The following is a 144,179-nucleotide window of genomic DNA, read 5'->3' on the forward strand; positions in this document are numbered from 1 at the left end:
GTCGGAAGTAGAAAGAAGCCGAGGCCTTGGCGCCAATTGGATGTTGCGACACAGCTTTCTTGTTTAAATGGTACAAGACGTTCAGAATCAAAAGTGTGCGTGCGGAGCCCGAAGCCTCTTGTCCAGACGACGTCTCCTCTTTGCCGGCGCGGTGAATAAAGTCAGAACGGCCATGCAGCCAGCTGGCACGATCCCATTGGGTCTCTGCAAATGTAACTTTCCGAGTTTACTGGCAAACGGAGAAATATAAAGTTGAGCGAGGAGGAGCTGTTGTCATTTATTTTGCCTGTATATGACCCAATATACAACAAAACCATGGGGGAATTCATTTCATTTGGTCTTTGTCATTTGTCAAACGCACCACTGAAGAACATTTGTGTGGCATACACGACTCCAGACCTCGAGTTTTATACTTTTCGGAAATACCTACAGCTACACACACGAAAGATGTTCTAAGCGTCAGTCGACATATCGCGTGCTTTTATGTTATCAGGCACTTTTTCTAAATCATGGGTTCCTTTTGAGGCTGTACTGTTTCTCTTGATATACTAGGAGCTTGCCTGCGTTAGAGCCACCTTATACCTGCCCACTAAGTGCTGTGTGTGTGTGAGAGAGAGAGATGGAAATTAGAAGGGAAGGGTAGGGAGGTTAACCGGATTTGCTGTATTTATCGGAAATTACCCGGTGTGAATACACAATTACCTATTTACATGTTGCCTATCTCCCGTGCAGGTTTATAACATTGTGACGATTAATTGTGACGATTCTGAATGCGACGATGGAAAGATACCCGCGCTAGATATTTTTACACTATCCTATTTCGGTAAAAAAATTATTTTTTGTGATATTGAAACTTTACATCCATCCGTATAGGAAGCACAAAGCTACAAAGAAAACCCACATGATTTCTCAAATACAAAGCTTCGTAGTATATAATAAAAATTAATCCAGGTCACGGACAAAGAAATTGGGTACAGCTGGACGCCCAAAGAAAAAAAAAAGAAAAACCTTTCTCAATGCATAACACATTCGCCCAAATCACCTCTTTGACAATTTCGGTTAGTCATCCTCTTCATTAAGCGGTGAAGAGCATGGGGGCATCCCTCACGTCTGGCATCTCTTGAGTGCACCAGTATACGCGTTGTGCCACTGAGGGCTCATGCACGCGGCACACATCGCGAGTAGATCCATTGGATCGCACACCAAGGGTGGTCTGCGTAAAGCGCCACCGCTGGTTGCCGTCGTCGTGCTCTTAAAGGTCCCCTCACTACGCGTAGGCCATCTTGTCTGTAAAGTATTAAGCCGCTGTACGCCACGAACCCATCTGAGAATTCAAATAAATCCCCGCGCGCTCATCTATAGGAATGAGCCTGTTCGCCTTGAGAGCACGGTGACATCCCGCGCATGGTGTTGCAGTGCTCCAACAGCCAGGCGTAGCGCGACTAAACCGGGGATTCGAATGAAATGCGGAGCGTGCAGAACCGCCTCTGGAAATGCGCCACGCAGCAGGAAAAGAAGAGAGACAAAGGAAAGTCAGCGGGTGTTGTAGGGATCTGGATCAAAAAGAAGAAGGTAGGCCCTTGGCTCCGATATGAGAGAATGCAGCAGAGGCATGTCGCAGAAAAACGGCAAACCAGGCTGATACAATGGAACTTATTCATTAATTGTATCAGTGCCTACGAAAACACACACACACACACGCACGCGCACACGCATACACACACACACACACAGAGAGAGAGAATTAAAAGGAAAGAGCATAAACCAAGCGTTTTCAGACAGCTTAATATTCATTGGGAAATAACGTTGGCGTATGCCGCCTGTTTTAAGGCGAAAGCCTTTAATGGCTCATGCTCGCGGTCACGTCCGTCCGTGCGCTGGAATCGTGCCAACTGTGTCCTCTCCTCCGCGCAGCGGCGCAACCTCCTCCACTCCTTAGCAACTGGCGCGCCGGTGGGGGGCGCAGCTGTGCATAGCAACCATGACCTGACACAATAGCGGTAGAACGAGCGCGCGCGCGTCGGCGGTGGCAGCTGCACCGCCGCTCCTTCGCCAGACGTCTCGTTGCAGTCGAGTGAGTGAGACGCATGGCTCCGAAGCGGCCCAGTGATTCCGCGCCAAGCGGTTCGGGGAAGCGGCAGCGGACGCCGGATTCCCCCAACACCAAACGCCAGAAGAACAAGGAGCCAATGCGCATGCGACGACTGAACATGTCACCAGATGCGAAAGCAAGGGAGGCAGAACGGAAACGCCATAGAGCAACTGATTAGTTCGCCGGGTACCAAAGGCAGGGAAGCAGATCGAAAGCGGCAGCAGTGACAGGCAATATCGCCGAACACGCTGCGACCAGAAGATATCCTCTCAGAGGAACGTGACCGTGAATAAATACACATAGAATGTATAGAGAGCCCCTCGTTTACTACAAGCACCTTTGGGTAATTCAAAATGATATCGGCGAACACTGTGGCCATTCCACTGGGGCGCCATGTACAACATGGTATATGCAGTGGATTGACCACAAGGCTTTCGCCAAGCACACTTTAGAATTTCTAAAGGTTCTTCGGTAATTTTTGTTTGTTTCTTGTTTTTTTTCTCGAACAGAGATTTAAAAATCGGCCGAGACAGCACACTTTCGTTTTCTTACGTGGACTTCTAGAATAAATGGGAATTACCTGCATAAGAAATCGCAATCTTCCGATTCAAAAATTAGATTCACGAATTAGGTGATCTTTTACAGCGAAAGCTGTAAAACTACCATCAACTACCATCAAGATTTCAATATACGCAGACGACATCTGTGTCTGTACTTCGGCGGTCACACGTCCACAGATATACGTGCGCGGCTTCAAAGAGCAGCAACTTTACAGCGACCTATTTGTCTAAACAAGGTCTCAGCATATCACCAGAAAAATGCGCACTAGTGGCATTTACTCGCAAACCAATGACGCCTTATGTCATCTCAATCAATGGGCGGACCATTTCCTATGTCAGAACCCACAGGTTTCTTGGCGTAATCATTGACCGAGACCTCTGTTGGAGCCCGCACGTGGCATACACGAAACGGCGCCTGACAGCAATTTACCAGTTGTTTAAATACTAGACAGGGAAGACGTGGGGGATGTCAGTAAATGCAATGCTGAAACTCTACAGAGCTCTCTTTATCGGTTTTTTTAAGATATAGTCTACCTGTACTGAACAACACTTGCAAGAGAAATATTCGTGTTCTGCAGGCAGAACAAGCTCAAGCACTACGAGTTTGCCTTGGTTTGTCGCATGCGTTCGATATCTCGAATTAGCTCGGCGTCATGGTTTGCAGCATCCGCTCGTCATTGGCGCTTGCGTTCTACTAGAAACACAAACATGTAGCCAATAATTGAGAAACGCTTCAATACAGCGTCGGGATTAACCCACTGCTAAACACCGGGGCCGCACGTTTCAGCGTGGCTGGTTAACCATCTGTATGGAGTGTTTGGGTGGTCATTTTTTTATAATGAAGTTACTTATTTTAGGGTACACGCCGCGATAGCGTTATTGAAGCCGAACAGTAGTTGTTATGCCTGCTTAGGAGAAATCCTATGACTTGCACTGCGTTCGAGATGTGCGTCCTGAAAATGTGCGATGAAATACATTCGCACTTAGCTAGCGTTTTGCCCAATATCAACCCTGGATAGCTGGAGGGGTGTACTAAAACACGGAAACTCACCTGTTCGGCTGGCGCTTGTGCGGCATAACCGCGATATCGCCATGGCTATTGGAGCCCTGCCCGAAGGGCCCCACCGTTTAATATTACAACTATCAAGTTATTTTTATCTCTCTCTCTCTCTGAAAAGTGCACGTTACTCTAGCAATTCGAGATTACCTTAACTAGAAGAACAATGCGTTCTTTAGCAGATTTTGGGGGGCATATCTCGGTGGGGTTTGAGTCTTATGATTTCTGCAAATAATACAAGTAATGTACACCTCTTCAGGCAATTTCCGGAACAGGCAGAATTGTGCTACATGCTCAATTCCATTCTTTTAATCTCGCAAAAACAATTTTAAAAATTGGTGCACTATGGACAATGAAAACGAAAAAAGCAAAATCGATCACATTGTATTAGAGCAGGACACAGAAACAAAACAAAAATTGACGACATTACAAGAAATAACCAAGACTGAAAGAGTTAGTCCTAGCTAGTGAGTCACTGTTTCATACCCTCTTTACAGGGGTACTCTCAACTGCCATTGAGCTGATGGCAGTTGATGTCAATGGCAGTTTACCGAATTTACACGGGAACTCCAACTGTCATTGACATCTCAACAATCGTTGGCCTCAACGGAGGTCGAGGGTCTCAGTTGACCGTCCCTGAATGGTGACTGGAAGATGTCAGCCTCCGTGGATGAAAACGTGCCACCCGCAGCTCCTGATGCTGCGAAGCGTTTCGTGTCGACAAGGCCCATGACGGACATGTTGCTACACGTGTCTCGCCAACTAAAAAATCTAACGGCTCCGACTGGATCGTCTTAGATTCGCGTTAAAATTTTTTCCACTAGGCATGTTTTGCAGTCAAAGAAAGAGAAATGTTACAGCGCAATAATAACTAAAACAGATTTTAAAAATAACCATGCAAAAGTAGCGAGGAAATATGCAATAACTTATCGCATATTACTCTCGATTCAGCACACTCACGTGATAGGAAAATTTAACCCGAAAGTACGTGTAAGCGCAGTTAACAGTAATTCATTTCAATGCCAGTTTGAAAGTTAACTGTCGTTGATTTCGATGGTCGTTCAGGGTGACCGTGTAAAGAGGGTATTAGTGAGTGCTATTGAAGCGTGTCGCGCACACGCTTCAATAGTTTAAAATACGAAATGCCCTTATATTTTCACATGTTTTCTGGTCTTTGTGCCTTGCGATTATCGTGGAGCTATGTTTTCGTGAGCATCATGAATACATCAGTGTATTTTTAGGTACCTGGAGCAAGTGGATTCAATTTTATCTTCAGTGGACTCTCTACATCTGTCTCCAATTAACCGGCAATCCTTCCTTACAGTAGTACGATGTACAAGTCCAGGCAGCTCTATTTATCAGTATTCAGTTGAAAGACCTCATCAACTACTCCACTACTTTGCGAATAATATATACAGGAGGTCCCAGCTAACGTCAGCCAAGCTCTTAAAAATAAAATATAGAATATAAAATATAGAAATATATAACTGGCGTTCTTGTTGTCTTACTCATCTCGTCCGTGTTTATTTGTGCGCTGGAACGATGTTTCATAATTCTGAGATGGCGGCGTTCTTTCATCCTATTTGAACGTTCATGCGGGTGCTCTTGTGTATACACATTGTTTTGAACTTAGACATGAAGATAGCATGCCGTGTTCATTACCATTGCCACAATGTTCAGCTCCTGGTGAAGTACGTGTACATTACTCACGGATGTGCTCAGCATGCGCAACAAACGCAGTCAATATTTCGAGCCTGATCGGGACAAACAAATTGGCCCTTCGGCACCTCATTCGGACGAATCGTGAAACAGGGGACGCCGGCTGATGTTAATTTCAAGATAATGTATGCTACAACCGAGCGGCCCTGCTTAACCCGTGAAGGCCTTCTGACAACTCAACCGCAGGCGGTGAATGGCTACGGCTTTTTTCCGGGGCCGCTCTTTCCATTGAGCATTCCCGCGGGGTCCCAATTCCCGCATTGTGCGCTATGCAAATGACGCTTCGGCGAGTTGAGTCCAGCATACGCTTGGTTTGTCTTTCTTTAATTCGGCGTATGTCATCAGCGAGTCTCTTTGAGTGCATCCGCACTCGGGGCCTTGGTATCTCGATCCCTTTCACATAGGCGCCGTATCGATTCAAAAGCGTCCTCATTCTTGTGTTTCGTGTGCTCTCTTTATTTGTTCTTTGTTATTGAGAAAGGAAATAAGGGTATTCATGCGCATCGTGCAAAGATCGCCGAGGAACTGAAAAGCAAGTGTCTCGGCGCTCGTGTCCAACAGGCGCTCCACCACCTCGATTCTTTATTCATGGGCGCAGTGTTTCACCGCATAGCTGTGGCGCCTTGCAAAAAGGATGGCACGCAGTTGGCACATACAGTGGTTGCGCATTGCGCGAAGGTCAAGGATACTCACCACTAGCAGACGACATTGTTCAGGCTGGAAAGCGCACCCCAGTACTCCTGGCACAAAAGGAGCCAAATGGCCAGTAGTCTTGGGGCGATTCAAGGAAACGGCCAGTGCAAGGCCCTTCATGTCACCATTTGCAGTATCAGTAAGAGTATTACACAAAAGAATAAAATAAGCCTTCCATCTCGATCATGCATTCCAGGTTCTATCTATCTAGCAAATGGTCTGAATAAATTAGCACTAAAATGGGTGTAGTCAAGCTCTGCAGTACACTAAAGAACAATCATATGCGATTACCGTTATTCGCATTGTAGACCACGTCATGTCTGTAACGCGAAATCCCAAGGTGTAGCGAGAACCGTGTTCGTTATCCAGAGCAGTTGTTTAGAAAAAATGTTTACAGATTTGAAATGGTTACCCTCAATGAACAGGTAAGTGCAGACGCGATGAAGCCACGCATTGCTTTCATCCATGGTATTAGACATATGTGAGAACATTTCAGGAGCCGGAAGTTCAGACATTTCCTTGAAATACAAGTGTATGGGTGAGGAAGGGGGGGGGGGGGGGGGGGGGTTAGACGCGCTTGTGCGGTACTGGTTATGGCTTATTAACGTCGACAAAATTGGAATTTTGGCTACTAAGGAGCCTGCTGTCCCAAAATTGTACCCAAAGCAGCAATGAACAAAATCAAAATATCTATGGATGTAAATAGAAATAATCAAAAAGTTTCACAGCTGCTTAGAAGACAGAAAACCATCATTAAAATATAGGAACATGACACAAGGTTGCAAGTAGGCTATACCTATCAAACGTAATGTAGCACCAGCGCAAGACCTGCTCCAAGCATGAGCAGCTTTATGCTCAAATGTTTTTAGAGCGAAGTGCATAGAAGATCCGCGATGCAGAAAAGTAATTGTGCCAATAAATTGAAATAAAAAATAACATCACAGTAAATTACACGAAATATCACTGATATGATAAAGCCAACATGACTTTACAATTTGATAAAAATTACGTCCCAAGTCATACATTATCACTTTCACAAGGAATTAAACCATTATAAGAAAATAGCGCACATCATTCGCAGATTCTTTATTATTATTATTATTATTATTATTATTATTATTATTATTATTATTATTATTATTATTATTATTATTATTATTATTATTATTATTATTATTATTATTATTAAGGCCGGGGCCATAGTCCGAGCTTCTTAACCGATAAGGAATGCCGATAAGGCATTCTGCCTCCAAAGCACGAGTTGAAGGACAGTTTTCTAGACGAGGAATTTCCAACATCACTGAAGACATCGTAAGCCGCTAAGAAGGCTGATATATGTAAGGACGCAGAATATACTCTTGGTGAAATACATTATGTAGTGTTCGCACCGCATCACAGGTGGTTGCATCTTTATTGAAAATCATGGCGGGGTATCAGGGTTGCCTCTGTTGGGGGCGACTCCCTCAGCCCAAGTGAAGATTTTCAGTTGTTCTCCGAGCTCGGGTTCACATTTAGGTGGGATGTTTACATCCTCGAACGTGTCTCTCTCCGAGCTTGGCGGCAGTCCTAAGTAAGGTGTCCCAGGTAAGTTTGGAGGGGGCTGGCAAGAGCGTATTTGGGGGAGGAGCTCCCCTACATCCCCAGAGAAGGTGGTGTTTTGTTGCCATTCGTTCATGTTAAAATTTTGACATAGGGGGTTAAATTCCCAATTTGTGATAATTGCCATTCTCTGTGGACTGAGAAAAGAGTCTGAAGCTGGCGAAAGGACGCTGGCCTGCGCTCTGGGAAGGTACTGATGAGGCGCCGGTTAAGTGCGCCTCATTTCTTTATACAAGTTTGTGATTTCATTACTGCCCTACATTTGTAAGACATTAATATTTACCACATTATCTCCGACTCGCGATGAGATAACAGAAAAAAGTTGCAGTTTCGCCCGAAACGCAAAACATCAATTGCGACCACGACCAGAGTGAAACACGACCACGAAGTGCTTCCAGATGTTGGTCAAATTGGAGACATTATATGAGGACGTGCTCTACAAAAGTATCCGGGGAGTCATAGTGTGCGCCGTATAAACAGCATCTATTCCGTATGTGATTTATAAATTGCGACGTGTACCGCTTCGAGACGAAGACGAAGTACGAGGTTGTCAAGAGGCCATCAAATGTTCAGATTTGGTGAGAACCATGAGACAAGGTCTGTGTTACACGAGAGAGACTATTGTACCCTTTGGGGAGCCCGAATGGTTTTTCATAATTTACGTATTTACGTAATTTACTCGATGAAGTGCATTGGCGTCCGATGCAGAAACGCTATGACTGTCAGTTAATTCAAAGCATCCGTCGCAGTAGCCGTTCTATATGCTGCTTCGTTTACTCGTATGGCAATGTGACCTGTTATTCACTGAAAATAGAACCTATGTCCGCAGTAAGATTCGATGGTCATTATTTTGATAATTTCGTAACAAATAGAGGAGTTATCAGCATGAAGTTATCCCTGCTTTGTCGTTTGTAATGTTCATTCAAAGTCCGAGTAAATTACGGAGTGGTGACTGTATGCGGTTTCGACCATAAAAATGTCACCCTCTTGTCAATGCTCAATAATTCCTCTTTTGTAGACGATGTTTTGCCAGACAGACAGCAACATTTTCTGGTTTCATACGCTGTGATGTTAAGTGCGGTCGGTGAACTAAGATATGTCGATTATCCATACGCGAACGCACGTGTAGCCTTCCTGTAGTATACGCTCACATGCAGGAGCGTTAGGCATTCTGCCTCCAAAGCACGAGTTGAAGGACAGTTTTCTAGACGAGGAATTTCCAACATCACTGAAGACATCGTAAGCCGCTAAGAAGGCTGATATATGTAAGGACGCAGGATATACTCTTGGTGAAATACATTATGTAGTGTTCGCACCGCATCACAGGTGGTTGCATCTTTAATGAAAATCATGGCGGGGTATCAGGGTTGCCTCTGTTGGGGGCGACTCCCTCAGCCCAAGTGAAGATTTTCAGTTGTTCTCCGAGCTCGGGTTCACATTTAGGTGGGATGTTTACATCCTCGAATGTGTCTCTCTCCGAGCTTTGCAGCAGTCCTAAGTAAGGTGTCCCAGGTAAGTTTGGAGGGGGCTGGCAAGAGCGTATTTGGGGGAGGAGCTCCCCTACATCCCCAGAGAAGGTGGTGTTGTGTTGCCATTCGTTCATGTAAAAATTTTGACATAGGGGGTTAAATTCCCAATTTGTGATAATTGCCATTCTCTGTGGACTGAGAAAAGAGTCTGAAGCTGGCGAAAGGACGCTGGCCTGCGCTCTGGGAAGGTACTGATGAGGCGCCGGTTAAGTGCGCCTCATTTCTTTATACAAGTTTGTGATTTCATTACTGCCCAACTTTTGTAAGACATTAATATTTACCACATTATCTCCGACTCGCGATGAGATAACAGAAAAAAGTTGCAGTTTCGCCCGAAACGCAAAACATCAATTGCGCTAGCAAATTAGTAGAGAGCTATACGGAATAAGGATAGTAGTTTTATCGGCTGTATAAACTTGGATACCTTCGCTTACTAACTGAATTAACAAGCATGGTGTCAGCGCGCGCAAGCAAACATCTATAGATCACACTCGATGACCGCAGACAACCACTGTTCAAGCGTTGGCGTGAGCAAGCACGGCGTCACCAGCGAACGAAGGTTCGTGCGGGCTATCGCTTCAACGGAAACTGAGCGGCAAAAGCAGAGCGCATACAAAGGTAAGAGCCGTGTGGAGATCGCTTTCAACATACGGTGCGCGCGACAGCCCGCAGCCGCGCAACGTGCAAGTACGCAGTTAGTGGCAGAGTAGAAGCCGGACCTCCTCCCTTCCACGCTGCCTTCCCGCTTTCCTCCTTTCGCGTGGGAGATTGAGCCGGCAGTTTTGCTTGCGCCCGGTCGCAAACTGCGCATTTGGTTCCACAGCTAAACGTCGCCTGCCCTCCCTCCCATCCCCCCACGGCGTTTCGCCCGACGTAAGACATCGCGTTTGCTTTCCGCCATGCGTTCGGTATCGGTAAAAGCGCGCGTCCCTCGCGCGCTTTCAGTCGCACATATAGCATACACTACAGCATGGACTTTATACGGAACCTCACGGCAACGACAGAAATCCGCTTCGCGTGTCCATATAATTGCTATCGCAATAACAAATGGGAACACGTTTCTTGGTGTCTTCGATTCAGCTACAACAGTTGTCAGCGTTGGGTGCACACTCCATAGCATATTCTGAGGCATTTTTCAAATATTTTGTTTATTCAGCGTTAATTAAAATGATATAAACTATGCACATTTGAAAAATACGACATATGACCTGTATTCACTTCCAAAGACCCACGTCTGGGGTGTAAGAAGCGCAACGTAGATCTAAATCTGCCTGCACAAGAGGAAACACTTCAGTGAAAACTCCGGGCATTGCTTCAGTGATCTCTTGATTTATAGAGCCGTTAACTGTCCAAGGCCGGTATTTTGTAGCGATGCCTTTCCGATTCTAGCGCCTTTTCGCGCTTTTCGCGCTAGGTCAGTGGTCAGAGCGACGGTCCGCTCAAGTTATCGATAGGATCAGCCGGCCGTGAGCGGTGGATGATAAGACTAGCGTAGAATAACGTATAACGCATCGCTACAAAATACCGGCCCAAGTCGCGTTTGTTCGACGCTAGCGTGAACAATACCGCTCGTCGCGTTTGTTCGACGCTAGCGTGAGTGGAACCAAGAGGCAGTGCGGAGACGCGATCGCGAGAAATAGTGTCACGAGCACTGGAAAGTGGAGACAAAATGACGATCACTGCCAAGCGCGCGGCGTCGAGTCTCTGGCCGGTCGCTGGTCACTGATGGTATACCTAACAAAGGGTGCGCATGCGCTTTCTAGATTGTACTTGCGACAGGCATACCATCCTTCTATGGATTCGACTCTGGCTCTGCACAAAATGACCGCCTTAGAGCTTTGCATCAAGTCAGCAAAGCGAAAGCAAACCAACGCAGATCATCAATGGCCTCAGTGACGCCGAAATTGTTCCGCATAATGAGTCAAATAATCCCCGAACATTTGTTTCTCTCTTGCCTGTATTTGATCTCGTTGCGTTACCACAAGTTGGCAGTCATGGAATTAACTTAGTCGAAGAAGATTTTGACTGTGTCGCTTTACAACATCTACGATGGCACAACTCTATGTTATATTTGCCGCACTTAGCTTCACATGTTCACACTCATCACCTTTTCGATGAGTATTTCTAAGCGATTAGTAAGCTCTGCTGTTGTGCATCGAAGAAATGAGTTTGGTTTAATTAAACAGTACAAGAATTTACGAAATACAAAAGGCTTACACTACAGCGAAATGTCTTCACCATGATCTGCTATTCCAGTGGATACCAAGTGATTGCGAAATTACAGGAAACATCACTGCACATGACATGGCACGCGAAGCTCACGAAAATGATAACGATGATGATTTAATGGCATCCCCTTTGAAACGGGGCGGTGACAAATAGTCACCTAGCCTGCTTGATTTAATCACGCATGCTATACATGTTTTTATGTTACGTGTTACGTGTTGTTATGTTATGCTATGTTACGTGTTGTACCCCCTACGAATACATGGGGAGGGACGTCAAGGTGTGCACCCTGGTTAAGCGTGGGACGGCCTTCATCGAACACGAACTCGTGCTCCACGAAGAGTCGGACATAGACCACGTCCTGATCGAAGTCGTTCCGAGTAGTGGAAGAAAGAAGACCGGCCTCTTCGTGCTCAACGTATATACTCCCCCTCGCAAAGAAACCGCACTCACACTTTCGACGCCCTCTTTCGCGAAGCGATGTCCAAGGCCACCTCCAATCCCTTGCTCATATGTGGAGACTTCAACGCGCCGCACACGCAATGGGGATACGGAGCTGACTCGCCGAAAGGGAAGAGGTTAGCCGGACTGATGGACGAGCTCGGCCTGACCGTACTCGACGAGCCGGCTTCGCACACCAGGATCGGACAGGGAGTGTGCCGCGACACATCCCCCGACCTCTCTGTCTGGTCGGGCGCGGACGCGGTCACTTGGTCGAACTCTTTCGAGGACCTGGGGAGTGACCACAGAATCTTGTGTGTGACCGTGGGAGAGAATGAAAGTGAGGAGGACGTCTGCCGAAAGGCAAGAATCGTGGACTGGGATAGATTCCGGAAAAATAGAGAACGAGACAAGAAGGAGGGCCCGATTGAAGACATCAGCGAATGGTGCAGAGAACTACTCGCGGACGTTGCGAAAGCCACCGATGAGATTGAATGGACGGACTGGCGACAAGAATCCCCCAAAGAAGTAGGAGACAGATCCCGCGGAGCTGGGGACGACGACGCTCCCCAACCGTCCAGAGTGGACAGCCGGCTGGCACATCTCGTTGCGGCCAAGAAATCCATGCAACGGAGAGCGAGTAAGCAAAAACTCAACAGGAAGATACGCAAGAAGATCGCCGAAATCAACCGGGAGATCGAGACGCATTGCGGCCGCCTGTGCGAGCAAGAATGGCAGGAGCTGTGTGACACGATGAACGGCAACATGAGCGCGGGACGCACCTGGAAGATTCTCAGGCACCTGCTCGACCCGGGAAGCACCAGAACGGCGACCCGTACAGAGATGGCCAAGCTGCGACACAAGTACAAGGACGACCCTGAAGCCTTCGTGGAGGAGATCGTGCAGACGCACCTCACTCGACCGGAAGGGAAGAGTCACCCCGAATACCGCGGGGCTCCCAACGAGGAGCTTGACGCTGACTTTTCCGTGCAGCAAATTAGAGCGGTCCTCCAGCTATTGAAGACCAAATCGGCGCCAGGTCCTGACAGGATAACCAACAAAATCCTGAGGAACCTGAACGACGACGCCATCGAGAAGCTCTGCGAGTACATCAACTCGTGCTGGAAGGAGGGCCGTATTCCGCAAGAGTTGAAGTCCGCGGACGTTATACTAATACCGAAGCCAGGCAAACCGCTAGAGGTCCGAAACATGAGGCCGATCTCCCTCACGTCCTGCGTGGGGAAAGTGATGGAGCATGCCTGCCTCAACAGGGTGACGACGCTCCTCGAGAAGCAGGACGCCTTCGGCACCCACATCATCGGTTTCCGGAAGGGACTTTCCACGCAGGATGCCATGCTGCAAATCAAAGAACAGGTAGTGAACGCTCCGAGCACTCACGTACGCGCCTTGCTCGGGATAGACCTCAAGAGCGCCTTCGACACTGTGAAGCACATGGCCATATTGGACAAGATCAGCCGACTCGATCTCGGGGCGAGGTTTCACCGATATGTCTGCAGCTTCCTGAATGAACGCGAGGCGACGGTCAAGATCGACGGGGCCACGCCGCGAACGGTCCGAATGGGCGGTGCGGGAACGCCGCATGGCTCCTTACTCTCCCCCATGCTTTTCAACCTCGTCATGATCGGCCTGCCGGAGCGTCTCGACGCGATAGAGGGCATCAATCATACGATCTACGCAGATGACGTGACAGTGTGGACCACGGAGAACACGAGCGTTGGCGAAATGCAAGACCGACTGCAGCGGGCCGTCCGGGAGGTGGAGCGGCACCTTGAAGACACGGGACTCGTCTGCTCACCCGACAAGTCAGAGATCCTACTCCACAGACCGCGCAAGAAAGGACCCCTCCCACAGGGCGTGCTCGACGCCCGTCGTTTGGGCGTCCACGTCACGACGAGGGAGGGGACCCGAATACCGACGGTGTCCAAGTTGCGAGTGCTCGGCCTGTGGCTGGAAGAGAACGGTGCCAACCGCGAGCTGGTTTCCCGACTGCAGAAGAAAGTAGCCGCCGCCACACACCTCGTCCGGCGGGTCGCGAACAAGCGGAAAGAAATGAAAGAACACAACGTGACGAGGCTGATACAGGCGTACGCGCTGAGCCATATATCGTACGTCGCCGCGTATGCCGACTGGAACAGGAGCGAAACCGACAAGCTGAACGTGGCGATCCGCAGGGCGTTCAAGACCGCCCTGGGGGTACCCCAGTACACGCCAACTCACAGGCTCCTCGAGCTGGGCGTACACAACACGCTCGAGGAGGTCGCCGAGGCGCAGAGAATAGCGCAGCTGGAGAGGCTGTCGGGCACCAAAACGGGAAGACGAATCCTCGACCTGCTCGGGATTCGATATCATGAGGCGCGGGGACTGAAGGAAACACTGCTACCGGAGGTCAGGGACGCCATACAGACGGAAAACATGCCGAAGAACATGCACCCTGGTGCATGACGTGCAAAGACGTAAACGACGGGCGGTAGCAATCCTCGAGGAGCACGGAAGACGAGAAGGCGTCCTGTTTGTCGATGCAGCCAGGTACCCGCGGCCCGCCGGTAACGTTGATGGCGACGAGGGACGACGACCACCATCGCCACTACAACGAAATGTGCGAGACGAACCGGGGATGCCAACACCACCATCTCTACTACTACTACGACAAAAACGGCAGCAGCAACAGCAGCAACATCAACGACACGGCCGGCCGACGGCGGCGGAGCCCGCCTTCTCTATGGCGGTCGTAGATACGAAGGGAAGGATCCGAGTCACGGCATCAGCTAGGCTGCCGTCGGCCGAAGCAGCGGAGGAGATGGCGATAGCCCTCGCGGTACTCCACGGAGGTACTCCACGGAGGTACGGAGGATAGCCTGATCATAAGCGACTCCAAATCAGCGATCACCCAGAGGGCAGCCGCCGTTGTTGTGCGGAACCCCACCGGAGGAATTATCAACACAACCCAAATCGCGGCGGTCGGAGCTGAGGGCCACGGAGACGCCGACTGTGATATCGAGGAGTTTCCGGCCTCGTACCGAGAGGTTCTTGCACACTATAGGCAAGAACGTATGACAAATCCACAACCCCACGGGCGGCTGGACAGGTCCCAGGCAGTCGACCTGAGGCGGTTGCAGACGGGCACTTTCACCAACCCCTATCACCTGCACCGCCTGTGGCCCGCGCTGCACCCATCGCCCGGCTGCCCGTGGTGCGAGCACGAACGGGCTGATATGGCCCATATACTTTGGGAATGTCAACGCCCTGAAGAAGAAGGAACAAGAGGAAGGGGGAAGATAACAGCAGGACCTTCTGAAGCGGGGCGCCTCGCTGAGAGATGGCAAGCCGCCCTCCTCAGCGAGGCACCCGAGGACCAGGAGTGGGCCGTCCAGCGGGCCAGGCCCATTGCCGAGGATCTCGAAAGATTTTTCTCCGGCGATGGACCCCTGGCCGCCTAGCCCCGGGCACCAACAGCCTTAACCGCTGGACAAATAAAGTTTATTCCTATCCTACATGTTTTTAAGCATGAAATGCTTTTAGCTCTGGTTGTCTATGACCCTCAACAGACCTTGCGCCAAAATCCAGAGCCGTTATTCGGGCACTCAAGACGAGAATAGAGCGAGAACGTAACGAGAACTTCCGTACATCGTTGCGAGACAAAACGAGATCATCCGGGCAACCAGTCACTGCTTAAGAAAATGCGGTCTCTGGCCCCCAACCCCTTGTACGGGACTGCATTGCATACGCTAGTTACTGTCCAAACAATTCCCCAAAAAATATTGTTTCCGATTTCTTTCTAATGTTTGTTCACAAAATCATTCAAGCTGTAACTCATAGTACTCTGAAGTTTAATGGGTCATTTCCAATATCGACGTTCACAAGGCAAATACAGTGCACCATACACTTGATTGTCATTTTTTGGCGCTGAGACAGGTTGTCTGTGTTCTTTTCAACGCCAGCGGTCCGTGAGTTCCGCGGCTCGGGTTTAGCGCCACCTCCTTCGAGAGATGGCCCCACGCTGCGAGACCAGGCCTGCAGCGTCCGACATGCCGCGGATGTTTGTTTGGCCGAGACAAGACTTGCAGCGAGGTTCAGTTCAAAACAGGTTCATTTCGACTCAGTAAGCTATCAGGCTTGCGTAGCGGCACCAATCTGCTTTGCTGGTAGCCATTTCATGCTTACATCTACTCTCGATTACGAGAGAGCCAGCATTTTTATCTAGCTTTTTTTTATACCTCTCCTTAATTATTTTTCCCTCCAAAATCTACCTTGTACCGCTACCTATGACTGTAAGAGCTCCGGTTGTATTAATCTCTTCCGTGATTTTCTTCCACCAATACTCCAAACGTATCTTGCTTATCTTGACTGCTGACCGTCCACTTTAAACCCAAGCGCTTCTGGAAGGTGTACGCTACCTACAGTTCTCCCTGGGTGAATATCTTTGCATGCCATTAGGATGTGCTGAGTGGTCTCCGGATTTTTGCTGCAGCATACACATGTCTTCTCTAGTACCGAATATTTGCTCCGGTATGTTTTTGTCCTTAGGCAACCGACTCGAGCCTCAAATAGCAGTGCACTGCCACTTGCGTTATCCTGCAGATTTTCCCTGCTAATTTCTTTCTTCTTATACTTGTAAATATCCATGGTCCTTTTTTTTCCATTATTTGCATCCAATTCACTGTCTCTGTTGCTCTCACTTTCTTTCTGATGACTCCTGGTTGTCTATTTACAATTTCAATACCCTGTACTCGGTTGCCAACTTTCTTGAACTCTACCTCCATTCTGTGTCCACATTTTTTAGGTACAAATACTTATGCACTTTAGACGGCCATCTATTTTCATACATGTCCCTGAGTCTTTCGTCAAAACTTATTTTGCTCTGTGCTTCTCTGACTTCAGAAGAGGCCTAACCCATGTCACCCTGCACTGCCTCAATCATGGTTTTACCGGGGGCTCCCAAAGCCAACCGGCCAACCGATCTTTAGTGAACTTTCAAACCCGACAAGATATCTGATCTCAAACCTAGAACGGCATTTGCGAATGCCGTCGTCGCCGTCGTCGTCACCGTGAGGTTCCGTATAAAGTCCACAGTTAATATAATCTTCGCCGCGCGCCGTATTCTGCATGTACAAGTTAAAGCATGCGATGGCCAGCCAGCAATCGCGGCTCGCGCACACAAGGGCGGGAAGCGGGAAGGAAGCGCGCAGGCTTCCAGTCGCGCACAACGTTCCCGCGGGAGGGTAGGGAGGTGTAGGGGACGCGCTGTACTGCTGCCGCGTGCTCCCGCCGGGCCGGAAGGCTCCGGGGAGAGGGTAGGGGGGGGGGGGGTTCCCCACCTTCGCGGCTGTATCTTGAAAGCCATTTGAGGCGGGAGCAGTGTCCGCCCTCCCTGTGTTTTCGCGGCTAAGATCGCGTTAATGCAAGTGCCGGCACGAAACTCAATTCGCTCGCTGCGAGTTTCCGCGGTCATCGAGTCAGATCCATTCATGTTTGCTTGTGCGCGCGTGACACCATGCTTGTTAATTTTATTAGTATGCCTATTTTTACAAGTTTATACGGCCGATAAAACTACTATCCTTACTTTGCATAGCTGTCCACTAATTTGCTATCGCAATCGATGTTTCGCCTTTCGGCCAAACTGCGACGCTTTGTTAAGCCTTCATGTACCTAGAGTGCAGAATAGGCTTGGAACGAAGCGGGGCAAAACTCAAGTTTTTTTATGTATTCTAGCGCCATGGTATTAACACGACACGTGTTTCCATTTGCCCGTAAGGATAACACAAAACTCCTGTTTCTATTCCCGCTTTCCCTTATCCTTAGTGTAGGGTAGCAAACCGGACGCTCGTCTGGTTGACTTCCCTGCGTTTCCTTTCCTTGCTATCTCTCTCTCAACCATGAATTGATTAGCAGCACGCGGGAAAAAATGCGACTATGGAAAGCTCTCCAAAGAAGCTTTAGCTTTTTTACAGTGGCATTCAGGTCCTGAGGGCCCTGGGGAAACAGACATCGTTCCTTAGGGCCACGGAAGCTTGCAATTAGAGACTAATATGCAGCCCATACACATAGACTGTCCAAAACCGTGAAGAAGAGGCAAAGAAAATTTTAAGGAGGCTGCGCGTCTCTTCTTGAGAAAGCTAAATAAATATTGCCGGTAACAATTAAGCGCCAGTATGGGTCATCCCGCGGCGTAATGTGGAATAAAAAAAAATACGAGGAACCAATCATGTATGCTATCCAAGAATGCGTTTTGTATGCTTTGGGAGGTGGTTATTTGTGGCACTCAGTCACACAATGTGTTTTGGGTGGCGCTCATCTTACCACAGTGCCTTACTGGTACGGGTGAGCCAACCGGTACTTCGAGCGCCATGCACTTTCTCAAGGATCAGCTCGGCACCCCCTACAGCATTTGCGACCAGAGGCGCAGCGTCTTAAACGACAGCGTTTCAAAACACTAGGTCTCACGAGGCAAGCATGCAACAATGTAAGAACGCAAGAACGCTGGTACGGTACCACCGCACGGTGGTACTGTACTAGCGTGCGGTTTTCACCATTATGTTTAACAGCACTATCTTCGGTATCGGCCCACGAAAAGGGGTTAGACTTTCACAAGAAAAGGCGGTTAGTTCCCAAATAATCTTAAACGAATTATTATAGCACCGCTAATGAGTTGCTTTGTTCTTACTCGTTCTTCGCGCCTTGGCGGGACACGCAGCAAACTGATCGAAGTGAGCACTCAGTGGCAGCCGCTTCAGGGCCGGTGAAGCCCGGTCTAAAGGCCACGCTACCCCGAGAAGGCTGTGCCCTTATCACATGAATAAAATTTTGATAGAATTTAATGTATCGTTAGAGATCTGTCATGGCTCGATTGTTGCTAAAGGTCAGATGCGGGTTCATGAAGCCTTTTTAGGTACCAAGGATTATATCTTTGAGTAAACTTGTGCGTTTGTTATTAGCTCCTTTTATTGTGGAAGCCGCTATGTATAGCTTATTTGTGTCATCTTTCAATAACTAATAAAATAAAGCTATTATTCTACGTTGTAAATAAAACAGTATATGGGCCATATTCAGAGGAAATATTACAAATATATCTTACGCCAGAACGGTTCGTAAGAGCAGATAACAGCCGATCGTGAAGTTGAACATATTATTAGTAGAGGTGCGCAATTTTTTGAAATTTCAAATACGAATCCAACAGTCATTGCAGTTCGATATGAGAATTCGCTTTTCGAAATATTCAATTATTTGAATCTGTTCGAGCACTGCAAAGGATAATAACAGTTGTTGCAGTCGACAGGAAGCGGGACCAATGCAAGTGGAGACTGTTCTAAATGCACGAGAACCGCGCTTATGTCACACACGCACCATTCTCTGAGATCACGTGGAGGACGTCACCTCTGCACAGCAGTTACCAGTAGCTAAATGAGCATTTCTCACCTTTGGCCGCCTGCGAACTTGTCTAAATTGAGTCGAAACAATTTATTATTTGGCCTATCTCACCATATTTGGATTCATTGAAAGTGATGTTTGCTACTGTGGCATCACACTTTGCTCCTGAATGAAATACACCTCTATACCACGTGAAATCTTGTGAAACTTTCGAAACTTTCTTCATTTGAGGCCCCTTAATTATTACCGAAGGCGGCCAGCCACTGGCAAAAAGCACTTACGAACGAAAAGTTTTGTGAAGTTGGCCCCTTATTAAATTCGTATTACACTCAAGCATTTGATATTGGACAAATGTGATTAGTTGGTTTGGCCAAATGTAAGGCGCATTAAGAATAATAAAGCCTGCACTAGGCAAATATCCATCGTAAGAGGTCGATATTTTAGGTGTATTCACACGACGCGCCTCAGTGCCACCGAATCATTACTCCGAACACAAGGACGCCACACATGATCACCTAGCGGCGAAATTCGCTGCAGCTGGGCAAGGCCACGTTTGTCTACCGACTGAATTAGCGATCCGGCCTGTCGTGTGAATCCACATTTAGTGACCTTAGTGGGATAATTTTCCACTCCAGGAGATATCGGTACCGCACGGGGAGTGCACTTGCTGTTCAAGCAAGTGAATAATTTGATTTCCTGCACGATAAATTGCGCTGACGTAATTTTATGCACTTTGTGTTACGTTATAATTTTATTGGTAAGAAAAATTCGAAAATCTCTGTGCGCAGCATCCTTAAGATAGACGCAGCAGCATCATGGCCAGGGAAAGCCGAAGAAGGAAGTTCCAGCTCTGACTGAGGTCTGCAGACCGCGACTTCGGGACCACGGTCTTCCCACAGGTTATATCTTTAGTTTTATCTTGTTGAAAATACCCGCGTTTATTGATGGCTTATTTTAGCACTTCAACCAAGTTTTATAGCTATGTCAAATCGTGTTTTGTCATTCTGTTTCCTTATTAGTAGTTTGGTGGTCATACGAACTACTATAACCTTTGGCTGCACGTTCATTCACGTTCTGTGCAATTGAGCATATATACAATCATTTCACTCCAGTTGCAAACTCATTTATGTCCCTGTATAAGTGAGCGCGCTATTTTTGCCCCTTCTCTCCTTATTTTGTATGTACAGCTTTCCAGAAAGCGAAAGCAAGTCACCCGATTCCGCTTCTGAACCGCGGCAAATCGCCCGTTGACATTGTGCCATACCGTGTACGACAGCACTCGTCAATATTATAAAGAAAGTAATACAGATGATGGTTCTAGCACAGCTAGAGTGGTGCCTTGATTAATACGAAGGCTATTCAGACGATATATGGCTTTATTCAGGCGAGGCTGTTTCTTTATAGACAACGTGGCTCAAGGATGCACGCCGTTCTCCAGAATTCCTATATAAGAGTTTCTCTGCTACCACATTCCTTGATAACACAGAGGTCTTTGACGATGTCGCGCGCAATGTCACCTTTTGCGAGTTAAGGGATATAGTTTCTGGATTCGCAGCTACCTCAAATAGCATCGTTTCTTGTGATCATTCAATCCCACTCTTTCTACAATTAGACTATTTGATGTACGGGGTATGCACGGGCTCAAGAAGGTATGAGTTCTGCACGACGGAATGCCAACTTTATTACTGAGATCTAGTCGCTTTGAAACGTCCTGGAAAGGAAGAATTACTTGGTTATGGTGGTGTGCATGGTTGTATACCTTATGTAAAAGAACTAAGCGATGTATTGTACGACGGGATGCGAGAGATGGTACATTCTTACTTAATTTCATAGTTGTTATGCTGGCGGTATGGCGGTATTCGGAGAGAATAAAACAAATGACACTGTTCTGAACCATTTCAACCGCATGCTTCAATCAGAGTTTCCCGAAAAATGTCCCATAATGACGCAGCATACTCAAGTTTTCATCTAAATAATTATTTATGCACGAGAAGCTTTTAAAAAAAAGAGCAATTTGAAAAAAAAATGGTGACGAACATTACCGAGCATGCGGTTTGCTTTATTTATAATACAGGTTATGTGCGCATTCGGAGGTACACGTTAGCAGTGATATGCACGCCAAGATGCTTATATGAAGACACATGTTCCAATGTTATATTATGCAGTTGGTAAAGAGATAGTGTGCTAGTTGATCTGGAAACATGCATAAATTTACACTTATCAATGTTTAATGACATTATATCCATGTCTTGCACCCCGAACGGACAGCGTTAACGTCAGATTAAAAAAAATGTTACGTCGTTTTCACAAGTAATTTCTTGGAAAATTGCACAATCACCTGTAAATAGTCGAGTACTTCAGGAAACAGAAGGTAGGTCGTTTATATCAATTACAATGAGGAGAGGACTAAGCAATGAACATTGCAGTACACCAGGATGTACAGCGCTAGGTCGGCTGAATAAGTGTTGTTAGCTGAAACAAACAGGGCACGATTAAAAAGAAAACATTCAATCCAAGTCAAGAGTTTATTATCAATGTTAAGTACACGAAGTTTGGACAGAATAAACTTATGGTACGCTTTGTCGAACGCCATAGAGAAGTCGCGAGAAATGCAGTTGGCTAAGGAAGCACCATTCAGAATAGCGTTTTGATTCTGCGCGAAGTTTACTAGTAGTGTTTTACACGTGTACATTTTACGGAAGCCTTGTGAGTATGAAAAAATGTGATTTAGATTCCAGGAAGTTTAAAATATGCAAAAACAAGATATGTTCAAGAATTTTACTCAGTATGTTGGTAAACGAGATGGGGTTTTGGGGAGGGGGGGGGGGATGCTTGTTACCTGACTTATGGAGTAGAAATATCTTCCCAATTTTTCAATTTATTGGAAGAAAACCATCGTCGGAGGGACTGCTGGAATATCATTGACAATACGATAGAGGAACAGAACGTAGTTCGTTTTGCCAACTTAAAATTAATTCGGTCATCGCCAGGTGTAGAAAACAACTTTAATGAGTGTATAAGTATTGTTATACCATCGTATATATTATTATAGTAAACATTACTGTGTAAATATAAGAGTGCTATGGAGATGCTGGCGTTTTTGTGTTCGAAAAACAATTATTTCATAAGACCTCGTTAAGGACCTGACAGAATGCGGCGTCGGGAATGGTGTCACTTGAGGTGTCAGTTAGGGCAATGAACTTTTCGTTTGCCTTTATTGTGCTTCAAAATTTCCTTGGATCGCTTGTGAACATAGAAACATATAAGGCAAGCTTCTGCTTGAAAAGTTATATTTTGTCTCTCGTACCACTAATACGTATTTGTTAGGTGCTACATTGAAGCCTGCCCAGCAATCATTCCCTGCCGAAATCTTCGCAGACCTATAACGGCGTTTTTTCTTCTTCGATGAGCGCTTTATGTGGTTGTTATATTATGCAGCATTTTAACCTGTTTTTGTAGTAAGAACTGGAACACATTCAGTCAATATTTCGTTAATGTTGGCGACAAACGCGCTTCTATAGTCGCTAGGGTTCACCTGTCAATGCCCGTCAGAAACTATCAAGATATGAGACAAGCTCATTGCTCATTGGATCAAAGTGAGCGTTTTCATCATCTTTGTTATTTTTTGTCATTTCTAGAGCGGCTAGGTCTAATAATGTTTACTTCGCTTGCAAGCAAGCTATGATCGCTAAAACCAGGCACGTACGTAATGTAATGTACGTAATGTAAGAAACGGCGTCGGCATGATATGCAAATACGATGTCAAAAGTGTTAGCGACTGACTGCATTATTCTAGATAACTGCTTAACAAGCTAAGTTAATCAGAAAAAGGAGCATAAATCGAAGATAATCTTAACTAATGAGCAAGATGGATTAATGCAAGTAGAATCGATGCACCACATTAAGAGAGACATGTCAAAATTACCGAATAATAGACTAGGAGAGGTGGCGTGGGGTCGCTTGAAGAGACCGAATGAATTACATCATGTAATTCACTGACGAAACATTGCGTAAGACTAGGAGGAGGATAACATACCTCCAGAACTACTTCCTGGTGGGCTACTTGAACTACCGCCCATGCAGTCTCCAAGCTGGTCGCAACTGGAATATTTGTGAGAGGGTAAATATTTGCGCATGGCTAACAAAACACCGCCACGCAGACGTTCGCTACGATCGTAACAATTGATCTATAAATGAGGTGCTGCCCAAAAAGTTCACTGCCTTCAATTTGGAAATGAAGCCACACTTCAGTTAAGGCTATGACCGACAACATTAGGTCGTTTATATTCTCCGGCAAGTTCGTCGTACATAACCATTAATGAAAGCAAAAACTGTCAACAAGCCAAATGTAGCATGAAGCTATAGTACTTAAGTATTGTTGCGCCCTTGAAGAGGGACATGGAAGACCATCAGTAGATATCTGTATGCTTTTGTCTAAATTCGAACAGTGGCAAGAGAAATAGATGTGCATGAATGAACCTTGGTGTTTTGTGTCAGCTAGATAGTGCAGGTTTATTGGCAGTGAAAGATAGAGATTACCCTGGGAGTAAAAACAACAATCTGAAGTGGACACAAGTTGACGTCGCGCGAAAAATGCAGCAAAAGCAGTTGAATTCCGGCGGAATTTTGTTTTTTTACTCGAATCAAAACCCCGCGGCGCAGGACCGTGCTAGTCGATCGTCTGGTCGCGCGTTTCCTCAGCAGCCACGCCAGCAGATGAGCTGAATCGCACTATAGGCGATGACTCGGTTTGAACTTATGCTTGCGTTCCGACGCATAAAATAAAGCCTTGGTATGCTGTGCAGGATGGCCAGAGTATGACATGTCGGCTTGACAGGAACTCTTGGCACACCATATGACACACAGCACACGTGACCGAGTTCCACGCGTGAATGGCTATTTTTTCTTTCTTTTCCTTTATTTTTTACGGCCCAGACCGACAGTGACCATCGTGGCGAAAATGGGACAACAAATATATAAGAGGCAAATATTTCGTGCCATGCTCGTCACGCCACAGAGCCCATGCGAGGACGTTGTTTTCCTCAGCGCCCACGCGGAAGCGGTCTCGAATCACGACTTGTGAGGCCCTCTTTCTCTGCCTTGCGGATCTTTGCTTTCCCTGTCACTCCCCGCCCGCTATGTTTTCTTGACGTCGTCGCTTTCAAATGAGAACTCGCGTGAAATATATATATATATATATATATATATATATATATATATATATATATATATATATAAAACTAACGAGGAACAAGTGCAATCTGGCGCCCTGATGGCAACCTCGCCTGGTCGTATCGATCAATGCGTAAACGGAGAAGGCAAACGTTAAAACTGTGGCGACCACAGTCAACTCACGCAATGATGCGGCCGCGCGCCTCGCTTCTTCTTTCGACTATCGACCGAATGTATAGGACGTGAAGGCAATGTTCTTTTCTAGTGTGATGGCGTGAGCAGAGTACGCGGCAGCAGTTTTTGTAGCCCGCCTCTGTTTCGCCTTTGTTCTGGCCATTTTACACCATTCTGTGATGGGTATCAGCGCGTGCTTCCACTGTGACGTATCGTGGAAATGAACGTTATATCTCAGCCCAAGCTTTTTACGCACAGGAGTGCTATGCAGGATGCGCCAAGTTTGGCGAAACTCGGGATCTTCACGAGCTCTGACGACGCCCCAAGATGAAAGAACTAATGATAACAAGACGAAGTTTGTCCGTCGGTACGCCTCCAGTTTCATTGGTTTATCTAGATTCATTCTGGGTGGCTATCATCTCTTGGGCGTTGCCATATGGGCGGTCGACAAACTGGGGCTCACGTCATCATACGCTCGGTGCATGGTTGTGCCTTCTTTCACTTGTTTGTTCTTCCACTAAGTGCATAATAGGCACAAGCATGTTATAAAATAAATGTATTTAGTACGATAATATTAGTCACATTAATGTGGGTTATAAGCATTTTAAAGTTTACAAGATGTGCACTGAATGTGTATTAGACTAATTTGTCGTTTAATACGTTTCGCGTTACACCACGAGGGGAGGCTCACCCTCCTCTTTCTTCCTCTGGATTGGACTGGCGCGGCTCGCTACGTGCTTGCGCTAGCATTTCCGAGCACAGATTGGTGTGCGCTTGGTTTTCGCACTGGGCTTTGAACAGATCGCTCGTTGCTCCTTCTCTTTCCTCTGGATTGAATTGGTGTGGCTCGCTACCTGCTTGCGCTCCCATTTCCGAGCCCAGATTGGTGTGCGCCTGGTTTTCACATTGCGCTTTCAACAGATCTCTCGTTGCTCGCGCTAAAGTAAGGCTGCGAGACAAATAAGCGTCTGCTAGCGCAGTAGTGGTTTGCCACGCGCTTACTGGGTAAGCATTGACGAATGCCGGAAAGCACTCGTACAACGGTCAGAAAACTGCGCTTTATTTTCTTTTATTTTGTGATGCACCTTCAGACGGGCTAGCGCCGAGAGATGGCTTCTAAAAACCGCAGGAAAGAGTCTTTGTACTGGGTAGCCCGAGGGATCCGTGGCTTCTAACAAACGCAAGAAATGATCATCTTCGCAGCGTACGTGGCGGTTAATTGATTACCACGACATCTATGCCAGGAATGACTCCAGCAGCGGTGCAGTTACCCTGTAACCACTGCTGACGAGGTGGCGATTCATTTTTGAGAACAAATTTCTATTTTTTTCCGTTTGAACGCTCGTGATGGGGCCCAGAAACTTCACGGTGTGGTTGACTGTCTCCCAGTGCAGATTGAGGCTCGCCTCGTTTGCATCTACTAAATTTGGAATACAGTTCTATGCGACCCATGCGTTACTGCGAATAAAGGCCCCCGGTAGAACATTGGCTGCAATAATCGCTTCGTCTCGTCGGCCGACCTTGAAAAGTCGCAGCACTCCTGTGGTAGCGCAGACCATGCCGAAGACACATGGTGCACGATCTTTTAACACCACCGTAATTTTGGCGGCTCGATGGAACGTTGTCGCCCTTCATCAGGCGGCCTCGATTGTACTTTCACTTGCCGCGAAGAAGGCACTCGTCAAATTGCACTATCTTTCCGGGGGCCCCGAGAGGAGGTCGCGCCGGCAGCTCGTCCATCCTGACCTCACGGGCGTAGTTCTTCCAGTCGGCGATGGCATGCTTCGATAAAGGACACAAGTCGCTGGTCATCTCATTCAAGAGCCACACATCTACGCTACTGCTCACGCAGTACGTCAGTACGTAAGCCAAATCACTTGCCGCCTAAAGAGGTGGTCATTCGGAGGGCCGAGGCGCTCCGTCTTGGCGAAGCAACTTCCTTCGCCTCTCTGCCCGTGCAGTGCAGCGGTACCGTCTAACTGCGAAAGCTGAGTTCGGCAGCTGTTGCACCGGAAGGCAGCCCGGCGTCCATTCTGAGCTTTCCAATATAATGTGACCACTTCGCCAGCGCAGGTTGGTTGGTCCGGGTTGAACCCCAGGTGCTCGCAGGGGCCCCAGTACTCCGATGACGACGTCGGACCTGGCCGGAGGCTTGGGCGCGGTGGACGAGCAGCGCTTGAAACATGAGAGAGCCGAAGTGATCGCACAAAGTTTTCCTCCGCAGCCTATAGTCACACCAATATGTGCTCCGAAAGCATAATTTGCCCGCCACGCTGTCTCCGCAGACGAGAGCTTTCGCCTCGTCTGCGGAGGCGAAAGACGTTGAAACTCTACGTCGGTCATGTAGGTGAATGGGTCCAGACGGTCTATTGACGCGTGCTGTCGCTGGATGCGATGACACAGGCTGCTGCTGCCGCTGCCATGTTTCCGAGTTCAACTCGGGGAGGGTTTCGCGATGTACGAGTTTGGCACGAGTTCGCCTGTCAATTAAAACCATAGGTCACGCCCCACGCGAGGCATGTAACTCTGGTGCGCGCACACACCACAGTTGAGCCACGCCCAACTTATTGTTCGGCAACAGCGACGCGGTGCTGTGCAGAGAGGCATCAACAATCTTGACCGCCGAGATAAAACACGCACAACGCACTGTCATCGGTGATGTACTGAGCGCCGACTATCGCTGGCTTATACATACGCCTATATCTTCTCGGGCTGTGATGGCCCCACAAGATGCCACCACGCCGTAGCACACAGCAAATAATTATCAGCACGTCACTATAGCTACTTGCAAGGCGTCGATGCGCCGTGGTGGACGACGATACTGAAGCGTGCGTATAGTGTTTTCCAAAGACAACGTATCGCAGCTGTCATTTGAGATGACTGATTTGTCATCGGCTATGTATCCGAGCGGTAGTGCCGCTAACACGGTCAGCGTCAGGCATCGCCCGCTTTTCTAGACCCATTACCATAACATTTCTTCATCACAAGCACTGCACACTCATCACTTGCAACACCTTCCTGCGTTCGAAGTCTCATTTCATCACTGCACACTAGAGCCCTCATCTGCCAAAAGGCGATTGTTGCGGTGTCGTTACGATATCCATCTGCGATCGCTGTTAGCTCCAGCACAAACAATCGGCAAGCACTTTGGAGTGCACAACGCACTCAAAATACTGCGTATACGCGCACAGAGGCACCTTCACTGGGCAAGCGATGAAAATCAATTGTGACGCTGGGCAGCTCGCTCTTCTTCACAATGCATCATGAAGGCTTCGCGCACAGAAATAAACATGGTGCGTACAGCCATTTTGCAGCGACAGCCGTTGCTCCCCTCTCTATGGCTAGAGTCTCGTTTTTCGTTGGTAAAGCGGCGGCCTTAATAGCCTCAGTGAAGCGCCTGCGGTGAACAGCCATACCGCGGCGATACGTTGCCCTTCTTCTAATAGACAGGGAATGGTCAGATCATTATCATGACTGATTAATCTAGAATAGCACTGCAGCGCCCCTGGCGACTTGTCCCCGTATGAACTCTCTCGTGCGTGCGACCCTCTAGAATGTATCCGCTTGTAAGCTGTCGCCTCACTGTCACCACTCACGGCAAAAAAGTGCAAGATCTAATAACTCGCTCTATCTCCGTTTGTCATCAGAAATTTATAGCATTCAAAACGAAAAACCGATACTTTAAGAAATAAATTGTTCGTTATTTTATTTGTTGTATTTTAATGTATTCGATTGAAGGAAAGTGTAGATGCAAGAATGCACAGCATGTGCCCTGTTCGCATTTAACGGAGGATAGAAAGATAATGCCCGAAAGAGGAGGCACGCCCTTGACGCGCCCGAGAAAGGCGTGGCAAGCGGCTTACAGCAAGTGTACAGATAGACAGCGGGAGAGTGACGGTATTGCTAAATTGCAATAATACGTTGATAACAATACACGGCGCTGGCGCGTTTCGTTGCGCAGTCTTCTCTGCTTGAAAAGCCGCGCAGGGTGCGCTCATGTTGTAATACGCGGCTTTATCTCGACATTTCTTTTGGCCCGTTGTTCTTGCGCTTTCCTAGCTATCTCCGTTCACTGATTGCCATCGAGCAAACTCGGGTAAAACTCGTGCGAACGAGAAACTCGGCACATCCTGCATAGCGCCCTTGAATTTGATTAAGCAACAAGATTTAAATTATTCAAAAATAGCGGCACACACTTTCAAACCTAAAAGTAAGAAATTATAACTTCAGTCATACTGCACCATATAGAGGTGAGAAGGAATTAAATAATTAGGAATAATTATTTATTTGTTTGTTTACGCAATACATACATCGCCTCGAGAGCATTGCGTAATGGGACAAGTAATAAAGAAATCTGACACCGTTAGACTCTCACACAAAATTAGAAGTAAAATGTTGATCAGGAACATAGACGATTATTGCAATGCGAGCGAATAGCCGAACGCTTGTGGAAAGCTATTGGTTTTGCTAATAGAATAATGCGCTTGAAGGCGTACAGCCCTTTATGGATGAGTGCTGCCTAAAGGCCACACACTAGAAACATTTTTTTTCTTGATGAGTTTCGGTATTCAGTAGGAAATTCCTTGCTAAATGTTTTCGGCCAACACTGAATGATGGCCTGCAAGCGTCATTTGGAATGCAGCAGGAATGCAGGACGAGGATGAAGTATGGCACGCGACTAGCTTTCTTCTGAGACAGAGATCAGAGGAGACCGATCGATGGAAGATCACCGGGTGCAGCGTTATCACCCACGCAATGTAAAGCAAGTGCAATGTTCATCTATGGTTAACATATGACAACAGTGGTCTGTACAAGTTTCAAACGATACCCTAGGTGGTTTGGGGTGAAGCCCACTTCCAGTGTTCTGCCTGGTGTTGCACTGCTACTGCTGAAAATCTTTCCCCAAAATATTTTTGTTTTCGTTGATTCTGCTTATTAAGGCGAAAGCCTTATACATGGTGTTCAGCTGCACAATTTTTTTAAAGATAGCACAATTTTCATCCTTCATCTTCATTTTAATTCGTAGACTGAAATACGTCGAGTAGTTTACTACTCGACGCATTTCAATGTACGAATTATGGCCGGTGAGTTCGCACTTGGAACGAATTCTCAGGTCTGAACCAGTTTCGATATATTAATTTTCAAAGTGTACGATGAAATGCATTGGCTTTCTAGTTACATTCTTGAAGAAAGCGCTGTTTTATGAATTGAAGCACAAAAGTAACTGGAACACCAACGCATTTCATCGGACACTTCCAAAATTATTATCTCGAAACTAGCGCCGCCCAGAAATTCGTTAGAAGTGGATACACCTTGGAAACTCACTAGCTACAGTTTGTAGATTATGATAAGTGCCATAAAATAATTCATTAAAAAGTTAATTACCGTAATTAATTTAAGCATTCAATTAGGCTTTGGATATCTCGTAAAAGTAATGGCCGCCTCATCTAGTAGTTTAGATCAAGGATTAGAATTGTGCTATCTGCCATAGGCAATTTTTTTAAAAATTATCTGCAGTTAAAATGAAACACCCTGTATATGATGAGGTCTCCGTTTCAAAGCCGTTTTAAAACTACTTCGTCGACACGAATGGTCCTCTCAGGATTAGAGACGATAATGCACACACAACCATGATTAACGGTGGAAGAATGATTAAGCAAGTTAACTGAAGGGATAAGGGGTAAACAGGTAAATGAGGTAAAGTAAGCATGAATTGATGGTGAATTAGGAGTGCATTGATAGTGAATTAAAGGGGTTTAGTTGGGTGATAGGAGTCAAACGAAAGGTAATGATGAGAGAGAGTGAGCAAAGATACAGAGGAGCACATATGAGAGTAAATTAAGACTGAATGAAAGTGAATAAAGAGGTGATAGGGTGAATGAGAGTGATTAAAATTGGAGCTTTTGAGAAATAGAGCAAAGCAATTGTGAGGGAAGTAAAACGGAGATGATAGAGTGAATGAAGGTGAACCAAGCAGTGATAGGGTGAATCAAGAGTGAATAAAGTGTGAATTAAGAGTGAATCAAGAGGATATGGAGTGGGGGAGTGACTTGTGAAAAAATATATATGTGTGAGATCAGAGGGTCCAAGTGAGTGACTCACTAAAAAAGTGCTGAGTCATGGTTCGAGTTTGGCGAAACATAGAAAGGGTGACTTGCAAAAAACCATGATGACTTGCAAAAATGACTGTAAATTGTGGTTTCAGAGTGATGATGACTCTGCAAAAAAAAGGTCGTCATGTCATTGAGTTAGCGGCGCTCGGGCCTTCGCCTTCAAGTCATCTTAGTTGTAGCATAAGGGACCCCTAGTAATTTTTTAGTGAATATGCATATTAATTAGAAATAATATTTTTTCGGGCATTTATATGTCTCGTCTGTAAAGGGATACTTGTTGCAGTCAAGATATTTAGCTGGCGTCAGTTGTTTCATTGTGTCACTCCGTTAACCAGCACATCTGTAGGGTAGTATAGGTGGCTACACATATAAGTCGAGTCCTCATATGCGCGTTGCCTGCAGCTGCGCGAACGCCGGCGTGGAATTCAACTGCCTTTCTTTTCTGTCGCCACCTTCACATGGGGAGCGGAGGGCGAGAGAAGAGGAGGGCTGTTCATCCCAAACGCTCCATCACAGCACCGAAATTTTCAGACGCCCTAAAGCTTTCGCGTGACAGGGTTTTAAAGCGCTATAATAGGTGGCGCTCGGTGACAAACGCGCCGCTCAACTAGGTTGCGCGAGAGCACGCGCCCTTTGAATTTTCGCCTTTGTACCGGTGGTGAAAGTCCGACCACCAACCACCACAGTCGAAAGAGCCAATGGCAGCTATTCGCTTTAACCAGTTCACTTATGTAAAGACACATTCAGCCACATATTTGATACGCAGACTGTATAGCGGGAATTTCAGAAAATACGTTTGAAATTCTTTATGAATAGGGGAACATGAGGTGATGAAATGATTTCCCCCGGATTGCTTTTACCCAAATGACATACGAGCATGTCAGTAGCTTCATTCTCGCCCTATATGTAATGAGGCGGTACCAGTCACGTCACTCATGAACGTCTACGAGGGCGATGACATTTCCGCTCATTGGCTTTGCAGTTTCGCTCTTTGTGTTAAAATTGTCGGGAATTGATTCAATCACCGAAATTAACAGCACCAGCGTTCTTTACTTGTCTGGAAGCGGTTATGAACCGTTCGAACGACAGGCTTCAAACTTCTCGTTAGTATCAAGCGTTTCATTCTTTTGAGTTAAAAGTTTGCCTATTTTTATAATAGTTTTTTTTATTACTATCAGTAGTCATTTTGGAATTTATGCAACGGTGGCTAAAGGAAGCCCGAGGAAGAGGCTTAATTATTTTATCTTGCCTGTTCTTAAGAAATGTCGCGTTCATTCTTTGGAACACTCCCTATACGTACGTAAGATACTTTCGGAATATACAGCATCCGTCCTGGTTGCTGAGTGGCTATGGTGGTGGGCTGCTAAGCACGAGGTCACGAGATCAAATCCCGGCCACGGTGGCCGCATTTAGGTGTTGGCGAAATGCGAGAACACCCGTGTAAGTACGTAGAGGTACGTGCCCGTTAAAGAACCCCAGGTGGTCCGAATTATTCTGGAGTCCCCCACCATGGCATGTCTTATGGTCAGATCGTGCTTTGGGAACGTAAAACCGCATTATATATATATATATATATATATATATATATATATATATATACCGCGTTTAGACATAAATATTCACAGGAGAAGTAGGATAAATGCAAACGCGCACAAACACTGAAATTACAATTTCGGAAGACAATACTTCACTTTCGATCACTCTGACAACATCCTCAGGCAAACGGTTTCATTCTCTTTTTGGGTTAGAGAAGAAAGAACTGCTGAAAGCAGTTCTTTCTTCTCATATTTGTCACGGCCGGTTGATTTTTATATCAGGGTCGAAAGGAACTATAACTATAAGACGCACACGTCTGTGCCTTTTTATTAAATAATAAATTATATGTCATTTCTACGTCCTTTCCGATAATTTACTCCGTAATGCATCAATTTGTGTAATTTTGTCCACAATCTCTATTCTTTTCTGTCGGCCAAAAAATTTGCGTCGAGAAAAACGTGCAGACGAAAGCGAAGGCGGAAGTGTAGATAAGGCGCCTACCTCATGCATTGTACTCTAATATTCGGGAAGCGGGATCAATGAAGATTTTAGGAGAGAAGAGGACAACATGAGTAGTTCGAGCGGAGGTCGGACAGCACAGCGCATATAGTTGTCATGAAGCATAGTTCCTGATTAACGTTGTCAGCTCTTTCAATTGCCCAACTTTACATTTTTCACAGATAATAATAGATAACAGTAAGCCCCATGCACGCGCATGCCTGTGAGTGTGGAGATCAGTTTCACATGTTTGAAGCTTCAGTTCACAGCGAACAATTCCAAAAAAGCTCTCCCTGCGTAAGTCGCGAAATGTCACGAATCTTGCCCGTCTACTTGGCCGCCGCCGAATGCAGTCAATGCTCACTGAAGTCCTCTTGTGTCACAACTGAACGGGCAGTTTTATCTATACTTGCACTAGGCTTACAATAAAAAGAGAGAGAGGGACACTCTCTAGTAGTTTAATTATTGTAGGTGAAGGGCTACAGCTAAAAAACATTTTTAAAACGCTGCGAGGTATAGGGCCGTTGTACCAAGTAAAAAATTGGAAGCTTCTCTGCGAAAGTGTAGGTCGTGTCCCTCTTCGTGTCTCTATGCATTTGAGACTAGTTTGTTTTCTTTATTCTTTTATTTGTCTTGATCGCTTCTAAGTTATGTCTGCTCATTATGGTTCATTTCTAAGCACTATATTGAATGACCACTCGTTGCAGTGAATGTATGCCACGCGCTCAAGTGCCGCTTGAGTCACGTTTCAGTACACACAGAAACTCCATGTGAAGTATAAGCAATGTCGAGTTTACCGTGCTGTATAATAAGGCTCGGGCTACCGTTCTTGATCCGTCTCCATTTCTACGTGCCTACAAGCTTCGCCACTCTCGCCGGTTCCGAACGTGCAGCGCGTCGCTCGGCTGTTTCGGCAGCACGGTGGTTTAGTGCCGATTCGGCACTGCGACGGCCGCTATCGGCTTCATGATATAGCAGCGCAAAACACTAGCGAATCGCAGACAAACGCGCCACCTGCTATTCCTGGAGTTTGGGCCGCATGGCGGTGCCATTTGGCGACCACCGCGTGGGTTGCACTCTTGTTAGGAAGAGCCACGGGGGTGTGAGTGTTTTGTTTTACGAAGCATCGGCGACAGGGCCCCCAACCATGAACGCAACGCGGGCTACTGAGGCTTGAGCGCAGGCGAACTCCGTTGTTGCGAGGAGACGCTACTATGCCACCCGCCGCCGCCAACCGAGACCCGGCGCTTTGCAGAGCACCGGCGACAGCAGCTTCCGGTATTGTCCACACGGCGGGTCGGTACCCCTCATCGCCCGTGCCCCACAATAAACGATCCCGGAGTGCGGTGGAAGAGGGGTTTTTCATTACTCCTGCAATGTGCGGAACGCCACTGCCCATTCTGTAGAAAGGCATGACATCAGTTCTATTGAATATGTTTGAGCAAAAGCAAACCAGCATCCAAGGACTGAAAAGGAAGGCGATCGTGTGGTTATAAACTAGGCGTACAAACTTCGTAATGCGCAAGATATCATATCAAATAATGGAAAAGGAAAAAAAAGCGACAGCTAAAGCTTAGTTAAATTAACTGACTGCATCATATATGTCTGGCAAAGAAAGGGTAACAGTATACCCGGAAGCTGCAACACTTTAACCTAGATCGCCGTTCTCTACATTATCCTCAACTTCTAAATATGTTTTAGCGGAGACGTGACACACGGTGTTATTCGAGATTATAGGCATAAAATAATTCTGGAATACCAGAAGGGTAAGTTCATTGTAAAACTGCGCATGTCTGGGGCCACTAATATACCAACAGAAGGTCTGTATTGTTCGTGTAACAATGAAGGTGTCAATTATCTGGCGATCGCACATCTAATGTAATTTTTAATATTGATGAAATTGTTTGCTGTCATGAAGTAACGAACAACTCTTGAATGCGTACCAAGCATTGACGTCCACTTCCGAGCTCGGATGCACAAAGATGTTACTGGGTTGGTTCCTTAGAACAAGCACAGCCCATCGCATGGCGAACGTATTATCAGCGAAGAGGCCTTCTGATGACTACCAGTTCTTACACAAAAGAAAGACTATAAATTGGACACGAATCAGATTCAGCATTTATATAGCATTTTTCAAGAAAAAACAACAGAAGCATGTGAGAATATAGAGAAAACTTTGCTGTATGAACTGCTTCAAAAGGTTCCTACGTTTCTTGGCATGAAAGAAATTACACGCATTCCGCAGACCCGGGTCAATGACTGCCCTAAGCAGCATGATTGAACTTCTCCAGTCTAACCCCCGAACGAATGTTTCCAGAAGCAATGCTGAACATGCGTCTTGGCTTCAATTGCACTGTGCACTGCTCAGTAAATTCTTTCACTTTGTTCACCTGCAATCTGGCGAACTCTTCCATCACATTTGTGGTTCGGGTTATTGGTGGCAAGATGTATGGGTCAAGAACAACCCTTTCAAAGACGCCCACCTCGGCAACGCAGAACAGAGCAGGTAATGCAACGACCCAGGCTTTTCGTATGGCGATTTCGACATGAAGGGAGGCACACTGGGCATTCACGCTTAAGGTAACCGGACGGTCGGGGTCGCCGGCATAGAAGCGACCTAGAGGGTTCATGCACTGTCTTATTCTTGCACCGTGGCGTTCATCACACATTGCAAAAAAGGGGATTATAGGCTATGCGGATTCTTTTAAGTGCGAGAGCATTTCTTGGCCTACCCCTGCTTACTTGGGCCTGGCAATATATGTTCTGGTCTCGGCAAAACGAATTAAGAAGCAAAGATGTCCCCTGTAAGGAATCAAACCAGATCCCCCAGTGTGCTGAGCGAGTATCTTTCTTTGGCACCACGCCGACAGTTGGGGGAAGGGGCGCGCAATACGTGCGACTAATCAGGCGAAGATCAGAATCGAACATGAAGTGTTTCTCATTAGGAAGAAAAGGAAAACGACGCATGAGAGGAGCGAGCGTTGATCGCGAGCGAGTATAAATTCGGTTTCTTCTAATATAAATCTCTTCGCCTTTAAAGCTACAAATAAAAATGTGTCCGCCCGTCCACTTCGTGAAGGTGGTTAACCTGCGAATCTGAAATGTGCAGCCCCGGTGTTTATCACTCAGTTAATACCGAGGGTTCGCGACGGAGCGACGGAGAGAACGACGTCACTGACGGTATGCCCGCAGTCCGCCGTTGTCTCGAGTGTGCTCGGCGGCGAGTTTAGCAGGAATCGCCCGCTATTGCCGCTTACGATTCTTCGAAATTAAATTGCTTCAAAATTAAGTCTGGCCGTTACCTAAGACAATGAATGGCTCATACTCCCGCAAGCAATGGCTCATATACCCCCGTAAACGCGGCCTCCCCATTACGACGACAGCAGAGAAGTGAAATTCAGTGAAATCCTACGCTGGAATGATTAGTAGGAACGCAGCCAGCTGTGGAAGCAGACAACGACGACGAACGTGGGAGCAGTGGCACGAGCGCGTGCAGAGCAAAAGCACGAGCTGCTGGCGCCGCGTCTACTTCTTCATGCATATAAAACCCCGCTTTAAAGGGCGCGAATGATGAAGCTGAACCGGTTAGCGTGTCTCGTTACCTGGAGGTCGGTGGTTCGAATCCGCAGCCCGACGAACAACTTTTATTTTTGCGCTGCTTGCGTTTTTTTTTTTTTTCACAGAAACACTTTCTCTTTTATACCTATCGCCTCTCCTGCTCGCGCCCAGCGCGGCATCTCATTGGTCGCCTTCTCCCCCCAGCGCGCTTCTCCTACTCTGCTTGTTACGTGACCTGCTCTCCCCCGGCGCGGCTCTCATGCTCTCCTGCTTATTTGACCTGCGTGACACAGCCGGACAGACAGACGGCAAAGGCTCGACTTAAAACAGTTTCGCTGTTAATACTAGACATCAAGCGCCGCAGCAGTTAGAATGGGTCCTATGAATAAACTTCCATCAGCAGAAGAGGCTGGTAATAGTTGGAGATAGGAAGCAACGGCGTGCTTAAGCATACCTACAGGAGGCATCATAGATCTTTTTGCCAGAAGTATACAACTTTTAACAGCATTAAAATATGTATCATACATTAGTGTATGTGTGTGTGTGTGTGTGTGTGTGTGTGTGTGTGTGTGTGTGTGTGTGTGTGTGTGTGTGTGTGCGTGTGTGCGTGTGTGCGTGTGTGCGTGTGTGCGTGTGCGTGTGCGTGTGTGTGTGTGTGTGTGTGTGTGTGTGTGTGTGTGTGTGTGTGTGTGTGTGTGTGTGTGTGTGTGTGTGTGTGTGTGTGTGTGTGTGTGTGTGTGTGTGTGTGTGTGTGTGTGTGTGTGTGTGTGTGTGTGTGTGTGTGTGTGTGTTGTGGTGTGTGTGTGTGTGTGTGTGTGTGTGTGTGTTGTGGTGTGTGTGTGCGTGTGTGTGTGTGCGTGTGTGTGTGTGTGTGTGTGTGTGTGGAGTTCAACAGTGAGTGTGTGTATGAATGTTCTCGCATTAACTTAGACGAGCATTGTGAGATGGGTCCTGCTGGCATTTTCTCTTATTAACAAGTATAGCTTTTACAATATGAGCTTTCTGTTCTTCTATTCTTTGCGCAACTTAGCCTGACAGCACTGTCAGCATGCGTTTGGTAGTTATTTTATTTCGTATACTTTCTTCAACCTCGCCCTTAAGTGGGCCTTTATGTCATCAATAATTTGTTTCTTTTCAGTTCATTTTTATTTCCATCAGCATTTTACGAGTAACTTTTATCAATACCATTGCACCTTAGTACCTATAGTAGTGAAAAAGAATAGCAGGAAGGAGATGGTTCCAACCGCTCCACCTGATACATAACTAAATCTGTCTAAAGCATGGGGTTGTGAATCTAGGAGGCCATGTAATTGGCAAATAACCCTTTGACGCTTCGCTTGATGGCTCTGGGAGGCCACCACTACATTTCGGTGATCTAAGTGTACTTCCAGGTTTAAATTCAGCCACGAAAGATGGTACTTCATATTTTCTGATGCTACCTTAATTGTGAATCATTCAAACTATATTAGGATCTAGAACGGTGAGGTTTTAACACCACTTTCTTTTTTAGTGAGAAATATATTGCGGTTGTGCAATAGTAATGGAGCGCCCGTATTACAGCCGTGGAGTTCTTGATTCGAAGCCAAGTAGTGGGAAGAAGGTTTTCTGTTTTATTCATGTTACCGAAGCGTTCGAGCGTCATGCTACAGGGATTGCTTGTTTCTAGCTGGTTCATATATGGTTAGCCCAGTAAAATATAGCCATATACTATTACTGCAACAGCAGTGAAGTGCTCGAAACTTAGTTTGCCTTGTGCGCCCATACCCTGATCCTGACGACGACCATTATCGGGATCCTCGTTATTGTGTACTAAATAGTCTGCATCCTTATCCTCAGCTTCAATCTCGCATAGGCCGAAAGAAAACTTTGTCCATCTCAGCCACTCCTTTGCTCACGCTGCACATATTCTAAGTCCCAGCTTAGAGCGAACGAAATTTTGATCCACGCAATGGTGAAAGGGAACGCACGTCTGCTCTGCATAATCAAACGATAAATCACGACATAATACCTGAAAATATATAGCAGGCCCATCGATATCTCTAATGCACACAGACCTGCTAACATAACAGTGCATGATGTGACGGTTTCATACTAGAGTTGGAAAACCTAAGCTGTTGCAACACATCATGCATTATAAAAGAATGTGAGCGAAACATGGTCAGCGTTCCCAAATGTGCGCTTAAAATGCATTTTTGCTTACCATCGCCATTCAAATTTACATCATTCATTCAACGAGCACTTGGGATCCAGACGCACCAACCACAGCGCTATCGCGTAACAACAGCACTTGCTAATTTCTGCGATGTTATGCGCTGCACGCAATGTCTGAGAGCAGTGGCGTCTGGGCATGTATTTCAGAGGCAACAATTTGCAATGGTGCAGTGAACTACGATGCACGCTCTGCGCATTGAAGATATACTTGCAACAATGGTGTATTTGTGTGGAATTCTTCGTCATCATAGTCGCCAAAACAGCGTTGGTGGCACAAACGATTCGGACATGACAATGGTGATGACGATGGTGAGTGCTGCCGTCGTAACGGCAATGTTTCTGAGTATCGATGCCGAAAAATAAAGACATCAAATGTGGCAATGCAGAACGTGAGCGGCACTGGCTGAAGAAAGCGGCCGTATCTCTGGCATCATGCGACACTGAAGCCTACCACAAATCGAGTCACGTTCGTCGTGCTGTTCCCAAAATTCAACACATAGTGCACGTATATTTCCTATGATTATCTAACTAAAAGCTGGGAGAGAATGCCGTCAGAGGAGGTTGTCTTGCGAAGGCTCGATGCTTAATGTCATGCTTCCTATACTTGCTTTTTCTTTCCTCCACGGACTGCTGTCGCAGTAATGGAGTTCAGAGCCGAAAGAACCACTGAAGTTTGCTGTTCTTTAATGGATTTCAAATTATTCGTAGCAGGTACCAAAATTTAGGACAAAAAGTTGCCGCGCTTGAACGCGGTTAAACCAAGTTTGTCGAGCAATAGCATGGTTTTGCTTACTTTAAGAAAGGACACAGACGCTGCTATGCGCCGTCAGCAACTACTGCATCTACAATTGCAACCCAAGACAATACGCAGGCGCTGCTTGGCGCGGCAGCAGCAGCGAGCGAATTGACCTTCATGTTGCGTCGCGCTTTAACGCGAACTATGCGTTGAAAACACGGCGCGTACGAATCTACCAGCACTTGCCGCACTTTGTCCACATCGCAGATCGCTTTCAAGATATGGGCGCTCACGCGGTGCATGCAGCATGCGCCGGTAGTGGTAGGCCAAGTACCAGTTTGACTTTGGCTGAGCTTGAAGGTGAAATTTACGGTACCAGGCGTTTTCTGGGTTTGTACCTGGAGTAGCAGAGCTATCGCTCTGAATAGTCGCATTTTCGCCCGTAAGTCGAAGCATCGATAGCGACAGCAAAGTATTATACATATATATGAAAAAATATTAATTCTGTGGCTTTTACGTGCCAAACCACGATATGGTTAAGCGGCACGCCGTAGTTGGAGACTCCGGATTTATTTCAACCACCTGGAATTCTTTAACGTGCACCTAATGCACAGTACACAGGCGTTTTTTCATTTCACCGCCAACAAAATACGGCCGCCGTGGCCAGGATTTTATCCCGAGCCTTCGGGCTTAGCCGCGCAACGCCATTGCCACTTCTTCACCACGGCGGGTCAACTACACGAAGCAAGGTTTGTAGTTTTTATCGGCTGTATAAATTGCAGTAAACATTCGCTCAATAACTAGCCTAATCCGCATGGTGTCACGTGCACAGGGAAACATGAACAGATCTCACTCAATGGGCGCGAACACTCACTGTCACAAGGCTGGCGTGTTGAAGAGCGGTGCGGCCTCGAGGAACAAACGCTTCGGGCTGCCTCTCGCTTCGGCACGTACCCGGCACTTGAGAATACGGGACCTCCAACACTACGCGCGCGGGAAGATAGCGCACGTGAAGCAGTCAACCATCGCGACTCGCACAGGCTTTTCACCCGCCTCATCTTCCCTCTCTAGTGCACGCTTGATGACGTTACCGTGCTCTCGCCTCCATCGCCCCCCCCCTCCCCTAGCGCGCGTTTGATCACGTGGCCTCTAGCATTGAGCACGCGGGAGGCCGGCGCATGCAGCTCCGACTTGTGCGAAGGTAGCGTAATGTGCGGGGTTCTTGGCTTTCGTGTCTATGGGAGGTCGGTGACACATTATGATAAACGTAGCTTCATGAGGAAGGGCGCGGAGAATCGCTGTCGCCCGACAGGGCCGACTGTTTTCCTACGAACAATGCGGCTTGGTTGGCCATGTTAATCACATAACTCTGTGGTTTACAATTTAAATGCAAATGCATCGCACGCAAAATATTTTTCCTAAAGTTACCGTTGCATGTTCAGACCTCGAACGTGCTTAAATAAATGTCGGAGAGGCGCCTGGTGAAAAATAAGCCTAGTCGCGCAGCTCCGGTCAACGCATGCGCAGCAGATAGATGCCCGATGATGATGATGATTTTTGGAATCCCCTTCAAAATTGGGCAGTAACAAATAGTCACCTAAACTGCTTGAGTTACTCAGGTATGCTATACATGCTTTTCATTCTAGCATTTTTGTATACATGTCCTTAATCTTCTTTGTTTCTCTTCCTGAAAACTTCTCTGTCTATCTTGTACCGCTACGTATGTCTGTAACGGATCCGGTCGTATCAATCTCATCCCTGCTCTTTTTCCATCAATACTCTAAACGTCTTTTGCTTATCTCGAGAGCTGACCGGATGATGCTTCCGTCCACTTTAAATCCAAGTGCTTCTGGAAGGTGTACGTTACCTACGGATTGCCCTTCTACTAACGCCAGGGCCTCTGGTGGCACCTTATGCCCTTAAAAGAAACTTTCGACGAAGTTTCCTGACCAGAAGGAAAGTATTGAAGGACCCAGATATAACAAAAGAAGACATTTGATATTTTAGGATACTATCTTTATCGTGACCCGTTAAAACCATTTATTGAACTTAGGAGAGTGATACTGTAAATAACTCTTTACTGCGATCAATTAAATATGATCCCAGCCACGCAGTGACTGGATGGGAGAAGGTGACGAGCAGCAGGGCTTTTCGCTCGGTCCGCGCCTGGGCACCTTGCTGGTTTAATTTCGATCACGACGTAAGACGTTTCCTATTTTTCTGGTGCTACCTTTAATGTGAACCGCTAAAAGCTATTTGTGAGACAACAGATTAACGGTGTGATGCAACTTTTCCCTGCGAATGATGAAATGTGGCTGTGCAAAGTGGTAGAGCGCCGGCCAGCATTACAGCAAATGACTTCTTGGTTCGAAGCCAACTAATGACAAGAATTCTTTTTTTTATTTTTGTTGTCGAGGCGTTCCAGTGCGATATTACATAAACGGGTTACGAGCTCATAATGGATTAGCGCAGTAACTACAGTGTATATGGCACATCACTCCTGCGGAAGCCCGCAAGGTGAGGCAAGGTGCATGAAAAAGAAAACTGTCATCCACCCGAATGCTGCACGAAACTACGAAGCCTTTGAGCTACAGCGTACACAATGGCTAGCAGATGCGCATGGTAGCCTTGCAGGCCATCAAATATACACATTTAGAGATTTCAATATACTTTATATTTCATAATTTCTCCTGTCACAACAGAATGCCCTTTATAGGTTACCCTTCATTAGACACATTGTTTGATGACTTTATCAAGCACAAGCATGAAGTAAATGATCACGAAGAGAATGCCTGAATATGTTGTTTTGCAAAACGCCTACGGAAGCCGATGATCATCATCAGTTTACATTTATGTCCACTCCAGGACGAAGGACTCTCCCAGCGATCTCTAATTACCCCTGTCTTGCGCTAGCTGATTCCAAGTTGCACCTGCAAACTTTGTAATTACATCAGTACACCTAATTTCCTGCCGTTGTTGGTGATGTTGGTGCTCAATTCCGTACTTTGTGTTTCTTCGGGGGAAACAAAAGACTAAGGGATGGATGGATGGATGGATGGATGGATGAATGGAGATGTATGTATGTATGTATGTATGTATGTATGTATGTATGTATGTATGTATGTATGTATGTATGTACGTATGTATGTATGTATGTATGTATGTATGTATGTATGTATGTATGTATGTATGTATGTATGTATGTATGTATGTATGTATGTATGTATGTATGTATGTATGTATGTATGTATGTATGTATGGATGGATGGATGGATGGATGGATGGATGGATGGATGGATGGATGGATGGATGGATGGATGGATGGATGGATGGATGGATGGATGGATGGATGGATGGATGGATGGATGGATGGATGGATGGATGGATACTATGAGCGTCGCCTTTGGAACAAGGCGGTGGGTTGCGCCATCAAGCTTTTGATATTATATTGCCTAATGGACTACCTATCTTAAAAAACGAAAAAAAAAAATCGAAGAATTCTCATCACCAAACTTTCTGAACCCCTACTGGGAACTTTGTTTTTGCACGCCTCCATTGTTGGTCGTTTCCCTACTTTTCTTCCACGGCGGCCGCATGCATGCGTGTAGTGTGCTTGCGTTGTAGTGCACGTTAAAGAACCCCAGGTGGTCAAAATTAATCCGGAGCCCTCCACTACGGCGTGCCTCATAATCAGAACTCGTTTTGGCACGTAAAACACCAGAAAGAAGAATACTTTTCTTCCACCAATCTTCCAATCGCCTGTTACTAATCTCCATTGCAAACATGTTTACTTGCCCCTGCTCTCATTGAACCCAAGGGCTTCGAGGAGGCCCAAGGTGCCTAAATCAACCGCTGGGCAGATATCTTCACATTCTAATAAAACATGTTCCATGTTTCCTAACTTTACCGCAGCAAGTGCATGCTTCTTCTTCCTTGTTGTGTCTCGCTTTATAAGTGTGTGTTCTAAGGCAATCTGATCTCGCTTCCAAAAGTAAAGAGCTTCCCTTTGAGTTATCATAAATGATTTCTTTAACCTGATTTCATCTTTTCCTCTTAAGCAGTTACTCATAGCAGGTTTCTTTTCCATTGCCGCCACCCATGAGATTATCTCAGACTCGCTGACTTTCCGCTTGATGTTCTTTGTTGCCATGTTGCGCATCATACCGGTCGCATACTTGCTGGTAAGCTTCCTAGTACTTTTCCTCCACTTTGAATAAATGTTTTCCCTGTAAAAATACGTGAGCACTCTCCCAGCCCATTTACTTTGTTCTATATTCTTCAGTAGTTCTTCATAATCAAAGTTACTCTGAGCTTCCCTCACTTCAAAACTTGTCCAGCCCATACCAACCTGCACAGCTTCATTTGTAGTCTTCCCGTGAGTGCGCAATGCTAGGCGTCCCACTGACCTTTGGTTGCCATCGAGTCCTGATTGCACCCATGAATTCAAGCACATTGAATTGCAATAGTCCATATGCAAGTCCTGGAACCATTACATATTTCCACTATACCCCGGAGCACATCCTACCTATTATATCCCCATGGCGCTCTGTGTTTCATAATGACAGCATTTCTCTTCCCCTTTGCTGTTATTGTTTTTTTTCCTGTGTTGCCATATATCTTTTGCCTTCGCTTATCCATATACCAATGTATTTATATTCTTTTACGCGAGGTATTTCCTGGCCCAGTATTGACACTGTCTGTTCACTGTTTTCATTGAATACCCTAAACCAGATTTTCTAACGCTAAATTTTAATCCTAAATTCTCACATTCTTCTCCACAGACATCAGCCAGACATTGTATATCACTTTGCTTGTTAGCTAGCAACACAATGTCGTCCACACAAAAGAAACCTGGACGCTGCTGCTCTACTATTGTACTCGCCTGTTTGTACGAAAGAATAAACCCGATATTGCTTCCCTCTAGCGCGCTTTCCATCCTTACTATGTACATCATAAACAGCAGCGGGGATGGAGCGCACCCATAGCTGTCTCAGTCCCTTGTTGATATCAACTTGCTCCTCGCTCCTCATCCCTGCCCACAGAACGCAAACTTTTCTAGGTAAATCTCTCTCAAAAGCTGTATGCAGTCATTGCCTATGCCTTTTTACTATTCAGATTGAGCGGCCATGCCCAGAACAAGTGCAAACGCATGGGAAATAGCGTGACTATCGATCTCGCTCGTCAACACGAACAGATATGTCCGCCGCGTGGGTCCGAGGAATGTGCGAAACCTGCCATGCCGCCTTGCGACCAGCTCACCCCCGCTTGGGGCAACTCACCCCCGCTTGGGGCAACTCACCCCCGCTTGGGGCAACTCACCCCCGCTTGGGGCAACTCACCCCCGCTGGGGACGTTCACCCCGTTACGAGCACCAACCCCCGCTACGGCAACCATTCCTCACTACTGTCATCCACCTTCACTACTTCGTCTGGTTTGCCCTGACGTGTCCTAACAAGGCCCTCTGCAGTGGGGGAACGAGAGAAGGAGAATGCCCGGATGGTGGAGGGTATAAGGAATTAAGCCACCACTGCCACGTGGAAGAACACTTTTGCTTTGCCCTAGCGTGCAGGAGCATGCACGCTGAACGTTTAATTCGTGTATGTCTTGTTTGGAGCGCACCGTTCACCCGTATCTATGTATTAAACTTGTGTTATTTGTTTTTACGTCGCCTCGCCTTCCATGCCGGACCCTCTCCGATGGTCAACCTGGTTCGAGCTCAAAGCAGACGCTGTTGAAGGTTCACCAAACCCCGGCCCGTAACAGACTTCACCTTTCAGAATATTTCACAATATCAAAATGCCGATATTCAAAATTTCAAGCGCCGTTTATTCGCCGTCAGCAAAACGCCATCCACCTTCCGATTGCACAGACAAACGAAACTGATCGCTCGACAGTATACAGGGTGTTTCATTTTAGTTGCACCAAAATTTTTTAAAATTGTCTGTGGCAGATAGAACAGTTATAATCCTTGATCTAAACTACTCGATGAGGCGGCCATTACTTCCACGAGCAATCAAAACGCCTAATTGAATATTAACATATATACGCTAAATAACTTTTTAATTAATTATTTTACGGCTCATCTTTCGATCTACGAATTATAGCCGCTGAGTTCGCAAGGCATATCCACTTGGAACGAATTCTCACGGCTGAACCAGTTTCGAGATATTAATTTTTAACGTGTTCGACGAAATGTGTGGGCGTTCCAGTGAACTTTTTGACTAAAACGCTGTTTTATGCATTGAAGCACAAAGTTAACTGGAACGCCCATGCATTTCGTCGAACACGTTAAAAATGAATATCTCGAAACTGGTTCAGTCCTGAGAATTCGTTCCAAGTGGATACGCCTTGCGAACTCAGCGGCTATAATTCGTAGATTGAAAGATGTGCCGTAAAATCATTCATTAAAAAGTTAACTAGCGTAATTACGTTAATTACTCTATTAGGCGTTTTATTTTCTCGTGGAAGTAATGGCCGCCTCATCGAATAGTTTAGATCAAGGACTATAATTCTGCTACCTGCCACAGGCAATTTTAAAAAATTTGGTGCCGCTAAAATGAAACACCCTGTGTATCTGCACCCATAGCGCCTGCTTCCACCGTTGTTCTGTAGTGTTTCCCAGCTCCTGTTCGCTGCAATATGCGAAGCAAGGGGTTCGTGGCAATGCCGGCAATAAAATAGGTTTTTTTTGTTTTCGGCAATTGGCATAACAAAAACCGCGAATAAAACAAAATCCGCATGCTAAACCGCTGATAACGGTGATGATGTTTTCCACCTCGCTCCCCATTGCCAGTCTGTTTACTGCGATGTCCATAGCCCCGCCTCCCCCCTGCCCGCTTACTTAAAAAAAAGAGAAAACAATGTTTTGTGCTCTTTTGTTTTCTGTTCTTAGTTTTTCACCGCGTCAGCTTCGTTTAAATTAGCGCTCAAAGGCAACGCTTGCGTCCGTATGAAAAATTGCTTGGGAACGCGAGGGCTTGCTTAGCCTGTATGAACGCAACAATTTTTGTTTGATTGTTAGGGGATGCACTGCTGTTTTATATACCACGCACTTGGACATTGTTAAGCGCTTTAAGCATTGTAGCAACTAAAAGAAAATAATTTTGTGAACCGAATTAAATCCCCTCACGGGTCGTTGCGGAGCACATTTCGCGCTAAATATTTTCGAAGCGAAGTAAAAATGAAGGAAACTTCCGAGAAGACAGCGAGATGTTAACAAAAATTTTATTTTGGTTCCTACAGAAAAAAAAAGGAATAACAAAAAGCACTTTGTCACGTTAGCATAAGCGTGCAGATGGAGCCGACGGATGAGTGCCCTTTGATGTCCTTTATATTTTTTACTTTAGATCTAGACACAGTGCCGCATGTCGACATCGCTATAGACAAAACACATCTGTTGTGAGGTGAAATTTGATATTTAGACGTCTCCTATTGATTTTCGCTAATCTTAGCAACAGTGTCCTTTTTTCTTTATTAATGTTGATATTGTCTCGAAAACGAGCAAGATCTCAAATAGACTGCATTCGATTTTCAATTTACAGACAAACCCTACGAGGCACATTATTGAGGAAGAATGACGTACCCCGCACGACAGTAGTGATTCGTGCATACGACCGTAGGCTCACCAAACACCACCTAGATAGCGCAGGCCTACGCATTCCTATCTATGACGTCACGCTACGTTGCCCGAAATTTTCCTTGCCAAGGCTGGCTTGACGAAAGCGGTGACGTCAAAATCACTGTTGTTTACGCGGGAGCAACCCCATTACATTCTATGGCAGTCGGGCCAGGTAGCATGACGTCAGGGATCGGAGTGCCTAGGCCTTGTGCTATCTAGGTGGTGTTAGATTCACCCCCATAAAAAAAAAAAAAAAAAAAGAACGGACTGCCTCCAAAAAAAAATACTATTTTTATTTAGGAAAAAAAGCATAGTTCAAAATTATTGATAACGCAGTCAATACAATTGTCCCGCCATTTCTTCCATTATTTGAGCCAACTCTAGGACTCATCAAGTTTAATGATGTTGAGTAGCCCCTGCGAAGTTGTCTTCCCTTCGTGCCCAGTGATAAATCTCCTAGGTTTATTGAATTTTCTTCATTCAAAATAAACAAGAAAATCACAGGAAGCTCCGTCTGATGAATAGGGTGCATTGGGAACACTAGCCCATCCTTGAGAGCCTAAACACGATGTCATAGCCAAAGCAGTGTGAGCTGCGGCGCAGCCGCGTTGGAGAAACGTTTCAGCCGGGTTCAACAATTTCACGCGTTTCTCTCGCTCTTTATTTCTTATTCGCTTTAATACCTCCAAATAAAATCACTAATCTACAGTCTGCCTAGGAAGCACAAATTACCGCTGCAGAATTCCACATACCGAAGTAGAAAAAAAGGTAACCATAATCCCTCTCTTCACACGAGCGCATTTGTCGGATTTTTTGTTTTGTTTAGTCTTTGTGAAGAAGGCGTCCTCAACTTATCCGAAGCTTGCTTGGTTCCGATGGCATGCCCATACCAACAGCTTTCGTTTCTCTTGACGATCTTAGAAAAAAAGGTGGGGGTCACTTTCGATGTAATTTTTAAAATTCTGCCACCAAATCAAACAGGTGTCCTTTTTCCGAAATATATTTCCAAAAGCTCCAACTCATGCAAGTAGCTTCTCAAACCTTGTCCATTGCTTAGCGACAACTCATTTTTTTATACCTTTTTGGCAATCTCGTATTTACGACTGATTGAAGTTTGGCTAAACTGAGAGTGGTCTTTAACGCCCACGACTACTCTGGGAAACGCCCAAGCAATTCAACAACTGGCGTATGGTTGAGATGCCTGTTCAATAAACGTTTGGAGCATTGCAAATGTATTTTTGTAAGAGTTTTTTTTTTCAGGGAACAATCAAAATTTCAAGAAGATTTGCTCTACGTTACGAACAAACGTCATGATTTCGAAATAGTATCGCGACAAGAGTTGGGAGAGCTGTTACCACAAAGCCAGTGAAGATTTTACGGTGACATCGACTTGACTACTGACTTGTGAAGTGTCCACATATACCAACCTACAATTACTAAGAGCTCAACGAAGCCCGGCGGCTTTTTTTTTTCGTTTTTTTATTTCTTTTTGTTTTTCTTTTTTTTTGGGGGGGGGGAGGTTGGTACACCCTTGTATGAGAACCCAAAACACTCGAAGAAGTAGCACACGAACTGTTGGGTTAATCAAACAAAAATGTCTAAAAAAAGCCTCGCAACAGAGATATCACGTGAACTACGGTCTCAACCACGCAACTGAAGTGCTTGCAATGTTGTAGACAGTGTATGATGACGGATTCACGAGTGGCAGCACTAAACTTGAAAGGCGCGAACCCGCCATAGGTCGTCATTTGCCGCCAATTCTGCAGCTGTACTCAACAAAAACTCAGTCGTTCTCATTTTTGCGCCGTACATTCACTAGATTTTTTTTTTGTAACATCACTTCTGCAGCAATTTACAGAGTGGCTTTCGAAGAAAACTTTGAGGCAAAAGCAACACATAAAGTAACAATAATAGCGAGAAAGCTGCCAGTAATCTCGCGGCTGGATCAACTTTGCGCGGTCGCATCGATCAATGGGGAAACGAGATAGAGAGCGCGCAGGGAAACTGGAAAACGGCAAACCCATGACACGAAGGAGCCGTTTCCTTGCGGCTGCCGCGAAGTTCCTTGCCGATGTTCTCGCGTTCTCGCGCGCGGTCTTCATTCCGGAAATGAAAGGTCCAGGCGAAGACAAACTTGCGTACTCCATGCCAAATATCTGAGCAGCAAGGACTGATTGGGATCTTGCTATTGTGAAACAAGTGTCGTCAAGATGATTAAAACAAAGCACAAGTCAACCTTTTTCGCAACCGCCCCCTTACGCGAAATCACACTGAGGCGATTGCGGGGGAAAGTGCGACACACCCATTCGTTTAATGAACGTCCACACACGCCCGCGCTTTTGAGCAGAGCTTTTGGAGATGACGTACCGAGACAAGATCGTGGATCTGAGTTCCTGTAAGGGCATCAGAGGCTCAGCGCTAAGTAATGCACAGGAAGTGGCAAAGTGAATAGTCTTGGACTTCCCGCGCAACTTGTAAAGCGGTTGATTCCAGTGGCATTCCTAAATGCTGGCTCACTGCCTACAACCAGCTGTAGCAGCAATGCTTAAAATTTTTGCATACTTTTCAGAATATAATTAAATATAGAGTTTGTTAGCTATATAAGACTCCGCGGCCAACTTTTAAAATGACAGCTGCGACATGACGAGTTTCACAGCGATTCATGGCGTTTGTCGAAGTCTAGAGCGGCGGAAAATAAAGCGATAGTTTTTGTGCGAAAGGTTTTCCGGTTTTCTTCGGTTGGCGATATGGCCTCGGATCGTCCCGCTACGCTCGCAGGTGGCGTAGGCAGGACGCCACTAAAACCGAAGCCGCACGGGAATGGAAGCATAAACAATTGAGAGGAGCCAGTCGACCACCATGCCGTCGTTATCATCACTGTCCTCACTGTCACGTACCGGCAATCCGTCATCGTAATTTTATCAGCGTCACGCCATCTTCATCAATTAGTCCTCGTTGTTCCATCGTCACCACTCCATCTTCGACGTCATGTAGTTCGGTGTGCCATTGTTGCCATTTTGTCACCATGGTTCTGACGTCATCATTGCGTCATCATTATGCTACCTTCGCCATGTACCATTGTCGTCACGCCGACGTGGTGATGCCATCGTCATCTCCGCTGTCGTCGTGCCTTGGCTACTCCATCGTCGTCATTCATCATCACCGCCGTAGTCGTGTTGTCCTCAAACATGCCCCCAATCAGGCAATTTCGTGTCTCAGCAGGTTTACACCCTAAAGCTATTGCTTGACTTAAACAATCATGCCCCAGACTTTTCCCTCAGATTTTGTTGCCAATTAATACTAAAGATAAATATGTTACATATATATATATATATATATATATATATATATATATATATATATATATATATATATATATATATTTCATAAGAAGCCAACAAACAATGACACCAAGGACAGCATAGGCGAAATTACTTGTACTGACTGATTGAATTAAAGAAATGATAAATTAATGAAAATGACAATGGATGAAAAGACAACTCATATATATATATATATATATATATATATATATATATATATATATATCAGAGGCTCAGGCTCAGTTAATTCTGGTAGGTAAGCTAAGGTTACTTGGTCTTCGCATCCAGGTTGAAATTAATCTAGGAGCTCTATCATGACCCCTTGAAAATAAGTAACTCCGCTTACATGATCTTTAAAGGCATTCACTACCCACGCATCCCAGCAAAACGATCAAAGAAGCCACAAGTCACGTTAACTCTCACAAGAACTTATTTCCTTCCGCAATAGCCTGTTGGATCAAGCTACCAGAGGTGGCCGTCTCCTCTTCTTCGGTTGAATCGTGTGTTAATAGGCTGTTTTAGAATACGGCCCCCTAAAGATATGGGGCCCCTAACTATTAGCGTCTAGCCACAGCTCATGCGCCGATCCCAAACGGTATCCTAAACACCGATCCCAAACCTGATTTGCGTCGTGCCAACGTCGCCACGAACATCTCAAAAAGTGTGAACGCCTCCTCATTGAAAATAATAAACTCTCAGACCTGTACGTAAGTTTTCATTCTGTAAAATATTACGGATTGCATTATTTTTTTTTCTCTGGCATTATGTTTTCATTTTTCTTCACCGTGGTGAAAGAACGTGGTGAACGAACGAACGAATTCTGGGGTTTTACGTGCCAAAACCGCGATTTGATTATGAGGCACGTCGTAGTGGAGGACTCCGGATTAATTTTGACTACCAGGGGATCTTTAGCGTGCCCCCAATGCACGGGACACGGGCGTTTTTGCATTTCACCCCCATCGAAAAGCGGCCACCGCGGCTGGGATTTGATCCGCGACCTCGTGCTTAGCAGGGCAACACCATAGCCGCTGAGCCACCTCGGCGGGTTAATTACGTAACGCTAACGCAAGCGGGGAACCCTATTCTAAAGCACCTTCCCGGTAAGCTTTGGGCCGGTTATACGCCTTTGCTCGGTACGTGCATGTGTTGATAGCAGTTCATTGTGGGGGTGCTCTTTTCTGTGTTTTCTTTTTTTTTAATCTAGGTTTTTGATAACATATGTATATAGTCTCACGTTTTTTTCTAAATGAAGTGTCAGTTGCGTGTCATCGCTCATCAGTGTGTTTCTTCTGTCCGTCTGTGTTCAAACTGCGCTGCTTTAGACAATAAACTGAAACCAACTTACCCAACTTTCCGGCTTGTTACCGGTAAATTATTCCCTGCAGTGGCGACAAGAGAAGGGCACGTTGCATGGGCAACCTCCTTGTCCAATACTTGACAGCTCATTTGCGTTATGATCAGAACGTGGAGCAGAGCTAACCTCTATAACGCTATTTATGCGGTCGCTGCATGTATAATGTATACTCGCTAGTGTGTGCGACATTGAGAGTCAAAGCTGGTAATTGGCCTTCGGATGGTGACACCCACGCTACCATTAATCAAGTCCTTTGTCCTCTGGGCAGTGACGCCAAAGCACGGGATGACGCACGCATGAAGCCGCTTGTGAAGTTAGTGCATCTGTGCAATCGTATGCGATTGCACAGCTGTCCCTTTCCAATTAGTGTTTCCGCATTTGATTCACCTATGTTGTTCCAAGCGACTGCACCGACAAAGAGTCGGTGCCTGAAGGATTAAAATAGAGTCATTGCACACATATCTGTAACTCTGTAAAGAGCAAACCAAAGGCGAAATACATGCGACGGAATGAACGCACTGGCTGCCTTTCCGCCATAATGGGGATGCCGGCGAGTGCACGCTTCACCCATGAAAGTAGCGGCAATACCCGAGGAATAAAAGGGCAAGACCAGCATGCAGAGGGTGTGCTACTGCACCCATAGAAATGCGCTGTGTAACAACACGACCCATTGCTATTCTTTAAACTACTGCATGCATTTTTATTAAAGTAGGCTTATTAGTTTATCCCTGCCTCATCTACCATTACCATAACACACTGGTACCTACGAGAGTTCAGATAATGTAACAACAAGCTACCAACAGGATGAAGCGTTATAGCGAAAATGTACTTTTTGAAGGTTATAGGGGAAAGCGGAATAACTAAAGGAGCACAGCCTCCATAGATAAACACTATCGCCTCCCGCATTTTATCCAAAGTGCGTATAACTTCCTTTCGAGGACATAGGGGCCTCTTGGCATATGTTTAAAGCACTTCTTCCGCGAGGGACATATACAAAGGCCTGTGAAGAAAGTGCTTTGGACAGGGTTCTTCGGAGAGTCCCGGTTATGGTTGCAATAAAGAAAGCCCGACGTAAGAGACCGGTTTCCAAGTCCCAGGAGCTACACAAAAGATTGGCGGAAACGACACAAAAAATGCATTCTCCTTTCTTTAGTTCTCTCGTTTCTCCCAGCGTCCCCCAATATTTTTTTCCCCTTTGCTGTTGACTTAACGAAAAATGAGGTCGTCGTCTTCACATACGTTTTGGTAACCAGCGACAAAGGCAGGCTGTATCTCTGCTAGGGCACAAATAAGTTTGTTAGGTGCGCCTAATTCGCTCACGCAACTATTATACGCTGTTACACTTTAGGTTTAGTTTGTGCAGCTAAGCTCTCCGGCACGATTGCTCCCTACTTCGCTGGTACGCTGAAAAATTGAACAAAACTTTGTAATAGATGTTGCTCTCCATCTTTTCATTTCCAACCAAACAACTTTCCAGGAAAGCACGGTGACCTGGGAGATTGTACACTCCACAAGTACGTGGAGGACGGTGAGCCTTTCACCACATCTTCCACATAGTGGAGGTTCGTTGCCAGTGAGTAGGTAATTATGTGTACCAAATGTGTGTCCTATACGCAGTCGGCAGAACAAGACATCAATTCGCCGTGTTTTCGTTATGGAGGGCCAGAAACCTATTTGTGGCTCAACCACGTGAAGCTTGTTATTTGTTTCTGCGTCCCACAAGCGTTTCCAGTGGCTTCGCAGTTTTTTTCGTAAAAAAGACTTCAGGTCTGTGGCACGAACAGCAGAAAGTAGGAGTAGCTTGCGATGTAATTGTTGTGGCCATTTGGTTTGCTACCACAGCAACTCAATGCCCCTGTGGCCAGGTATCCAGCATATAATCACATGCTGGTGAATGTTAAATGTCCGTACACCTCTGCAAAAACATTTTTAAATGTCAGCAAGAGATTGTTAAATCCTATGTACCGTGCATTGTGTGCACGTTAAAGAACCCCAGGTGTTCGAACTTAATTAGAAGTCCCCCGCTACGGTGTTCCTCATAATCATGTCATGATTGGGCACGTAATACCACAGAGTTTAATTTAGATTCTTATGCGTAAACTTCAACGGTACCAATGTCATGAATGTCGATATAGGCATACTTAAGTTAGCTTTTGCAGTATCTATATACTTCCCAAACATGGATTGGTGCTATCAAGATGGAGTAATAAAGTATTAAAAAATTAAGCAAGACACATTTCTCATGTATGTATATGTAAGCGAAGCTTTCTTAGTTTTATAAGATGGTTCATTGAAACACAACACGTGGTATGTACAATGTTCATATGTCTTGATTTACAGATTACGACGTGTCCATGGTTTCGGGCCACTTTTTTTTTCTTCGTGTTCCACAGCTCTCTGATCTTCCGAGGGGGTGCCACTCTCAACTGAGAGAACGGGTCTTCTGCAGTTTCTTTTATATACGCCTGATGACGTGAATTGCTCCTTTCTGATTGTTTGGTAGTTCAAAGTACCTGTGTCCAGTAATTTTCGAAATGGAACTGTTCTTGCTTTTGTCGAAAGAGTGCGTGTTGACGATTTCCGCACATGTAAACCGTTTGCTACTATGCGTACACGTCATAAATCACGTGAGTGAACCTAAAAACCTGTAGCGCACAACGTTTAGTCAAACGCCACATTCGACTGGTGCTGATTAAATATTCATGAGAGTTAAGGGTATGGAATTGGTGCTTGATGTGTGGTCCTACTTACGCACTACATGAGCCAATACGAGACCATATGACGTCAATATGCGTCTATGAAGTCGATAGATAGAGGTTAGAAAAATACAGACACAAAATTTCGGGAGTAATGCTCAGAAAACTTGAGAAAACCTCAAAACAACACAGAGTCAGGATAACAACTGATAATTAAAAATTTTCATAAACTGCAGTGGAGCAAAGGTAAAAGCAGCAACTCCCCAAGTTTTTTTGTTTTTTTTTTGCCTCCTTTGTGTCATTCTCCAGCTCAGGGTGGCCAACTGGACTCACCTTGTTTAAAATCTACCTTTCTTTTATCACTTATATATATCTCTCTCTTTGTATTTATTCCATTCAGAATCTATTTAGACTTGCTGCAACCAACCTGAAACCGACCTTTGTTAAAGAGGCAACTGCAAATAATCAATCAGAAAAAAAGCAACGAACAAGAAAAAAAGCAAATGTAAGGCATAAAAAAAAAACACGTTCACACGGTTGCATGCATCAAGACCGCGGGACACTTGGATGCGAAATATATTCTGCGTCATCATTTGTTAGTGCAATTGGACGAGTTGGACGACCGGCTTCTGCCGTCAGACAGAATATTTCTACGGCGTCGACGGGATTAATCAATTCATTGAGTCGAACAGAAATTTTTTCGTTCCGATTTCTTTTGGTTCAGAGAAAACGGTTCAGTTCCAGTTCAACTCCACCTAAAAAAAATTTAGGCACCCTTACTGTTCCCTTTGAGTGCCTTTAATGGCGCTAGCCCCTAGACCTTAGGTTCGCCTTAAGACGATCACAATGAATGGCTCATACCCCCTTAAGCAATGGCTCATACCTCCGTAAAAGCGGCCTCCCCATTACGACGACAGAAGAGAAATGAAATTCTACGCTGGAATGTAGAGCGGCAAAGGAGCCAGCTATGGAAGAAGACGATGACGACGAACGCGTGAGCAGTGTGGCACGAGCACGGCGCCAACGAGCCAGATGTGGAAGACGACGACGACTCTCGAGCCATTGCTGATGGGGATAGTTATTCATCATGAAAATGAGAAAGACCTTACGGTTAATTGGCCCTTTCCTTAAGTGCACTTATGCTCCTATATCATATCTATCCTATACAACTCTTAACTCGAACCATTACCTCCTTTTAGATGGGTTTCTATTACTCTCACGGTTTCGGAGACACCTCAACTTCCGGTTGCCTGCGGCCGACTTTCGGTATGCTCCTTGAGAAACATAATGTCGCTAGGTGCTAGCGCCGTAAAATAACGGTTCAAACCGGTTCTAACCAGTTCATGCTCATTGTAGACGGCAGTACGATATTGAACATGGACGAACAAAGGAAACCCAAGGACAAGCGCTGTTTTGTTTGAACACGAAAAAAAAAAGCTTATTGTACGAGAAATTAACTGTAGCAAGGCTGAAAGTTCAGCAAGTTGGTTTACGTTCATTGTGAAAAGCGCTCGTCCTTGTGTTTCTTCTGTCCGTCTGTGTTCAAAGTCGCGCTGCTTTTCACAATGAACGTAAACCAACTGGCCCAACTTTCAGCCTTGTTACGGTTCGTGCTCGTTTGCATAACTGCGGAATTTTTACAGAAATACAGCATAAACTCATTTGGCAGGGAAACTCAACGTCGCTCCTTAATTGATTATACGAAAAGATTTTGAAAAAAGTTATGCGTGCTCTTGTGTAGTTCCAACGCAAATGTCGCAATCTACGGGAAGCGAAGCGTTAGTGAATCGGTTCACAAAATGATATACAACTAAAGGCAATGCGTACTATTCTGGTTAAAGCCGCGGAGGGGTGGTGGGAAGTATACTGACAGAGAAGTACGGAACACGAGCAAATATATTTAAGCATTCTATACCCCTTGTTCCACAGTGACACTTACCCATTCTGGTGGAATGGTGAAGAATGGGCCCTTACCTATGGCACATACGCAATGGGCCAAGAATAGAAAATTGGAATATAAAAATTTTGGAAAATCAATTAAACTGGTGAAACTTTTAAAGAGGTCTGTGCATATTAGATATATACATATATTTGAGCCAACATTTTACTTACAGCTCTTATGTCAGGGTTTGCGAAAATACAAAATTTCGAACACGCATCGAATAATCTTTGCTATTCGATTCGGCTTCCATTCGACAAATACATATTCGAAGTTGTCGATTATTCGTTTATGTTCAAATGCAAGGGATAAGAACACTTATTCGAGTCTAGGGGAAGACTGACTGATGCGAGTGACAACTTTTCCGAATGATTCTGCTGCCGGAGAGCCCTGGTAGTTGTGCAGAGGCAGCAGTTTACGAGTGAGCGCATGCGACAGATAGCTTCTACTAAATAATTTTTTTTCATTTCAGAAGCTTCCGTTTTAGGCATTTTATATACTAATTTCTTGTCTCGATTTAGGCAAAACAGTTTATTATTTTGATAGTGCTATCACGTTCGTATCCGGTTCTAGTAGCAGACTTTTCTTCTTGGAAGAACATAGCGCTCTACGTGTATCTGGGAAATTGCTGCTTCCTTTTTTTGTTAGTGTTATAGTCATGATAGGACAGATAACTGAAAGTAGTTTTCTCTTTTAAAAGTTCCTCAGTTCACTGGAAGTTCGGCTGCAAACAGGACTACGTGCCATGCATCGTATATTGTAAATAAGCCTCTTGTTTTTTTTTTTTTTTCAAGCGGACTCTACAACAGCTTTATCTTTCACTTCGTTTACAAATGAGACATTATTCCATATTCAATTCGATATTCGAAGGCCGTTATTTTGAACCATTCGTATTATATTCGAGAATTTCACTATTCGAACACTCCTTATAATATGATTTATTCTTTCATTACGCTGAGAAAACGTGAGGTCATTGTACTAATTTATTGGTGTAAATTATTTGATATATGTGTCGGAGCATCGCGTGTCACATACGCACCTGCTGCAAAAATGGCGTAAGCCAAATATATAAAAAAAGTTGCAGTTTCGCCCGAAAGGCGAAGGATTGATTGCGATAGCAATTATAGAGAAGATAGTAGTTGAATGGGCTGTATCAAGTTGTAAACATTCGCTTACTAACTAAATAGACAAGCACGGTGTCACGCGCGCACAAGTAAAAATTAACACATCTTGCTCGATGACCACGAAAACTCGCTTTGACAATGCCAGAGTGAGAAAGCGCGCCAGCAGCAGCGGGCAAATTGACCTTCGCGCTGTCTCTCGTCTCGCTTCAACGCGAACTAAACGTCGAAAGCACAGCGCAAACGAAGCTACCGGCACTAGGCGCATGCACTTTGTCCCCGTCGCAGATCGCTTTGAAGATAAGGCCCGCGCGGGCGCGCACTTCACCCACATCGCAGATCGCTTTCAAGATACGGCGCCCACGCGGCCGTGCTGTGAGCAGCAGCCGACGGTGCAGAACGCACTGCCTCTCTCTCTCCTTCGCCTTGCCCCCGTGCCTCACGCTCGAAAGAACGCGCGCTTTCTGCCTGCATGCCTTCCTTCTTCGCGTGCACTACATTGAGCTGTGATTGCCGACTCACCCTCTTATGTTTTCACTGGCACACACACCGTACGGCGCGCGGCGACGATTTTATCGCCGTTGGACTTAATGCGGAACCTCACGGCGACGCCGACGGCAGAAATGCGCTTGGAGTGTCCGTGCAATTGCTATCGCAATAAAATAAAGTTAACGAAGCCGTTGAATGTGATGCCTTTTTCCATAAAGGTATATCTGTTTTACAGAATCATTAGAGCTGACATTCTACGCACACTATTTTGTAATCATTTAATTTTTGATTAGGCAAAACGCAGCTGCTCTTACAGGCACTACATATTTTTCGGCCAACATTCAGTTTTGGTCAACTTCAGCATCGAAGGATGCCAAAAAATGAACGACAACCCCTGACAAGGCCCAGATTCCGCGTTCAGACCAGACTTGTACGCAACGAATTACAGGAAATTAATTATTTTTTGGTAATTTTGTAAGTTAGCGATTACTTTGTTTACTAACGCTCACTGTAATTCAATTGCACTTTCCAGTAAATACTTAGATATAACTAGCTACATGTAAGTATTTACTGTAAGATTAGCTCAAGTGCTGACTATATATGCGCACATGACCCATCTATTGCAGGTTCACTTATTACAATAAAGATTGCATACTGTTCGGCAGTCGTTCATGCAGAAGCACGACAGAGCTTAAATTTGCATTGAACTCTAAATGTCGGTATAACAAAAGGATACGCTGAAACTTGATTGGTGAATGAGCCATCAGTGTGAATGTTTCGCTCAGACATTGTACATTTGAAAAATTATGTATTTTATCGCAAGGATTTGTGAAACTTCCCAATTTTCATCAGTCTCTAAATATCTACAAGAACTCGCATCATAGAGAAGCATTGATGTGGACATGCGTGATGAACCCGGCAAGTTATTCGAAATTAACACCAACAAATATAAACGCTAAATTGTCTATTCAGCAACGTCTCTTCTTTAGAGCTCACTTTACGAGTTATGGCTTTAAGTTATAATTTTTAGTTCACATTGTTGCTGGCCGTAACAGGTGCTCTCTGATTCACAGCCTTTGGGAAATTCTATGAGGAGCTCCGTGTATATGCCATCGCGCAGCAGTGTATTGTCGCACGTAATGCCAGTATAATGGGAGAAAGCCAAGCATATTATCATTAGCAGCTGTCCATAGAATCAACTCTATAACAGCGAATTTACTGTCCAGGGTAGCCAGCCGGAGATATCCTATGATTAACCTCTGTGTTTTTACTTTTATCTCCCTTTCTCTCTCTATCGTGGTCTATAGAATAACGCATCAGAGCGAAGTTCTCTGAGATCCGTTTTTTGACTATTACAACGAAATTTGATTTACTTATTTTTACTGAGGCTTTCTTGCGCAGTGTTTAGATATATAGTCCACAGCTCATTAAAAACGAATCCAATAATATTTTGGTGGTTATAGGAAACCGAACGTGCGAAGTAAAAATGCGAAAGAACAGCACATGGCTTTAAACGCGTGCGTGAAACTCACCCGCCAGAGAGCCAGATGCCCTCACATTCTGAAGGTTCGTTTTTGCATGTCAACACAAAGCAGGGACGGGTTATTGGGAAGCGACGCTCGCTGGCCGTGACGGCCTCAGCTTCTTTTCATGTTCGCGAACCTTAACAGAGAGCCAGCGAGAAGATCGCTTTTGTGGGTTCTAAGAAAAGGAAAAATAAAAGCAAATGCTGCGGTGTGCGAATGAGGGACGAAGAATGGCGGGCTTTTCACGCGACGGTCGAAATGGAATCGTTTCGCGCATTTCTCAACAAATGTCGTCGAGTGACTTGCCGTTCCGATGAAAAGACCCAGGCGAAGGGACGCCGACAACACCACGAATCCACTTGAGAAGGCTCAGCATCTCGTTCAGTATTATTAAGTGCCTTGGTATAATCCTTCATAAATTGTTTTCTCCGTCAGTCGCAGATATACCTAGTTTGAACACAAATAGGAAGTTGTTATTGAATCATTAAGAGTTTTATTTGTACTGATAAGAAGAGCTCTCGATCGCCCCGTGATTAACCTCCATTTCGATTCGTAGCGGTTTTCGCGTACTATCTTGCTAACAACGTCTGATTGAGAAAAGTGGCGCAACTAAGCTGTACGAAAGGATGTTGATTTTAGCTAATTGACTTTACACTACAGCAAAGCATTCCAGTTATATGTTCGCGTTTTCAGTTGCATGTAGTCGTTGGCAGTCTGCAATAAGTTCGTACCAAATAGTACAAAATCAGGTCACCCCCCCTCCCCCTGTAAAAGAACAAAAAAAAAAAGAAGGAAGCTGCGTCTCTTTACCAATCCGTAGTGCAATAATGGTGATAGGTGCGTACTCTTTAGCCCCTATTTGTTCCGATGTATTTTGTATTCAAAAATCAAAGCCCCTTACCTAAAGAAAGATGGTTGAACGCGAAGCTTTCTCCCATGCATACTGAATCAAAGTCAAAGTCTAAAGCTAACGACCACGCAGCGAACCCAATAAATGCGGAGCAACCCGATGCGATGCGTATGTGATTTGATTGCTTGTTTAGGATTGTATTTTTTGAACGTTGAAGTTGAATGAAGACACATTTCATTAGGTCACATATGCTTTATTTTAGATCATGTAGCAGTTGATTACAGGCACGCACTCACACTTTCACGGACGACTCTACACTTGCACAGTATTGCCTTGTGGTCGCTGTGGTAGACGTGAAAGGCTCTGCCATTGCCGATACATGGGATCGGCCTTACGGGCACGATCGCGCTCGCGCTTACGTTCACATACGCTAGCCTCTTCTGCCGTGCGCTGCACCCGCGGAATACCCATGGTGACGGCCGGGGATGCATTGCGTGACGCGTTTCGACGCTCACGGACGAATGAATGAGACATAGAAAGCTTCGCTTTAATATGTGACGACGTTATCAGTACCTTACGTCGTCCTCCTCATAAATCTGCGTGAGGTTTGTGCGCCACTGCTCGTATGTTTCCGTCGGGTTAGTTTACGAGGCGAGTATTTTTCAACTTGTTTGCAATGCTGACCACACACGCCAGCCGCATACAGAATTTGCACATCAGTACTTGCGATATAGCCGTAAAAGAACAAGCTGACTCTTAAACGTTATAATGGAGAAATTGCATGGCATTAATAAATCAGCGTTTCAGGAGATTTCGCCATCACGCTAAGCGTAGAAATGCGCCAGGTACTGTACATAAGAAAAAGAGTGTTTTTTGAAGCATTCCACGCCTCTGCAAGGTTCTAGAAGTACGGAGAGTACACTCCTGTACTTTCAAGGAAAATCTTGTTTCGCGTGTGCATGGATAGACTAAAGTCAACCAGCGCAGAGACCTCAACTAATGAATCCAGATAGCCGGAACTCGTGCTCTTCGTCACGTTCTTCCTCGTCGCAAAAGCTACGTGCGTCAGGAGATAGTAAAATAAACGTCGACTCTCACCTTTCCGTCTGCCAATCAAAGCCATCTGATAATGAATATCGCGCGTATGCACAATGCGTGTCTTTGAGAGAAAAAGCTGATGCTCTTGCGCACGAAGCGCATTTCTGAGCCCGAAAACTGAGAGCCCAAAGAACTTTTGAAGAAATGAAGAAAGCCATTCGCAACATTTTTCGGGCGCTTCACAAGCCTCCACATCGACAATGTGTGGTCAAAAGACATACTTGCGAAGAGCCGACCCTTCTGCATTGCGTTAAAACTACCGCCGCCTACCATTATTACAGGGTAAGCTGTTTCTGGTCGCGATGATGCCCCGCTATCGCCGGAAATGCGAAAAAAAGTACCCGCTCCCCGCCGGGTTCGAACCCAGGAACTGCGTGGGAGTCGGATACTTTACCACTGAGCCACGCAAGCTTTTTTAATATGTATATTGCCATTTCACAAACACAAACAAAAATTATCAGACACACATGTACATATTCTAAATACACCACCTATAACTCGGCCAGTGTATGTGGCTTAAAAATGTTTCACAGAAGCCAATGGATTCAATATAGGTAGCCATTCTGGGGGTTCACATTGGGCTCTAAACAAGTCTCGGGTGTAGATCACACTCTCAACAAAGTAGTGTCTTGCTGAGTGAGTTTCTATATGAGCATGCCTAATATCCATCCTCGTCTTCCATACGCTATGCATGCAAAGCAACATGAGCATATCCCTCGCCACTTCCCCTGTATCCGCACATGGAAGAAACCGGATTCCAAAAGGGCTTAATGGCAATTCTTTTTTAAGTGTTCTTTGCAAGACATCCCACAGGAATACGGCTTCGTGGCAGTCTAGAAAAATATGTTTATTGTTTCCGGTTTCCTGCAGATTAAACAGTTCACTGACCAAGGTACAAAAAGACCTTTACTTTGTAAACATGGCTTGACAGGGAGAGTGTCGGTATGTATTTGAAAAACGATTGTTTTAACTGAGGGCCTGATCGGCATTTTTTTAACACGCTTTAGCACATCGCGTTCAGGACCTAGCTTGTAGACAGCTCGATAGACAGGTGTTGGTAAGAATACATCAAGAATATCACAATACAAACGCTTTTTCGTAACATCAGACAAGTATTCATATGAAAATCCGGCCTTGAGCAAGCGTATAGACATAACCACTTCACGCAAATAAGAACTAAGCGGTCCTGCTTTCAAAGGAAAAGATGATACAACAAAATCAGATAGATAATGCTGTAACCATGCTTGGATCACAGTTCTCAAAAATACATCAGTTTGATCCCGCACAAAGAAAGCAAGCTTGCTATCACGCAGAAGAAAAATTCTCTTTAAAGGTGCATTCACACGACCAGACGGAGGAAGAATTTTCGCAGCGGATGGCGTATCACGTGACACGCGCGTCATCAAAACGGGCCGCCCACGCCTAGTCCGGCCTCCTCCGCTCGCGGTCCGGATTGAAAATACTCGCCGGTATTTCCATTCGTCCGTTTGGCGGTTGTCTGACGTCAATTTAGCGTAGTCAGCGTCAAATCTGTCAACATTGGACCGATTGGCGTGGCTACGATGGCTTGTTGTCGGCTTGAAGCTACGTTTGTTCTTGTTGTGCAGCAGTGACCGCACGTGCTTTTGCTGTGGCGCAGCGAGAAAGGCGAGTCATGGTTGCGCGCGCATTTCTATTTACTCAGACCGTGCAGCCTGCTTGACCTCGACATGAGTGAGGTGCACAAGAAAACGCAAAGTGATGAGGCAACCGTCACTTTTTTGGCTCTTGTTGAGGGATTCATAGCGCTATGGCATATAGAGCACGCCGAGCATGCAAATGCGCAGCTGCTAATAAGCGTTGGAGTCGAGAGTAAGCGCGCTGATTCCGCAAGCGGCGGTCCGGCTGTGCGAATGCGACCTAACTCGGCTGCGCCGGATTCAAGTGATGACGTCACTGCTTGTCCGCGGAGCAGGCGGGATTTAGCCCTCGAGTGTGTATCCACCTTAAGGTGCATTCACACGACCGGACGGAGGAGGAACTTTCGCAGCGGATGGCGTATCACGTGACGCGCGCGTCATCAAAATGTTCCGCCCTCGCCTAGTCCGGCCTCCTCCGCTGGCGGTCCGGATTGAAAATGCTCGCCGGTATTTTCATCCGTCCGTTTGGCGGTCGTCTGACCTCAATTCAGCGTCAAATCTGTCAACATAGAACGGATTGGCGTGGCTGCGATGGCGTGTTGTTGGTTTGAAGTCAAGTGTGTTTTTGTTGTACAGCAGTGACCGCATGTGCTTTTGTTGTGGTGCAGTGGGAAAGGCGAGTCGTGGTTGCGCGCATTTCTATATACTCAGACCGCGTAGCCTGCGTGACCTCAACATGAGTGAGGTGCACAAGAAAACGCTAAGTGACGAGACAACCGTCACTTTTTTGGCTCTTGTTGAGGGATTCACAGTGCTATGGAACATAGAGCACGCCGAGTATGCAAACGCGGAGCAGCTAATAAGCGTTGGAGTCGAGAGTAAGCACGCGGATTCCGCAAACGGCGCTCCGGCTGTGGGAATGCGACCTAACTCGGCTCGGCCGGATTCGAGTTATCACGTGACTGTTTGGCTCGCGGAGCAGGCGGATTTTGCCCTCGCGTGTGTATCCACCTTTATACGCGCCCTGCGTCTCTGCGCCTCCGTCAGTATGGTGGCGCCATCTTGTTAACGTGCCTGCAACCGCCGCGTCTCACGAGATGCGATTCATACGGGATGCGATTCAGACGAGGCGCGCAATCAACGCTATCCCGATGTTAGATGTGCGCCACGTATTCTGGGTACCTATTTGGTACACGTTATGGCGTCTCCTCGCAAGGTACGAACCGCTGCTGAAGAAGCGAATCGTAGAGCTGCGTGCGCGGCTACAACCAGGCATCATCGGGCTCATCAGACTGCTGTGCAGAGAGCATTAGAAGCCGCATCTCGCCGAAGCTGGGCGGACAGTTCAGATCGTTCTCGTCAAAATCGAAGCGAAGACACTTTGCCGCGAAGACCTTGCTGTGCGTGGGGCCGAAATTGGAGCTACTCTTGCGCCGCTCAACCAGCTTACGCTGTGACTGTGCTGCGTGTGCCGCGCAGGCCTGTGACTTTTTTAAGACTGGACAATCCAATTCCTTGCTTTGTGCCTTATTCGGTGAGATCGGCGATGTTCGGACACTTTGTCTTGTTATGCCCGCAGTTTGACGTAAAAAGAACTGCATTGCTTCACAGCCTATACACATGTGGGTTCTGCCGCAAACGAGTTTTCAAGACATCGTGTTTCCTGAAGGGACTAGAGTAATCAGGAAAGGAGTTTTACGCCTGCTGATTACCTTCTTCAGAAACACTGAGTTGATGAACGTTTGGTGAAACGCCCATGCTAACAGCACACAAGATGCTAAGGCAGAGCAATTGCCAGCCAAGCAATTAAGTCAGGCTAAATTAAGCCCGCCCGCTGCAACACCATCCCCACCACCACGTGTTGCAATTGCACGCTTCTTAGAGTAGAGGCTTCATACTAAACGCAGTCATTTTCATTTGCATGAAATAGCAACGCCTTGCGCACGGCTAAAAATAATAAGTCTGTGTTCAAAAATGTATCCTTTATCTGTTGCTCACCCGAACGCAAAAACGTGGATGCGCCACTAAATATTTTCGCGTGTTTTTATGGTAGGAGCAGAATCAATATATTCAGGATTTATAGTTAGAAGTCAGAAAGTGCTACTTACAATAAGCGTTCACGCGCTTAATCACGTTACTTAGCTTTTTAATTCAGTTCCACCTTTGTTCACTATTTAACGGTTGTAAAATGCAAAATCCACCTGATTTCAGTAATTATGAATATAGTACAAGGTCCTTTGAAGCTAATCTAGTTCTCTGCCAATATCGTTTCAACTGAACAAAAACATGGATGGAGGATACGAAATCTGCTGTTGTAAAACTATACTGCTCAATTTTTAAAACATTAAGTACTTTTCTTAATTCCAGCAAATGCCCTCAAGGGGTCTTGAGCGGAGTATACTTTGTAATGCAGAACGATTCATTATGCATATGTATACAAAGTGCGCAGAGCAGTTTCACTCCGCTAAACTGACACTGATTTCGGTACTCGAAATAAATAACCTGGCTTTGTTTTTTGTGGGAGTGATGTTAGATGAGGGCCATTTACATTTTAAATGCGAAGCATTTCTTGGCGAACCTTTGCTACTTTGACCGTATCTATCTATCTAGCCGCCTGCGACTTTGTGCTCTCATGGTCGTTTCGTTAACTTGGTAAGTACGAAAATTGACATACTATGACAAGAGTATATGACGAACATAAATGATATGTCATGACATGAATATCATGACATGAGTGTCATGTAGGTCATGACAATGACCCAGCGAAAAAGTTTAACACTCAAAAACCACTCAAATGGGTTCGGACGTGGGTACTAAGTGAAACAAACACTACAGGATGCTGGTAGAAGTAATAGTCATGAGCATGACTCGCAAAAATGACAATGACTCAGCGAAAAAATATTAACACTCAAAAACCACTGGAATGGGTTCGGACGTGGGTACTAATTGAGGGAAACACTACAGGATGATGGTAGAAGTAATAGTCTTGAGCATGACTCAGAAAAAATGACAATGACTCAGCGAAAAAATATTAACACTCAAAAACCACTGGAATGGGTTCGGACGCGGGTACTAATTGAGGGAAACACTACAGGATGATGGTAGAAGTAATAGTCTTGAGCATGACTCAGCAAAAATGACAATGACTCAGCGAAAAAATATTAACACTCAAAAACCACTGGAATGGGTTCGGACGTGGGTACTAAGTAAAGGAAACACTACAGGAAGTTGGTAGAAGTCATAGTCATGAGCATGATCAGCAAAAATGACATTGACTAAGCGAAAAAATTATAGCACTCAAAAACACTGAAATGGGTTCGGACGTGGGTACTAAGGGAAGGAAACACTAAAGGATACTGGTAGAAGTCATAGTCTTGAGCATGACTCAGCAAAAATGACAATGACTCAGCGAAAAAATATTAACACTCAAAAACCACTGGAATGGGTTCGGACGTGGGTACTAAGTAAAGGAAACACTACAGGAAGTTGGTAGAAGTCATAGTCATGAGCATGATCAGCAAAAATGACATTGACTAAGCGAAAAAATTATAGCACTCAAAAACACTGAAATGGGTTCGGACGTGGGTACTAAGGGAAGGAAACACTAAAGGATACTGGTAGAAGTCATAGTCATGAGCATGACTCAGCAAAATGACAATGACTCAGCGAAAAAAGATTAACACTCAAAAACCCCTGAAATGGGTTCAGACGTGGGTACTAAGTGAAGGAAACACTAAAGGTTGATGATCGAAGTCATAGTCATGAGCATGACTAAGGCTTTCACCTTAAGGTCTCTTGGTGTAGCTAAAGCGACTCCTGGGGACTCATGACGTAAATGTCATGACATGCGTGTCATGTAGGTCATGAAGGAGCCGCCTACGTCTTCGTGCTCTCATGGTCGTTTCGTTTTAACTTGGTAGGCTATCCGCCCTCTGCTTCGCATAACATCGATTTCCCCAGGGCGTGGGATCTGCCGGTTTTTTTTTTTTCAGAACGATACCTATATTTCAACCTTACAGAAACATTTTGAGCAGTATGGCTGGTCATTTCATGCCCATTTAGTAGCAACAGTATCTATTTTGTGTGGCCTGGAATAATTTTTCGCGAGTGTTTGCGTGTATGTGAGCGTATTTAGGAAAGGGCAGGGAGGTTTGTACTCTGCTCTTCAACGTACGGTCAAGCTACGAGCACTAGCTTCTTTGATTACGAGTACAGGTCTGACCTCATAGGCGCGTGGGCACTCTAATACAGAACACAACACATTCAGAAGGAATGAGGAGGGCCCACCAGCGTTCATTAATACTTCATGATACGCTGTCTGTGCCGCAGAATGCAGTGGTCCTTCGACTTGGATCGAAATGGTGGCCTGACTGATGGCGTATGAAAACGGTGAGATCAATCGTACGAGTTCTTGGTCGTCACCGGAATCTCAGCGTCGTTGGCGCGGTCCACCTGACCGGAGCTTCCTCATTTGGCCCGGGCAATCAGCGCACCGTGTTCTGTGGCAATTTGACCATTCGCTTTGCAACCTGAACTGCGAAAAGGACCCGCGCTCTGCGAGGACAACCAGCTCCTACAAGGAGAGGAGTATCTTGTGTGACGAGGAGAAGAGAAAGACATAGCGAGTGTTTTTGCTGGCTAAAGCCTCCTTTCACAGGGGTGTCGTACCGAGTGATGCGAGGTGATTACAGAACACCATTGCATCTACCAGCAATTGAAGCAAAGGAAAGAAAATTGGCCTATTAAGTTAACCAGCTGCATATCCGGTTGACTAAAACAAAGATAGAGGGAGGAAACGAAATTATACAGTGGAGAGACATGATTACATAAACAGCTTACAATTCAAGACACAGCGCCTGTATTACAATAGTCATCCCTGTCAGAAGGTTTAGTGGGAGTGCGTCGCTTTTTGCGTCACGACTTGTCCCCACGTTCGCTTTTCCAGCGTCCATTTTGTTTACTTCGTTTTCCGCCGAGAAACGACAGTGGTAGAAGAAGGCAAATGTAAGACTTCTTTACAGGCGCGCGTTTGTTAGGCACAATTGCATTCTACGAGGAGATTCTGAGCAAACTGATTCTGAGTCCGAGTCAGGCATATCTCTGAGGTCGTAATTGCATGGGATAACGGCTAGATAGAAAACTCATTGCGTCTTTGGCAAATTAACAGCAATTTTACATATTTGATTGCCAGCAGTTTAGTCCTCGTTGACACAACTGTTTTATTGCGATAGCAATTTTATCTACACTCCAACCGAATTTTTGCCGTTGTCGTTGCCGTGAGGTTCCGTATATATTTAGGCATATATATGCTATATGCCATGCCATGCTACATGGCATGCGGTATATGCAGGTTATATTGCCACACCATTCTATCACTAATGTTGCTCATACCAGGTCTTACCATTCTTGTCACAATAAATCCTCAGGATTTAGCGAATAGTTGCCCACAAACAAATGTAATGACACAAAACACCGAAAGCGCATTCCTTTTATCTTGAATCTTCTTAGACTTAATATTAAAATACGAAACAATAACAGAGCTCAAATCTGAAACTGGTGTAATGTTATTGGCGCGGCTGTGCCCAACCTCCTGGATCAGCCCAGCAGAGAGGTTTGAAACATACCCGAAACGGTAAAGTGGTGGTAAAGTCGGTAAAAAGGCGTTGGCTTTAATTAATAAACATAAATGAAATTAGCTGATGGTAGGATTCAAACAGAGGACCCCTAGCGCAACAGCTCCTTTCTACATAGTCAGCTTACGTTTACTTCAATTGATACTGCCACTACAGATACGAGTCTTACACTTAGTGTATTATTCTAACATGTTCCTATCACATTCCACTTCGTGTAATATTCTAACATGTTGCTATCGCATTAATTGCTTCGCCCTTATGGCGAAACTATGATATTTTTTGACGCAAAGCTTTATTTGCCTTTTGCACCCCAGTTATGGCAACACAGTGCAGCGTGACAGGGCGAGGACAGAGAAGAATTTTGATCAACCCACATCACTATTAGGTTTTTTTCTCTGTCCTCCTCCTGTCGCGTTGACTGAAAACCAATGCGTCCCGCAACGGCACGTGATGCACGCAAGCACAGACGTGAGCTCGAACACTAACATGCCGCCATCGTCGCGCCATTGTCGTCATACTATCGTTGTTATACGAGCTGCGTTACTAACGCGACAGCGTTACGGGCCCCGTGTCGCAGAAAATCCTGTGTCGGCGTCGGCGCCATAGCCGGCGTTGCCGTCCTGTCCATTTTATACGGCATTAAAGTTCTTCTTCTCTTACTAAAGTTGCTCATACCTTGTTTTACATTCTTTACAAGGTTATTCCTTGTTAATTTTGAGAATGACAGCCCACAATCAAATATCATGAAACAAAACACCGACAGCGCAGGCGTTTTATGTTAGGTCTTCTCAGGCTGAAACATTAAAAGTGCTTAACAATAACAGATACCTGAAAAGTATGCTTTTTTTTTTGGCGCGGCTGTCGACTACCTACTGGATCGGCCCACACAAGAGGCCGCGTTTCTTACCAGAAAGCTCACCTTCGTGCATAGCGTTCGGCGCTAGAGTTTCCCGGTGAACATTACGGTTACATAAGCTGCACGTGCCGGGAAGCGTGAGGAGCAGTCAGGGATCTAAGAATGCTATCGCGTCGCACTTTTAAAGGCGAAGCTTGAGCGTCCTCCAAATTTTCACTTATCGCATTTCGTCGTCATCGTATTATCGTCACCCTTCCAGCATCATCGTGACGTTGTCGTCATGCCATCTACGTCATACAGTCGTCGCCATGTCGTTATGATCATTCCATTGGCACCATTCTTTCGCGCATGATCAAGCGCCTCAAGTTTACGTTCAGTGAGACGTTTCCCGGTCAAAATACGTCCAACTCGGTCGTGTGCTGTGTACTTGAATATGGGAGCAAAAGAAGAGCAGCGTTCTTCGCAAACGTCAATGAAAGCTTGGCTTAAATCGATTCCCACAGCGCGTGTGATCCGCGTAGGTTCTCTTTTTTTCTCTCTTTTTATGATGTACTGACTCTTCTACGCTGTCAACTTCCCTCACAGATGCGGCTTCTGCGTGTTTCCTGCAGTTTTCTTCCTTCTTCTTTTCAATTCTAGAACGACCACCCGTGATGCAAGCTGATACTCCACGTTTCTGGCGTATAGGCGATGAGGGTCCGCGTTCCATTAAAAAGTAACAATCCACAAAACTTCTGAGTAACGTCTTCTCTTATCACGCACTCGTGGGCTCCCGAGTGCACTCGAACACTTGCCAGCACGGGCCAGTTACGAGCAGTGGCGACAGCAGTGTGCCTACCCGTTTTTCTTGAACACGCTTGGCTTTATGTGTAGTTTTTTGGTTAGAAATTCGTATACGAGTAAAAATAATTACCAGAAAAAATATAAACTTTTTGGGCCGAGGAAGTCGGGTGAACTACTTTATTTCAGCTTTAAATAACTAATGCGGCAAAACTTGTGGTGCTCCGACGACGCAGTCGTCGCTTGTTAGAACAATAATCTCTCATTTCTGCAGCACGGTTATTTGCTGTTTTTTTTTACTAAATGAATGACGCATGTTTCAACAAGCCTTGACACCTCACAGCTGTAAAATGACTAGGTTGTCTATATATATATATATATATATATATATATTATATAAGATATCTCGCGTAATTTTTGCTGAAATCTTAAAATATGCGAGTGCCACGTAGATGGACAGAACCAAGGTAATGTTGTTTGCCGTCGCTTGGAGCAAGTCCGACTATTTCTTGTATTTTGCCTAATGACATAATTAGTGATTAATATTGAATAGACTTTTCAAATATTATAATCAGGGCAATATTGTCAGTCAAAAAATCAGAAAAAGTTAACCATCGATCGTGCTGCTGATCAATACGTGCTACGTAAAAGTTTTTTCCAAGCGCTAAGAAAAGCCCGCAAAACACGAAAAAGTGCCACGCGACAAGACGCACGCCACTTGTCGAATATATATATATATATATATATATATATATATATATATATATATGATAAGAAGCCAACAATCAATGACACCAAGGACAACATAGGGGAAATTACGTGTACTTAGTAATTGAATTAAAGTGATAAATAAATGAAAATGAAAATGGGTGAAAAAAACTGGCCGCAGGTGGGGAACGAACCCACGTCTTCGCCTTACGAGTGCTATGCTCTCACCATAGAGTTACCACGGCGCCGTTTTCTTATTGACTTTGTGGGGTATTTATGTCTTACAAGTAGAACTAACCCTGGGAGTGCTAGCCAGCGCCGCCACTCACAAACCAAGGCGGCGGATGTGGAACATCCTTTCTGCCGCAGGCGTCACGAGTACGTGATATTTTTGGGTGAAGGCAACTGGTCAATAAACCCACGTATGCTACCTGAAGGCACCAATGTCTTCTTGTTCATTAGATAACGAGGGCTCGAATCCGGCAACATTGATGCCTTCAGGTAGCATATGTTGGTTTATTGACCACTTGCCTACACCCAAAAAGATCACGTGCTCGTGACGCCTGCGGTAGAAAGGATGTTCCACATCCGCCGTCTAGGTTTGTGACTGGTGGCACTGGCTAACACTCCGAGGGTTGGTTCTAGTTATAAAACATAAATACCCCGGAAAAGTGGGTGGGAAAACGGTGCCGCGGTAGCTCTATGGTGAGAGCATCGCACGCGTAATGCGAAGAAGTGGGTTCGATACCCACCTGCGGACAGTTGTTTTTCATTCATTTTCATTAATTTATCATTCCTTTAATTCAATTACTAAGTACAAGTAATTTCCCCTATGTTGTCCTTGGTGTGATTGTTTGTTGGCTTCTTATGATATCATTAATACAAATCAGTCTCTCGGTTCCCTTTCTTCTCGTTCATTCTATATATATATATATATATATATATATCCTCCTGAGACCCGAACACAACTATGCTATATAATTGGTCTTCAAGGTGGTTATTATTGTGTACTGTTATGTAATGAGTTTGAAAATACATTTTAAAAATTTTCATACCATGGTAAATGCCAGGAACTGCGTCTTCATGTATGTGAAAAAAATAACTATCTCCATCATCTCCTCTTGTTTGTTATGATAAAAGCAGCAGAAACGCGGAGAAGATGGAACTACGTGTAGTACATTGCCATGCTGCTGCCGCGTCTGGCATTGTCCCGCAATTAAGTGATTTCGAAACACACCTCAAGGTGGCATTCGGCCGTCTGGGACGACAGAGAGAGTATGTCATACTCTTCTCTCTGAAATGATATATATATATATATATATATATATATAGCCAAAGAAGTGCTGGCGCACGTAGGAAATCAGGAACAAGCATTTAATTTCGACGTTTCGATCGGGGTCCGGTCTTCATCCAAAGTGCGATTACAAGCACCCAGAGCGGCATTTATACATTTTCTCTATTAGAGTTAAGCAAATAAAAAAAAACAGAAAAAAAACAGAACGAACGGCGTCGTGAACAGCAACACCCGTACATTCACTAAAAAAAAAGATACAGAGAAAAGCAAAGAAAGCGTAGGTAGCCTACGAATACAAACATGCCTACATTGTGTGGCGTCAGGTGTGAGAAAGTAAAGATGGAAAGACGCAGCCAGTAGAACGCAGGGTCGAGGGTCACATGTTAGCGCAGGGCATGTGAGGGGTCGCAGCTACCAGAAGAGTGTTTCTCTTCTTTTTTGTTTGAAGTTACTGCAACTTTTGTGAGACCACGAAGGCGTTCAATAATACACTCTCCTTTCATGGCCGTCTCCTCCGTATTGACCGTATTTGTGGTCTCACAAAAGTTGCCAGTAACATCAAAGAAAGAAGAGAAACACTCTTCTGGTAGCTGCGACCCCTCACGTCCTCTATGCTAACATGCGACCCCTCTCCCCTGTATTCCACTGGCTGCGTGTTTCTGTCTTGTATTTCGCATGGCTTGTGAACGCCACAGAATGTACGCGTGTTTGTGTTCATAGGCTAGTTACGTTTTCTTTTTTTCTTTACTTGAGTGAATGTCCGCGTGTGGGTAGTCATGACGCCGTATTCATGACGCCGTGCGTTGTTTTGTTTTTTTTTCTTTTTAGTTTGCTTTACTCCTACACTGAAAATGCATAAATTGAGTTATAGGTGTTTGCAACCGCTCTCTTGATGAAGGCCGGACCCCGGCCGAAACGTCGAAATGAAATGTTTGTTTCTGCATTTATACCTGCGCCTGCTCTTCTTTTTTTTTTATTAAGCACCGAATCCGACGAACTATTTGCTTTTTATATATGTATCCATTATACAGGGTGTTTCAGCGAACACTTTCAAGAAATTTTAAAGGTTGCCTGTTGCAGATAGCACAATTCTAGTTCATGAGCTGGTCTACTCGAAGAGGCGGACATTACATGCGCAAAAAATGGAAATGCATAATCGACTAATTAACAAAAATTCACTAAGTTTTAACCAATTTATTACTTTATGGCCCATATTGCAATTTACAACTTCTAGCTGTGGAGTTCGCAAGGCGGATCCACTTGGAACGAATTCTCAGGATGACACCAGTTTCGATATAATAACTCCACGGCTAAATTTGTAAATTTCAGTATGGGTCATAAGGTCATTAGTTAAAATACCTAATTAGTGAATTTTTGTTCATTAGTCGACTGTGCGTCTAATTTTTTGTGCAGGTAATGTCCGCCTCTTAGAGTAGACCAGCTCGTGAACTAGAAATGTGCTATCTGCCACAGGCAACATTAAAAAAATTTTTAATGTGTTCGCTGAAACACCCGGTATACAGGGTGTTTCACTTAACTTGGGCCAAACGTTAAAATAATACAAATGCTACGTATCTGGACAGAACAAGGTAATGTTGTGTGCCGTCGCTTGGAGATACTCAGATTATCTTTTGCATACCGCCTAATTAGATATAAAGTCTTAATGAATCACCTTCTCAATTATTATATTTAGACGAAAAGTGTCAATGAGAAAATTGTAAAGCAACATGAAAAACTCCCGATACAGCTTCAAGGTACGTTAACAGCACAAAGCCACCAGAGGGGACAGAAGAGAGAACAGAGCGCTGAACGTTCAACAGTTTATTTTCTTTCCAGAAAGTATCGCTATTTGTACAGTCATACAATAGCGAACGAACCATGCGCAGAACGCCACGACAAAAACACCCAAAACCTATAGATAGCGCAGACAACGTCGTTTACCGGATTCCCCTGGCTTGTGGGAAATATTATATGGGACAGACGGGCCGCTGCATAAATGAAAGGCTGAAGGAACACAAGTACAATGTAGACCGCGCAAAACAGGGATGGCTTTCTGCCCGCTGCTGCGCATGTGGATGCAGGCCAAGATTCAAAAATTGGCAGCCGATCCACGAAGTGAATGCTGATGATGGAGCGAAGCTCCTTGGACGATTACGGCTGCTGCTCGAGCTTTCGCTTCGGGGTCTTGCCGTTGCCGGCGTGCTGCTGCTTCCCGTGCTCGTAGCTCGGAGTTAGCTTCGCGGCGTTGCCGTTGGGCAGCCGCGTCTCGTTCTCGAAGTGTTGGATCAGAGTCACGACGTTCGCGCTTACGTTCGCGCTCCTCCATACTGCACTGCTAAGTGTAGCGACAGCGGCGCGGCGTCGGCGCAACACCTGCGCGCGGTCGGTATGCGCACTGCATGTGCTCTACGAACGGTTCTGCGTATGACGTCGTGCGCTTGCTCGGAGACGGGTTTCGGAGCGGCGCCGGCGCAGCGCAACACCTGTGCGCGGTCGGTATGCGCGCTGCGTGCGCGACGGGGAGCTACGACGACGACGGCGACGGATATCGTGAGAGCCTAAGGAGCTTCGCTCCTAAAAAAAATGTAGTATTGTCGCGAAACACAGAGACCGTGTTACATGGGAGATAATCGAAGCGGAAGAAATTCTACGTTTGAGGGATGGTAGCTTCAGTACCCCCTCTGTCGCTCTCACTGACAAGGAGATCAGATACCTCGTGCTATCACCACGTTGAATTTTGTGTGGTTTTGTTGTGGCGTTCTGCTCATGGGTTAGTGCGCTATTGTATCACCATATAAATAGCGATGCTTTCTGGAAAGAAAATAAACTGTTTGAAGTTCAGCACTCTGTTCTCTCTTCTGTCCCCTCTGGTGGCCTTGCGCTGTTAACGTACCTTGAAAAATGTTTTACCAACAAGCCTAATCTTACACCCTTTCGGATACAGCTTTCTGTTGCTCAATACGTGCTGTATAAAAGTCTTTTTCCGAGCGTGAAAGATGCCGCCGAATACACGCAAAATTGCCGCCGGACTGGCCGCTCGAGGCAATTTGCGTGTAATCGCGGGCATCTCTCACGCTCGGAAAAACACTTTTATGTAGCACGTATTGAGCAACAGAAAGCTGTATAGAGAGTTTTTCATGTTGCTCTACAATTTTCTCATTGAAACTTTTCATCTAATTATAATAATTGAGAAGTTGATTAATTAACGAAGAATAATTATGTAGTTAGGCGGAATGCAAGAATATAATCTTAGTATCTCCAAGCACTGGCAAACATTACCTTGGTTCGGTTCAGCTACGTAGCATTTGCATATTTTAAAGCTTGGCCCAAGTTAAGTGAAACATCATGTATATCATATATGCACGTGGGTGTGTGTGTGGATTCAAGACTTTTACGTACCGATATACATGTACTTAATTACGTGTAATCAGTCACGTTTTTGAGTACTTTTGTAGTTCTACGATTACTTTGTTTGCTCGGTAACGCTCACTGTACAACAATTACGTTTTTCAGTGATCAATTACATGTAACCAGTTACTTTATTCACGAGGCTAGTTGTAACAGGCGACGCAGTTTTGAGAACCTGAATTTGGCGAAAACTACAGGTGGTCCTGCCTCACGGATGCGCATGTTCAAACAGGCGAGCCCGGGGTCTCCATGTGTATTTAGTCGTTAAACCGGTGTTGGTAGGTCTCGATAGCGAGCGCCACTTAGGACGTTAATGCCAGGAAATCGATATACGGACAATTTTTTCGGCTTTTCATTTCAGACGCTCCATTTCAGGAGCGTCTCCTGCAAGTCCCAGAAACAGTGAAACGCGTTAGGCCTTATACAGGTGTTGAGTAACCACAGCCTCGTCCTGAAGTTACACATATGTTACAACACCACCCTACCCCGGCGCGCACTTCAAACGAGCTGGCTAACTTCCCTCTCTTTTTCCTCCTCAAACCAGTTTGCAGTGTTGCTGCTGATGATGCCATCGCAACATAAACGAGAGACTATGACCAACGATTTTTTTAGAAGCAATTGTTAGTGCACATAAGCAATGCATAAAGGGCTGCAGAGGACGCACAGAAAGTTTCAGGCCAGTGCGTTGTTTTCCGTTTGTATGCAATGTTAATAAGTGTTCAGAAAAAAAATAACGTAAGAGTGATCGGTCACTTTTCAGTCATTCCTCAATTACCTTCGCGGGCAGTAATTCGTAACTGTAATCAATTACATTTTTGAATGATGTCATTGTAATTATAATCAGTTACTTTTTTCTGCAATGTGTACAAGTCTGGTGCGTTCTAAAGCATAATATACAGATGCAAGTTATTATACTCAGTATTTCAGCGCCAACGTGAAAAGAAACTGAGTAAGTTGCACCAGTACTGCAAAATGTGCCACCACAAAAAAAAAAAAACGCAATAACAAAGTAAAGGTGTTTCACCGCTTTCGCTTTGGTGAGGCATACATAAAGATTTTTCTAGAATTCATTGCGCAAGCTCCACGTCATGTTCGTTTGGAATAGTGGACGAGGGCATAGCGCACGTGCTGCTAGAATGCCCGCTGTAAACTCAGCAAAGGCAACAGATGCGCTTTAAACTTAAGGCACTGGGAAATCATCCATTCTCCCTTGGGACAAAACTTCAACCATGGCCAGTTAGTGACCTTGAAAGAACAGCTTTCAGTGCAGTGAAATACTTTTTTATAAGTAAGCACATATGCGCGAAATACTAGAGACAATTTTGCGCAAAGACTCGCCTTCGTTGTTTTAGTGTCGTTTTTTTTTTTGTTTTTTTTTAACATGATAGCGTTAACGGCTCCGAGTCGCAGAAAATACGATGTCGGCGTCGGTGGCATTGTCCGTTAGAGAAAAGTCATCCCAAACCACGCATCCCGAACAACGCAGGCCCTCCGCGTGGCCCATGGGCGTTACTGAATTAATTGATTTGTCTAACTAAAATGCGTCAGAAAATTCATAAAGTACAACTTACACACAGCCTACAGACATGATAGCGTCGGATTCTAATTTGAATATACGAGAAAATATAATTCTGTTACGCGGAAATTCAAAAAAATTGCCCGCCAATCCGCCCTGCGAAGGTGGTTGGAAAGCGAAGCTTTTTACGCCACCCTCACGGTGACTGCGGCGCACTTGATAGTTCACACACTACAACGTAACTTTAACCACGGCCTTTATTATTATTTACTTCACAGCAATGTTCACTACTGCTTTATGATCGGTGTGATATACACTACTAGACTACCCCATAGTGGGGTAGTCTAGAAAATGAACCGAAGCAGTTACTAGGCTGGAAGGGTTTCGAATGACGTCAACCCTCTTTCAAGCAGCTGCATAAGCTTTGCAACAGCTGCAATCTAATCTTACGGACCGCGCCGAGCCTGTTTCCGTTGTTTGCCCGCAGCCCTTATCATCCATCATGTTGGCTCATTACTTTGAAGCTTTTTTTGTGGTTTTTATTGCGAAAACGAGTGCTTAGTTGTACGCTGAATGCCTGAATTCAAGTAAGCTATACTGCTATACCTGCAATTGTTAGCGGTTCGTCGGGATCGTTTTTTGCTTGCAACGACGGACACGACAGAACCCTTGGCTGGTAGAGGTACAAAGCTTCGCTTTAAAACAAACACCTTTTCCTGCTGCCGTTTGAGGTCTGTCTTAGTGGGAGCGGCGCGCCCCGCTTGGTTCCTTGCAACACCATCCAGATGGCACTCGCCTCCGCCTGCACATCCGCGGCAGCGGTGGATCCCGCCGTGCGGGGGAACGAAAAAAAAAAAGAACCAGAAAGCTCGCCTTCGTGCATAGCGTTTGCCGCGAGCGTTTGCAGGTAAACATTTGGGTTAGAGAAGCTGCAGTTGCCCGGAAAAGTGAGAAGCAGTCAGGGTGACTTGAATGGCGAAGCTTAAACGTCCTCCAAGGTTTTTTCTTTTACTCTTATAAGAGTGAGTGTCCGCTCGCCCTAACGAGTTCTTTTCTATTTTTTATTTTATATATATATATATATATATATATATATATATATATATTCCTTTTATTTAATTTTTTGCATGTAAGTCAAATATAGAGTAGGCGGACGTGTACTGCTTCCAACGTCTTTAGTTAAACCTCATTTAACCCTACCTACCTATACTAAACGGCGACAAACACAAAGAGAAATATTAAAGATAAGATCATTATTTATAATATGATTATTATAATATTAACCTATACAAACATCACAAAGCGAAAGTAAAGCGGACTATAAACTTTCTCCTAAAAGAGACATCACGCCCATCCACCTGCAGAGGAGACAAAGATAGGAGAAAGAGAAGAGGATAACGAAGAAAGACAGAGTAAATACAACAACGCCACACATTCACCCCGATTACCAGCGTTACTGATGGGAGTCTAGTCCAGTGGTTGACAATAATTCTGGTACAGCTGAGTGTGCATCATATCGAGTTGACGTATGACCCTTCGGAAACAAAATATCATTAAGCGCAGTTCATGCAATATTTAGTTGTTACAGGGAGAAGGAAACCTGCATTGCCGTAGGTGTGTCTCCGACAACACTGTTTGTCAATGTACCACGCGATCATTTTTAAGTTTTACATAATTAAAAAAAACTTCTTTGGCCGATAGCACAATAATAGTCCTCGAGCTAGATTATTCGAAGCGGCGGACATTATTCGCACGAGAAATCGAAGCACATATTCCAGTAATTAAAAAACACTAATTAACTTCATAAATAATTACTTTACGGCACATGTTGCAATTTAGGAATAGTAGCTGATGAGCTGGAAAGGCGTGTCCACTTGGAATGAATTTTCAGGATGGCACTAGTTTAGAGATATTCATTGCCAAAGTGTGCGACAAATTACCTGGGCATTCAAGTTACTTTCGTGCTTCATTGCATAAAAGAGCATTTTGTTAGAGAGTCACTTTAACTACAGTGAATTTTTACCGCTAGTTTGATGGCGCGTATCTAGAAACCCATGCCATCCTCAAAATTTGTTCCAAGTGGTTATGCCTAGCGAACTCACCGGCTACAATTCACAAATTGTAATATGTGCCGTAAAGTAATTATTATGCAATTAATTTGGGAATTTTAGGGAATTAGTTGATGCACTTGTAGTTTTCGTGTCAGTAATGTCCGCCTCTTTCAATAATTTACTTCAAGGACTAGAATTATTCTATCTGCCACAGGTGATTTTTAAAAATTCCGTCATACTTAAATACGAAAAAATGATCACCCTGTATATTGAAGAAGTGGAATCAACCTAACCTCGCAGTTTTTCGTTTCTTCCATTACTTTTCCTATATATATATATATATATATATATATATATATATATATATATATATATATATGTTTTCGTGCGGGCAGTTCTCGAATGACTTAACCCGCGAAAGTACACGCGTACTTCAGACGAGTACTTCTACAAGTCCCCTGGTAAAACACTATATAGCAGCCTACGTGCACCGGATGGAGGAATGGTATATACAGCACGAGCTTGGCCGCTAAGAACGATCCGAATGAATGGGTCCTTTGAAACTGCGCGGGCGTCTGGAGTCGCGAGCATTCGGTTAAGTCGGCGTCATAAAACAACCCCCGGCGTCTAGCGAAGCGCTATTAGGCCAGGAGCACCGCGGCAGCCAGCAGGCGCGCGAAACCCGCACTGCACGCGGCCAGTGGCCGCCACACAAAGGAGCGCATCGAGGCCGGGAGCCGCCGCCGAATGGACGCTGTGGCAAAGCAGAGCCCTTGACCTTGGCGACGCCATGAAGCCAGTCGGGACACCGCGGCAGCCCTGATGAGCTCTCCTGAATTTCGGCGACGCTCGTAAAGTGCCAGCGACTCTGCCCAGCCGTGGCGGGTCGTCAAGCAGAAATTTATCGCCCCGAAGACAAGAATATCGCAACAGGCCTGTGCAGCGGCTGGAGAAGGAGCGTGCCCACAGAACTGGGTGGACGAGAAAATTGCAAGTATGGAGCTTCCAGTTTATTGCGACCTGGATGCGGCAACACGGGAGTTACTGAAAGAGAAAAGCAGCGCCTGCTGGCCGAGGTGAGCCCATACCTTTTCCTGACGTCCGAGAAAGGAAACACACGCGATCAAGGGCTTAGTTTACTCGGCGACACAGTTTGTGCGTGTTCGCGGAGGCTACTATGCAGTCCTAAGTGACAGGAATGCCGCTCACCTAAAAGAAACGCTTAAAATTTGGACCACCACTGCAAATGATAGGAGGAGTAAAATGGTGGTTAATGGCTAATTGCCGCTATATTCGGTTCAGCAGGAGATGTTTAAATGTGATCTGCGAATACGAGTGGATAAATATTCGTATAGATCCAACAGTGGGAAAAGCATTACCTGAACTAGGACAGCAGCTATATTCATATATTGGTAGCCCTATACTACGTTTCCCACTTGTGACTGCAGCGACTGGATTTCGTCAATACTTAAACATTTCATATAGTTTATTGTTCAATTAGTGGCTAATTATTGTTATTGGTTATTAACGGTTGCTGTCATAATCTTGTTGGGCGTTATTCTTTCGGGCTCCGACGTACGAGATGTCGTGAACAACACCGTGCCACGAAAACCTTCTTACTGAGTGCTTTAACAGCTGCTCTAAGTCCGTTCAACCTGCAACAAACTATATACGAAGCGAAACGCTTTAAAAATCTGAATTGGATTGTATTCTGGGATTTTACGTGCCAAACCCACGGCTTGATTATGAACCACGCCGTACAGGGGAACTCCGGATTAATTTTTACCACGAGATGATCTTTAACGTGCCCCCAATGCACGGGACACGGGTGTTTTTTGCATTTCATCCCCATCGAGATGCCGCCGCCGCGGCCGGGATTTGATCCCGCTACCTCGTGCTTAGCACTACAATACCATAGTCACTAAGCCACCGTGGCGGGTATTTAAAAACCTGCATCTACCTGCTACCGTAACTCAAGACCCTTGCGTTCTGCTGTTGAATACGAGGCCACAGTTTAGGTTCCCGGCCGCAGCGCCCGCGTATTCCAATGCAGAAACGCGCAGCGCCACAGCTTATAATGAATTAAATTTCTATGAGACCTTGGCAACCATATCCATTGATAGGTTTTAATGAACTACTAGTACGAAGTGTGAAATTGCGGCTGTACTTTCTTCCATGGTAACCATCGCGCGATTGCATTAACAATATATACAAACGAGGAATGCTATAATTGTTCTACGCACTACGAGTCTTCACTCATTTGAAGTAAATAGTGTACGAAAAAGGGCTTTTCTATTTTCGGAACTAAAAAAATTTCACAGTTTCGCCCTAAGGGCGAAGCAATGAATGCGATAGCAACACAGCAATGTCATACGAAGTAAGGTGAGCGGCTTTGGTAGCAATATGAATTGTAGTAAACATGAGCTGATTAAGTAAGCAGGTGTGCTGCGGCGTAAGTAGACCGACATAAAGAGAGACTCGATGACCACGAGAAGGCGCGTGTGAAACGGTGGTGTTGATGAGAAGCGCTTCCCGTGGGTAGCGCGTGCGAAGGGACACACCTGTAGCGCTGCACTGCCGATCCGGGCAGCATTGCATGTGTAGCGTGCGTTGGAAAACGTGGCCCGACTATTACTAACTGAATGAACAAGCGTGGTGTGAGCGCGCACAAACAAACATGAATAGATCACACTGAATGACTGCAGACAACGACCGTCAAAACTCTGGCAGCAAGCGGATACGCCGCAGCGGCGAAGGTACGTGCGGTCTATCGCTTCAACGGAAACTGAGCGGCGAATGCACGGCGAATAAAGGTCAGAGCCGTGTGGAGATAAGCGACGGTGCGAGCGAGCGACGAGCGCGGTTGTTGGCAGAGTGGAAGTGCCCCCCCCCCCCCCCCCCCGCTCCTTCCGGTGCTGGCTTCCCGCTTCCTTGCTTGCGCGTGGGAGATTGAGTGCGTTCGCTCTCTGTGATAGCGCGCGTCCCCGCACGCTTCCGCTCGGGCATACGGCACGCGGCGAAGATTTTATCTATAGGGAACCTCACGGCGACGGCGACGGCGACGACTACGGCGACGCCGACGGCAGAAATCCGGTTGAAGTGTCCATATAATTGCTATCGCAATAAAAGGGGGGAGCAATGAAAACGTACGTGACAATTCTTGAAAGGTATAATCCCTTCAAATAAACCGCGTCTCCGGTTATTAAAACTGCAGACCCTGCTGGTGCAGTCGGCCACCACGGCTTATATTTGAACAAAGCACAAATCACGAAAAGATAAGAAATGTAAGAAATGGGAAACATTCTTTTCCAGCTTTTGGGATTTCACCTATCCATATAGTAGCCTTTAGCGTAATAAGAACGCGAAGTGATTAAAGTTATGCAACCTTTGTAGACAATCGTTATAGCTGATTCTCCACGAAAGAGGTTCTGGTTGTGATTTTCTAAAGAATGCATCAAACGTAGCGGTCACGGCCGTTATGCAACCCCGCCCTGCGGTCAGCTTAGCTTCGCGATAAGCTGAAGCAATCAGCTACGTCGCGTCTTCTCTAATTTTCTCTTGCTGCTCTTGGTTCTCTCAAAGCAGCTGAATTGCAGCAATTTCGTTATTCTTGAGAAGAAAGATTACAGATTGAAGTTATTGGCCCTTCGCAATGACGCATAGCCTTCTAGTCATAATGATCCAGTTCTCAGTGTCGATAATTCTGAGGACAGACAAACTGCTGTCACAACCCCAATTACTGGTGGGCCTCTTTCAGTTGACATGAAACACACCTATTACAGGTTATGCGTGCATTGCCCGTGCGTTATCAGAGCGGCAACTTCAATATCCTCCGCTTAAATCAAAGTTCTGACAAAACTGGTGTTTTAATGTAAATCCGACATAGATCCAGACGCCTTTCCGACTTTAAATCAATGTATGTATGTTCAAGAAGCATTTACCGTACATTGAGTATTTTTAGCAATTTGGAAAAGCTTTCTCAGCTTGCATGTCTTACATGTGAAGCGCCATTTCATTCACAGATTGGATGCGTGATAAATTTAGGTTTGCTTGACAAAAAAATGCTTAACCTTGCACTCGGCCGGGCAACGCTTGAAACAGCGAAGCTGGGCGATCGTAGCCCAGCATTTTCCGGAAGTATGCGCTAACTTTCCATCTTATTACTCATGATGATGATAATTTTTTACGCGCGTCTCGGATTTACGGCCGTCACTGCGCTTTGCATAGCGCAGCTTGCAACACCGACACCGCGTTGCAATGCCGACACCGCGTTCCAGCAGACCCGCTCCGTGAATGCGTCTCTTTCTCTCGCTCTCATAGCGCGCAAAACCTCTTCTTCACCTCGCAGAGCACGAGCGTGCGAACGCACCAGCTGTGGACGAAGACGACGACGCCCGAACGCAATCATATGGTTCGCATAAATTCATGTTCTGCCAGGGCGGCTGTATAGCCTATAGCGGTTACTACACTCGCCTTGCGACCGTGGGTACGAAGGTTTGAATCTCGCCTCGGCAAGAAAGTTTACTTTCTTTTATTTCTTGATAGTTTCTTGATATGAACCACAAATTACGGCTGGCTTACACAGCTTCGCTGTTATAGAAAGACAAACATTCGAATTTCATGCTGATGTAACAAAACGCTTCTGCGGGGTAACTGGGAACAAGAAGGTTATGTCGTCTAAACTCTATCTTGTTGTGATGACCATATTAGAGATAATTTATCGAAGCGAACCACCGTTGAGCTCGCTATTGGGTACATGCCTCGCGCTTCCAGCATGCTTCCTCACAAGTAATTAGCTGAGAAATCACGAATGGCGCTGTCTTTTAAAGGAAACAGCAAATGCTGGGACCAGCTTATAAAAGATATTTAGACTCAGTGTACCTGAAATTGGGTCCTGGCTGTCTTTCATCTGCACACATTCACTATAAGGGGCACTGAATTCGTCAAAGATATTAGAGAAAACAGGTATCTTGGCCTAAAACCTGATAACTCTGAACCGGCGCATGTATTGTCGACTGTATACAGCCGAAATGCCAAACTGAAGTTATAAAATTTTGAGCGAAGGATGGCGTTGGTTTTGTCAGGCCACAGTGATACGAATATCTACATCAGTGTTCAGCATGAATGTATCGAGAAAGTGCCCGCATTTAAGATTTAAAAAGTTCATGCTACACCTGCCACCATAAAGGCAGATTAATAATCAAAGGCAGAAAAGCCAGCAAAATCACGCATACAAACTCTCCGAATTGCCGGTTACCTTTTTGTTGTTAGGCGACGTATGGTGACGTCATCGCCAGGCGGAGGTTTTGCGGCGTACACTCAAAGAACCATCCTCGAGCTTAAACAGTTTCGCTAGTTCACAGGGGTATGTGCCATTGCACTTGGACCCTCTCAGGATCGGCCCACATTTCGGTGTTACACCTGACGGCAAACGCCCAGGTTAAACAGCTTCGCTGTTAATAACTAATAATTTTTTGCCACGTGCCTGCTCTCCTAAGTTCAAGTGTTACGTGACGCCATCGGGCAAAAAAGGATGTTCCACATCGGGCCACCATGGCTCAGAATGGCATTGACTAACACTCCCAGGGCTAAATCTTGTCAACACAAAATACCCAACGTAGTGGACGAATTGATAGCCGTCGTCGTAGCACAATTAGTAGTTCAACGCACGCGTAATGAGGAGGTTGTGGGTTCCGCTCCTTCCGGGGACATGTTATCTTTTTGTCCACATTTATTTCCTATTTCTTTATTATTTTCTAGATTTTAATTTCAACCACAGCTAACTTACCTGATGTTTTCCTTGGCTTCATTGTCTGTTGGCTTCATATGGTCATGATTAACAAAACCGAGCCCCTCGGAATGACTTCTTCTCTCGTATATATATATATACTCTTGCAATGCGGGGGCTTGAGAAGAAGGAGGAACAAAGAAACAGGCCTTCTGGAGGATGGCCGGCTGTCTGTTTTCATGACAATGGCGCAGCCGACAAAGAACGAGTCTTAAGGGGATGCATCCTTAAGTGCAGTTCTCGTGAGTGCTCGCCGTCCCGGGTACGTCCTGCCAGGGAACGCTGTCCAGGCTTTCCTTGTCATGGATACGTTGCCTGGAACAGCCTCAACCTGCAAGTTGCGAAGGGATGCCCTTCACTCTCCCTTGGGCATGGATCCCTCTGTCCCACTAGCGCCGCAAGTAGCCGCCGCACCATCCGTGGACGGCATCCATGCCTCCACGACGGCTCCAGGGCAGGACAACACCGGTGATCTTGTTCAGGCTATCGTCATGCTCTCACAGCAGCTCCAGTAAATGGCGAGCTCCTTCATTACCGCCATCAGGTGCGCCGCACTTGCACGCATCCTGAGACAGGGCTTCCCGAGTTCCACGATTTTCCGGAAGACCCTTTCCTCTGGGTCCGCACCATGGACTCTGTTGTCCTCAAAGACTGTTGGCCAGTAACTCTCAAATCCCTAGCGGAAAAGCGCCTCCGAGGAGCAGCTCAAGCTTGGCATCGCTTCCGAGGGAGCACGTATCCTACATGGCTAATCTTGAGTGCGGCATTGACATTTGCAGTTGCAGCGCTCCTGAGAGCTTATTACGCTGGTATTATATATATATATATATATATATATATATATATATACATATATGTGGCATACATTCTTGCACATAAACCTTTTAGTGAAAAGGACAACACAACCGCAACTTGACGATATTAAAAAATATCACTCGCAATCCTTGCCCTGCGAAAGTGGATGTCCAGCAAAGTTGTTGAAAACCACCGCAACAATTGCTGAGGTGAGGATGGAATGCTTTATTGCTCAATTCCTCCTCCGGCGCATTATTCAGCCACACGAGAATATGGGCCTGCGGACTTCCCCTGTGCTGGAATTCCACGGCAATACGAGCAGCGGCAGCATGCCACTCGTAGTCGTTTTGCCGTTCCTTTTCCCTTTGTTGCTCCTCGTATTCATGCTGCCCCTCGGGGGTCCAAACTACCCTATCCCTAGCGGCGCTGCAACAACAATGACATCAGTTGCTAGGCTGGTTCTCTTTTAAATATGAAAGGCTAGGGACGTCACTCCCCACATCGCAAGCTGCTGTCACCGCGGCACCTTGCGCAACAGCCTTTACCGGCAAACGTATGCGGGGAGCGCTACGTGCTTCGCATTGTTAGCAGGAGCAGCTTATCATCAATTATGGGGCTTGGATGCTTGTTTTGTGCTTGTTCCTTACTGAAACGAATGCTGTACTGTATGTTATATGCGTGATACAAAAGAATGTATGTACATTTCTATTCAATCGCTGAAATATTTTTTTTCCGTGAGGACGACGCTGCGAAAAATCCCGACCAACTAGAGGCTAACAGCTTCGCGAAAATACAGTGGTACTCAAGTTTTAGTTTCAAGGTTGCTTCCCAAGCAGCCTCTGATGTACCGAACGATGGGGAAATAAGCAATACGTAAACGTGCAAAATAGTATCTGACAATGACCACAACAATAGAGAGATATTTATGCAGAAATTTCCAAGCTGCTTTGCAACTGCAACAATGCAATCGTAATCTGTAAATAAAAACTGACCCAGCGTACTAGACGTGTGCTCTTCTACAGTTAGCAAAAGACTGGTGAGGCTGATCATTCGAAAAAGATTAGTGAGGGAGCTGATGTCATGCTTGTCACAAGTGGTCTGTACGGAAGAAATCATAGACAATACGAACGACTGGTTGTCTCTATGCCCTATTGGGATAAAGAGCCAGAAGAATAGGGAATTCCAGGGGCTCGTTTTTTATTAGTCAAGACCATACCAAGTTAGAAACAACGAAGCCACAAAAATACAGGGGAAGACAATCGTTATGTAATACAATGGGAGCAGTGGGAGGCACAGCTCACCAGCTCCGAGCTGGCAAGACACAATTCCTTAATTAGGCAGGTCAGACTGTCTGGGCACCGACCACCCCTGCTTCAATTGCTTTCCTGTCTAATATATATATATATATATATATATATATATATATATGTGTGTGTGTAGTTTTCTTTAATGGAAATGTGGAAATAATCATGTCAAGAGAAGTGACTGAGGACGACAATATAACTCGCCGCTGGTGTGGACCGGACATGCATTTTCCGCATTACGCGTGCGGTACTTTACCTGAAAGAACTTTATGCGCACAAGGCAAAGACAAATGAAGAGGCTAAGACACACCAGCGCAGCTGCGCTCGCGTGTCTTAGCCTCTTCTCTTTCCTCGTCTTGTGGGCATAAAGTTTTCATGTATTACCAAAATGCCCAAACAGTCACCTTGGTGCTTTCAATTAAGCTACTGCGGCGCCATCTCTCCGGCCTCTTTCTTGGGTATTTGTGTACAAGATTAGCTGTAGGAGTGTCACCTGCGTACAAGTTAACTTTTCGTCCAATCTCATTTCTCTTTACATGACCGTTTCTACATTTAAATTAAACATAACAAATACCTTTCCCTTTGCTTTATGTGGCTTAATAGTCTCTTACTATACGTATGGTGGTGACTCTTGGTGTAAGGTAATTTCTATCTCCATTGATTTTAGCCAGCGAATTTAATTATAATCTAAGGGCCCGACATTTTTATTATTATTCGGTTTTATCCTTCAATTTAAACGAACTTAATGTACAACAACAACGAGTATGACAACGACAGCAGAACCGAAGAGCCTAGAACAGGGCGATCTCCTAATTCCGGCGCATCGAATGACCTTCATAAATGCATTGATTATATGAAGAAGTTTTCCGTGCAAAGATATTTCCTATTGAATTTCCGTTAAGCGGCGCCTACAACAGACAGTCACAGTGAATCACAGCATATATCATCATTCCAGCATGTCGCATGCTTTTCTTTTTTCCCTTTATCTTGGTGCCTCCGTACATATGGCATTAATCAGGAGGAACTGTTCTTCCCCTCACGTAATGCGTGCAGTCAATTGCCGCTTCCTCCCCTGCTTATGATATGTGACACCACCTGGCCCTACTCAATGACGTGCTAAGCTACCGTATCTTATGCGACCCCATCTGTGCTATATACAATAAAACAAAAGCCATCACAGACTGTTCCATTGTGTATCTTCCCGGCTTGATAGCGTAGCAGAACGTAGTCATTGGTTTGTGATTATGTAGGTTAATGCCCTTGTGCAGAAAATAAATTAGTTCATTGAAGAAGTTCAAAACACCCATTCAGGATCTCTTTAAATAGTACACGACTCCTTGTCATGCAATTATCGCTCTGCTTGCTTTTACTTGCATACCTTTCAGTATTACCCAGTTAACAAAAGCATGCGCGCCGGTCCAAGAGCAACTGGGAAGGTAATTTGGCATTCTAGCACCCGCACAGAGACAATGAAGAATGCAACAAGTTATTCATCAGTGCTAACCCCTGTCTATTTACAAACGAGTGCTTGCGCTAAGTGCAGGCTTTGAGCTGTACGGAAATAGAAAGGCTGCGGTCGGCCACCATGGTCTATTCATTAGAACAAATTCAGCACAGTGTACTAGCTATTGAGTCCCGAAGTTTCACAATACAATGCTGTATCCCGCGAGTTGACATGGCTGTCGTGGATCTAACTTTGTAAAGCAAGATTGCGATGAATCCTGGGGCGAAATTATCTCTTTCCAAGACTCGCGACCAACTTTTCTCCTCGGATACCCTCCTAAACCCCGCCACTCAGCGCAGTAGGGCACGGTAGAGTGCGTTTCTATAGCAGCGTACGCCCGCGTCACACCATGACGCAGGCAACGTTTCCCGCTAACCGATGGCACACCCGCAAGAAAAAAAGAGAGAGAGAGACGCAGAGAAGCTTACTGTTGCCACAGGCAGAGAGGTTGGCAATATTTTGGGACAACACAGGGGAGATGCTGTGAGGCGCCGCCGGAATGGGATCGCTCTTGCCGGCTGGCTCTGAGCTGCCGTAATGAAGCTCATTGGGAAAACTCTCTTGTCTTTAATCTAGATCATTCAATGCTGTTCTCACAATTCGTTACACGCGACATTGCCTCGAGGCAACGATCCGATAGGGCCGTGTCTCACACGCACGCATTATTTTTTTCTCAAGTATCAATCTTTTTTAAACTTACCTGGCGCTGCTATTACACCTTCAGATTGCATTATCCAAGCCGTTGCACTGTTTTCTATGAATATAATATGTGAGAAGTTGAATAATTAGTAATGATTATGTAATTAGGCGAAATAAAGGAAATAGTCTGACTTGCTCCACGTGAGGGCACACAACATTAGCTTGGTTCTGTCTAGTTACTCGGAACTTGCACATTTTAAAGTTTTGGAACAAGTTACATCAAAACACATGCTTTATAATAAAGCGTTTAACCTGCTAAGAACTTCTGCCGGCAGTGGAAAGTGTACTAGTGTAGCTGAAAATAAAGTTCCGTTGAAATTACAAATAATTGACGTATCTAAGCTCTAGTAAAATGTTCTCTTTATATCTCCGGGAGCACCAAGAAGTACTCGCATTACTTGATAACGCGTTTGATTCCTCATAGCATAGTGTAGAGTACACCGCAAACGAGTAGCTGGCCAAGGCAATGAGAGTAGCCAGTTTTCTCCGTAATCTCAAAGTGCATCGTGCGGCTTAATGGCTTACGTTGACTAGGAAGTTGATCCGCAAGGTATGCGATCGGTGCTGGTTAGTCTCTTCATCGGTTAGTCTCTCCCTCGGCTGAAAAATCAGCGTCCCTCGCCCCGTCGTCTTTCTGCGCCCACCTCGGTTACCTGCCTCTCACCGCGACAGGTGTGCGCGATCGCGCGTAGCCGCAAAGTAAGCCTATCTTTGTTTTATGTATTATTGTTGATCCAAACTTAGCGCCTACGTCCAGCGGACCCCATATAGCAATGACGAACGGCGCAAGAGTTGTCGCACTTCCCGTCCTGTTCTAGCGGCCTGAGAATAAACACAACGGCGTTCGGTTATTGGACCTGTCAGAGCCTGTCTGGTTGTTTTCACCTAGCATGTCGTTCTTTCGTTAGCCGGGGGTGTTCGCTGACGTGCTGACAGTTCCCGATATCAGAATCCTCTTTTGCGACGGCGGCCCTGGTCTTCATCAGGGTGGGGGGCTCTTCGATCGTGTTCACCTTTGCTTTGCGCCGCCGCTTTCTCGGGCCCAACTGAAAGCGGTACCCTCGCCGATGAATGAGATTGATATCTGCCACAATAAGCCTGAACGATGCAATATTCGCAAAACAGGCCGGTTTTTTCTTCACCAATCTATGCAATCGTGCAGAGGTTGAATGTGCCGACTGGCTCACCGACTGCACTGATATCACATGGAGTCATTCAAAGAGGGCACAATCGCAAAAATATTTTGCTATTGTGCGCGCATGCAAAGAGACGGTGTTCACTGGTGACGCCATCTATATTTTTCTTCGTGATGCACGAGTAGTCTAACAAATTACAATAATAACACAACACAGGTGAATCGATAGTATTCGCATTACAAGCGCTCACATGGCACTTGCTTGTATGTTTCATGGCCGCAATGTTTGAATAGATTTATTGTCTATAAGTACCATGATCTGAAGGCGGAAACCAGAAGTGATCACAGATCACCAGTACCAGTTTGCCAAAAAGACCTGCCGTGGTAGCTTAGTGGCTACCGCGCTGCCCTGCTTAGCTCGAGGTGGCGAGTTCGATTCCGGCCGCGGCAGCCACATTTCGATGAGGGTGCAGTTAAGAGCACTCGTGTACCTAAATTTAAGTGCACGTTAAAGATCCCGAGGTGGACCAAATTGATTCGGCGTCCCCCACTACCACGTGTTTCATAATCAGATCTTGATTCGGTATTTGAACCGAATTTTTAGTACGCCAGAAAGTTCCGCGGCATCCTTACCACATTTTTTATGTGGGATAAAATTAGCCTTTGGTATTCAAATTGAAGGCTTCATGCGTTTACTTCCATAAACGGCCGTAATTCTCAGCTATTTATTTTCATTTATTTATTTATGCGACAAAATGCTCACGCATATAGAGGATGTTTAAATTTAGCTGCACCAAATTTTTAAAAATTGCCTGTGGCAGATAGCACAATTGTAATCCTTCATATAAACTACTCATTGAGGCGGCCATTACTTCCACGAGAAATTGGAATTCCTAATTGAATAATTAACATAATTACGCTAGTTAACTTTCTAATGAATCACTGTACGGCACTTCTTTCAGTCTACCAATTATAGCCGCAGAGTTCGCAAGGCAGTAAGCTAGCTTGGAGCGAATTCTCAGGGCTGAACCAGTTTCGAGATATAATTTTTTAAGTGTCCGACGAAATGCATGGGCATTCCAGTTAAGTTTTTGAAGAAAACGCTGTTTTATTTATTTTATTTTTATTTATTTAGTAGATATTGCCGACCACATTGTGGTCCTTGCAGGACGGGCAGACATAGAATACAAGATACGTTCGTATACATTCATAAAGGTATAAATAAAAAAAACACTATATATACATATACATATATATAAACTTTACAATAATATATTGCTCACAGAAACACTTCGTGAAAAGATCGAAAACACAACACCTTAATCAATCTATGGTGCAATTAACAGAACGATGTAAAAAAATCAAGGGAATTGCACACCAAAGGCAAGGGAGTTTCACAGTCAACGACTTGCCTTGATCATTAAACAGCAAGAACACATTTTATGCAAAAACAAAAACAAAACAAACAATAATAATAAAAAAAACTTACATAAAACGCATTCACATGTTGTCAGGGGCGGGCAGCGAATTCTATTCAGAAATAGTCCGGGGAAAGAAGGAGAACTTGTAGCTGTCTGTCCTAGCATAGATAGGTGTCAGTGTATCTGGACGGTGGTGTCGTGTATACTTTGTGGAGAGAAGACTTACATATAGTGAAGGGTACAGAGCCAATTTGTGATTAATTAGATTATGTAAAAAATCTAGCCTGTGTCTCTGTCTTCTTTGTTCTAGCGAAGGAATATCGTTAGCCAACATCAACTCTGACGGCGAATCCGAACTTTTGAACTTAGAGTAAATAAAACGAACAGATTTTCTCTGTATTTTCTCAAGTTTGTTAACAATGACTTTAGTATACGGATCCCATGCAACGCAAGCATATTCAAGTTTTGGCCGGATATAAGTTAGATAAGTGAGTAGCTTAATGTTTGAGGGGGCGTTTCTTAGTTTGTGTCGCCGATAAGTTGAATTCCGAAAGACAGAAGAACATGTGTTGTCTATGTGAAGGTTCCAGGAAAAATTATTAGTGAACGTTACGCCAAGGTACTTGTAGCTCTCAACTTGCTTTAGTGGAACAGATCCCATTTGATACGCGTACTCCAGGGGATTCTTTTTATGTGTTATGCGAAGACAGACAGTTTTATCTACGTTTGCAGCCATGCCCCATTCTTCGCACCACAACAATATATTATTCAAGCTAGAGTTAAGTTCCTTCTGATCATCTACAGACTTAATTGTACGAAATACAACGCAGTCATCTTTAAACAGCCTTATTTGTGTTCCATGTTTGACGACAGTAACAATGTCAATAATATATAAAAGAAAGAGCAATGGACCCAGGACACTGCCCTGGGGAACACTTGAAGTGACCGGCAGATATCCCGAGTTGTGATCGTCAACTGAAACATACTGTTGGCGAATATCCAGATAGTCTGTAATCCAGGCAATTATGATATCCGGAAGGTTAATGTTCCTTAATTTTAGAACTGGCTTTTTGAGAATTACCCTATCGAAGGCTTTACTGAAGTCCAAAAACACAGCATCAATTTGACCGTTGGCATCCAAAGATTTGGCAATGGAATCAATAATTGTTACTAATTGTGTAGTAGTGGAACAGCCTTTCCTGAAGTCATGTTGAGCACTTGATAGTATGGAGTGTTCATCTAAGAATTCTGTAATGCGAGTTGGGATTATATGCTCGAAAAGTTTGCAGCAAGATGACGTTAATGATATGGGGCGGTAATTCTCGAGCAATAATCGATCGCCTTTCTTAAAGACCGGAACAACTCGAACCATCTTCCAATCTTCAGGGACTTTCGCGCATAACAAAGATTCTCTGAACAATACAACTAAGAACTTTGCAATAGTTTCGGCGTATCGCTTAAGATACACATTCGGGAGGTTCTCAGGGCCCGGAGTTGTTTTGGTTTTTAAATTGAGTAACATAGACACAATGCCATGGTAAGTTATAAAGTTCGCCTCATGCTCTTCAAACACTGCAGAACTCAAAGATGGGCCTGAACGTGCACGGGAGAATACGCTATGAAAATAAGCGTATGCATTGAAGCACAAAGTTAACTGGAACGCCCATGCATTTCGTCGGACACTTTGAAAATTAATATCTCGAAACTGGTTCAGTCCTGAGAATTCGCTCCAAGTGGATGCGCCTTGTGAACTCAGTGGCTATAATTCGTAGATTGAAAGACGTGCCGTAAAATTAAAAATTAGGAAGTTAGTTATCGTATTTATATTAATTATTCAATTAGGCATTCCGATTTATCGTGGAAGTAATGGCCGCCTCATCGAGTAGTTTAGATCAAGGATTATAATTGTGCTATCTGCCACAGGCAGTTTTTAAAAAAATTGGTGCAGCTAAAATGAAACACTCTCTATACAGGGTGTTTGAGCGAACACTTACAAAACTTTTTAAAGGATGCCTGTGGCAGAAAGCACAATTCTAGTTCATGAGCTGGTTTACTCCAAGAAGCGGACATTACCTGCAAAAAGATTGAAATCCACATTCGAATAATTAACAAAAATTCACTAATTAGGTTTTAATAATTATTTGTTTAATTAATTCACTAACAGTTCGGCAGCAGCGCACCGTCCGTACAGCGCTAATAGCCATCGTCTGCTTTCGCAGGAAATGTGCTGCATCTGCATCTGCATCAGCATATCAGCAAGAAGTGAAGGAGCGGCACAAGGGCAAACCGGAGGCCCCACGTGACAAGCGAAGCTACGACGGCCATCTTCCAGAAATGGGCGTCACCGTGCCTCTATAAAAGGCGAAGGAACGGCTGGCCCAGGCTACAGTTCGGCAGCAGCGCACCGTCCGTACAGCGCTAATAACAATCGTCTGCTTTCGCAGGTGAGCTAATTGTTTAGGAGTTCAGCATTTCATCAGATTGTCCTGTGTGCTGCTGCCGAACAAAGTGTGTGTTGATACTGATGTATACTTGCTTTGTTATCTGAGCTAGTCAGACAAAATGGATGTGAAAGAGTTGTGCCGACAACTAGAGAATTTCAAGCGGGACATGAGAACGGAACTCCGACAATTGAAAGACAGTGTGAATTTTTGTTTCACTGCATGCGATGGAGTACAGGACCTCACGAAAGATATAGCTGATTTGAGGGCTGAGATCAAGGAGTTAGTGAATCTTAATGTTCATTTCAAGGCAGAGAACGAAAGGTTGTCACAGAGAGTAAACGAATTAGAACAGTATCAAAGAGCCGATATTTTAGAAATTAAAGGCGTACCCGGTGGAAATGACGTCATGACATTGATAGAAAGGATTGGCGTAGCGGTTGGCGAGAGCATTTCAGAAAGTGACATTGGCACGTGTCACTGGGTGTCAATTGCACAGACTGGCGTCAAAAATACTGTTGTGCGCTTCGTGCAAAGAACGAAAAGAAATCATGTGCACATGAAAGCAAGAAAAAAGCACCTAACTTGTAAAGATCTTGGTCTCACCTCAGACAACTCAGTGTACGTCAACGAGCAATTGACGCAACAAAACAAAAAACGTCTCGCGTCTGCCCGACAAAAAAGGAAGGAAACAAAGTGGTAATATGTCTAGACTGCCAATGGCGTGGTACTTGCTCGGAAAGTTGAAGGCTCGCCCATTCTGCGCATCACCACTATTGAGGACTTATCTAAAATGACCTAATGATAAACTATGGCACTGAGATGGCGTCTACTCATTTACCTGATCTCCAAGTGACAGACGCTGACTAGGACATGGAAAAGTTGAACAACGAATATTCGGGATGCAAGATGTTATCCTGTATACATATTAATACAAGAAGCATTAGAAATAAGTTGGATGAAATCAATGAGTTAATACGATTAAAAACCGAAAAATTTGATGTTGTGCTTTTCAGAGAAACATGGCTAACTGCAAATGATCCTGTTCCACAGTTCTCGCATCATATAAGAAGAGAAAATAAAGCCGGTGGAGGGGTAGCAGTTTATGTTAAAGAACCGTTAAGTTAGATGTTATTGAAGAGTTTTGTCTTGTCTCTTAGCACTGGCGTTTTTCCAAACGAGCTTAAGATAGCGCGTGTCACACCGATCTCTAAAGGGGGAAGTGCAGACCAATTATAAAATTACAGGCCGATTTCAGTTCTCACTGTATTTTCAAAACTTTTGAGGTGTTATCTATGCAAGATTTTCAAATTTTTTTACGAAAAACAATGTTATTGCACAATGCCAATACGGTATTCAAAAAGATAAGTCAACCGAGCAAGCTTTATTGGATATTAAAGATCGAATAATTGCAAACATCGAACAGAAAAAGTTAGCGCTTGGCCTGTTTTTGGACCTGAGAAAGGCGTTTGATTCGATTGACCACTATATCTTAACTAAAAAATTGGAAAGATAGGGAGTACGAGGCGTTGCAAATGACTTGATAGAAAGTTATATATGTAATAGAAAACAGTTTGTGCAGCTGGGAACTACTGCATCTGACATGCTTACCCTACATCCAGGTGTCCCGCAAGGTTCAAAGTTAGGACCGTTACTATTTCTAATTTATGTTAATGATATTACAGATTTACCAGGTTCCCAAACGTTGGCAATGCATGCAGATGATACAAATGTGTTCTTTACAGCTTATAACGCAACAGAATTACAGCAGTGTGTAAATGAATATGCAACTTTGTTATCTGACTGGTTGACGACCAACAAACTCCAGCTGAACGCAACTAAAACAACCTACAATTTATTTAGGGCGACTAATAAAAGAATTGAGTGTAAAATAGAAGTAAAATTTAGCAACTTCCTTATTAAACAGGTCAAACAACAAAAGTTTCTGGGAATACATTTTGTGAAGAATTGTTGTGGAATACACATGTAAATTCCCTTTGCGGTGAATTATCAAAAAACATCGGTGTAATCTATAAAATTGCACACCTGATCACTATATGGCTGAAAAAACAACTGTATAATGCACTTATTTATTCAAAGCTTTGCTACGGGATATTGGTTTGGGGTGCAACCACCAGAACAAATTGCACGAAATTGATTACCTTACAAAAAATAGTTGTTCGCTTACATGCAAATTACCATGGCTGCTTTTCAGATCTAAGAACCGGTCCACTATTCCAAAAATATGATATGCTGCGTGCGGAAAGGATATATTATATGCAAATTCTTCTATAAATCCGAAAGAGAAACCCAGGCGCACAATGTAGTGAACGTAACCTCTCCGGATACTTCTTGCTACACAGCACACGACACACACCAAAAGCAAGGACCAATTACGGGAAACAAACATTTGTCTATCAGTCCACAAAAAGAATGAACCGATTCAGTGCATCTGTATCCTTAAATACTTCTTTAAAGACATTTAAAAAAGAAATAAGAGATTTGTTAGATAGGGAAGATATATATTTTAATATTGAATAAATGAGCGTATTAAACGAAAAATGTTTGTGCCGTGATCCACATGATGTGATTTCATTTAATATTTTTGCGTTTTGTATTAACACAAATATGTTTTGCATCCACGTCCTGTTTCCAGTTTTATTCTTATTTTTTATTTTTTTTAATTTTTGGCACACAATTAGGATGTGTTTTTTTGTACAATTATAGCGCACCATTAGAATCTGAAATGCTTAGTTGTACTTAGCTGTTGCTGTACATTTTTTTTTCTTTTTTATAAATTTGAAGAGTCTGATGACCATGGACAGTGCACCCATGAACTTTCACAGTAACCAACGCTGTTGTAACGCGCAAAATTGTGCATATGTGTGTGATCTGCTGTCAAACCTGTCGTTCGTGGAGGCTGAGAACTTTGTCAGGCTTTATGCCTTAGTCTCAGCCTACCCTCGTTTGAATGAACGGGAAATAAAATTAAATTCAAAATTCAATTCAACTAATTACCTTATGGTCCATATGGCAATTCGCAAATTCTAGCCGTGGAGTTCGCAAGGTGGATCTATTTGGAACAAATTCTCAGCATGACACCCGTTTCGAGATATTAATTCCCGAACTTTGCAGAGAAATGCTCGGCGTTCCAGTTACTTTCTAAACAAAACGTCGTTTTATGCATTGAAGCACAAAAGTTGCGATATGGGCCACAAGATAATAAGTTTAAAACCTAATAATGTGTTTTTGTTAATTAATTGATTATGCATTTCCATTTTTTGGGCATGTAATGTCCGCCTCTTCGGGGATAGACCAGCTCATGAACTAGAATTGTTCTATCTGCTGCAGGCCACCTTTAAACATTTATGAAAGCGTGTGTTCAGACACTCGACCCGGCCTGCCATGTGTAGCGCATTTTCGCAATTGCTTTCTCTTTTTCACTAATTACCTGCACAGAAGGTATACTGTTCTTACCCCTGCATTCACTCGTCACCTTGTCTTTCTTTTCGCTTTTTCTGTTATTTTTTTCCTTTTATTTCATTTTTTTGCGTCCAGCAGCACTAGGGCCTTATCATTCCATAGTTTTTGCAGCACTTAACACCACACTACCGATATAGTCTGATATAGACAGTTCATTGGAGTAGATGTTATATGGTTGAGTTATTTCTCTAAACTGAAAACTACACCAAAACGAACGACGAAAGCAAGCATACTAAAGTCCCTTGCAATGATTGTTGCGCTCTTTCGGCAGCAGATTTTGATACTTTTTCTGGATAGACATTCTGTGCGTTTGAAGGGGCTCCCCAATTAAAGTGTCATAAGCTATATTCTGCGACGTGCGATCTTCTGCAGCTTGAATTCTTTCGGAAACGCGTCCAGCGCACTCTGCGGCGTCGCACGCTTAGTTGATGGGCACGACAGCGTGGGCAGCACGCTTTTGCGATTGGATGCGGCAGTGCAGTGTGACTCGCTTGGCCGGGTGCGCCACGATGATGCTCCGGTAGTCGCTCACAAGCGCGCTCCGTGATAGAAATATTCACTCTGCCACGGGCTTGCTCCTAGCTCCGGGTACCGTGGCGACATGGAGTGCTCTGAACCACTTTATTTGAGCCTAAATTAGTAGAAGGAAACCGGAAACTACTGCTGGTGATTTAAGTCTTTATTACCTTGCAGTTCGTCAAGTTATATATTTCGGGCGAACTCTAACGTCATGCTCCTTTTTTTTCTCTAAACGAGACGAAGAGGTCACAGAATGATGGAGACAGCAAGTCATCGATAAAAGACGGACAAGCGAAGCCCCCATCCTAAAGCCAACGTTTCGACTCAGAGACTTCTCTTCGTCTGCGCTCATATGTGCGTTCGAACGAAATGAATAACGCTTCTTTCTTGTGTGGGGAAGAAAGAGGCTTTCAGACGTGGGCGGTGACAGTGTAAGAAAGTGGAGGGGGTGGATCTAGGCGAACTGAGCAGGTATGGTTCGATGGAACGTTTTGTACACTCTTGAATTGCCCGTGAACTTTGCACTTACAAATTCATGTCACGTTCCACACACTAAACTGCTTGTTGACAATCGATGTCTGTGTGCTCTCTGCCGTGAAAGGCGGCTTTAACTGCGTGTCTCGAATGGCGAATCACGACTATATTGTGTTTTTTATCATTCTCGACTTTCATTTTTTTGCCATGTATTTTGTCTTATTTATCCCTTTTCTAAAATGTATGTTTAGATCAAAAGTATCGCATCCTTTTTCCTTCCTAAATTTTCTTGGTGGCTCTCATGACAACACTGCTGAATTCTGTGGTTGCTAAATTGTCGTGAAATTTAGGTAACATAGTGTAGAAAAAAAGCAGACAGTTACTGCCGTTTGAGGCCTAAACGCCGTACGAAACATATGAAAATGATTTGTACTGTCGGCATTTTAGTGGGCGATGTCCAGATTACGGATCTCGAGTCACTCTCATTTGTCAATATATAGGTAGTATTCAGTGTGCTCGCGGACAACACAGGCAAGTATAAGCTCCCAGGAAACGCTACGTGATCGATGTCTACGTCGAACAGTATATCAGAGAGTACAGTAAGTTATATCAAAACACGTGCAAGCTCATGAACACTAGTTATGGTCTAAATTTCCACAATATGAAATAGGCAGACTATTATTTTTAAGTAGAATCTTGGAATCTTGGGGACACGAAAATGAAGCATATGATCGAACTACGTTCGAGAAGAAAACGGGGAGACGTTCTAAATACCACAACTGCGATGTATGAACTATACACCTAATCTATAAATACCAATGCCACTAAACATGTGCAATTCTGGAACATTCAACTAGAAGCTGAAGATGATCGTGCGGAAACTAATTAACTCTGAAAGGTTAAATGCAGTTTAATGTTGTGGACTGTGTGAAAAATCTAGATACCAAAACACCTGCTAGTAGGCCCCAGTTACAAGTAAGTCTACTTGGTCCTTCTGTTCGTTGCCACGAGACTCCTGTGGCTGACCCTGCCGATGAATTACATGTTACCGCTCCTTGCTCAGAGAAACTATTTCAGGCTGACGGAGAACTGGTGGCTGGAGCGATGAGTCGGTGCCCGGCAGGGTAGACCCTTGCTCCTTGAGAGAGATCTTTCGGCAGTATTACGACAGGGTGGGTTGCCTGTGAAGCTCTAGGCGCCCAAGGACCCTAAACCTGGCATCATTCTGAGATGCACGCCTCAGCCCCTCCACACCACCCTCAGCCTAGTCCCCGTAGAAAGTAGCCGGCCGGGAGAGCTGCTCGTTCATTTCAATCTCGCAGAAAGTGGAGCGGCCCGGCACCTGTTCAAGCCGAGCAGCTGCTGACCCTAAAATTTACTCCCTGCTTCCGAGCACCACAAAGCAGCCAAGCGTTCATTGAGACAGGGAAGTTAGTCAAATGTTGTGCACGCTACGTTCACATGGTGCTTGAGAGCCACTCGCCGTCTCTGCGAGATGGTCTTCGTGACAATCCTGAACCTGCGGTGCATAGGGACATGACAATGGATCAGGTGAGTTCCCAGCAGTGAGCAGCCATAGAACTAGATGCCGCGGCAAACACCGACCACGATGATAATGCCCCGACACCACCTTGTAGTACACACGCTCGGTGCAGAGAAAATTAGACTCACAAAGGCAAGAAGGCGATTGTTTACTCGTCGATTCCAATGCTTCCAGCAAGGCGGCACAAAACAATGTCATTCATACTGCATTCATTGGTACTCTATACCTATCACTTTCACAGCTTCGCCCTGAAAGCGAAACACTTGCGACATGTTTTTTTTTTTACATTATCATTACTGTATCGTAATTCTGCCTGAAAGAACTGTAATATTTGCTGCGTTAGTGCAATGCACAGTAGCTTCATTGATATCGAATTTGCTTTCGCATGTATTATTCGTACCGCATCAGTTACGGAAGATGTCCAATGTCAAAGTTTTTCCTTGGATTAAAGCCCTGTGTTATCAATTCCCTCTGGACTACTGGGCGCATTTTCGGAATTATTTGCGCTTGAAGTAATAGAACACTGTGCAGGATGGTCCGGCTACTCCCTATTCCTTTACAAATGACAAAAGCACAACACTGTATCAGATATACGTCAATTGATATTTTTAGAAACTGCCGCAAATAATTCCCAAGTTTTAAAAATGTTCGCTCATTAGACACGTGTGTTTTGCTAATGTATTCCAGTACAGAGGGATGTGTTAAAGTACGTATCCTTATGTTCGCTATATTGCCCTGGGACTTTTGTGAAGTTTCTTGTCACCAGACTGCTGCAGCTGTGACACTGGCACGGCCAAGTTGTGATTAATCCTTTGAGGCAATTTTGAAAGATTATCATGAATATGTAAGGAAGAAAGAAATGATGACCCTGTACAACTTTCACAGAACAGTTGTCTGTGTTTTTCTTTAACGATCTCGATATCTGCTAGTAGTCAATGGCTCCTTTGTAACGTAGGCAAATACTAGAGAGTGTAATATAATAACGGCAGATATTCGATTGGTGAGCTAAGACGGATTTTGAGATGTTCTTTCTAAAAGCGTTTTGAAACATAGGAAGCATGCAATATACATCAATTGAAGCTATTATATATAATGATTTCTTGTAGTTTTTATGAAGTGCCATTTTTTTCCAGACGTATGCTTTCAGATCATATTGTAACTAAAGGGTACATTTAATGTTCTGCATGACGATCAGCTATTGCCACAGTCGTACTGCATGCATTTTGCAATGTGAATATTAAAAGCAAATTCTGTTTTTTGCTCTATCCCCCTTGTCCTCGAGTTTTGAAGTTTTTTTTTCACTGCAATACGAACTTTTCGCTCTGGTGAGCACGGGCTGCGATGAGATTTTACTTACAATTACTTAAAACGCACTGGAATGACCACCATGGAATGCCGGTGACGAAATGATGATGGGAGTCACAACGGCGGCGAGATGACGAAAAAATGGGACGACGACAAAACGGCTATGGCAAAGCGATGACGACGGCATGAGAACGAAGGAATAAACACAACTAAATAAAGGCGATGAAATGGCGACGACATAATGACGGCGACGGCATGACGACGAAGGCGTGTTTATGTCAGAACTCACGCACACACTTAAGTACATAACCTGTCACCCCGGACCACCTCGGTTCGCACAATATCCGGTGCCCGTTTGCACTATGCCCCGTTCCGGATAATCGCTCTCTAAAGTAACCCCCAACCCCCCTTTACTGCTTTCTACCAAAAAAATCTCGTAAAGTCTGGAATACGGGTCAGTACTTACTAAGAATAATTAAAAAAAAGAATCATTACAAATTTCATGACATGAAGGTACTGTGGTGCCTGGTAGAAGAATGAGTTTGCGACTAGGTACGACCGGAATAACGCATGAAAAAGAAACATAATCTAAGTGAGGTAGGTCCGATTGCTCACGCAAAATATATGCCGGAATATCGTCAGTGCGCCCTACATAACATGACAGCATACAAAAATGCTTCCTGACAGCTTCACAGTACAACTATGTCGTGGAAAAAGTAAACCAACTCAAGTATGTGCAAACTATATCGGAGTTGTAGTCCCATAAAAGCACCTCCTCAACTGCCTTCCCTCCTCTCTTTCTCCACCACACGTGCACACGCACGAATATTTTTTTCTTGCGACCTCTTCTGCTGTACTCAAATGTGAGCCACATAGTATTTCGCATAGCGTCCTCTCGAAGCATACGTATATAAGCTCCGCCGAAAGAGTTTGACAACGCTGCGTTCTTTTCGAGAGGAGCTTTTAGTGGTGCATGATATACGCTTTGCATGTGGAGCCTGGAGAAGGTTCGATTCCGTAAACGCAACGCCAGATGCCGTATCACGGAGACAGATTTAGCCACAGCGCGGGATTCATGCCGCGGTAAACCCTCCGGCGCCGCTGAGCGAGCGCGCAAAATGAAAGCGGTCCACTGCCAGAGAAACCCCATTGCTTCAGCGCCAGCTGTCTTTTCCTGAATGGCGATTATCTGCAGCTGTGTCAGAAGACATCGAGGGGGGACTGCAGTCATTGACTCGAGTGTCTAGGGTTGAGTCCTTACTTCTGTTGCCATCGCTCTGTGAACAGAGTTAACGTAAAAGGAAAAAAAAAAGGGATACCGTTATCTGCTAGGCAGATGTAGAGCACATTTGAGCGTTATGGACTGTAATATGCCTCTAATGCATTGTCATGCTCGATGGAGCAAGAGTTTTTCAAACCAATTTCTTGAAATAGTGTTTCCATCATTTTGCAGAAGGAAGCTAACTTAGTATCACACTCATTGGTATGTTCTGCTGGCTCTTCTCTTTTAAGATGCTGCCGCGCAGTATCACAGCCGGCTTTCTCTGCCTAGTCTTATACTCTTGGTGGGGGATGACTTCTTAATTGGGGATGATTGGGGGAGCTTTTGTTCCATCTTAACCAGCTAACATCTAAATATACACAAGGACAGGAAAGATACACAGAAACGAAGCGCGAAGAGCTCTTCCCGTGTCTTTCTTTCCATCCTTCCTGGCCGTGTACTACAGGGAAGTTACACAGCATTGTTAAAAGATGGTACTTTTGTTGAGCCTCGAGGTTGCATGAAAAAAAAAGTGTGTTATGCAGCGCGTCACTTGTAGGTACAAGCAACTATATAAAAATAAGTGCACTGAATAAAAGTAATCGTCAGAAGAGTGTGCTCGCGACCATAAATCGTTCCATGTCAGCATCGACACTCTGATTATTCTTGACGGAGAAATAGTTCAGCGGTATTTCATTACATAGGGGTTATTATTCCTGTGAACAAGAAACATTGGTGCCGTTAACTCGGGGGCCGCCTAAGAATTTGAGGATAGAGATTGGGAGTGGGTAGACAGATTGACCACATACAAAGGTATAAAAACACATTATAAAATGTAGAGTTGTATTTATCCATCACCTTATCAAAAACTAAATAAAGCGCAGTCTGTCCAGTAACCGCAGTTACAAACAAGGAAATACTGTAATCCAGTAATGTGGAATATATTTTACCCAGATATATACAAGACAAGTAAATGTAAGTTATGTGGGTCAACAGCAAATCTTGAGCATATGCTGTGGGAATGCCAAGGGCTGACGAGTAGCAATGGAGAGACAACCTCTAGCGAAAGTCTCCACGCGCGTTGATGTGCTGTGCTGCTCAGCTCAGCCCCAGAAGATCAAATGTGGGCAGTCCCGTGGGCCGACGACGCTGTCAGAGCCCAAGGGCTCGTGGCAGATGCATACGCAAGGTGAAGCCCACCCAACCTATTAACTTGCCGGACAAAAAATAATGTTGAGCACCAAGTACAAGTAATCAGGCAAGCCGAAGATGCCGCTAGGACCCAAGGGCTCCAGGCCGCCATCTAACAGAGGGGAGATAAACTTCTCTTACACTTGCCGTTTTCAATAAAAGTTGTTTCTCTTTACCTACCTACCTACAAGAACTGTTGTCACCATTGTCTTTTCTCTATTTTTGGCGCATTTCTTTTTTTTTTGTTGAGCTCATCTATGAATTAAGACAAGAGGATCAGCCGGCGCGCCTAACAGGCACCAACATCTCCTTTAACATACAGTTATTAAAGAAAGGAAAAGGTATACAATTTCAAGGCGATGTTATGCAAATAAGCGAATGCTATTAGAGAGGAAACGACAGGTGCAAAAGCTGCAGAGAGAAAGAAAGAAAACCAGAAGCGGGCATGACATATAAACACGAGAAGTTACAGTAGTAGTAAATTGATTACATAAGGCATGATTACCTTACGATACACAAATGTTAAGTCATAGAATACGGGTGACAGAAAATTAGTGCATGCCAACGAAAGAATTAACCGTGGTGGTTTTAAGTTGATTATAGAACATAACGAATAGCTGACGATACGCAACTATTTGACAATATGCACGAAAGTGCAATGCAGAAAAAAATCCGGGAGATCTGCGTGAATCTAACCTAATAAAATCATAGGCACGAAAGAAGGTTATTCCTATGACACAGTGATGACACATTTTGGTTGTTACATTGACATCAGCGCATTCCGGGTCGATATTGCATGTCTCCACTGATATCATGAGATGCGGCAGTAAGGGCTACTGAGGCCGACGTTTCACTGAACCACTTCCGAGGCTAGTTTTAGATGGCGCCAACCATAACGTGTGCCCCATCTTCCGGTAGAGTACGAACGCTCCAGGATGAAAGTATTCAAATGAAGATGAACAATTAAGACGTTTCAACAAATTATTTTATTCAGCTACTATGACTTCTAATGCAAGGGCTTCGGCGATGTTGTTCAGTTTGCCTCTGCATCAGGAGTCTCTAACGTTCACCGTCAAAGGGGCCCTCAACCATCACGCCACTGGATCCACCCAAGATTAACTACTTCTTCACCTCATTTCAGTGATATGCTGGCATTGTACAGCGCCGGGATGCCTGAATGCTTTTTTTATTTGACCTTCCGTTGCAATAAAGCCGCGGTTGATATGGCTTTACCGCACCTCGCCTACATAACTGAACCTGTTAATACACGATGTTCTTGCCGGCGCGAAGAACTTATATCTATGTCCTTTCGTAAGAATATTTAGCACGTTACTCACTTACACCTTTCCAGTCAAAACACGGTTACATACAGGACACACTTTTTTGTCTTTAGCAAGTGTACGGATGCCATTTTGTAGAGCTTAAACATTAACAAACTTTGAAAAAAATGTTTTCAGCTAAATTCTATGAGGGCAATGCGATATCCATCCTCACATTATACATCTTGTACCAGCTTGAAGTGACGATGCACCATTTAATGCGTGTTTACAAACAGGACGGCACAGGATTTCAGAAATTACGGAACCTAGAAAAACACGGTGAACCAACATTTACATAAACGATGCATTTCAGTGAAATTATTTTCCTGCTGGAGAACATTACTTCTCAGGAAACTCTGCTCGTATGCGTATAGGACTGTGTGCTGTGGTTGTTTGGCCCTATGACATTCTTCATTTCCTTTTCTTACTACATATATTTTTATATTGTTGTTTGTGTTACGCGAAAAGGGGTAGGCGCCAACATTATATAATGACTACATGTCTTTCTTTTATTTTATTTTCAATAACAAAAAAGTAAAACCTAATAGTCGTTCTATAGATCCTTGTCTACTCGAGCTACAAAGTCTGCGAGTCAAGGGACGACATTAAGATAGAAGATGCTAACCATGGGGGGGGGGGGGGGGGGGGGGGTAAATTTACACTTACGTGGTGCTTGTTTGTCGGATGACGACACGAGAGTGCTAGAGTTAGGATCGCGGCATTGCTATGGGTCTCTTCGGGTCTTAGCGGTGAAGATGGGGCCGGCCATAATGGTTTCTCAGAAGTCTACAAAGGCAGAGAAACCAAACTGCCTCTAAGAGGTCATTGATTTCTGCGAAGGTTCCGATACGAAGCACTGGATTGGTGCGAGGAGTTGTTGACTGCTTACCCAACAATAGAATGAGTGTGGCCGTAACAGAAAGCGGATGATCTTTATTGTGGCAGCAGATAATTTATTTCATGAGAAGGCTGACGTAATTGTTGAAAAACATTTTAGGCGTGTAGATATTAAGAAGCTGCAGTGAAGAAATAAAGTTGTCGCCGTACTGGAAATAAATAACCTGAAGCGGTTATGTATTTTCTTTATATTAAAAAAAACACTTTCATAAATCTTGCTGCGCCTTAACTGAAACAAATCTTTGCGTGCTTGCACATTCCAGCGGCACTTCAACTTGAATATTTGCCTTTCGACTGGCATACGTAATCCTGCGAGTTAGATTTGTCAGTTTGCTGAAAAAGCCAACACTAGATGCATAAACAAGCATACAATACTTATTTCTGTACTTTCGTATAATAATTTTGAACGCTTTCTCTTGTGAGCTGATGCATGTTCATACGCCCAATACAGGTTCCTGTCAGTAAACAAGGTTTAACATTTTAGAATGAAATCGCAGAGTGACCCCATTACACTTAGTGACTTAGAACGACGAAGCGTTACTGTGGCGATTGCAGCAAAAACTTTTTTTTTGTCTTAGGTGTACATGCCAAAAATTCTATATAATTACGAGGAACGCCATATTGGAGCACTCCGGTTTAATTTTAACCACCTGAGATTCTCTAACGTGCACCTAAATTTAAGTACACGAGCGATTGCAGATGAATCCTGCGGGCGGATCATGCTACGTCTTAGTTGACCCCATATCACGACGGCGAAATGCACAGACAAAAGCAAGCGCCGACAATGGCAGGCGACTCATTCAACGATTTGAAACCAGCTCACAAGACGATAAACATACATATAACCCTCAACTCTGGGATGTATCATGTATTTACGACACATGATGAACCCTTGCAGAGATACTCCTCTTCTAAATACCAACGTGAATGTAGTGGAAGTATGTGTGGAAAAAAATTGTCGCATTTGAGCATGAATAGGCCCCAGCACGCGCTTTGCTCCTCGTAGACCGTCAGCAGTCATTTCCAAGTCAGTGAGGGATGATACACCAGCATAAAAACATTTTTCTTCTCGCCTCATCTAAGCCGCAGCCACAGTACCGGAGCGCCCGAAAGCTTCCCCATCGCACGAAAAGCCCTCGGTAGCGAGCGCCGCAGTGGGGAAAACGAACAGGCCAGCCCCACCACTGAGCTTACACTCTCTCCGTGCGTATGGCATGGCCGCAAGAAACAACAGCGGGATTGACTCACAAGTGAAAATATTTATTTAATGAACTAACGTTTCAGCCAGTAAGCCCCGCCTTCATCCGTACAATGTCAGCAATAACTGCAGTTCTGTGCACGCGGCTGTTTCATTGTACTATATACTGTATGCTCGGATAATGTTCGAAATGAATCGTGCATTCTGTGTCAGAGACTATCTTCGCCAGTTAGCAATAAACTTTCTAGAGGCTGTGCAGGTGAACTGAATCCAGAGTAAGTTGCTATCTTTGAACAAAGAATTCAAGGTGTTTCTTACATCAGCATCTCCACAAAATGTTTTACAATACCCGCTGTGAGCCGATATTTCGTCTTGAGCGTGCTGTGTTTGCAGAGTGAGTGAATGAATTCTAATTAAATTACTGCTTACTCTCATAAATACGAAACTATATAACGTAAAAATTGCACAAGTTTACATAGTGAAGTCTAAACTATTGCACAAATTATGGCAGCATGAAACAGAAACAGGAGGAAACATCGTGATATAATGAAGAAGTCAAAATAATGTTAGTGAAAACATAAATTGAGAATAAAAAAATAGGAGCGGGTGAAATCGCAAGAAATTAACAGCCGTGTACAACTCATGAGAAAGAAGACTCACTAAGAGTAAACAAATATAGTTAGCTTGCAAACGGAGGTGTATTGAACAAAACATGAGTCCACACCATGCATGTGTATTTAGTATGAAAAAATATTCGCAACCCTGTCCGTGCCATTGGACGCTGGGAAAGGGCGTTCAGTTGCAGATTAATTGGGAGAAGGCTGAAGCGACAAAAAGACCTCTAGAGAGCAGCTTTATTTCAAACTCTGTGCGTTGCTTAAAACTAAAAGGTCCCAAATGAAATGACCAACGCCAGTTAGCACACTCATACGCTCGCAAATGCACGCATTCACACACGCAAGTGCACATTATGGTCCAATAGACTACATATTTCTACAGGTCATGACGTGAATTGCGAAAGCAGGCGGTATACCACGACACAAAACAGACCAGAGAAAGTGCGAACTTTCGAGATGAGGAATACAAATGAGACCGGGAAATCGTGTATGGCCGACTACGTCTAGCTCGTCACTCGGAGCTACCTCAATTAGTGTTACTACGGTAGGCAAAGTCATGCGTCAAGCGCGGAATAAGTTGTTTTCGGACGAGTATTTTCATTACACAGCACCGGTTTTCAGTGTTGCGAAGGAGCTCCGAAGTAAATTAATGACAGCAAAAGCAAGGTATTTGAAGGATAACGTGGCTATATCGTCACCGAATAAGAAAAGAAAATATGCAACGAGCCCCTACTGCACAAGTTTATTCACGCGCTCGTTTGCGTTTGTTTCATATGGTGCGTTTCCTTGGTCACTGTCAAACTTTTTTCATTAAACCTGGGCATAGGCCTCGATTTTCAGCTGTTTAGTATTACGCTCAAATAATGTTATGAGAGGTAAATGCTCAGTCTAAGTAGTGTAACGACTCATATTCGATGCGGGGGCTGTAATCAGAGCCTATAGATAATATTTCACCGCTCCTGCTACAATGTTTGCAAAAATAAAGAAATAATAAACAGACGGAAACTAAACACGCTGTGTGAACAAGTGCAAAACACCTTAGCAACGTACATTAAAGTAGTCAGCAGATGGAAGATTTGCTCGGCATAAAATTTAATGAACCTTGGAGCGCTGATGAAATAGGACGTAAATGAACTTTTCCTTGAAACTTTGTTTGCTTAAGCGAGTCAATATTATTCGAAGGCTTCGACCGGTGCGATCACATCAGGCAGTCTATGTGTGTGTGTGTGCGTGTGTGTGCGTGTGTGTGCGTGTGTGTGCGTGTGTGTGCGTGTGTGTGCGTGTGTGTGCGTGTGTGTGTGGGTGTGTGTTATGTGCGTTCCTCGCTTTTTTATTCGTGCTGCTTATTAGCTGCCACCCGTTCCACAGTGTACACGGCCGGGAAAATATTTTTTTCTTCTTCAGTGTAGAACGTAAGCACGCTACTTCGTACCTCCCAACCTTGTACAGCGGTTTAACCTAGCGTGTTCGGCGTTCTCACGCTACTTTTGAGTTCAAGATGAATCACTGGGGGGCCTCAATTGTTTCGTTTCCTGATGTCTTTTCTTTTAAAAATTTTTTGTTATGCTTGAGTACGATGTATGGAGGTGGGCTAAGTAAAACTGGCGAAACAAATAACACAGTTACGCATATAAGTAGCGCACGCATTATGTGGAGATTATGGCTTCGGTTTCCACCATAGGAAAACTTTATTTCCACTTACACTGCTACTTTTTTTTTTGTTCAGCACTCGATCATTATCACAAAATGTAACGAATAAATATTAAGTAACTTCGGAACTCCATAAGAAATTATGAATTCCTCTTATGCATGCTTTGCTTGGCTTTATTGCCCATTGTACACCTAGGCACGTGCATACGAACATACTTCTGTCGTCGGCGTCGACATCGCCGTCGTCGTCGCCGTGAGGTTGCGTATAAAGTCCAACGGCAATAAAATAGTCGCCGCGCTCCGTACGTTTTGTGTGTGAGTGAAAGCGTACGAGGCTGAGCCGCTAATTGCGGCACAATGTAGCGAACGCGAGGGAGGAAGGCAGGCCGGAAGCTCGCGGTCTTTCGCGCGCGAGGCACGGTTGCTAGCGAGGGAGAGAGAGAGGAAAAGGGCGTGCTTTCTACTCCGTCGGTTGCTGCTCACAGCACGGCCGTGCGGCCGCCATATCTTGAAAGCGATCTGCGATGTGGGCGAAGTGCGCGCCCGCGCGGGCCTCATCTCCAAAGCGATCTGCGATGGGGACAAAGTGCGTGCGCCGAGTGCCGACAGCTTCGTAGGCGCTTTGCTTTCGACACGCTGAAGCGAGACGAGAGACAGCGTGAAGGTCAATTTGCCCTACTGCTGGCACGCTTTCTCACTCCGGCATTTTCAAAACATGCTTTCGCGGTCATTGAGCGAGATGAGTTCATGTTTACCTGTGTGCGCGTCACACCATGCTTGTCTATTTAGTTAGTAAGCTTGTGTTTACAACTTTCTACGGCACATTTAATTAATATCCTCGCTTCGTATAGCTCTTTAGTAATTTGCTATTGCCATAGACGCTTCGCCTTTCGGGCGAAACTACTTTTTTTTTTATTCGGGCAGATTTCTGAAAACTTGTATGGGGCAATGGGGAAGCTGAAGAGATGGTTATTTGCGCTAATAGTGCAATTCGGCTTCATCAGGTGTATTATATGAAGAAGCACAAACGGCAAATCGAAATTCTCAGGTACGTAATTAATATACACCAACATTTTTTAAATTACTTTCATGATGCATGTTGTGACTAAGGAATTGAAGCGGAGTAGTAGGGAATTCATGTCTATTTAGGAGAAATTACGAAGCTCGCATTCCGTTCAAGAAATCCCCCTCCAATTAATTGTACTGCATTCGCGTCAGAATTTTTTTAATTATGATGTTTTATGCGCCGAAACCACGAGCTGAATATGAGCTAAGCCGTATAGTGGGGGGAGTCAAAAAAATCCGGACCACCTGGGGTTCTTTAACGTGCACCTATATCTAAGTACACAGGTGTTTTTACCTTTCGCCCCCATCGAAATGTGGCCGCCGTGGCGGGATTTATTCCCGCGACTTCGTGCTTAGCAGCCCAGCACCATAACCAATAAGCAACCACGGCAGGTTCGCGTCCGAGTTAACAGAACAGTTACAGGGAGGCTTTCAGAAAACTGTTAACGAGAACGCCAGTGTATTTCGCAGCACATTTTAACCAGAGCCGGTTTGATATTTTTCTTAAGTGGACATGACTTCAGTACAATTTTGCCTCAATTTCGCATCCTAATCATGTACTCTAAAATGAAAAAGAAAAAACTGTCAATCCTTCCCCTGGGGTGGAGATGGAAAACCAGCGAAGCTGTGCTATGGTGGGAATTAAGTATTTTAAATTATGACTTTTAAGATGTGATGGTGTAATTGGTTATTTGAACTATTAAAGAATTTGAAATATATATGATCCGGTGGTTTTCATTTATTTAGCGACCACAGGGACCATGGCGTTACGGTCGCTACGGTGCACCGCCATTGGGTGTACGGCAAAGGTTGGCACGTTATTCATAAACACGTCACCAACGTCGCGCGCGCTCGGTGCGAACGCGGGCAAAACGCCGCCGCCGTCGACAACAGTTGTGCGCGTTGTTTGGGTGACCGCTCACAGCCACTGTCAAAACGCTGGCTACGTGACGGAACGGCTAAACGCCGTTGTCGACACTGTTAGGGGAGAGGCTGGCGAAAGCCCAGAGAGAGTGAGCGCCACAGGCGGCAGAGGCCGGCATGGCTACGCGCATGCGCCGCAGTGGGAGAGCGGGCACGCACACGTACAGTCTAGGGTGCCTCGATGCCCTCCTCGCCCACCGCTCCCCTTCCACTGGCAAGTCGCGTTTGCTCTCCGCCGTGCGTTCACTCCCGTGAAAGCGCGCGTCCCTCGCCCTCGCGCGCTTCCACTCGCACGTACAGCATACGGCCAATGGGAGATTTTTTTCTGTTGCCGGACGCGACCATCGAACAGTGAGCCCTTAAACCTTCGCTGTAAAAATCCGAGGACACCTAAGTACTCCTTTTGAGTTGTGACTGCGAAATTCTTAATGTCCAAATGAACGCTGCTGAGCGGTTCTTCGATTTTTTGCGCTGCGAGTAATGTATCATAGCAGTACGAGCTGCCCGAGCCACCAAGCAGCAGCAGCCTGTGGGGCCAACGCCGCATGCCACCGACCTCCTGCGCGACGAGAGACCGAGGAAGCAGCAGCGACCACCAAGGCCGGCAGGCGCGCGCAGCAGCTAAGTCCAATGAGGGCGAGAGAGCGCGAGACAGCGGACCGCACTCGCGCGTCCCGCGACTGCCTCGCCACCGACAGCCTATCTCGCCTCGCGGCGTCGCGTCGCCGTATCTGATACGTTGAGGCGCGCTAGTGACGTGGCGTCGCAGTGATGCGCGCTCCCCTCACGCAATACCGTTTCGCCTGTTCTACTCCGTCGAGGCGCAATCGTGAGGTGGCGTCGCAGCCAATGGGAATTTAGGCGCCGTTTCGAGGCTGCAGACGCCGTCTCTTTCGCTCAATGGGCCATTTCATGGCTTCGCATCGAGAACAGTCCAATCGTGAAGATTGATATATATATTTATTTATTTATTTATTTATTTATTTATTTATTTATTTATTTATGTATTTATTTATTTATTACACTCATTCTGCGGATTATGCCACACGAGTGTCCCAGACGTGTTGCTCGACCACCTCGGACTGTGTAATACTGTGCAACTTCACCTGTTGGACCTACGAAGGTTTGTCTTCAATATAGAGTGGTGTTTATTGGCAACTTCGATCGGAAAAGGTCAAACACACGTGTATGCGCATGCGCGTGTGTGCGTGCGTGTACGTTTGCATGTGTGTGTGTGTGTTATGCACATCGCCAGTGCGTGAAAAAGTCGCAGTTTCGCCCGAAAGGCGAAGAATTGATTGCGAGTGCAAATTATTAGACACCTATACGAAGTAAGATTCGTAGTTTTACCAGCTCCATGAATTGCTCGAAACATTCGCTTACTAGCTAAAATAACAAGCCCATTGCCACGCGCGCATAGGCAATAAACACAAGCACACTGCATGTTAAAACACTCTATGTGGTCAAAATTAACCCAAAGTCCCCCCCGCCCCTCCACGCATGCCTCATAATCAGATCATGATTTTGGCACGCCAAACCCTGGAATTTACTTCATCTAAAGCTTCGGTAATTTCATGGGTGCGCTGATGTATGTGCCTCATAAGAATGGCCGTGTCAGTGAAATTTGGTCAGCCGACACATGACCGACAATGACTTGATAAATGGAAGGTGGGCGAACCTATTGTCGAATTCGAATGCTATTTTAAACGAACATTGATACAACGGCTAGTTTGGCCAATGTAAGTGTTGCAGCAAGGAAATGAGACCTTATAGACAACGCCCGTACAACAGCGTGTAAAGCTGGTCGCGTGGTTGACGGTGCAGACATTTTTAGATGTTACATGGCTCAGACGTCATGCGTTTTCAGTAAAGCTTTAGTTGGAAGACAGCGTTCGTGTCATTCCCACTTCATGGTGAAAAAAGCGCAATTTTAACGCATATGGACAGAAGAAAAGACAAGGACGAGCGCTGGCTCGCAACTGAAGCTTTTATTGAAACCGGTTGGAATAATATACATAAGTTATCTCTATCACATAAATCTTAAGCATACCCATGATTCTTCGCTGTGCGATTGTGAATGAGGTCATGACGCAGCTTAACACGTGCCCTACTAAACAGTGTAAGTGTAATTCGCCCCGTACCAATGAGCATCCCTACTTTTTCTTGCCTCCATCTTTATCGATATGTAAATCTTGACGCATGTGCAGTGTGGTATTCTCAACTTCGGACTCTAGTGTTTATTTCGTGACTACATGTATTGCCGAAGAAATTATATTTTTATTAATAATTGATTTTAGGGGCCTAAAAATTTAATTAAGGGGTTTTATGTGCAAAAACAATGATCTGCTATTAGGCCTATATATCGCAACTTTGACCATCTGGGGTTCTTTAAGGTGCACCCAAAGCGAGGCACACGGCTGCCGCCGCCGGGATTTCATCCCATGAGCTCGTGCTTAGCAGCGCAATGCCACAGCAACCCCGGCAAGTAGAAATTTGATTTTTAACACAGAACATCGTTCTGTCTCCTTTTGCTCACACGAGTACTTTCGCAAGAAATTTTAGCTTGATGTATGTACAGTTTATACACACACACACAAAAAAGAAAGAAACGAAACCATAGCGCCCATTGTGAGTCACAACTGAAAAAATAAAAGTGAATTAAAATGTTCACAAGGAAGGACGAATTTATATTTTGGACAAACAGTTTTATAATGTCGTTGAACACTGCCTAAGCTCTGTAATTCTGCGATTTCTGTGAAATGCAAGAATTTGGACCATGAACGTTCTCAGAATTGTCTTGACTAAATGCCGCCCACGACTGGTCATCACCGTGGTGATTGTCTCGGCATAGAATACTAAGCCGAACGCTGTGTTGACTGCTGAGTGTCTCAGCGAAGGCGAAAAAAAGGAAATCCTCTTACGTAAGCTAATGTTTTCATACAAGTGAAGCTGTGCGCCTGGCTCCGGCGAAGTCCGTAGACGATGTCTGCACGTTGCGAAAACACTAGGGCGGCCCAAGAAAATTACACGGTAATAACCGGGATCGAGTGAGCGATGGTGGGTTCGGAGCAAGTTGACGGGCGCGCGTCGTAATCATTAGCCGCGACTGTGCAATGACAGCGATGAGAAAGCATGTAACTGCTCTAGTTCAATGTGCAACCGCCCCCAAAAATACTGTTTTGTGCGTGCCATATAGGACACAAAAATTAAATAGGCGTCTTCGCCTGTCTAATGGAGGGCCCTAAATCACTGTTCAATTAAAGAAAGAAAAAGAAAGCAGCGATGCTTTCAACCGTCCCTATAAGCATGCTTTCGAGGCCAGTCTTGCGAACCCAAGAAGGCACGAGCGATCGGGTTCGCCCATGCCTGTGCCATGCTTCGAAGCCAAACGGGAAATCTTCCATGTGTTAGCCTCACGAAGGCTGACCGGTGAGCTTGGACTGCAATGCAGTGCCTTCGTAAAGACTGCATTGACATTTCTGAAACACACCATCCCTGAGATGTTCCACGAATGTGGAAGCAAACTACGATCATCAACGAGATCCTAGTTTATGACTATAGATTCACCTTTGTAAGCAGTTCGCTTTATAAAATTTTACTGGACACTCCAGTGGCAGATAGGCACCAAATTCTTTGACAAATCTCACAGTTTTGAAAATACGTCTCCTAGAGTTATTTCATGGCGCGGTATGGTTTCTTCCAAGGCCTTATTGAGCCTCCGTAGCTAAAACAGCGAGCAGTGTTTGAGTTTGTACCAAATCACTATGAAATAAAAGGGGAATGATAGGAAGTGACATCGCGTACACGTTAGGGAAAGCAGCTTATGAAGGTAAAAAATATCGCGTTATTCATCTTATCCCATTTAGACGCACACGTGTTTAACGACACTAGACTTATCACTATGATGCTCAAAAAAAAAAATAACAACGATGCTGTGTTCTCTCGCAGCGACATTGCGTGACGCGGCTTTCTTTCTCTTGTTTTTTTTTTCTTTTTTTTTTTCACAGGAGGTCAGGTAGGCCCATCCCGGAGATAGTGCAGTCTATAGTGAAATGCGGTTAATTTTCGACTATATTAGCGATAATTACGCCCATATTGTTAATTATTCCTTTGGGACTAACTCTCGCTTCTTGTCTTGTCAAGACCTATATTCTACTGCCTTTTGTGGCTCGCTACGACGATCTGGAGGCGCGAAAGGGCCATTTTTTTAAACTAAGAGGCCAGACACCACATACGACAAACTCATGTGAAATCGCCAAGGAAGACCTTGTCTTCCAAATACAGACTTGACCCCCATCCTGAGTGTCGACTGGACATCCTTCTTTCAAATGCATCGGGAGGCCCTTGCAACGCTTGCACCTCCAGAAGTGCCCCCACCAAACACATCTTATTCCAGATAAAAGCATGTGCTTTCTCCAGCATGCTTATGCGGTCGCGACAGACGAGAACGTACACCATCTACTCTTCGAGTGTTTGAAGCGCAATGTACACACACGCTGCCTCGTACAAGAGTTCGACGTACTTGACCTGCATCGGCCTTTCTCACTTGCAAAGACATTGCATCTGTGGCCACCAAAGACAGTCCGAGGCAAGAACATCGCCCTTAAATTGTTCTTACAAAACAGTGACATACATGAAGTCTGTTGATGCCATAGTAATATCTGGGTTACTGTGTTTTGTATTTATCCACGCGTCTGAGTTTATTTACATGCATTGTATATACAGGCGTTGTGTCCGACGCAACCCAAGAACTTTAATTGTGTGCTAATTTTCGCACAAGATTTGCCGCGGAAGGTTATACTTTTTGTAGTGGTATGCATTTTTGTATGTTTATTTAAGTTCTTTTAATACACAGGGAAAATTGGTCTTTGTAACGGTGAGTTGTCATGAATGTTTCTTTTTCTGACTTATGTTGCCACATAGCGTGTTTTCGTAAGTTTATTCTTAAAACACAACAAAGAGAAACTGTTTCCACCATACGGGGGCAAGACTCACTGCCTTTACAACAAAGAATAGCCTGTTGGGTTTCCACGTTTAAATAAATGATTTCTCATTAGTGTGGTTAAGCACTGAAGGTTTATCTGAGTAACTTTTTTTTTCGTAGGACCAGTGCAACTGTAAAAGCCAGCTCGACAGGGAACAAGGGCATTAGGTGTAGATCTAAAAGATCATCATCAGGCTGTTTTTCGGTACACTGGAGGACGAAGGCCTCTCCCAGCAATCTCCAATTACCCCTGCCTTGCGCAAATTGATTCTAAAATCTGCCTGCAAGTTTCCTGATTTCATCACACCTCCTCATTTACTGCCCTCCTCGGCTGCGCTTCCCTTTTCTTGGCACTAATTGTATTACTCTAATAGGCCACTGGTTATCTGCACTACGCATTACACATGCGCACATGTACCCGCCACGGTGGCTTAGCGGCTATAGTGTTGCGCCGCTCAGCACGAGATCACAGGATCAAATCGCGGCCGCGGCGGCCGCATTCCGATGGGGGCGAAATACAAAAACGCCCGTGTCCCGTGCATTGGGGGCACAATAAAAATCCCTGGTGGTCAAAATTAATCCGGAGTCCCTCACTACGGCGTGCCTCATAATTTATTTTCAAGCTTGCGGCTACTTATATAGTAGTGCACGCGGAAAAAAGGAACAGACGGATGCATAGTGCCTACGTCTCGTATCGACCACGTAAAGGGAGCCGATAGGCGATTGCATGTCACCTACCGGCAGGAGATGTTTCTTGCTTTAGTTGTCAAAACTACCCAGGACATGCTTACGCACGTGCTCCCCTCCTTAGATATCTCAGTGGCCTCCAGGATTTCCAGTTTTTGTAGCGAGAGCTACACTGGCCGCATTCTCGCCGTTTCGCTGTGGCCGTCGGTGGCCGCACCGCGAGATGAGCCGCTGCCTGGCAACCGCCGCAGCTGGCAGCGCCGCTCGCCGCGCCGTCTGGCGTCATCTGCTCGAATTACCACGGCGCAGCGACGCACCGCCGCCGCCGCAGTTGTAGTGCAAGCGTTCGCCGCTTGCATCTGGCATGACGTCAGAGGAGGAGCCGGTGAAACCGCGTCGCAACAGAGGAGGAGCCGGCGTTGCATCGTATATATAGAAGGGGCGGCTCGGTGGGATTCGTTGGCAGATGTGGAAAGTGAGTTGGAGAGACTGAAAGAAGCCATGCTTCGTCGTCGGAACGAAACCAACAGGAGGCAGCGAGCCGAGGAGACGGAGGAAGAACGAGCCGCACGCCTCGAGAAGCGTCGTAAGTACGCAGCGGTCAGGCGTGTGGATTCAGATGAGGATAGAACCCGAAACGTGTTCACGTCACTGGACGACAACCCCTTATCCTCCCGCCTCACCGACCATCGGCCCGTCTTTGTGGCAATTGAGAAACAACAAGATGAAGACTTTCAAAATAAATGCGTTACACCTAAAAAATGTCTAGTCTTTCATGTAACCATACCTTAACGAGAGGTAACAACCAAACCTAAACACTCAGACGTACGAAGCTAAACGATAAAGATGTAACCGTAGAGAGAACCAAGCTAAACAATAGCATTAACCGTACCTCTCGCTACGCACACCCAGGTATAACTGAGTTAAGTCACAGCCAATTTTGTTCTTGCTGCCGCTTTTCGTTAAAATGCCAACTTTATTAAAATGAGCTTGGCATGCACATTTTCTGAAATGGGCTGCCAAGTGTACACAGGCTGCTGTTAATTGTTTCGAGTGAGGCTGCTTGTTCTCTGGTCCGCTCATTGAGGCGTCGTCCACTTTGCCCAATGAGCAAATGGGTCCGTTCAGCCCTACTTGTGTTACTATTGTCCACAGGTCGAATTCGCCGATTTGTTGAAATGACCCGGCACTGGGTTTCAGCTTTACCCTTCCTCGAAGACGAAGCCTCAGAATAGGTAGGGACCAAGAGTTCCACATATACAGGGTGTTTCAGCGAACACTTTCAAAATTTATTTAAGGTTGCCTGTGGCAGATAGGCCAATTCTAGTTAATGAGTTGGTCTACTCTAAGAGGCGGAAATTACTTGCAAAAAAATTGAAATGCATAATCGACTAATTAACAAACATTCACTAATTCAGTTTTTAACTAATTACCGGCCCATATTGCAATTTACAAATTGTAGCCATGGAGTTCGCAAGGCGAATCAACTTTGAATTAATTCTCAGGATGACGCCAGTTTCGAGATATTAATTCCCGAAGTTTGCGGAGAAATGCATTGGTGTTCCGGTTAGGTTCTTAACAAAACGTCGCTTCATGCATTGAAGCACAAAATTAACTGGAACGCCAATGCATTTCTCCGCAAAGTTCGGGAATTATTATCTCGAAACTGGTGTACGTCATCCCGAGAAATCGTTCCAAGTGGATCCGCCTTGCGAACTGAACAGCTACAATTTGTAAATTGCAATATGTGCCATCAGCTAGTAATTAGTTAAAACTTATGTAGTAAAATTCTGTTAATTATTCTAATATGCATTTCAATTTGTTCTGCAAGTAATCTCCGCCTCCTCGAGTAGACCAGCTCATGCATACAATTGTGCTATCTGCCACAGGCAACCTTTAGGAATTTTTGAAAGTGTTCGCTGAAACACCATGTATATATATTCTCGGCTAAGTATTTAGTGGACGCCCGGCGTCTGCTGGCGTCTTTATTCCTTGGCATTGTTGCTCTTCTTCAGATCTCATCTAAATCTTCTATCTCAATCTTTAAAACCCCTTTTCTATCACCACTGAATCGAAAGATGAAGACGAACTGATCTTTTACGTCATCTGGTAGAATATCCTTTTCCAGGCAACGCGCCAGGAATCTTGCACGGCAGGTGGTGAAGGCTATCAACTGGCTCAAGACATATAGATCAAGTAGGTGAACAAAACTGGTAGACAAGCTCAGAGAACTTTAAAGGAACATCACAATTGTATTTGACTGAGCTAGTTGGTTTTGATCGAAGTTTTGAAGAGCTGAACTTAGAGAACAAAGAACTAAGGAAGACAGACAAGGACGTCACTGTCTATAACTACCGCATCCTCACAGTAAAAATTGTACAGCCAACAGTGGCACGAAGCTACCAAGGAAACCCATCCGGGTTTCTCAGAAAGCCTCGCTGCTGAAGGAAGATTTCGGCCTGGTTCGGTGAGCGTACCCGGGACGAATACCTTTCCAGGGCAGTCACTCTAGCTTCTGAGAAAAAGACTAGCAGATCACCGTAGATAGATTGGCAGAACACAGAGGCGCTTCATGCGGAAGCTACAGGTTTGCCTCCCACCGGCGACAAACTGGTTTTGTCCACGTTCATTCCGCCCTTGATTTATTAGGAATTCGAGGATTATCACGAATTTAGCGCTGTCTTCTGCTGATTCCACAGCTGAATTAGCGAAGTAGTTCATTTCGAGTGTGCTTTCCTTGGTCATACGGCTGTTACTTGACTCTATATATTGGGTGTTTCAACTAATAATATCAGTAGTTTTTAAACGTAGCCATTGTGAAACAAAAAAACGCTCCTTTAGTGGTGGCAGTAGGAAACTTTAACACCAGGTAGGACGCGAACTTGTTTGGGTAGTGAACGAGATTTGTTTAGCTCTTTCACTATTACATTTAGGTAACTTGATCTAATAAAGAAACTCAAGCAAGCTGTGCCCATATGCCATATAAACGTATGCACCTGGAATAATAGATTAGACATGGGACTGCCCCCAGCGCGACAAATTGCAGCTCTCTGAGCGCGTGTTACCGGAACTCGGAAGCTGAAGAGCACGCGTTGCCACACCCATGAACAGACGTCACTCAGCAGCGTCACTGAGCAGCGGGGAGCCAGGACCCAGGGCGCTGACGACGGCACCGGCACCGACGCATTTTATGGAGAGAACGGCGGCTGTGTAGCTATATTTGCTATAGCACAATGATTGCGGCATGATCATTGCCATTGCGGCAGAGATAAGCGCGCTCTACCAGCGCGGGCTCGCGCTTGGTATGGCTGTGTTCTGTGGAACCCCCAGATGTGGCCAGAATAAATCTAGTACCCTCGCGCCTCTTGTTTGCGCAGCGATACCTCCTATACCTACAGCTTCGCCCTCAGCTAACATCAACGACGTCAGTGATTCCTCAAATATGGGTTGCTGCTTATGCTGATAACAGAACGGGCTGGCTCGTTCGCGACGCTTTTTGCTCCATGCACTGTGGGCACGCTGTCGGCGGATGCACCTTGGCCATGAGTTGGGCACCGGATGCCGCGGCATCCCTCACGCTCCTGATGTGTTCCTCAGCGTAGCTGGAGCCGCACGTTCGGCGCTAATGTTGGCCGCGAAGTCGCATAATCGAAGCCCATGCCAGCACGCCCTAGTCGTGTATAGTTCCTCGTCTATTTCCACGCCGTAGTATATCAATGGATATGTCTACTCTTGTGGCACCTAGCGCCGAATGCCACAGTTTTAGCTAGGATGTCAGCGAATGAAAAAATGTGTGACCCAGTTTTCTCACACGGCAATTCAGAATGTGTGTGCTGTCCCACATGCACGCAGGGGCTACTTTCACAGCACGCGCGTTGATTTAGTTTTCCTTTCTCACCAACACGCGATGACATGCTGTTCCTATAGATTCTTCACCTATCAGAAACTTACGCTACTGCTAGGACATTAATAAATATCAGAACAATTTGTCCTGTATGATTAACGCGACCATAAAAACACTGTTGCCTCTCGGTAAAAAAAAAAAAAGGAGAGAGATCTCTATGGATGTGGATTGTCCGTACATTGAGTGTGATATGGCTTGGTTACACACGCTCGTTTGTGATCATTTTCTAATTGTTTCTCACGAAAAACGATCGGAAGTATGTAGGAAGGCAACGACCTAATATATGAGCGTTATAGATTGTGGCTGCATCGTAAAAGAGAAGAATCCACTGGTATTTGGCCACAAAAGACCAAGAAAATGCACAAGTGAACTACGGACACCAACAGGGCATACTTGGATGCGTCTTGTTCGCTGGTGAGCCAGCACACAAGATTAATCCCCTCGTTTCTGTAGAGAAGGAAGCACTGCCTATTTGCTTTGGTTTCTTAAAATTTGTTGGAAAGAAAAGTCTGATATTAAAGACGCACCATCACCCACTATCGCCTGAAGATTCCGCATTCGCATAGTAAAAACGTATTTATAGATTTTTGAATCTTTATTCAGACGATCACGCCTAGACTTTATTTGTGAAGCGACTGCACTTATTCGTGAGCCTTGCATAGCTCCGATTATATAAACCCCAGATAATGTCTGCGCAATTGCAGACAAAACCACTAAATGTTCAGATACACGGGATAGTGAGATACGTAAGAAGATTTCAAGGATTTTATAAAAATGGCAATTCTAAGACTTCAGCCATCTGTGCATGTCAGTCAATGCAATCACGCACATAACTTGGAAATCTTCTCATAGACTTTGCGCGGCCGTGTTCCACAATTAGTTTTTCAACCACACAGGTCTATATTGGTGCCATCCTCTGTATGCCATATCTCTAAGAGACCTGAACATTTCCCATTATTTCCCTAACCTGCTATCAATTTTCAATCCAGAGAAAAAGGTATTTCAAAATTTTATTCCTACAGTCAAGTATTCAGGAAAGCTTTCAGAATATTTTATCCTTCGAGGCCCTTGCATTTGGTTTTAGCAAAAGAAGCGTTGTGTACGAAGGGCAACACCAGGCTCATTTCCTGAAAGAGAAATTGAAACTTTTATTTAATTGCCCATAGTACTTGGAATGAATTTGATACCTTCAAATTTGTTGTTGTTGTTTGTAAGCAATACGTTTTCTTTTCTTCTCAGTAATATCAGCTTCTTTAAAATTAGTCGGTTTCAATATCCTTTGTACTATTACTTTCTTTTATAATTTTATCGCCCCTCATCTCTTCAACCCCCGGCTTCTCGGCCAATTCAACGTAGCGGGTATACGCATTGCCGTTTAGGAGCAAGAAAGCAAGCGTTGCTCAATTCTTCATTTCTGTTCTTTAGTTTATTCACAGTTTGGACAGCGGTGCTGTTTAAGCCGGCCGTAATTTATGCCGCGAGGCACAAAACCTCGCTAAGCTATGAGGTCACTGCGTTGCCTAGCAACCCCCCACCGATAGCTTTGCAAGACTCCGCGCCTAGACACTGTTTAACAGCGTAGCTGTTTATGCCGGCCGTAATTTGTGCCACGATCCGCAAAACCTCGTCGAGCTATCACGTCACTGCGTTGCCTAGCAACCCCATACCAGCTGTGCGATAGCTGCTTGCCATAAACGTTCCGTGTAGCAGGTGTAAAGGTGGGGTTGCTAGTGTGCGGGCGTTAGTAGTGCTCAGCCATTGGGAGACCGAGGAAGAACCGCACTCCCGAGGAAGAAGCCGATTTCCGGGAATCACGCCGCTTGGCCAAACAAGAATACAATTGCCGGCGTCGAGCTGATCCTGCACAGAGAGCCGAGCGCCGGCGCAGAGTCGAAGCTGCGCCTCGCTTTTCCTAGCTCCGGCAATGCTCCTCCGCCGCCGCGCCAGCGATGACGTCACTGCGCGTTGCATAGGACAACTTGCAACACCGACACCGCGTTCCAATGCCGACACCACGTTCCTCCGCATTGCAATGCGACACCGCGTTCCAGCAGACCAGCTCCGTCAATGCGGTCGACTAGCAATCACTTACCCAGCTTCGCCCAGCGATGTCATTGCTTCGCGCCGCAATTCTTGGCCTTGCTTAGTCATGACAACACTTTGTGAAGCTTGGCCATAACGTCACACTGATTATAAAGCTCATTTCACCGCGACGGCGACACATCCAACTCTGCTAGACTTCTCCCTGAGTAAATGTAACATGGGGCGGCTGAAGAAGTACAAGACTCCCGAAGAAGAAGCCGCTCAGCTGGAAGCTCGTCGTGCCACCAGCCGAGAACGAACGCGGCGATTGCGTGCTAATCCGGAGTATCGCGCCGAAGCCGCTGCTGCTAAACACGCCAAGGCTAATAAAACTGGAAGAAGCAAGGTCAATCACCAGCTCCGCTTTGTACTCCAGCCTTGCATCAATAAGGCCAGCTGCCCAGTTTTTTATTAGGGTAGATGTAATAACACCGTGATGTAGAATACACCTCGTGCCAATTTGGGCTACTATGAAGATCGTCCTTCTTCATGCAGTTTGCACAGTAAGTCTTTTTTTTTTCAGAATAAACCAACTAGTCCGCAACAAAGAACTTCTGGAGCTTAGTTATAAACCTTTCTAAAATCAACTACTTGCGGAGTTTTCATCCAGTGGTCTCTCTGATCACACAGCGACTTTTCGAAACCGAAGTCCAGATGCTCCAAGCAGAGGGGATAGGTGTTTTGGAAAACTGTTCCTTCCGTGGCGAGTTCTTCAGGAAGTCGTGATCCTGTTGTTTACACCTGGGGACGCAAAAATATGTTGAAAAGAGAGAGAGAGAACGAATAAAGGTGCACAACCAGCCGGGTTGAAATTTCAGAAATTTGTATTCCAAGCTCAGCATTAAAACGATGGAGTCACACTGTCACAACATCGTGTTTAGCAGTGTACGCTAAAACTGGCACAGTTATCTGGATGCGAGCTTATGCTTTCTTGAGTCGAACTGTCAATATCCAGTCCCCTCACGTTGTAGCAGGTGTGTTAGGCGTAGTGGAGCTCGTTCTGGTATAAGAGTTGCCATAACAAGCTGAAAGGAAGCAACAAACAAAGACACAATTAAAGAAGTAAAAGTAAAAATAGGCGTGTTAACTACGTTTTCAAGACTACTGGGAAAGGGGTAGAGCACCCGCCTCAGCTGGAGGGGTTGTGGGATTGATTCCCAGTACCACCGGGCACCCACTGGTTCAAATGGGCGCAAGCGTACCCCGTCTTGTCTTTCAGCTTCCCTCAGGGGTGATACGATTGAGAAAGGAGCCTGCGCCCTAAATTCCCGTCGAAACCCCCGTGAACAGAGAATAAAGAGAAAAGAAAAAGGAAAGAGAAAAGGAAGTAGGCACAGAAAGGTCAGAAAGGTTGTATTTATTAAAGTAATTGTTCTTTTTAATCACGTTTATTTTTTTGCAATGAGGATATTAATGTACCATTTATTATATCATTGAGTAATTTCGTAGACAATATTCTCGGCACCATGGACCCCTATAAGCGTAGCAAAGGTGGCAGCGCTTGGAGTCATCTTGCTGTCAAACTCATTCGCCGTTAAACTCAGCTTTCTTGTGGTCAAACTCAAATTTAAACACGTGTATGGGCGAGCGTGCGATGCCGCTGGAGACCTAACGACGCACTCTCACTACATACATACGGACTGACCGCCGCGTCGCATGACACCTGGTAGCCTCCGGAGTGCCGTTTTACGCTGGGCAGCACCACAGGGCTCGCGTGTTTGCCACTGCTTCGACCTTCGAGTGAAATTGTTATTAATAAAAGACGGCACAGTTTTGGAGTTGTATTTGTGAATGTGCATCGAAACTGCCACTGGTTCCTCGAATACACGTTTCACATTCGTGTTAATTCCTTTGAAGGGGGATGAACGAATTTTTCAAAATAGACCAAATTATTTATGTAATGGTCTATATTGGGGCTTAGGTCATAAATGAATAAGGCTAGTTGAGTATCACAGGAGCGTCCTCTTATGAAACCGCGCTGGTTGAGGCGCAAAGAACAAAGAACAAAGCTATTATGAAAGCCAATACTCACACTGTGCTTTGTGCTTCCTGTAATTTATATAATCATCATTAGTTGAGGATGTCAATTTTATAGAATCGATTATTTTCACAGTGAAATTCAAATTCAACATGGTATCAGGCATCACGGTGAGCTTAAGCGGCAAAACACCAAGTCTATTACTTCAGCCCTCATTTGCGAGACTGAGCTGCCAGAAGAATATTAGTTTGTTCAGGCAGTACGTTTGATAATGCAGATGAATATAAAGAACGTTTAGTCTTGTGTACTAGCAATTCATAGATTTGTTTCAGCTTTAGAGTATGTTTGCCAAGCAGCAGGACTGTTGGGCAGCTTGAGAGGACAAAAGAGCCTTTTATTTTGTTATTAGGCACTCTAGGGTTTTGTCCAACTATCGCGAGGATGCTTTTTTATTCGCTGCGATGGTGGGAATATAGCTGTTTATTAGCTGTTGCACTTGGTTTCTGAAAAGGTACCGCATAAAGTCCAGCGAATGAGTAGAAAGACCCGTAAGAAAGAATCCCCTGAAATCCATGAATTCATCGTTAATTGCAGCATAACTCCCTTTATTGTATAAAGCCTTCGTTTTACTATTTTTAATTTGAGAACGGGTGTTAAATGGTACTTCGGATTATTGAGTAATCCCTAAGTCCACGTAAATCAATAAGTGGCAGAGATGTTGACAGGATTAGATACACGTGTCAGGCCGACGTTATGGAAGAAATGTCACCTTGCCTTGTTGGATTCTGCAAAAGCTGCAAAAGTTAAAAACCCAATGACATAGACAAATTCACTTTCACTATAGCTTGTACATATATTAGAACAAAGGTCGGTCGAAGTTATTGAAGGAAACCACCAAAAATAATTAGAGTTAATGACGATAAGTTGTGGTTACATATCGAAGTGCCTCTTGGGAATCTTCTCATAGGAACTACTTCCATCAGGAAGCCGATAGCAAACGCCTGTTATTACGGGGAATACGAACCTGGCATTGAACCAAGTGTGTTTCTAGGAGTGTTGTCATCCTAGTATCCGAGCCTTGAAAGCCCCCTTTAAACCTCCCCCCCCCCTTTTTTTTTTTTTTCATGGAACTGCACAGCTGAAACTCTATCCCATTCTGTGTAAGCAGTGTAATCCTGAACGACATGATGCTGAATAATAGAGGTCATGATATGATTTCACAATAGAAGCAACCACTGCCTTTATAGTAAACTTCCCCGATAATTTCTCCATATGGGGCACTTTCGACGTAGTGCAGGCCGCAGCATTGATATTTATTTAATAGTGAGTTGCACGTCAGGGTCAGTAGTGTAAGCTAATTAGTTCATATTTTGCACTGCCCGTGGCATTGTGGTCGGTTAAGAACGCCCAGAGACGCACTGGAAATTATTGTTCTCTCACGCATATGTGTAAGCGTAACTGGGATATGCCATGTTTTTTTTTTTTGCTTTATTCTCTCCACATATGTAAATCTAGCGCGAAAGTGCTTGTTAGACAAAAGGAGAAAAGCGAATTCAGAATGTCTAAAAGCAATTCACTAATGCTCGAAACTTTCTGCAAATGTGGTACAAACCACACACTTGCAAAAATAGATTTTTTTGGAACGTGGCTTTCCACTACTCGAAAAAAAAAAATTGTTTATGACTCGAGCGCACGTAATTTTACAAAATTCGAAACAATCCTGCGGGTTCAAAAATACCACGCCGGAACGCATATCACAATTAGCTCATCAAATATACTGGCGGTGACTCGGCACGTTGTGGCTTTGTCCCGCACCATCCCTAGTGCTTTGTCACCGCCATATTGTTCATAACAATGACCTGGACATACCTGAATATTCGAATTTGCTCGTAAGCACTCTGCTCCTGCAATAACTTGGCGTGGGGAGTAGACATACGCCACCTTTTCCGCTATATGCACAAACTATTGGAGATTCGTTGTCGTTGCTCTCGTATCGCCCGGCAACGCGAGCGTGCCGGGTGATACAATTAGGCTGGTATAATTTTTTGTGTGTGAATACGCTTACACATTGCAATTTATCTTACATAATAATTTGCACTTTGTTGCAGCTTTTTAAGCGGCCATGGTTTCCGACCTAGCAAAGTAAGTCGACCCGACTGCGTCGAGCTCATGTACAAAAGACGCTATAGAGATTGAACCATTGTATTTCTTCTCACTAAAGAGTGATGCCTCTATTATGCTGATGTATAGAGAGGCGCGTAAGGGATATATAAATAAGCCTTCCGTATCCGGCCAATTTATCGCAAACCCGTCCGCTGACGGGACACTGGAGGATGGACCATTAGTCAAATAGGATAATTTGGCGATTTCGTAAGCAGCCAAGTTGTGCAGTGAATAACTTGTACGGGCGGCTAGCCAGTCGGTAAAAATATCGCAATGCGATAAAAGCCGCAGTAGAAAGCCGAAATGGTGGCCATCTGCACTACCATTTTTTAGAGATTTTTAATTTTGGTCATTTAGCCGAAAGTAGACCAGCCCTAAAAGGTAACTTTCTTTACGTCGGTGTATTGAAGATTTCCAAAAATTCGGGACATTTGTTCAAGTTTGTCCGCTCCGAAACGTCGTACGGTGACTTGTAAAAATAAAAAAAACTCTCGGTATGAAAGTACAATTGGACAAATAACGACGATGTACAAATCACTGTGAGGGAACCAGTAGGCACACAGGGCAGAGACACAACGAAAAAAATATATATATAACGAACCTGTGCCGGAATTTAACGAAGCAGCTCTTGTTCACATTAAAACGAAAATGAGTATTCTGTCTACAAAGCAACTCACCGACGGCCCAAACGAGAGCTTTGCCTTGCGAGCTAGTTTTAAAGCGATAACTTTCTTGGCCGTTTGTATCTTTCTGACTGTTTATGGGCGGAGAGTTAACTTGAGCCGCTAGGTATATGCTGGATGCTGTCTTGCCGAGCAGCTAGCATGTGCCACTGGGTACGTTCCCGAATAAGCAACTGGCTGCTGGCTGCTTTTCGGCCTGGTAGACAGCTTGGGTCACTGGGAATGTGCACGAATACACAACTTCGACACCGCGTATGTGATATTGGTATGTGATCACTCTACGTCAACTCCCCGTAATGATTGTGCCGAGGTGACACAAGGCGTATGTGTAGCCTTAAATATAATAAACAGATAGCGCCTCATCCGTAACATACATCTCTGAGTTGAGACGCGACCACTTGATGGATAGCCATTGCAACGAAGTTGTAGCCTGGACACTAGGGATAGGTTGCTACGGAGATTCAACTGGCGTGCTGTGATTACAAGATAAACTATGTCGTGGTATCATTTGGCATTGTGGTTGGCAGGGAGATCGCTACTCCGTGCATCTGCTGATGTGCTCATAAGGTTTCGGATATAAGGTTTCGGATTCGGTTCCGGATAACTTGGCGATATGCAGCAGATCACACAAGAAAGCAATCGCTACCATTTGCAGTCAACATCGATGGTTGCAGCCACCATTTCTAAATGCGCGAGCATTTCTTTGGCTGTCCTATCCCACTTTCATCTGTCTAACTGGCCTCAATGAAAATCCGCATAACAAGAATGAAGAAAATCTAGCCTCTACGAGTAATCAAACCCGGGCCTGCAACACGATAAGCAAGTACCTCTTTTCGGCCCCACACCGACAGGTGAGAAGGGATGCGGAATACGTACGTAGTAGAACAAAAAGTACCGCCGTTGTCGTGCTGCCACGATATCGATGTGCATGCGTGGCTTGCGCACAGAGGGTTAAAAGGTAGACGCACGTTTGACTGCAAAAGCAATGAAGCCACATGGACGCACCGTCACGCTCCACTCAATCGGCTGTAATGGAAGTTGAATAAAGTACGTGTACAAATAGTGCTGCATAACTTAGGCAATCATCGTAGACGAGCCCTGCGGTATTTAATTATGGACACTTCTGCACTGCGTATTCTCACGGCATTCTTAAAACTAAGCTTTTGAACAAGTCAACGTGACCGTGGTAATTTTAAGTACACGTTCACACAACAAGCTTCGCACGTACTTAATAACTGGTATTTCGGTCTAACACCCTTTTCGCAGCCTCAGTGTATATGGCAGTCAGCCAGAAATTCATATCAATTTCCTTGCCTTTCCCGACTTCTTTCTTTTCTTGCACAGCACAGATGGCAATGATGTTTAAGTTTATATGTATATGGAATTTTGTATGTGATAGAGCATTGACTATTTTCATTTGCTAGTAAAGTGCGTATTGTGCATTGCGAGTAGCAGGGAACTGAACCCATTTTAATTGTAAAATGTTGTTCCTATACAGCGTGAAGAGAACAAATAAATAAACCACGCTGCGCAGATTTAGTCAAGCATCAGGGAGCACAACATCAAAAAGAACAACCACCACCACTACCACCTCCATCACCAACAACCGCCCTAATAGCACTGAAGAAAGAAATGAAAGACAGAAGAATACGCAAGTGAACGAGGAATGACACATATCAACGTTCTGTTCACAGTGATTGGTTATTTGTGCCGATTGAATTTATTATTTCATACCGGACAAGCAATGTAAAAAAAATCTGCATAATGTGTAAGCACATTACAAGAGCAGAAAGACGAGTATGCATAATTGGAAGGTTTTCGTAATTTCACTAAGAACGAAGGACTGCAAGTAAAGGTAGGGGTGCCGCTCGAGACCACATTAAGCCTGTAGTCCTTATTTTGTTTTCGTCAGACGAGCCGTCTTCCTTTTCTCCCCCTTCCTCTGGCTTATCCAAATAAATGCGAAGCTACCTGTATTAACTATTATGAACTATTTTTATTGCGATAGCAATTATATGGACACTCCAAAGCGGATTTCTGCCATCGGCGTCGTCGTCGCCGTGAAGTTCCGTATGACGTCAACGGCGATGAAATCGTCACCGCGCTCCGGACGCTGTATGAGCGAGTGAAAGGGCGCGAGAGACGTGCGCTTTCACAGGGAGCGAACGCACGTCGGAGAGCAAACGCGCGTTCGGTGCCGTGCTCCCTGAAGGTCTGCAGAATTAAGCGTCTCTTTGCTCCTTTCCATATATAGAGAGCAAACGCGAGTTTTTCCGTCGTGCGAAAGGCTGTGGGGGGACGGGAGGGAGGGAGGGGAGGCGACGTTTAGCTGCGGCACCGAATGCGTATTTATGTAAAAACGCCGCGCGCATTCGGTACGAACGCGGGCAAAACGCCGACGGCGTCCACAACAGTTCTGCGCATTGCTGGTGCTGCTGCATGTCCAAGTTTACACAGCTGATAAAACTACTATCCTTAATCCGTATAGCTCTCTACTAATTTGCTATCGCAATTGATGCTTCGCCTTTCGGTTGAAAATGCGACCATTTTCCGTAGCGGACACAATTCTGTGTTTTTTTTTCCTCTTTGACTGGTCGAAGCTGGGTGGGACGAGAAATACGGGGAAGAGCAAATAGCAATAAATTATGCATGTGAAACACACACACACACACACACACAGATGCACATACCGGCCTTTATGCAACAGAAAAAAAAAGGCAGCGTCGCTCTTTTATGGCCTGATTCTATTTATGCAAGATACAAGAGGTCGTTTATTTGCATATTTTTATAACGAGAAGCAGCCTTAAAATAACGGTTGAGTGTAACTGCGTCTCTAAAATTCCCCTTTCAATGCTGCAGAATCTGCCAGTAAGTTGGTTGTACGTTAGGAAGTTGGGTTCCGTGTTGCGAATGCTTTGTAACTTCACTTCGCGGCGACTTTGTTTTTGACTTGCAAACACCCTGCTTACTTTCTTTCTAGATCCATTCGGGTTCTCCTAAGTTTCATTAAATATTTCAGTTCTCTGATACCTTGTTTTTCATCACCTCTTTTTTTGGTTGAAGATATTGCATTTAAAGAATTAGAATTTAAAGACCGTGACTTTGTCGAATACTTTCACGGCACATTCTTAAATGGTCAAGGCGCCGTTAGCGTTTGTTGTCGTCAACGAAAGCTTCATTGCTCAAGACAATGTAGCTTGTTGGTCGGCGCTGGGCCGAGCACCTGCGCCAACTTGTACTCTGACAGAACGTGGCAACATATGCAACGAAATAACGCTGCCGACACGGACGCAACAACTTGAGAATCCTCTCGAGAACCACCAGGAATTTATTCACGTAAAGGGAAAACTAGCAATAGAACGCGCCCCGGTATAGAACAATGGACCCATACCTCTTTCGCCGCGTATTCCTGCCCACGATTACACTCGAAATACTCACGGTCGATGAGTCCGCATTCGTGAAATTTCTTTCGAACTTATACCCAACGACGGGAAGCGACCAAGACTGGGAGAAAACGAAAAGAAAGAAAAAGGCCCCAACAAAGCGAGTGTGACCATGTCTATATATGTGAACAGGAATCGGTCTGGTGCACAGCTATTTTCCCCTTTTTCTGTTTTCCACTCCTCCCACAAGTCGAGCACGGAAACAAGAACCCATTCCACGTCGATATCGAGCAGCTGAAGAATGACGCTACGCAAATTTCACCCCCCCCCCCCCCCGCGTTTTGTGTCGTGTATTTACTCCCGTTTTTTCTTCCTTCTTCATAGAGGCGCGCATTTACAACAGCGACGCATTAAAGCCTTGAAGAATTTCATCAAGCCGAAACACCGGCACCCTTATCCTTGTGTCTAGAAGGCGGCCGCTTTGCGTTGTGGCCATATACCAGGTGTACCACGTACCTTGGGCTAAACTTTAAAATTATGCGAATGCCCCATAGCTGGACAGAACCAAGGTAATGTTGTTTGCCGTTGCTTGGAGATACTCAGATTATTTTTGTAGTCCGCCTAATGAGATATTTATTCTTAATTAATTAATCAACTTCTCAATTATTAAGTTAGATGAAAAGTGTCAATGAGAAAGTTGTCAAGCAACATGAAAAATTCCCGATGCAGATTTCTGTTGCTCAATACGTGCTACATAAAAGTGTTTTTCCGAGCGTGAAAGATGCCCGCGAATACATGCAAAATTGCCGAGGCACTTTGTTTGTATTGGCGGGCTTCTTTCACGCCCGGAAAAACACTTTTATGTAGCACGTATTGAGCAACAGAAATCTGTGTCAGGAGTTTCTTTTTTTATTTAATGTTTCTAATGTTTTTGATGTTTGGCTCAAGTTACGTGGGACACCCTATATAGTGCGCAATATAGTGCGCACAGTGCCCACCTGTCTGCCCTTTACGGTATTTATATACGTGAAAAAAAAAAGAAATTCTGGCGTGTTTCAAGAGCTACCGAAGGAGAGAAATGTAAGCTAAAGAAAGTATAGTATCACCTGCAAAGACCATAATTCACTTCCTGTGGATAGGGATGTTGATTGGCCCCTTCACAATATCGAAAAAGGCAGAATAAAGAAAAAAAACGTACTTGAATGTGTTTCATCAAGTGAGCTTCGGCCGTCGATATATCGATCAACAGTAATTCAAGCGGATCGGTTTTGAAGCTTGCGCTGTAATTTAACTTGTCGTCGCAAAGAAGCCTTCCTTTCAGGGATTGTGAGTGGAGATAGGGATCGAAGTGTCGTAGGAGCGTCTCAAGAAGAAATGAAAAGAAAATGAAAAAGAATGAAAAATAAGGAAAGAACATGATGATTTGTGCAAACAAATAACGCCCAACACTTTCTCTTGAGACTCAGGGAGCTGCTTGCGATGCGGCTGAACTTAAAGTTGTAAAGAATTGCAAACTACAAGTTATTTCCAGCATGGTAATTTTTCTTTCCTAGAAAAGTGAATTTTAAGCTCATCTACAATATTTAACCTTGGCAAACATCCGTACATGCTCAAATGACAGGTGCATTTTTGCATGGCTTAATGCTACATTGTACGTTATGCACTACAGTACATTGTATTACTTTGCATTACACGCTACATTACACTACACTACACTTCATTGCATTACATGCTCTGCATTGTACTACATATAGTGCACGGCCGAGTATTGCAAGTGCGAATCCGCATTTAGTGACTTTTCACAAGCAGTTTTTCGCGGTTCGCCCCACGGCCTATGGTCGCATTTATTTTTCGCATCACCTCACCAAACTGAACCGGAAAAGGTGGAGGGACTTTTGTGGGACGCTGGACATACGAAAACCGCTGAGCAAAATCTGGCGAGTCATCAGAGGCATTCGCAAAGAGACGCAACAGCAACTTTACCCTTTCATCACGCTGTAATTACATGAGAGTGCATCGCTGAAAGAGGTGGCAGAGCAGTACTGTAGGCTCCTTGCCAGCGGGCAAAACCTTCTTTGCAAATTGCAAGTCATCAGCCTAGTCCACCTCGAGCGACCCTTCCTGACTTAGAATTACCATATGCAATTGAATAGCTCACGGCAGCTATCGGCGACACAAACAAACGATCATCACCTGGCCATGACGGTGTCACTTATAAAGCCCTCGCAAATCTATGCCGCACATCTCGCCTACGTCATCTGGAGTACTACAATACCTCGTGGATAAAAGGGAAGCCTTCCTACGGAATGGAAGCTTGCGAAAGTTATTCCTATATTGAAACCAGGGAAGCATCCAACAAATTACGCCTCCTTCAGACCCATATCTCTGCTCAGTTGCGTAAGGAAGCTATTCGAAAAAAAGATAGATTTACAAACGACTAAATTGGTTGCTGGAAACTACAAAAATTTACCCGGAGGAAATGAATGGCTTCCGTCAAAATAGGCCCGCAATTGATAATGTCATTGCCTTGGTCTCATCAGTTGAAGAGGAATTGGTTTGCGGAAACACACCTACTGCATTATTTTTGGACATTAAGGCAGTATATGACTATGTCTATCATAGAAGAATACTTGAGGCTTTGGAAACCCTTGGTCTTGGAGGACGGCTTTACGCATGGATTGCAGACTACCTTCAAGGACGCCAACTTTTCATGTGTATACCCCGGATTCGCCCACGGCGCTTTATGCCGTCGAGAAGGGAGTGCCACAAGGAGCTGCATTAAGCCCGATATTATTTATTTAGTCCTCGTCCATCTCAGAAGAAACCTGCCCCGTGGCGTCAGAATTACACTGTATGCGGACGACATCTGCCTTTGGAGCGCGGTGCGTTCCCGCAGTACCACCCAACAACGTCTCCAGCGAGCGCTGGCAAATATATTGGCCTACCTCAATTCAACGGGTCTGAAATTGTCTCCCGACAAAAGCGTTGCTATGGCTTTCGTGCGGAAGCGTGGGGAAAAATACCCACTAGTGTTGGGTGGTCGCACCCTTCCATACGTCAACACAAAAAGGTTTCCTGGAGTGGCAATTGATAGGAATCTCACTTGGTCGCCTCAAGTGAAAAAAACTGAGTTAAAACATTTCCTCGGCGTCACACGCATTCCGATTTTCAGCCGGATTAGAGTGGAGCTGCAACAGTCGATCAATGGTGCTCCTCTATAAGGCCTACGTCGACGGAAAACTACGGTAGTACCTCCCGATTCTGCACAAGATGTCTCCCACAAGCAAGAGAAAACTTGAGACAGCACGAAACAACTGTCTTCCGGTATGTCTTGGCCTTCTGAAGGAATCGTCCCTCTCAGGAACTGTAGCATAAGCTTGATGCCTGCCTCTCGAAGTGCTATTTTCGCAGGAGACACTTCGGATTCCGCTCAGACACGTCGATCATATGAAGACCTACTTTTTAAAGAATATTTCTGGAACCCGTACTACATCTAGCTTCGGGCAGGTCGTCGGAAGCATATCTATTTCGATTCCTGCTCAGGCGTCACAAATAATGCCAGGAAACATATCACCAAGGACACTATCACCACAAGAAATCGTGTCATATATCCCTGGAATCAGTGCGAAAAAGAAAATGCCTCAAGCAGCGATCCATCAGACAGCTTTGGAATATACGCACAAAGAATACGCAGCCGCAACGCACATTTTCACACATGGCTCTACAACTCCACATCGTTCATCGTGCGGACTTTTTGTGCCCTCTACAGGGCAACGATTCTCGTTTCGTCTTGAGCGAGCGACATCATCTACGTCAACCGAGCTATATGGCATAATGGAGGCCCTTGTGTATATGTACTTCAACAGCAGCCGCCAAAGACGTGGGTGATATTGACGGATTCGAAAGCAGCCCTAGAAAGTATGTGGAACAGACAGATGCGATGTAAAAAATCAAAGCCTCTTTCTTAAAGTAACATGGTGGAACGCGAACCTTTCTCCCATGCAAACTGGATCAATGTCAAAGTCCGAAGCCAACGACCACGCAAAGAACCCAAGAAATGCTGAGCGACCCAATGCGATTTGATTGCTTGTTTAGGATTGTATTTATTGAACGTTGAACTTGAATGAAGACACATTTCATTAAGTTTCATAGCCTTTATTTTAGATAATGTAGCCGTTGATTACACGCACCGACTCACACCTTTCACGGACGAATCTACACTTCCACAGCCTTGTGATCGCTGTGGTAGAGGGTCAGAGGCTCTGCCGTTGCCGAAACACGGGATCGATCTTACGGGCACGATCGCGCTCGCGCCTACGTTCGTGTACGGCAGCCTCTTCTACCGTGCGCTGCACCCGCGGCTATACCCATGGTGATGGCTGGGGATGTATTGCGTGACGCGCGTAAGGCAACGCACATATATACAGTGCGTCTGGGTAGCGTGGCGTTGCAGTTCCTATTGTTCTTATCGGTACAACTGCGAATGTAAACTGTAGTGTTCTGCGATACGTGTGTCGTGCGCCGTTGTTCTATTGTGTGCGCAGATGCGCAGAAAGTCCCATTGTGTAAGTTGGCTTTCCTGTAGTGCGTTTTCGGCGCTCACGGAAGAATCAGTGAAACATAGAAAGCTTCGCTTTAATAACCAACCTGCAGCATTTGACATTGCCTATCGTCACCACAAGGCTAAGATTGCTGGGCATTGCATCACGTTCCAGTGGATATCTGGTCATGCCGGCATTTTGGGAAACGCAAAAGCGGATGAAGCTGCCCGAAATGGACTCCAATACCAAAATTTCAGATGATTATTTTATTGCGATAGCAATTATATGGACCCGTCACGGTTGCTCAGTTAGCTAAGGCGTTGCGCTGCTGAGCACGAGGTTGCGGGATCGAATCCCGGCCGTGGCGGTCGCATTTCGATGGAGGCGAAATGCAAAAACGCCCGTGTGCTTGCGTTGTAGTGCACGTTAAAGAACCCCAGGAGGTCAAAATTATTCCGGAGCCCTCCACTACGGCGTGCCTCATAATCAGAACTGGTTTTGGCACATAAAACCCCAGAAAGAAGACGAAGCAATTATATGGACACTCCAAAGCAGATTTCTGCCGTCGCCGTCGCCGTCGCCGTGAGGTTCCGTATGACGTCAATGGAGATGAAATCGTCGCCGCGCGCCGCCGAACGCTGTATGTGCGAGTGAAAGGGCGCGAGGGACGCGCGCGAGGGACGGCGTCGACAACAGTTCTGCGTGCTGCCGGTGCTGCTGCATGTCCAAGTTTATACAGCTGATAAAGCTACTATCATTACTCCGTATAGATCTCTACAAATTTGCTATCGCAATTGATGCTTCGCCTTTCAGGTGAAACTGCGACAATTTTTTTACCAAAGCCGACTCTTCAAACATGGCAAAAAATATGTATATCACGAAAAAGACCGCCTCTGGAATCCGCCGCTTCACCTAGATAACTTCCAGCGTTATACTGACCCAGCAATGAGATCGAAAATTCCACGACCACTTCCTAGACACTTAGAGACATTGTACCATCGTCTTCGACTGAACGTCGCGTACACGAACAATTATCTGTACCGCATAGGGCGTACCACTAATCCCTACTGTGATAACTGTGGCAGCTTAGAGACAGTGGAGCACATACTACTTGAATGCCCCACGTGCCGTGACGAGAGACAATTTTTGTAAGCAACAAATGGACATGATTTGCCACGATCCGGTAACGTTACCCAGTATCTTAGGTCCAATGCGCAGCCCTTGAGAAGAGCGGCGGCTTTTGGATTTATTGTTCAAATACGTGTCAGAAATTTGCCAAATCGGAAAGCTTTTAAAATTCACCATTTCGTATAGAAAAGCCTAAATTTACCCGCCATCTCACCTATAGATATTAGTATCAGGCCCACTTGCGCATTTCGTATTTGATTTTATTCTCTTTTTTTTTTCACTCTCCTTTGGAATCCTTTAATCCCATTCCTCATCTCTATGCAGAGTAGCATGCCAGCGGTTGTATACGCGCCGGCAAAAATATCTGTTTTTCTAATAAAAAGCCTCTCTCTCTCTCGCATCACTGGTCGCATTTTCTTTCTTTGATCATCCCATTTTTTTCAGCCAAGTTCCCGCCATAGGTAGTCCATGTAAAATGGCAAAAAAAAGATATATTAGTGTGGTAAATAGCCACTCAATTTTCTGTAGTAGTCCAGAAGCCGCTTAATTGTTAGGCAAGTTTCAGTGATTCGAAGGCAACCCTATACAACTCTGAAGTTTGCCCTACGCCGTGGTTCCCATGAGTAGCTAGTGGACGAATTAAGACACACTCCGGACCAAGCACTCCAGAACGAGCACAAGATCTTTGTCTTTGTCCTTGATTAGCGGTCAACATGTCATGCAGTAAACACCAACTAGGCCAGACTCAAGTTCTTCTCGAGCACGAGATTCCTCTCAACAACCTACTGGAGCACCTGGGCAGTGGTCACAGCATTCTATATGTCCCAGAAGTCCAACTGGTGGCCACAGCAACCTCAGAACGTGCAATAAAATAACGATCTGGGACGCTTTACGGCACCACAGAACCAAGTCTGAACAACACGAGTGAACACAAGTCTGAACAACACGCCCTCCCTACACGAGTGGACACAAAAGCTACAACCAGATTTTAAAGCTCACTTCAACAACGGAGACACCGGGTGTGTACAAACATCTGCTCCACCTCTGGGATGCGTGAAGAGGCCTTGCCAAACTATGGAAGAGGCAGCGACAGAACCATAGGCTGAAACGAATAATCGCACGAATCACAGTAGAAGCTGAAGAATATGTCATCAACCTCACTAATAACAATTGGCACAACCTCTGCGACTGCCTTAACGGCACAGTGAGTACATCCAACACGTGGTCGTTTCTCATTGCACTACTCCACCCAACGAACACAAGAACGCACACAGCCAACACCGACCGCACTATCATCGACAAAGAACAAATGGATGATGACGATCTCCTCCAAACACTGCAACAAAGATACATAGCTACAGGTCCCCGACCGAAGTACAAAAACTATCCACACGAGGAAGAAGCCCTAGTGGACACCGATATTACAGAGACAGAAGTGAGGGCAGCACTACACGGCATAGCACGTAACACTTCGCCCGGAGGAGACAGCAGTAATTACGCACTACTACGCTACCTCGACGACGAGGCTGTAGGAGGACGTGACGGCGGCCGTACGAGCCGTGCCGTCGTTCCTACTCAGAAGCGCGAAGGCGGCGAGCCGAGCGGCGGCTGTGACGACCAGCGTGGCTAGCTTTTAGGACGACACTGCACATGCCGAGCTTGTGCTTCGAGCACGCGCTGCGCTTCTTTATTTTCTCCTGTTTTCTGCCGGCACCAAGGCGCCGCCTGAGAACGCCGACTAGAGCGCCGGCAGTGGTGGGTCGAACTGCGGTTCCGGCCAGGTGGCCATTGCAGCGTGTCGCTTGGTGCAAGGCGCGTTCCCCCGGGTCACTGCTGTTGGAGGGAGATGTGACGGTGGCCGTACGAGCCGCGCCATCGTCCCTACTCAGGAGGGTGAAGGCGGCGAGCCGAACGGCGGCTGCGACGACCAGCGTGGCTAGCTTTCAGAACGACACTGCGCCTGCCGAGCTTGAGCTTCAAGCAAGCGCTGCGCTTCTTTATTTTCTCTTCTGTTTTCTGCATGCACCAAGGCGCCGGCTGAGAGCGCCGACTAGAGCGCTTCGCACTGCGGCGTCGGTGGGCGCTACAGGGCCCCCCACCTATAGACGGAACGTCCATACAGGCGAGCCAGTGAAACCGCGTTTCATGAGGGTCCGTGGTCAGTCCAAGTAGTCAGCGTGAAGGACACCGAGTCACTGCTGCAGAGCTCAGGTGGGCGGCACTGGGTGTTACGTACCGGATGTGGGGCCCAATGAATGGACGCGGTTGGGAGGAACGCGTCAACTTGAGGTGATAGTCGGCACGAGCGTCCTGAGGCTTTAGGAATGGTGAAGTCTGCTAGACGAAGGGTGTGTCGACGGAGTCTCCGCGTGAGTTGCCATCGGCGTATCGTTGCATGGCGTGTAGGGTGTGAGCGAAGTCCTGGACTGGCCACGATACGTGCCTTGCAGGTGACTACGGCGCACCCTGTCGGGAGGCGAACCCGATCCGGTGCAGCTAACGACGGGGTGCTTCGCGAGTAAGCCACGGGCTGGCCGGGCAAAGGGGGGTCAAGAAACGCAGGAGCGTCCGGTGATTTGTTGAGGACCCCTGACGTGGGATGCAGCGGAGGTCGCAGAAAGTCGCGACCCGCGTCCACGGTGGCGATAGCCGGCAGGGTCGGAGGCAGAAAGATCGGCATGGTGCTGCTCTCGCGCGCCGGCTCGGAGACCGGCTCAGCGGACTGCATGGACGGGTCGGGTGTCGTTGTCGGAGGAGCGATGTAGTTGGAGACACCCCCGATGGCGGGTGGCACGGGAGCCGGCGTTGGGTCGGCGATCTCTCCGCTGCCACGTGTCATCGTCGGTGGCGATAAAGGCGATGAGGTGGCCTGAGGACGACGGCATACGGGCGCAGAAGCAGGCGCGCTTGGTGGTGGCCGTGGGGGTGTTGGTGGAGAGGAGTCGCATACCGTGTGGTCAACCTCTGGAAGAGGACGGCAGGCAGCGCCGAAAAAGCTGAGGACCGACTGCCGCAGTTCGTCGTACGGGCACGGGCCAGGTGATGGAACGCCGAGGTGGAGCTGGAAAGCAAGCGGCAGAACTTCGAGCAGTACCACGTGCTTGAACTCCTGGATCCATATCTGGTTCAGCTCCAGAGCCACCTTGAACTGAGCGAACCAGGCACCGACGTAGCTGGACGAGAACGGCCGCAGTGGTGGGTCGAACTGCTGTTCCGGCCAGGTGGCCGGGGCAGCGTGCCGCTTGGTGCAAGGCGCGTTCTCCCGGGCCACCACTGTAGGAGGGAGATGTGACGGTGGCCGTACGAGCCGTGCCGCCGTCCCTACTCAGAAGGGCGAAGGCGGCGAGCCGAGCGGCGGCTGCGACGACCAGCGTGGCTAGCTTTCAGAACCACACTCCGCGTGCCGAGCTGGCGCTTCAAGCACGCGCGGTGCTTCTTTATTTTCTCTTTTGTTTTCTGTCGGCACCAAGGCGGCGGCTGAGAACGCCGACTAGAGCGCTTCGCACTGCGGCGTCGGTGGGCGCTACAGGGCCATTCTGCAACCGACTGCATACTACAATGATAATTGGGTGGGAAAATTATACCTCCCTTCCACTCCGTGAAGATGGTCGAACAGCGAAGCTGTGTTAGTTACACCGAGTGTTACGAGTGTTACATGTGCACGTGTTGCACGTGATGCACAAGTGAACCCAGATCTACAACACGAACTGCCATTATATTGAAACGTTGCGAGGCGAGAAGAGGCAGCGACTTCCGACGTTACTTGAAGAGTGTCCAGTTCTCTGGTCGAATCCTGCCGAGCCGCCGCCAGAGGCATCGGCTGCAGTCACGGACACCGCTGGCGTTCGGCGCGAACGCGGGAAAACGCGGACGGCGTCGGCAGCAGCTCTGCGCGTTGGGCGTTATACGAAGGGCGCACCGCACAGAAACACCTTCTCTTATACCCATCTCCTCTCCTCCTCGCGCACAGCGCAACCTCTCATTGGTCGCCTCGTCCCCCCAGCGCGCCCTCTATTATTGGTTGCCTCCTCCCCCAGCACGCCTCTTCTCCTCTGCTGGTCACATGACCTGCCCTTCCCCGGCGCGGCTCTCATCCTCTCCTGCTGACGTGACCAGCGTGACACTGGCGGACGGACGGACGGCGCCGCCTCGAGCTAAAACAGCTCCGCTGTTAAAACGGAACGCTTCCACAAGAATGACGAAACCCAGATCTTACCCCAATTCCTAAGCCCGGGAAACCCATGTCCCTCCAGGTGGCTATCGCTCAGGCCATTCTGCGCAGGACATACTGCTACAACTTAAGGACGATGTTGTGGATGGTCCCAGTACAGCTCAAACCAGAGCAATGCTGGCGTTGGACCTTAAGGGGGCCTCCGACAACGTCTCACACGACCTCATTGTAAACAAGCTTGCATCCTCCCGATGCGGAAAGCGCATCTACGACTACGACCGAGCGTTTTTATCGGCCACCATCGGCCTAGGTGAAATTCGGTCATGGATGATAAAATGTACCGGCAGAGGCGCTCCACAGAGTTCGGTTCTCTCATCCACACTATTCAACGTGGCCAAGGCAAAGCTACGGCCGCTCCTCTACAAACTTCCGAACGTGCTGCACGCCCTGTACGCCAATGGCGTAATAATCTGGGTGACTACAGGGTCGGACGGCGCCGTTCAAGACGCACTACAGGAATCAGTAAGCATAGTACAAGTGTATGCAACAGCCGGGGACTCAACTGCGCAGATGAGAAGCTTGGATTCAAAAAACGCAATAAAGCCAATATATAACCGATTGTCACATTCTATCTGAATGTCAACCTTATTCCAAGGGTATACAGGCTCCATGTACTAGGCCTTCACCTACAATACAACGGGAAGGCCACACATACCCTACACATACTGCACCAACAAATCACTAAGTAACGCATATGATAAAGCGCATTATGAACCGCTGACAAGGACTCCTAGAAAAAGATGTACTCCGAATCGTACTAGCCCTCATAATTATCTGATTAGCCTACCACCTCCCCAATTAAAACCCGACTCAGACCGAAACGAACCAGATGGACACTCATAAATATAGCACAGGCTGCTATAGCCCTAGTCATCGTACACGCTTCAGCCATACCAGCACCGGATGGGCCCATCACCGTGGTCACTGATTCACAAACCGCCTGCGGGGCTTTGACACAAGGGATGGTGCCACCCTATACAGACCGCATTCTTACATCATTGCACCCCACAGCGTTACACAGGGGGCGTATCGTTTGGACACCTGGACACGCCTCTCTCCATGGTAATGAACGCGCTAATGCGGTAGCCCGATAGCCCGCTAATCGGACGCATTTGGAAGAGCTTTCTAACCCAGACGACAGAACCACTGAACTACACTGAAACTACAACATTACAGAGCTAGCAGGAGACACTTCCCCCGACACCCTTAACCGAGAAGATGCTGTCGCGTAGCGACAGCTACAAACTAAATCATTCCCCTGTCCATTTTACCTTCACCTCTTCCACCCCACACAATATCCCTCACACTATCCCTACTGTGGGGCAAATCTCACAGTGTATCATTGCACCTTAGAATGCCCATACCCTCGGGGCAACTCCCCTATTCCTTCATCTTCGCCTTCCTCCTGGGCGACTGCACTGACCATCTTAGAGCAGCGACGGCTGATCCAGCGGGCACGCGGAAAACCGCGAGCCAAGGGGGCCCTGAACTAAGAATTCGACCCTTTGAGGAAGTTGTCCCACCTCATTAAGAATGAATAAATGTTTTTTCTCTCTCTCTCTTTCAATGGCTGCGAAGCCACGGTGCTAGCATACTTTACAGACACGATTTGGCACAAGTTCTTTCTTCCTTTTCAATTTGTGGTTCAATGCGGTTCTTCAGTTTTTCCCTCTCATGCAGCAACATTATAGAGTGCAAAAAAAAAACTGACGAGGTGAATAAATGCAGGGAAGGAAAGCACATATTTAGGCTCTAGTAGTATGATGAGAACACTGCTGCGAGGCAGCAGTCAGTTATCATTTACGCGCAGAGGTGACCCCCCCCCCCCCCCCCCTTGTCCGGTCTTTTATTTTTATAACAAGCCGTTTGTATTCTACAAACGCGCAAAAATGCTGATAAGAATGTGGTGCCGAACCCCAAATCATTTACGCGTACAATACATTTTACTCGTGGTTGGCTGTTGCATTGGCTGTCGCCTAGCTTGCATCGTAGTCCAAGTATAGGCGTGGTCGCTGGGCGCTCATAAATCTGTACTAGCGAAAAGCTTCGCGCGTGCGACCATACTGTGTTAATTTAGTAGATTATTTCTTGCGAAAGCAAATAAAATTGACATATATGTCTTTCCTAAAAGAAATCGTAAACATCCGCATTAAAAGAGGTTTGACAACTAACGACACCACCAACTTGAAGTAACGAGCATATATTTCAGGCATCTATGCTTGTGCGTAACCCGCTTCAATCCCATGTGACCTTACTGCGTGGAGAATCCCTTGGTCGTGTTCAGCCCCTTGACCCGCTTCACATTCTCGATACTACCGACGACATGGCCTGTTATGAGCTCGACGCCCTCACTTCTCCATTGCTGTGCGCCTCATCATCATCATCATCATTGTCGTCGTCGTCATCAGACGTTCTTGAATCGGCCTTGGACGCCGATCTGCCACCTGCGTACCGCCAGCAAGTCCTCGCGCTTCTTCAGAATTTTCGCTCGTCGTTTGATTGCGACCAACCATCCCTGGGACGTACGGCGACCATCACTCACAGCATCCACACTGGTTCCCATCCACCATTACGCCAGCGACCATACCGCGTGTCGGCAGCCGAGCGACAAATAATTACCGAGCAAGTCGACGATATGCTGCATCGTGGCGTCATTCGGCCTTCCCAGAGTCCTTGGGCGTCTCCTGTAGTATTAGTACGCAA

The 144,179-nt window shown here is 45.4% G+C and overlaps 1 long non-coding RNA gene across 1 annotated transcript; it reads left to right on the forward strand.

Moving 5' to 3' along the window:
* Positions 1–18,239: 18,239 nt before the first annotated feature.
* LOC125942705 (uncharacterized) lies at positions 18,240–116,835 on the forward strand. Its single transcript, XR_007465311.1, has 3 exons — positions 18,240–18,397; positions 20,091–20,201; positions 116,817–116,835. It is a non-coding gene; the product is annotated as an uncharacterized LOC125942705 (long non-coding RNA).
* Positions 116,836–144,179: the final 27,344 nt, after the last annotated feature.

The sequence above is a fragment of the Dermacentor silvarum genome, chromosome 1, assembly GCF_013339745.2.
Source record: "Dermacentor silvarum isolate Dsil-2018 chromosome 1, BIME_Dsil_1.4, whole genome shotgun sequence".
NCBI lineage: Eukaryota > Metazoa > Arthropoda > Arachnida > Ixodida > Ixodidae > Dermacentor > Dermacentor silvarum.